At 40.4% G+C, this 144,179-nt stretch overlaps 2 protein-coding genes across 2 annotated transcripts; one reads left to right on the top strand and one right to left on the bottom strand.

The window, feature by feature from the left end:
• Nucleotides 1–11,290: 11,290 nt before the first annotated feature.
• Nucleotides 11,291–75,326, bottom strand: LOC138821316 (radixin). The gene is made up of 16 exons (XM_070013455.1): nt 75,134–75,326; nt 60,548–60,626; nt 58,418–58,501; nt 52,634–52,729; nt 51,580–51,854; nt 49,621–49,704; nt 49,291–49,437; nt 46,696–46,792; nt 45,694–45,857; nt 42,480–42,610; nt 38,132–38,292; nt 37,323–37,415; nt 35,310–35,552; nt 34,414–34,574; nt 15,084–15,181; nt 11,291–11,874 (listed from the first exon to the last, which is right to left on the bottom strand). The coding sequence occupies exons 2-15, from the start codon at nt 60,557–60,559 to the stop codon at nt 15,115–15,117; spliced, it is 1,815 nt and encodes a 604-aa protein (XP_069869556.1). The 5' UTR covers nt 60,560–60,626; nt 75,134–75,326; the 3' UTR covers nt 11,291–11,874; nt 15,084–15,114.
• Nucleotides 75,327–128,498: 53,172 nt separating this feature from the next.
• LOC138821357 (adrenodoxin) lies at nt 128,499–142,017 on the top strand. The gene is made up of 4 exons (XM_070013522.1): nt 128,499–128,838; nt 132,723–132,847; nt 138,802–138,931; nt 140,921–142,017. Exons 1-4 carry the CDS (start codon nt 128,678–128,680, stop codon nt 141,033–141,035), a joined length of 531 nt encoding a protein of 176 aa, XP_069869623.1. The 5' UTR covers nt 128,499–128,677; the 3' UTR covers nt 141,036–142,017.
• Nucleotides 142,018–144,179: the final 2,162 nt, after the last annotated feature.

The following is a 144,179-nucleotide window of genomic DNA, read 5'->3' on the forward strand; positions in this document are numbered from 1 at the left end:
CACAACTGATCCCCCCCAAAAAAGATATTTTAATAAATATTGAATTTTTGACCATGAACTTTGCATTTCTGTTGCTAAACAGGAACCCTGTGTTTTTGAGTGACCTTATCAACCAGAAAACAATTCGTTTTCTTTGGAAAATTATCCTCTAATGAGCCACATTTTTTTTTTAAAGACTTGCATTTACCAGATACATTTTCCCATTGGTTTTGTCTTGTACTGTGTGACAGATCTGCCCTCCTTTAAAAATGGTTTTATAGAAAAATACCAATTCTGTAATTTCACTGCATTTAGCTAATTTTTTTTCCTCTGTAAAATTGAACATTGTAACTAGTATAATTATGGCTCAAGTGTGAGTGTATTTGTTACCTGGTGAGGCTGAGAGGCACTGTGTTTCGGCTTTCAATGTCTAAATGTTTAATAGAGGTATTTTTAGATACCTTAGGGGACTGTTGGTGATGAATGACGTTCTTCTGAGTTTATTGGAAGTCCACACTTCTGGACACATTCCTCAGGATGCTCCTACACCACGTGGAACCATAGCCGCCACCTGTGTAAGAACATTCCATAGCTGTGAAACCTACCATCCTCTCCAGTAGTGATGCTTTCTTTGACATTGGAATCTAGACTCTAGCACTGAGAATGTGTCTCATTTTAAGTGGCTACTTCTCCCCCAACCCCTTGAATGTTTTCTGTGGACTGGGCCATTCATCCTGTGAAAAACAACACTCAATGTATTCCAAGTGTATTCCAAACTAAGATCTTTTGTCTTTCAAGTTTTGACTATGTGGCAGTAGAAAATGTCAGTCCATGTTTTTTTTTTTTAATTAAAGAATGTTGTAAGGCTTTATTTCTTAAACTATGTACTAATGTTCCTGCCCAGGTGTTTGAAGTGAACAGTAACCTGTGGACCATGAAAGCTTCTGCTACCTTCCTTTCTAGAAGGAACTTCTATCACAAAAGAAAACAACATTGGGCAGCAATGATTTGTTGGCTTTTTTTTATAGAGAGGGAGTTTGATAGGGATTTCCTTCACGTCTTTTAAATCATACATTTTCTACGTGATGTAAAATACCACCAACACACAGACTTCTGCAGATACAAAGGTGAAGATACATAAGTTACCAATCTGCTTTTCCTTTGTAGATTTTTACCTCCAAGCCATAGTTGAGTTAGTAAACTTACAATTTTTTAAGTAAGCAAAGGGTACATTGAAAGCATCCATCTGATAAATACAATTCTATCTCTCTGTTCTCTGGGTTTGTATAGTGGAATTCTTAGTAACTGGAAATCCATATCTAAAACAGCTATATGACTCTGTCAATGAGGGAGGAAATGAAAATAGTCCTATTTTTTTTTATGATCACTTAGGTGTGCTTCATGAAGAAATGGGCCTCCTATAGCAGCATAGATGTGAAATAAATAAAAGCCTTCTCTCTCTCCACGGCTCGTCTGGTGGTGAATGACGGGGGTTTTCTGTAGAGTGAGCCAGTATTGATGTAAATGTTAGAGCCAACATTACTGCCTATGAAAACTGAAATTAAAGGTCAGCAATGACCAGTCATCATGTACAAGATGGTGAGAGTGTTTTCTTTCTAGAATGTCACAAGCGTGTGTGTTACGGGTGATATTTGATGGTGATCCATTGTCTGGCTAAGATGGAGTGACTGTTTATATGGACCTCAGCCAGTGAGTTTACAAGAAGCGCTGGATGGCACTGGTCTTCTTTCCCCAATAATGATGATTGCAAAGCATTGGGAAGACTCCTCTTGCTGGGCTGGGTAGGCTATCCTGTATACGTCCTATGAGCACTGATGTGCCTAGAGACACAATAGGCACTTGACCCATAGACCCACATTCCTGTAGTTGGGCTGAAATCTATAGGACAACATAGCTAACATATATTTAAATATACTAAACTGATCTTAAGAGAAATAGGGTCTATAGGATCTCTCTGTCTCTGTCTCTGTCTCTGTCTCTGTCTCTGTCTCTGTCTCTGTCTCTGTCTCTGTTTCTCTCTCTCTCTCTCTCTCTCTCTCTCTCTCTCTCTCTCTCTCTCTCTCTCTCTCTCTCTCTCTCTCTCTCTCTCTCTCTCTCTCTCTCTCTCTCTCTCTCTCTCTCCCCTACTATTATTTTGGCTCAAACTCAGGACCTTGCACTCCTGCTTGGCTTTTATGCACAAGGCTAATGCTCTACCACTTGACCCATGCCTCCACTTCAAGCTCTTTGCCAGTTAATTGAAGATGAGTCCCTTAGAATTGTCTGCCTAGAACTGGCTTGGAACTGTGATCCTCAGATCTGTCTCCCAAGTAGCTAGGATTACAGGTGTGAGCCAGCAATGCCCAGTGAGTTTTAGTTGAAGCTGGAATCACTGTGAGGAAATGTCCTGAAACAACACCTCCACAGGGGCTGGGAAGGTGGCTCAGTGGTAGAGCACTTGTCTTGCATGCATGAGGCCCTGGGTTCGATTCCTCAGCACCACATAAGCAGAAAAAGCTGGAAGTGGCGCTGTGGCTCAAGTGGTAGAGTGCTAGCCTTGAGCTGAAGAGCTGAGGGACAGCGCCCAGGCCCAGAGTTCAGGCCCCCACACCGACAGAAAAAAAAATGCCTCCAGAGATTGGAAGAAATGATAGGTGGCTATCAGGTACACATGCATTATAATTCCATGCCAGACCTGCATGTATCATGATGGTAATATCTCTCTCTCTCTCTCTCTCTCTCTCTCTCTCTCTCTCTCTCTCTCTCTCTCTCTCTCTCTCTCTCTCTCTCTCTCTCACACACACACACACACACACACACACACACGATATTGTATAATCTGGGCAAGTCACTTTTCAGAACCTTTCAAACTCACTTGTGAAATGGTAGATGTCAGCAGTAAGTGGTGGGGGTGAAGGACAGATGCAAATAAATTGAATTCTCCACCTGCCCCATTCTTGCTGACATGAAGTCATCTCTTTACCCCTCATTGTTCTAGAAAGTACTGCCCTCCTGACCCAATGTTGTAGTAATTTTCCTCAATTGCAATTCTGTTTTCAGACAGGGTCATAATGAGGAGACACTCTAATGAGCTCCATGAATAAACATCCTTGTGGCTCACATTCAGGAGTAAGTACTAGTTTGTTTCAGAAGGCAAGATTTTCTTCTACATTGCTTTTCAGACCTTTGCTTATTATTTTCTCCCCTAAAATTACCACTTACTATTGTTACATACCCCCCCTTACCCCCCCCCACACACACAATTGCCTAACAAGCCCAGCTGTCTCACTGGGATTATTACAGCTCTGTCATCCATGTGACTATTGGTCCTGAGATATGGCAGTCCGAGAGCTCAGCAAATCCAAAAGAAAGAAGCCTTGAGTGGGTGGGGCTCCACAAGCCAGTACTTCTTCCAGTACCATTGTCTAAAAAGCTAATACACATTGGTGAATTAAGTAAATGGGTGGGAAGGAAATGTAAGAAGCAACTGATGCTGAATGTATTCAAAACAAAATACATGGACCTGAGCCTTTCATGAGTTACATTATTACTTGGATGGCTGCCCCATCTTTGTGTGTGTGTGTGTGTGTGTGTGTGTGCGCGCGCACGCTGAGAATTGTCCCTGTGTGTGTGTGTGTGTGTGTGTGTGTGTGTGTGTGTGTGTGTGTGCTGAGAATTGTCCCTGAGTTTTTTTGTCCTCAAGGCTAGCACTTTACCCCTTAAGCTACATACCTACAGCTCGACTTCTGAGTTGTTGCTACTAAATTGGAGGTAAAGAGTCCCACAGATTTCCCTGCCCCAGCTGGCTTTGAATCCTGATCCTCAGAGCTCATCTTCCTGAATAGCTGGAATTAGAGGTGTGAGCTACTCATCTCTGCTGTCTTTTGGAAGGCTTCATTTAGCTTTCAGTCTCTAACCCTGCTCACTATAGACACCTTTTCTGCTTCTGAAGCCGCTCCCTGTTGCATCAATTCAGCAAGAGATTAAAGGCAAGAACCTTTAGTGAGCTGGCCAAAAAAAAAAAATTCCCTTCCCAGCCTTCTAAGAGAACTCGGAGAGGGCCTGAAAGAATAATGCATAGTTCAAATGTATTTCCCCTGCCCAGGTCCAAAGCCAGTCCCAGTGTCCATAGAAGCACCCTTCCCAGGCATGGGGGTCCCTGCAAGAGTGGATAGAGGCTTTCCTCTGCTCAGCCCTCAAAGCTCTTCTCCCCCTGTGCTTTCCAAGGATGTAATTATCATTCATTTGAATCATTGTTTCAAATATGCATGTGAAAGGATTAAAGAAGATGGCAAATATAATTTGGTAACTACATGAAAAGCTATTCAAGAAAGTCCAGAAGAGAGATGTATGGGTGGGTTTTCTTTCTTTTTTCCATGTATGTTACCAAATTAACAAGACAAGGACAAAGCCGCACATTATACCACAGAACACAATACATGGATGCTGCAGATTCTCCGTGGAAAACAGTGTGGGATGTTACGTTGCTAGTCCAAGTTCAACTGGATGGTTGTGCTCAGCAAAATCAGAGGGTGGTGTTAGTGGAGACTAGAGAAGACTCCTGGCCCCAGGATTTGGGGTGTCAGGAACACCAAGACCAGATAATGACATTCCAGCACCTCCCACTTCCCACCTTCCCACACCCCATCAGCTCTCAGCTCAGCTTGCTTCTCAACCAGCCAGAGCCAGTCAGAGACATGGAGATCATCCAGTCAACAGTGGTTAGATGCTGGTACGGAAAAGAGTAAGATAGAAGAACAAATCCTTGATCTTCAAAGTTCAAGCTGCTTCCTCAAACCCAAAAGATATTTAACCAGGAAGCCAATGGTGTACCCCAACTTTGAGAAGGTACATCATCAGGGAGAGTTGCAATGGGCTCTAAGCTAGACCAACTCACTGGGCGAAAGCCAGGGAAGCTGTGTGAGCCACAGCTCTGAAGTGGAATCAAGACTAGGGTTTTTGTTTTACCCTTTGGTTCATTCCGGGCAAAGGGTTCAATCCATGGTGGTTCTTCAGGCTAGAGCCTGAACTAACAGCACTGTAGAATACAGTTCCTGGCCCCTAGCAGATGCCCAGCGAGCAATCATTCCTGCCACTGCCTTTAATCCTACTGCTCAGGAGGCTGAGATATGAGGGTCACGGTTCAAAGCCAACCTGGGCAGGTAAGCCTAGGAGACTCTTACTGCCAGTTAACTACCAGATGTGGTGCTGTGGCTCCAAATGGTGGAGTGCTAGCTTTGAGGGAGAAAGCTCAGGGCCAGGGCCAGGCCCTGAGTTCAAGCCCCACAACTGACAAAAAATAAAAAGCTACCCAGTGGCTAAACAAGGTCACATGTGTAGTTGTGTCTTGGCTTTCTGTCCTCACCATGATCACGTGGTCCCGGCCCTGGAGCTGATACAGCCAGAGCTCAGGGAGGGCAAAGACCCCATTAAATGGCTCATGGGGAGAAAGTGTCTGTTGGGGCAGTCAGAGCTGTGGAGGGAATGGTAAGAAATGGCGTTTGTCCAAGCAACCCTTCTCCTTCAGGTATCACATCGTCCTTGCTCAGAATTTGTACCAAGTCCAGTTTTTTTGCTTTTTTTTTTTAAGGCCCAAGACTGGACTGGAACTGGGTAACTGACACTCACTCATTGGCTAGCACTCCACCAATGGAGCCACGCCTCCAGCCCTGCCCTTGGTCTGTCTTTAGAGCACTTTTTGACAGCTGCCCCTTGGGATTGGGCTAGGTGTTTGCCTATGGGAACAGGACACAGGAATAGCATTGCTCTGATGATCACTGCCACCAAAAAATAACCATAAACACATCCTGACAATCAATAGATATTATTTGGGAAGCAAAAATAGTAAGATAAAAATCAGACAAGTTTCTTAGATAATTCGTTCTTTTGCAGGTGGAGAAATTAAAACCCAGAGAAGTCGAGTGACTGGCCCAAGTTACACAACAGAATCATAGTTGAGCCTGATTAAAATGGAGTATTCTCCATTTTAAATCATTGCCAGACACCACCCTTGGAGCAGAGGAGCCAAATGGGAAAAGGTTCTGACTCTGACTGGCTAATTTGGGTTACTTACACCTTGCTTCAGCAATCAACCAGAGGGAAAATAAAGAAAAGAAGAAGAAAGGGCTGGGAATGTGGTAGAGTGCTTGCCTAGTATTCATGAAGCCCTGGGTTCAATTACTCAGTACCACATACACAGAAAAAAGCCAGAAGTGGCACTGTGGCTTAAGTGCTAGAGTGCTAGCCTTGAGCAAAAGAAGGCCAGGCCCTGGGTTCAAGCCCCAGGACTTGCCCCCCCCCAAAAAAGAGAGAGAGAAAAGAAAATGTACTGAGAGAGAAATACATAGGATGCAAGAGGTCTAAGAACAATATTCAGGGACCCCTGGTTCCTCTCAGAGGTACCCTGTGCATTTCTTCTAGTCTAGCCTGGCTTTACTTCTTCTCCCACTGCTTTCTCTTCCCGGAACAATGTAAGGCCTATGGTCAGACGAGGTAGCAGGGTGGACCATGTTGTGTTTTAAGAAGCTTTCCAGCATCCTGGCCTCTAACTGCTAGATACCAGAACCACACTGTCTGAAGTCATAATGTCTCCAGACATGCCCCTGGATGCCCACAGGAACAGAATAATGGAGAAGGAAGAGACCGTGTGAGTGTCCAAGGCAGGGTTACAAGTAGGGTATGATCTGGCCCAGAGAATTTAAGAACAAAAGCCAGGCACTGGTGGCTGATGCCTTAATCCTAACTACTCAGGAGGCTGAGATCTGAAGATTCAAAGTTCAAAGTCATCCTTGGCAGCAAATCTGTGAGGCTCTTGTCTCCAATGAACCACCAGAAACCCCGAAGCAGGCCTGTGGCTCAGAGTGCTAGAGAGCTAGCCTTGAGCAAAAGAGCTCAGGGACAACACCCAGGCCCTGGGTTCAAACCCCATGACCGGAAAAAAAATAATACCCACAAATGTTCTGCTTTGATTTTTCCCCTTCAACATTTCTTGTACTGGAAGCTCAGTCCCCAGGAAGGTAGCAGCATCTTTAAGAGGTAGAAAATGACGAGGTCACAGAGCTCCGCCCTTGGAAGGGTTCTCTCGCGAGATTAGGTTGTTATAAAGTGAGGCTATGGTAGCCTATAGGGTTAGAATGGGTGCAGGGCATGCATCCACGTGGGAATATTGCCAGGACAACAGAGCCTTGAGGGACTTTCCAGCCAACAAATCGTAAGTCAAACAAGTCTCTGCGTATATTAAGTATTTGTAGCCAATATTCTGTTATAATCACACCACGTGGACTCATGTTTATCTGATGCTCTCTGCGCTCCAGAAAATGGTTTTTAAAAAATGAAACAGGTGTAGAAATGGAGGTGCAGAGAAAGTAAGTGACTTTCCCTAGGTTACACAGCAGAAAATGAGTAGAACTTCAGAATGGTGCTGGGTATGGCCTTTGGAAGCCAGGACGTTAGTTAGCTTTGTTGCTGAGGGGTTGTGTGTCTGATTTTGAGTGTGGAGCTGAGCTGGTGGAAACAACAGCTCCAGTGATGAGTGAGGGGCAGGAGGCCCCTGGTTTGGGGGTGCTGCAGGTGTCCTCCGCAGAGCCTTGCTTTTCATCGAAATGGAGCACTAGGGAAGGAAAGCTCCAGGGTGTTGAGTCCAAGCAGATGCAAACCGGAAGCATGATGTGGTCCACTTTGGGCAAAAAGCCATTTTGAGGCCTTCTTGTGTTTGTTGAGTCGAAGAAAGCAGACACTTGACCCGCACAAGCTGGACAATTTCACATAGAGAAAACTCAAACCAGGTGATGCTGATCTACCCAGTTAGAATTAAAGGCTTGCTAGGCCCTTGACGAGAGAAAACCTGGGGCCTGAGAAACTCACCAGCACCTGGGACAGCTCGGGTCTCTGGTCTCTGAGCTGATCTCCCAGATGTATTGAGTTTCTGGGGGATTTGTCAAGCTGTTACTTAATCTGTGAATGTTTTTATATATACAGCAAGGAAAAGCTCATGGAACCCATCCATATTGAAAAGCTGCAGTTACATGTTTATCTGTGTTGACAAGGTGTGTTGAAAGGATACATGTGTCTCTTTGATTCTGTTTTTTACCATGACATTATCTTGGGTTCTACTTGGAACGGAAATGAGTTTAAACCCCAACCAAGGCCGTGGGCTAGAAGAGGGTATTGATTTGTTATGACTTAGTCATACTGACCAAGGAATGTTTGCCAGCTCAGTTTAACAAAGGTCACCCGGCTGACTCAGACAGCCTTGAGAACATTGGGTGCCTCTGCAGTCTGAGGGGACAATAAACAGCATTTGTCTCAGACAAGCATCCTGCGCCCTGCATTGGCAGCCTCCGTCTCCCCCTCTCCCCTCCCCCAAACTTGCTAGACGTAGACAGTGGTGCTCGTGATTAAGCCCAGGTCCTTCTATTTGCCTGTGGTCTACTTCCCAAGCCTAGAAATGCAGATTATTTTGCTCATATTGGTGGGGGTGAGGGATATTGAACTCAGGGCCTAAGTGCGGTGCTTTAGCTTTTTCCACTCAAAGCTGATGCTCTACCACTTGAGTCATAGCTTTTTAGTTGTTGATTGGTGATAAGAGTCTCATGGACTGTCCTGCCCCAGCTGACTTTAAACTGGGATCCTCACAGCTCAGGCATGAGCCATTGGTACCCATTTTAGAAATACAGATTCTTGAACCCGAGGTCTGACCTGCTCCATTAGAAACGCTGGGTGTGGAACCTAGCACCTGTGTTCCAAGTCTTCCAGGTGATTCCTATACACTTTCAATGAGAGCCACTGTGCTGAATCCATTAAGAGGTAAAACAAAGGAAGAGGCAGGCAAAGGCTGTGGGAATTGCAGTGTCCATGCTAATGCTAGAGCATGTGGAATGTTGTAGCTTATTAATGATTAGAAGTGATCAGCCCTCCTCCCCTTTGAGCTGGGCTCAGCTTTGCTCTTACACAGCCAGAAATGGAATGGACTGACCCAGATGCCCTGGGGGTTAGTGGTAAGGACAGGGGGTACTCTGCGTGGCGCTGCCAGGCCTGGTGCATGCTGTGTTGATAACGTGGGCTCTTCAAGTTCCTCCCTGTCTGTCCCAATGACAAGCTTCAAGTCTTTTTTCCTTATGCAGAAGAGAACCACAAATCCCACCGGTGGGATGTGAAAAGTCTCCTCAGAAGGGTTTTGACTTGATGATGCTTTGACTTGTCAATACTTGTAACAGTGTAGTTCTTAGTATCTGAACATAGCTCTTCACTCCCTCCTGCCCTCTCAGTTGCCCATTTGTACTCTCCAGTGATCTTCTCCGTAACATTGAAAATGGACTTCATTTACTGCTCCCAAGGACACACTAGAAACAGAAAGGATGCTCAGAAGTTTAGATGTTGAAATCAGTGTATTAAAAAAAAGCTGTTTTCTTAAAAATTGCAAGCAAAACTTACATATTTTGTTTCCATTGTGACTTTTTTTGCCATTGACAACTTTTTCCTTTATATTCTTGCTGCCCTTTTTGTGTGTGTGGTCATACAATGTTGCTCAATCCCTCTAAATTAATCTTTTTTGCTTGATTTGTCAATGTAATTATATAATAAGGGCTTTGTTTTGCTGGTCTTATTAGCTGTCCTTTAGAAAAAAACTATATAGCAGAGGAATCAGGCTAAGCCCCTCTTGCTCCCATCCCTTACACTGGAGTGACTGGTCTAATGTCAACCACCAATGAGCAGAGCCCACGCCCAGGTTGATTTGCGAAGGCTGGAATCCCGGGCTCTCCACAGCTGCTGATAGGTAGGTTCTCTCGTTAGGATCACCTCTTGTTGCAGAATAGCCAGAAACAACTGATAATCTGTTCCATCTCTGTGAATATTCCCCTGTATCACCTTTGGGTGATACACTGGGTATGGATGGACCCTAAACCAGTCAGTCATGCCAAGGATGAGTGCATCTTAGCTAGAAAAAGCCATCTCTAGAAAAGCAGTGTCACCCAAGGGCCCTTCCATGGGAGGCAACCTCTATCTCTTGACTGGAGGCTCAGGTTCTCTCATACATGTATGGGAAGGTGAAGAGCAGATGTGGTACAGTCATTCACAGGGTTATCTGCTCAGCAGTTCAGTGTTTGACTAGATTATTTCAAGTCTCTTCAAGTCTAATATAATCACATTTTTAATCCGTAAAAAAGTAGCCTTCCAGCACTACAAACCTATGGTGCAGGGTTTTTCAACTTCAGGCTCCATTACTTCCCCGTAGCTTCGGAGGGAATGGCTTGATGCCAACTCTGGCTTAGGATCAAGGGAAGGCCTATTAGGATTCCATAACAAAGCAATTTGATAAGAAACCACAGCAAAGCATATGGTTACCTTTGAAGTTATAAAAATGCCAAGAACCAACGTTTTTAATTGAACTATGGAGGCCAGTTTCAATATTTTTTTCCTATTAGATAAACAGTATTATGCTTGCTAAATAACGGGTTATCATTGATGTGGAGGGGCTTGTCTTTAAAACATCTAGACTTAATTCCCTTGAAAACTATCAATTAAAAGATGGAAAAATTCTCTGTCATCTTGAGATAGCTCGCAGGATTGTTCAGAACATCTTTCAGGCCTACTTTTGTGCCAGTAACATCAGAGCAGCACAACACATTGTCAGAGGAAGTAGAAGAGACTGTTAAAATAGCCAACTCCTGTGTGGTGATGATAGTTCATGCCTGTAATCCTAGCTACTTGGGAAGCTGAGATCTGAGGATCATGGTTCAAAGCCAGCCTGGGCAGGAAAGTCTGTGAGATTCTTATATCCAAGTAATCACCAGAAAATCAAAGTGTCACCTGTACTTTTCCTTAGGTCAGTAGTATAATCAACTATGGAAAGACCCAGCTTGAAGTGGTAGAGCGCTAGTCTTGAGCGAAAGAGTTCAGGTACAATTCCCAAGCCTGTGTTCAAGCCCCATGGCCAACAACAACAAAATAGCTGACTACTTATAAAACAGTAACCTCTCTGAACATCACCTGAATAATAATGACAAAAATCATTTTTTAAAATAGTTAAAAAGAATGCAAAAAATCAAATAGCTGGCTCATGTCACAAACTGTCACATAATCTTCAGTCCTTGGACATTTCAAAACACCTGCAGCGTGAGGCCCAGCCATCGCCTGAATTACTAATGCTGCTTCCTGTCCCGCCTCCTCCAAGAGGCCTCCTGCTCAGTTCCTCCAAGCATTGGCTGCCTTTGAGCAGAGAACCAGAGATGGGGCCCCGCTAGGCCTTGACAATGTGATCGTATGCTCCTGCCACCAGGATGCAAAAGGAAGTGGAAAGTGAGGCTCGGGCTGGCTTAGAATATATTTATTGCTACATTTATATACAAGTATACAAACAGCCTGGATGGGAAGGGTACATTGCATCAAGTTCTGCATAATTCCACACCAGTTGCACAGGGGAAACAGAGCAGCACACCACTGAGTTTGCTCCCAGGTCAAAGCCAAAAATAAGTGTCATACTTCTTTAAAATTTTTTAATGGAAAACTTGTGAAAATTCTCTCCATAGATTCATCTTCACAAGCTAGTCATGCAGACGAGGAATGAGTTCTCAGACGCCACAGCCTTCGGGCAGCTGTGTTGAAGATGAGAGAGTGGCGGGTGCTGGCTTGGGTCTGTAGGGGGACAACGCAGAAACCCATGTCCTGGCCCACTTTCCTAGGAAAGGTTATGGAGAGGGGGTTGGGGAAGAGGGAAGAGCCAGAAAGAGGAAACCAACAGCAAACAGAGGTGAGAGAATGATGAGCAAAAGCCCTAGTTAGGGGAGGCCATTTCCAGCGGAGAGTCAGACTTCGGGGGCCGGACACCTTCCAAACACCAGAGTTGTCCTTGAATCTCCTAATCCTAGAGCTCGCCACAGGTCAGCTGCCAGGAACCTGCACGAAGACACAGAAAGGCCACAAAAAGTCAGGCCAGAAGAAAATTCCACTTGGGCACTCTCAATGGGAGGCTATAACATGCAGGGGCCAGAACACCTTTTCCATCTTCTGGACATTAACTGAGTATTCATTAGTACATTGGGAATGAAGATGAAATGATGTACCAAAATCCTGGCGACTCCACAAACACTGCTGCCCTGGGACCTTAGCCCAGAGAGAATAATTGGAGGCCCCCCACAAGGAATCTAGCATTCAATCCAGAATCCTGAGGTGAACATGAAGTTCTAGCCGAAATACCTTCCTTTCATGGCCTAGTCACAAACCTCTGGGATAGGATGCCTGAGAGAAATAGTGGCGCACCCCAGGACATGTGATCTTATTTATACCAACTCCACCTGACTCACCTCAGGTCACTTCACATGTTCAGGGACCCAGGAGCGAGACCCCGCCCCTCTTCCAGGTCAGTTCTAACCTGATCTTGTAAGCTCATGCCAACCAAGGTCTGAAGGTAAAGAGCAAGAAGCCTATGGTCTGAGACCCAAGCTCTCCAGGCCTTGGAGATGATGAGTAAGGTGGGTGCAATCTGCTTCTGAGGTTGTACAAGTAGGACACTTGGGCAGAAGAAGCCAGTCAGCGATATCCTATCTGATGCTTGGATGTAACCTTGGACGCCATCCTCACCTCCCAGCCCCATTATAACGCAGACAGGGCCGTGAGGCAGACAGGGCCGTGAAGGCCTGAAGATGGCAGAAGAACCAGATGACCATGCACAAGTCCCTGTAGTTTTCCTTAGGTCCATAATATAATCAACTCTGGAGAGACCCAGCAGTTCTTCCCAGAGAACAGGTGACATTTTCAGGCTGAAGGATGTGGCAACTGCCAACCCCCTTGCTGCCTTCATAAATTCATTTCTGGATAATTCAAAATCTCTGTCATTTGGAGCTTGACTTGGCTGGTGAGTCATGCAGTAACCAGCTTCCTACTGACTACAGCTCAGAGTCAGACTCCGATGATTCATGCTAGCAAAGCAAGCGCATTAACAGATGAAAATCAGTGAAGGAAGATGGAGAGCATCAGGGAGATTTTGACTTGGGGCCTTTTTCTTTAATTACCAGCCAAAAATAGAATAAATGAAATGGCTTAAAGATGAATAGCTAAGAAGAAAATTGTAGCAATCTGTGGAACATTTAGAATAGGTTTAAATCCAAGATTGTTACTTCCAAGTCTGGATTCTAATTCCCGGAAGAAGACTATCTGGGTTGTATGAATTCAGAACCAGCTGCACCCTTTTCAGAATGAGTGACAGCAAATGATGATAGGAGAGTCAGCACCCTCCTAGTACATTCTGAAACAGTGCAAGTGTTTTGTTGGTGTCAAGAGATGTACAGAAGATGTTAACATGACCTTAGCCACATTTCAGAGCAAATTACAATTCAAAGGTAAAGGAAGAAGTTGCTTCTAAAACTTCCCTACTTTATGTGAACGTGTCTGACATTTCTGTCACATGCAAAGATTCTAAACTATATTATTACTATAATGGAGACTTAGTCCACAAATTAAAGTATTACCTTAAACGCATCCACTCATCTGTAATCCTAGCGACTCAGGAGGCTGAGATCTAAGGATTGAGATCTAAGGCCAGCCTAGGTGGATAAATATGAGAGACTCTTACCCAGTTTACTAGTTAAAAAGCTGGAAGTGGAGGTATGGATCAAGTGGTAGAGCACCAACCTTGAGTGGAAAAAGCTAAGGACTAGCACTAAGGCCCTAAGTTCAAGCCCCAAGAAGAACCCCCTACCCTCACCCACCCCCACACAAACATAAAATGCATCCATATTTAGCTCAGCTTAGGAGCTGTTTATTTTGTTAGTCATGGAAGCTTGAAATCTAGGTCTGGGTGGTTTCCCTGAGTTCTTCAGCTCAAGGCTAGTACTCTAACACATAAGCCACAGCACCACTTCCAGTTTTCTGGTGGTTAACTAGAGATGAGTGTCTCAAAGACTTTCCTGCCCTGACTGGCTTTGAATCATGATCCTCAGATCTCAGCCTGCTGAGTAGCTAGGATTACAGGCGTGAGCCAGTAGTGTCCAGCAGCTCCTTGTTTTTAAAATCATTTTTTTAATACTGCTGGGCACTAATGGCTCATGCCTATAGTCCTAGCTACTCAGCAGGCTGAGATCTGAGGATCGCAGATTGAAACCAGCCCAGGCATTTTAAAATGTCCCTATGAGGCTCTTCTCTCCAATTAACCAATCAAAAATGGGAAGTAGAGCTGTGACTCTAAGTGTAGAGTGCTCATCTTGAGTAAAATTGCTCAGGGACAGTGCTCAGGCCCTGAGTTCAAGCCACACAACAATTTGAAGTGAGTACATAATTAACCTAGTTTATGAACTAGTTCTTTTTTCTTTTTTCTTTTTTTTGGGGTCCGGTCGTTGGGCCTGAACTCTGGGCCTGAGCACTGTCCCTCAGCTCAAGGCTAGTGCTCTACCACTTGAGCCACAGCGCCTCTTCCGGCTTTTTTCTTTTTGCTTATGTGGTGCTGAGGAATCGAACCCAGGGCCTCAGGCATGCAAGGCAAGCACTCTATCACTGAGCCACCTTCCCAGCCCTGAACTAGTTCTTTAATTTGTCTATTCAACATATAAATATAAAAACTGGGTGGGGAGGAGTTGTAAGAAAGCAGTCCAACCTTTTACATTTAGGGGCTGAGGTCTGAGGAGCAACGTTTAAAGCTGACTTGGAAAGAACAGACTCTTATCTCCAAATAACCAGCAAAAATCTGGAAGTTGGAGATGTGGCTCAAGTGACAGAGCACCAGCCTTGAGTGAAAAAGCTAAGGGACAGTGAGTTCAAGCCCTAATAATACCCCCCCCCACCATGTATAGCACTTCATTATTAAGTTTAGCTGAATTTCTTATATTTTGCAAAGGAAAATCTTCCCACAGAATTCATGTCTACCTATCTATATTTATAGACAGACAGATATAGATAGATAGATCTATATATCACTCTATACCCACTGACTCTTCTTCCTAGTTCTAACGTTGCACATGGGATCTCAAAATACTAGGTGGATCCACACAGTAGAAGATGGAGCGCATACAAGGTGCAATCAGTTGCTGTAACGGTGGAGATGGTTGCTGGTGAATAGGGGGCAGGGGTCCTGGGAACGGGTATGGTCTGGCTACAGATGCTGCTGTACTTACCTCAGGAGTGCAGGAGCCTTTGTAGGAACTCTTACATTTGCTTTATACTGTTTTGGCAAGAGCGCATCTGGAACAAGGCATACAGCTTGGGTCCCCACCTTGCAAAAGAGACATGAAGAGGTGAGAAAGCATTTAGCCAATGCACACAGAAGGACACCAGGTGTGTGTAGAGTGGGCAGCCTGCTCGGCAGTTTGGGATGCCAACTGGATAAGTCAATTGCAAACTAATTTTCTCCCTCATATTTTTAATTTAAAAAAATTTTACCTATGAAACTCCAATATCAAAATGTAGGAATAGGAGTAAACCTCTCTTTGATATGAATGTTAGGATTGTCTTACTTGTACTAATTTATCCGTTTCATAGGAATAAAGGGCTCAGAGCCCTAAATGCCAGATCTTCATCGGTGGTCTAGTAGATTTAGTTCTCCCTTGATTATTAACGTAGGCACTGTTTCCTTTCAGGTCATAATTAGTCTAACAGACCTGAGACTTTGTGGTGCCTACTTTGAAATCAACGCTATCTTTGCACACGCAAGTTCTCAATATACCTTATCTAAAAAAAAATCAATATACCATACCTGCCTACTTCAAGACTGGGATGAAAATGAAGTGGTAATAAAAGTGGTCTCCCTGAAAGCCGTACTGTCATGGCTACATTTTCAGACTTACTTTTTCTCTGGTCTTGTTTCCAGAGCTGCCATTCTCAGATACAGCCTTTAGAGATACCATAAACAAAGTTGTGGTGAACACAAAGGGCTTGCTAAATGGGCTATTTTCATGGGTCACTTCCCAGATTAGGGAGAATGGTGCTTACAGTGTTTTCTGGAATAGTGGAGCAAGCCATTAGAAATACTTCCTGGCAGTCTCTGTCTCCTAAATGGGTTATGGACCAAAAGAGCACCTGTGGTTGGTGGATCGTTTCCATGGAAACAGAGAGGCAGTGTCTTGTATTCATCATTTAAACCATAATGAAGACCTGAGTCTTGGCAATCCCAAGTTTGTCAAAGCTAATAGTAACAAAAGAGCAAAGAGACAGTAAGATTTATTGTTTTGAAATTTTCCTTTAATATCTGGGCTTGTTAAAGGGGCAGAATTAATTAGAAGATGATTGGTAGTAGTTGAACTTTCTAAGGGGAGTTTTAAGTATTTTTAAAGACCTTCAAGGCTAGCACATCTGGCACATATCAAATATTCCATAATGGATAGTTGTATTTTTTCCCCTTGTGGCCATCAGTTTCATACTTGACTGTCAACCATGATTGAAGCATATTTAGATTTGAAAAGGGATGAAGGGAGGGAAAGAGCAGAAGGAAAAGAGAATGATTTTCATAGATATCCTGAGAAAATTCAGAAGAGTAAGAGAAGGGAGAATGGGAGGATAAAGCTGAGTCAATGTAAGGAACAAGAAATAAAAGAATGAAGGGAGACAGCAAGTAACCACGAAGGATATAGTATGTAAATATCTCCCCAAAGGACAGAAAGGAAGAGATGAATTAAGACAGAAATTTCCAAAGCTTGCCACCAGGTGGTGCCATGAACTTAAACTACCTTGAAGATGAAGGGGATACACGTAGGCCGAGCAGGAAAGTCATGGTGCAGGTGGCTCAGGATTTGTGGACAGCCAAGCCATAGGCTATACCATGTCAATTTATTCTAGAAAACGAACTTGGTTTCACATTAGAAAATCTGTTTACCTAGTTCAATATGTTCACAAAAACATTTTAAAAGAGCACACACAATCTTACCACACACAAAAATTACATTTAATAACTTTAAACCCTTCTCATTCTAAAAAAAATTAAAAACCTCTTAGAAAAACATGAATATGGGTCTAAAAGGAGGTTTCATTAATCTAATAACTGTCTGGAGCAAACCTGTCTAATGATACAATGCTAGAGACGTGACACATTGTCCCTAAATCATAAAGGAGACACCTCCTATAATCCAGACTGGACTTGAACTCCTGGCCTGTTTGTACATCATCTTTACAATAAAATGAAATTAAGTTTTAAAAAAATGAAAATCAGAAAAAGAATAAAAATTATCAGTATTGGGAAGACTGACATCATTTGTAGATCACTCTGTAGAAAGTGCAAAAGACTTTGTAGGGGGCTGGGAAGGTGGCTCAATGGTAGAGTGCTTGCTTTGCATGCATGAGGCCCTCGGTTCGATTCTTCAGCACCACATAAGCAGAAAAAGCTGGAAATGGGGCTGAGGCTCAAGTGGTAGAGCCCTGATCTACAGCTGAAGAGCTGGGGGACAATGCCCAGGCCCAGAGTTCAGGCCCCACAACCACCAATAACAACAACAACAAAAAAGACAACTTTGTAAATCATTAGGAACAATAAGAATTCAGCAAAGTTTTCCTAAGGTAATAATAAAAATATAATAAAAAAAGTTTCATTACGTTAGCCAAAATATTTTCAAATGTAACTCTTAAAGTGATAGCAAAATACAAGATTCTTAGTAATAAGTCTTAATAAAAAAGTCTTAATAAAAGTCTTACTACATCTTAACAACTTTCATGAAAGGCATTCATAAATGGAGAGAAAAGGAATATAATTGTGAAACCAGACATCATGATTCGTGAAACACTAAGGCTGTAGTAATTCATTAGCATAGGATGGCACTGCCCTGGGAACAGAAACACTAAGCAATGGCACAGATCACAGTGAAAGACTTGGAAAAAATGGCAAAGCAATCTGGAGTGACTGTTAAAATGGATAACTAGTCACCATACTGGAAAAAAAAATAGAAAATTGGGTCAATAATTTATATCACACACAAAAGTTTATTCTAGCTAGAGATTTAAATGTCAAAAATATCTAAACTTTTAGAGGGAAAGAAAATCCCAGCACTTTTAGATGAAGATATAGAGTATCTGCATGGCCTCAAGGAGTAAAGAATTTATTAAATAAGACAGACAGTAAAAAAAATACTATAAATCAGATAGATTCATAACTTAACCTCTAATTAATTTTTTTATTTATAAACTTCCCCCCCCAAAAAAACACTGAAAAGAGAAGATAGGGGAGAAAATATCTGCTTACTAAAATGGTAAAAGAGCTGGATGCCGGTGGCTCACACCTGCAGTCTTAGCTACTCTGGAGGCTGAGATCTAAGGATTGCATTTTGAAACCAGCCCAGTTAACCCACTCAAAACCCAGAAGTAGAGCCTTGAGCAAAAAGAGCTCAGGGACAGTGCCCAGGCACTGAGTTCAAGCCCCACAACCAACAAAAATATGTCAAAAGTTTAGTAAGTAGAACATAAGGAAATTCTAAGCCAATTAGACCAAAATAAATAGGCTATCCTGTTGCTAAAATTTCATGTCAAAGATGAGAAGACAATGAAAGGCCTTAAGTATAAGAACTACATCAATGGGCTGGGAAGGTGGCTCAGTGGTAGAGCGCTTGCCTTGCATGCATGAGGGCCTGGGTTCGATTCCTCAGCACCACATAAACAAAAAGAAAAAAGCCAGAAGTGGTGCTGTGGCTCAAGTGGTAGAGTGCTAGCTTTGAGCTGAAGAGCTGAGGGACAGTGCCCAGGCCCAGAGGCCCCACGACCAGACCCCCCCCCAAAAAAAAAAACTACATCAAGGAGGAGGAAAAAGTTAAAAGTACATTAAGATACCATGTTAGTTGGGCACAGGTGGCTCACCTCTGTAATCCTAAAACTACTCAGGAGACCAAGATCTGAGGATCATGGTTCAAAGCCAACCAGGGTAGGACAGCCTGTAAGAGACTTATCTCCACTACACTATTTTTTTAAAGCCAGAAGTGGAGCTCTGGCTCAAGTGGTAGAGTGCTAGCACTGAGCAAAAGAAACTCAGGGACAGCATCCAGCCCTAAGTTCAAGCCCCAGACTGGCACAAAAATAAAGTGAAATAAAAATCAAACATGTTAACCTATCAAAATGGTAGAAATGATGACAATATCTGGCAAAAATAAAGTATGGTAAATATGTGACCAGACTGTTCCTCTGAGTATGTATATGTATGTATGTAAGTATGTAAATAGGTTGGTTAATTGATGATATTTATATATTTTTTCTCTATTTCTCCTCAGTACATTTCTTTTCCTTAACACCATTGTAAAGCAATCTCTAATTTTAAGGGTTGAAAACTGAAAGTGATGGCAGGGGAGGGGGAATACTGCTATAGAGAGAGAGGTAAAGACTTTAGTCCTAATTAGCTTTGGTCTTTGAACCACTCAAAAATTTCCCCAAGTCTCAGAAGCCATGCAGAAAAGTCAATGGGTACACCAAGGCCATGAGGAAAAGCAGCAGCCCTGTGCCCACTCCGCACCCCCTGGGTCTCCTCCCTCCCTCCCCCAGCTATCACCCTGGTGCTGGCCATGCTCATCAATCGAGACAGTGATTCCCAAAGTGTGGTCTAAATCCAATAGCAAATCTATTGGGCTGCAGGAACACCCACCAAAGGAGAAATTTCTGCAACATAGAAATCCTTCACCTGATTCTGATGCCTGCCAGTTTGAGCCACCACCAAAAGGTTTTCAAAGTATAATAATAATCATTTCCTTAATGCAAATCAAAAAAACTCTGAGATTCTATCTCACCCCAGTAAAAATGGGCCAACATTGTAAATTCAGATAACAACAAACAGTATGCAGGAATGTAGGGAAAAAGGAACCCTACTGCACTGTTGATGAGAATGTACAAGCGTCTGTACAGCAGTCTGGAGGGTCCTCAAAAAGCTACACATACACCTCTAAGACCCAGCCATAACACTCCTGGGCATCTACCCTGAACATCATGAGCCAAGATATGATAGACACTTGCATATCCATGTTCATTGTCATACTATTCACAATAGCCAAGATATGGAAACAACCCAGATGCCCCACAATAGATGAATGGATCAAAAAAATGTGGTATCTATACACAATGGAATTTTATACAGCCATTATAAAGAATAATTCCATTTTTAGGGAAATGGATGGAACTAGATCAAATCATGTTAAGTGAGGTAAGCCAAGCTTAGAAAGACAAACCGCCTATAGATCTAAAATTCACTGGAATATGGTAAATTATACAGGATTCTAGATATACACAGTGAATCCAAAAGAAGCGACTCTTAGGAGAGAAACACAAATGTACAATGTCTAAGTGCTTCTTCACATTTACATAAAATAATATACATACTGAACTCAAAGATACGGAAACAAGACTTTCTTTACATTTTTTTCTTTTTTAGTTTTTAGTTTTTGCTGATCCTGTCTTCTTTAGCTTATGCATGGTTTATTCAAGTGTACACCTTTGGAAGGGTGGGGGGCAAGGTACAGAAGTTGGGGGAAAAGAGTGAAAAAGTACAGCAGTGGAGTTCACTGGACACTGATGAAAGTGAGCTATACAACTCGGTGGGTAGAGACTGGGAGGGAATGAGGGAACAGAAGACACTGTACAAAAGGAAATGTACTCACTTACCTGACTAATGTAATGTAATCTCTCTGTACATCACCTCCATAATAACAATAAGTAACCTAAAAAATCTTTTCCTTGAAATAAAAGACCCTAATGTGATCACACCAAAAGTCTAGGCAGGTGGGAATATCATGCCATGCCACTGGCCCTTTACTCATGACTGACTACGAAATCCATTAACTCAAGGATCAGCAAACTGGCTTGTGCATCAAATCGAGTTTCCTATCTGTTTCAAAACAGTGATTTTAAGAATATGGTTACACTTTATGAGTCCAAAGACTCAAGATGGAAAGGTACTCTCAAAAATTATTAGTACTTGGACCTTTAGCTAAGTAGTTGCCAACCCAGGAATGGAGATACAAATCCATAATCCCAAATGTCGAGAAGCTGCTGGGGCAGGAGGATTTTGAGTTTGAGGCTGGTCTGAGCTATAGACTGAAGACCCTGCTTCAAAACAAACAAAAGGGAAACTTGGCCAATCCTTGTCCCAATTTGATATTTTGCATCTACAAAACTACCGTCATTATCTTTTCCCTTTAAAAAAATGTAATTTTCGGGAAGGGGGTGTAGTTGAGGAGGTGGGAGGGACGGGATGGTAGGGGAAGAACAAAGGAGGAGGCAACAATGCTGGATAAGAAATGTACTCATTACCTTGCTCGTGGAACTGTAACCCCTCTGTACAGTATTTTCACAATAAAAAAACTTATTTTAAAAATGTAATTTTCATTTTAATTTGGCAAGTTAAACTCAGAACCCCTTTTATCTATAAGTAAATGAGATAAATCCACAGAGCATCTGGAAAATGTTTCTCCCCTTGCTCTCTTTCTCTTCGAATAAGTGACAAAGAACTGACGAGTGAATTTTAATGGAATAGTCACATTCAGTTCTGAGAACTAATTTAGCATTTTCCTCCTACAGATAAATCACTCAGGTGGTTAAGGAAAATGATTTGCCTGTCTCAAGCACAGGATGTTGGCCTTACTTCTTAGATCTCCTGGTGGAGGGACATCGAACCACACTGGGCTCTCTGCTCAATGCTCCTTCTGCCTCTTGCATATTCTCCAGACTGGGCTCAGTTCATATCACAGAAGTTTGGCCCACTGACTTCCTGAAATATTCAACACCTATTGAGTGTCTGAAAAAGCCTGTTTCTTCTACGTCCAACTTCACTTCTCCAATTTCATTTTCCTCTAGATCTCTTTGAGCCCAGATCTTCTGTTTATTGGAGGGAGGGGGCTTTAACAAACAATAGAAAGGGAAAGGAGGCCTTCTCTCTCCTGCAAGAGTCATTGCATGTCTCAACTTGAAGCTAAGACATATTCACCCTAGCCTGAAAATGGGAGTGCGGGGTTTTGCACCTAGGGATGAATGGCTCACATGTACACACGTGTTTGCACACACATACACAGCTTCCAAATGTACATGCAAACTCCCCTACTATGGCAAGTTACTGAACTTTAAATGCAATAATAAATAGTACACCTACCTTCAAGACCCCCTGAAGACTTTGACATCATTGTGGATTAGGAAAGCCGTCCCTCTCTTTAGGCAGAGGTAGCCCCAGGTTACAGGGCCCATTGCCAAAGTCCTGGCTCTGTTGAAGGTGTCCATCAGTCCCTCAAACTTCTATTGAATTTCTTCTTAGCTTTAATCCTGGCAATAAACTACTGCTAGTTTGTCTCCAGGGCCAAACTACTCAGCAGACATCTGGCTTAGAGCCTCTAAGCTTCTTACCACAGCTTAGAAAGCAAGCTGCTTGTGGTCTGGCCCCCTTCCAACTCCATCTCACAAACTACTCTCCGTCTTCTTTCTTTCCCTTGGCCAAGCCCAGTTCTTTCTTACTTCCAGATCTTTGCACATGTGGTTCCCCTCTGTCTAGAATATTTTACAGCAAAGCCTGCAAATTGGGATCCAATAGACTTTTTTTTTTTTTCTAGTCCGGGGACTTGAACTCTGGGCCTGTGCATTGTCCTTGAGCTTCTTTTTCTCAAGGCTAGCACTCTACTACTTGAGCCATAGGGCCACCTCCAGTTTCTGGTGGTTAATTGAAGAATCTCATGCACTTTCCTGCCCAGGCTGGCTTTGAACCACAATCCTCAGATCTCAGCCTCCTGCATAGCTAGGATTACAGGCATGAGCCACAGGTGGCTTCTGACAAGCAAACATAACTTGGAGTTTTTCAAATCTTTAAAAAATAGCTTAAAGCAAAATTTTTCAGATTACATACAAAGTCTATTCAAATACTTTTCTGATTTCACTTGGAAGATAAAAGGTTTTGGGTTTTTGTGTCCAAGTCACTGCCGTGGTTCTCTTAGGACAGGAAATGAGACTCCTAACAGTCTGTGTGGCCCTGGGATCTCTCTGGAACTGTACCCACCAACCTGCTCTAAAAAGAGAAGCTAGCCCCGTGCTCCCTTAGGTGGCAATCTACCTACCACTTCCAGGACTTCTCTGACCTTCTGATCTCTGATTATCATCATTCCCGCATTTCCCGCTCAGTCCTGGCTTTTCTAGTGAGTGGATATAAAATGGCTTTTAAGTGTCAAGTGTAATTGAATATTGGCTGTTTCACATGTAATCCTGCCACTTTCACTATTCAATTTGTTCTGCTTATTGGGATTGTGTCTTTCTTAACATAAGGACCAGGGCTGAGCCTGAATGATGAGTACACAGGGCTGGCAGGCACTAGGCGTGGAAATATTTGGATGAATATGTGGAAGGCTTCAACCCAAGCTCTTTAGCAGTCTCGGCACATCTGTCCTAAGCTCTTCCGAGGCCTCAGAGAGTAGCTCTAGTGATAAAGGAACTGATCTAAGCCACAAGGTAGACAGACCTACCACTACAATACCTGCCCACACTGCCCTTGGAAATGACTCCTAGGGTCCCATTTTCTGGAGCCTCTGAGCAAACCAGCATTGAGGGCAACAATGGATGAGCCCCTGGCCCCAAAGCTGGAGCACTAACTTGCTCAGCCTTGTCAGCTCAGCAGGGCTCGGCTGCTTGCTTGCTCTTTGCATATGCCTCGTTCACCTCATCTCAACAGTTTTTTCTTAACTCTTCTGCTTTCTCCTCTAGATTATTTAGTTATGAATCCTCAGGGCCCAGCTTCAGACATCTAATAAATGTTGAATGAATATTTAATGAATAGATAAATGTTTAATGAACCCATTCAAGTGCGCTGTCCGAATGGACTCAGTCTTTCAGGTGCCAAATTCACAAGCCATCTAGTATTTGCCTATGAAGATAAATATAGAAAAAATAGTTTACCACAGAGAATCCTGTGGACAGGGGTACAGGGTGGGGCTCATGCCAGAGTGTCCATTTCAGATTTCTATAGAGTTGTCAGGGGACTCTGCTAGGGAGATGTTCCTGTTGGGTGCTAGTGGCTCAGGCCTGTAATTTAGTTACTTGAGAAGCAAAGATTGGAAAGATCATAGTTCAAGGCTAGGCTAGGCAAAAAATTTGAGCATATCCCATCTCAACCAACAGCTGGGTCTGTCAATGGTGCCAGCCTGTTAGATCCCAGCTACATAGGAGCCTAAGATGTGAGAATCACAGTTCCAATTCAGCCTGAAGGGGAATGGGGGGGGGGTTGTAAGACCTCTTCTCAATAGAAAAATCTGGGCATAGTGGCACCAACTTGTCATCCTAGCTATAGAGGGAGGATTGCTCAAGTAGAAAGCAACACCATATTCAATAACTAGTGGGAATAGGAAAGCTGAAGGAAAAGAGCTGATGGCATGGCTTAAGCAGTAGAGTACTTGCTTAACAAGTATGGAGTTCAACCCCAATACCACACACACACAAGAGCATTGCCTATTCTTTGTGATGTGATAATTACATGGAGGATGGTAGGGAACATTCTCCATAAGAGATCTGTCAAGATAAGCTACAATGCTTTTAGCCATCATGACAGTGGCTGTCTTGTGTCACAGGTGAGTCACCTGGCTTGTTTGTGGGCTGCTCCTTCCTGAATGCTCTGTGCTTTGAGCTGGGGTTCACCAAGCTAAACCAGTTTCTCTCCTTCCCTTTGCCTCTGGGAAAATTTCATCTGGCATTCCATCTGCATTCCAAAAAGAAACACCACAGGCACACAGCTGCTTCCTCTCATGGTTTCCTGGTTACGTTAGAGCACCACCTTCCGAATCAGACACACTTCAGTACTAATGACAGCTGCAGCACACTAACTGATACTGTTAGTTCTATCTGGATAGCTTTTACCCCAATTTAGGAGAGCTCACCCTCTGCTGCTGCACCCCTGAGATCCTAGCACTTGAGAGGCAGAGGGAAGAAGACTGCAATTCTGAGAACTTCTGAGCTCCCAGAACCCATCCATAATGCATGGAGTATTCAGCGCCCATGGTGCACTGGGAGTACAATGAGCAAAGAGGAAAATCCCCATTCACATGGAGCTCACATTCTAGTGCAAGCAAACAAAATAGACACAGTAGGGCAAACGTGCTGCATGCTGGGTGCTGGGTGTAAGTGGGAATGGAACCTGGGGAAGGTTCAGTATTACTGAGGGCAAGAAGACAAGGGAGTCATGAAAATGTATGAAGATTGCCTGCTGAGGTAAGAGGAGTTGGTCTGGCTCGCTGACAAGGCAGCCAGGGGAGATGTCCACTTAATGAAAACAGGAAAGCACGTGAAGTCTAGGAGCTACAGTGGAGACCAAACCATGCGGGGCTATATAAAAGTGATTTTGAAGGACTCCAACAGCAAGAAAAGAAATCAAGTAAATGAAATGCAAAGTCTTTTTGATAATCAGAATGGTGAAGTGACAGCTGTGGAGGGTGGATGAAGGGATCTTATCTTGGGTATGTTGGAGACTTTGAATGTAGAGTGAATATATGGCCAAAGTCTGGGCAAAATTAACTGGAAGCAAGAACTTGCTCTTCCTCAATCAAGAAGGGGAAGATTGAGATCCAAGCAAGTTTAAGGGAGGAAAGGAAGTTTGGTTTCCTCTGAGCCTACACTGATTCTTATGGAACAAGATACAAATGACCAGGGAGTCTGGGTGGGAAGTTTGTTTCCAGCATAGAGATGACAGATAAAATGGCACTGAATAAGGTCACCAAGAGTCGAGAGCCAATGGAGAAGGACTAAGACTCCAATATGAAGAAGTTAAAGAAACAGCTTCATCTCCACAACACAGATGCAGATTGTCCTGGCTGCTGGGAGTGAGCCACTCATTATTTCCTGCCAAGGACAGACCATGTCTTTCTGTCTCTCCAGACTTGGCACAGGGCCTAGAACCCTGTCAATAAATGTTTGCTGACCAACACTTTTTTTGAGAGAGAATCACAAGTAAAATCCTTAAGAGGCAAATAAGATTAAAAAGAAAAAAGAAATCCAAAGGGATTGGGTACAAATAATCAATAGCCATCTACCTACAGATGGACAAAAATATATGCCACACAAGCTCACACTGTAATCCTAGCTATTCAGGAGGCTGAGATCTGAGGATCGTGGTTCAAAGTCAGCCCAGACAGAAAAGTCCCTGTGAGACTCCTATCTCCACGTAACCACTCAAAAACTGGAAGTGGTGCTGTGGCTCAAAGTGGTAGAGCACTAGTTTTAAGCAAACGAGCACTAGGACAGTGTCTAGGCCCTGAGTTCAAGCCTCATAACCAACCAAAAAAAAAAAAAATGCCAGAAGTGCTTATGTGTTAACCTAACCAGACCAAGACTATAGTAGCAGCAGTCCACATTTACTACAGTAAGTGCTCACTTATTGTAAAACTACTAAGAGACTAAGTACTAAACAGACTAAGTACTTCTCAAAAGAAAACTGAAATCCAAAACCCCTTCATTTATTCATCCTGCCTCACACACAGCCCAGAGACTAACTGCCAGGCATACTGGCTATGTATCTGATAAAACCCTAAATGTCTTGGATAAAAAATTCAAAACATTTCCTAATGCAAGCAGATGACCCTGGGAATGTACCCCTGAAGTTCCTACATTATGGATTAAGTTAGATATCTGACTGGAGTTTGATCCGAAACCAACAGTTTCTGAGCTTTCCCAGAACATTCCGTGGTGACAGATGGCAGAGATGAGAACATGCAGCCCTGGCATGGCTAAAAGAGCAATGGAGAGAAGGGTGAACACAAAGGCTAAGTCCTTGGCGCCTCCCTGGCTCCAACTTTTGAGGAAGGGGGAAGCTGCAAACCACTAGGGACAGTCTTGTTAAAATGAGTTATCCTTAGCATTTGTTTTTCTTCCTACCAGTACTTGAGTTTGAATTTGAGGCTTCAAGATTGCTAATCAAGCATCCTACTGCTTGAGCCATACCCCCAAGTCTTTTTAGCTTTAGTTGTTTTGCAGCTATGGTCTCCATTTTTGCCTGGGGCCAGCCTTGGAGTTTGTGATTCTCCTTTCTCTCTGCCTTCCCTCATTGCTAGCATCACAGGAGTGAACCAAAAGGACTGGTCTTCAACTGTGAGCCACCATGCCTGACCCTACCAAACAAATGCAGGCTATCATCTCTAAAATATCTGTAGTCAAGTAAAGTATTTGGGAACTAACAGCAAAGTTTATAGGCACAAGAGAAATACCTAATCTAAAATTAAGCACTGAAGTCACTGGATTATCATATAGTACATAAATAAATAAAATACTGAATGGAACTGAAAGTTCAACATGGTGACCTGTCACTTGTTTAACTCTTGGATATTTCACCTCTATTTTCTTCTCCGCTTGGTAGTCTTCCTATACCTTGAGTTTGTCTCAACTCAATTTGAGTCTGGCTCACCTAGTTTTCTTGACAGTCATGGGGCCTCTTATGTCCTATAACTCCAATGATAGTTTCCATAAATAGCAATTGCTCTGTAAATCCCAGCTATAAATGAATGCACAGATATGTATATCTTATTTATGGAAAAGGGAATAAAGCCATGCCATTCTTTCATAATACCATTAATTGGAAAACCTTTTGAATAACATCTAAGAGTGAAACCTGGAATATAAGATCACTCCTGAATCTAGTAACTCACATTGTGTAGCCTTATTGGCTATTTGCCTTTCATCTCTTGTCTACTAGGTATAGCATCCCTGTGGTCCTGTCTCCTTTATAATATCTTCATTAGAAAGTTCCTTGTTTAAAAGAAGACAACTAGAGACAGCTAGGCATTGTGGCACATGCCTATTATTTCCAGCTATCAATACATTTCTATGCATCAAAAAATACTACCAAGAGTAAAAAAAGATCCGGGCATTATGATATATGCTTATAATCCCAGTGAGAGTAAAGAATCTGGGAGTCAAGGCCAGCATGAGCTACACAGTGGAATTTGTCTCAAAAAACCAAAAGTGACAAACCCACAGGATGGAAAGAATATTTGTAAGTCATATTTGATAAGAGATTAACATTCTAAATCCTAGGATGACATTAATTATCTTAAATACTAAATATAAATCACTCCTATATTTCAACACCAACAAGGATGTTATTCCAAAGGAAAAATACAAATGACCAATAAACATATTTAAAGATAACCAACATCTCTTATGATTGGAAAATTTTTTTCTTAAGAAAATGCAAGTCAATAGGCTGGGAAGTTGGCTCAGTGGTAGAGTGCTTGCCTTGCATGCATGAGGCCCTGGGTTCGATTCCTCAGCACCACATAAGCAGAAAAAAGCCGGAAGTGGCGCTGTGACTCAAGTGGTAGAGCGCTATCCTTGAGCTGAAGAGCTGAGTGACAGCACCCAGGCCCAGAGTTCAGCTCCCACGACGACAAAAAGAAAAAAAAAAAAGAAAATGCAAGTCAAAATCATAATGAGATAACCACTGCACCAGGCAATTATCAATAGGAAAAAAATCCCCCAAAAATTGTTGGTGAGAAGCTGGACACTGGTGGCTCACACCTGTAATCCTAGCTACTCAGGAAGCTGATTTGAGGATTGTGGTTTGAAGCCAGCCTGAGCAGGAAAATCCATGATATTCTCATCTCCAATAAAGTACTCAAAAAAAAAGGCCAGAAGTGGCACTGTGGCTCAAGTGGTAGAGTGATAGCCTTGAGCAAAAGCAGCTCAGGGACAGTGCTCAGGCCAAGTTCAAGCCCCCAGGACTAGCAAAAATAAAAATAAAAAAATTGTTGGTGAGGATATGGAAAAATTAGAACCCTGCATATTTCTAGTAGAGTGTAGAACAGTACAGTTACTGATAAAAGATAGTATAGCAGTTCTTAAAAAAAATTACCATGTAATCCAGCAATCTTAGTTTTAGTTTTCTAACAAAGAGAAACTGGGAATCTAACCTATTTTCACATAAGTAACATTTGCACAGTAGCATTATTGTTAATGGCCCAAATATCCACTGGCTGATGGGGGGAAAAAAACAAAATGCAGTATGTGCATACAATGGATTATTATTCAGCCTTCAATAAAATCTACACATGCTACAACTTGGATATTATTCTAAGTCAAATACTCTAGACAGAAGGACAACTACTGTGCAAGTTCACTCTGTGAGGTACCCAGCAACCTCAAACTCAAGACAGATGGATAGAAAAAGAGAGTAGTAGTTACCTGGGATCTGAAGGAAAGAATGGGGGAGGTGGCATTAACAGGTACGGGGATCAAGAAGGGCATGATGGAAAGTTCTGGAGGTAGATGGTGTAACGGCTGCCCAACTCACAGAACACATTGCGCTGTACCTGTGAAAGTAGCTAACAAATTTTATACAAACATGCTCTGCTTCAAAAACCCTAAAAATTCCATTGAAAATCAACTTCTCAAAATTGAATACATATATTACCAATGACTATCTGGTTTGTCAGCTGGAGTCTTCCTATAAAATTAGAAAGAAAAAAAAACCTTTCAAACCAGATTTTATCTTTTAATATATCATTATCAACCAATGTCTAGAACTTGACTTATGAAATGAAGACATAGTAATTTATGAGGAGCAAGCATACTTGAGAAACCTATCTGGCATACTCATGTTTAGTCATTAACTGTCCTGCAGTTGATATGTCTTATTCTGTAGTTTCCTTCAGCATGGTATTCTTAGCTTTTAGCTAAAACATCTCCAATTTAAAAACAAACAAAATATATAGAGTGAGAGAACAATGATATATACGATTCACATACTAGACTTGAATTTCAAAGACTTGAGAACCACCTTATGATGCCAAGAAATACATGCATTTTTGAGTTCTAAAAAGTAAAAACATAAAAACATTTAATTTGAAAGAACCAAAGGGGACATCACGGCATCAACTTTAACACAGTGCAAGAACCCATGTGTAATCAGAAGGAAAGTTTCCAAGGCTATCATAAATCTCAGATATCCTGATGCCACATTTCCACAAAAAGAAAAAAAAAACCAAGCTATATTACTCTTAGGAGCAAAGTCAAGAACATGCACAAATAACAAACCCAAATTTGAAAAATGACTCAATACAAGTGGAGACTAGGCAAATAAATTTGACATGTGGAAGGAACTGGCTAGCTGTAAGACTGGAGGAATCTGGGCATACAAGTAACACAAATCAACAATACTGCCCTGCCATTTCTAAAAGTAACTTGATATTGTGATAAATACAAATGATCTAAGAGTTAATACTTGATGTTCAGCATTTTAAGATGGCCAAAACAAAAGCTCACAGTCATTTAAATCTTGTTTCTTCATTCTCAAAAATAGTTTCTGGCTATATTTAAGTATGAATGTGTAAAAGTAGCTAAGGGGCTAGAGAGCCACACAAACGTGCATATCAATAGGACTAGTTATCTTATTATCTTTTTAACACAGCAAGTCTACAGGGAATGCTAGAAACACTTCAGCAAGGTGTAGAGATAGCGCCAAATCAGCAAGCTCCTCTATTGAAGACTGTAAGAGGCCAAAGAAAGGAGACAAAGCAAGGAGTCTCAAACTTTCCCAGAGGGAAATGGCAGCTCTTAAATTCTTGAAATGGCTCTATTATCAAGTAGATCTTCTAAGGATAAAAATAAGTTAAAATTGTTTAATTGGAAAAGCTAAGGATGAGAATGTGCAACATCACTATTCTAGTTTTTCTACCTTCTCGTACAGAATACAAGGACTCAGATTGCAGGTTATATTGTTACCAAATAGCTACAGAATCCACTGAACTTTTTAATAGAGAATATTTAGAATGCTCTAGAATATTTGGTTAGATTATGTTTAAAGAAAAAAGTTCTATTAATTTATAACAAATTTAAGAGCAGATCCTGCTCCTAGTGTAGGTGCATTTCACTATTTTCCTTTTTTTTTTTTTTTTTTGTTTTGCTAGGAATCCCTATGCTTTGACTTACTGATCAGTTCAGAAAATTAATGCTAACTTAATAATTCTACTTTAGTTTCAACTTGTTAAATGTGATGTTTTCATTATATGTACATATAATTTGATGCTTTTGAATATGTATCTTGTTTTTCCTTCTATAAACATCCTAAATCTACATGGTATCAAAATTGTGACAAAACATGGGGAGATTTTTTTTTTAAATCACAAGTCTAACATTTTTTTCTTTTTAAGTAGTTATATGAAGGAGTTTCAATTTTAAGAACAGCTATTAAAATAATAATCGAAACAATAAGTTCTTTGCTTAAGCAGAGGAAAGCCTGCCTAGCAAGCAGGAAGGCCTGAGTTCAAACCCCAATACTGCCAAGAAGTTAAAAACCCATTCCAACAAAATGTAAGCTAAGCAAACTCTAGAAAAAAGGAAAACATTAAGCGGAGTGCTAGTGGCTTACTCTTGTAATCTTAGATACTCAGGAGACTGAGATCTAATGATCGCAGTTCAAAGCTAGCCCAGCCAGGAAAATTTGTGAGACTTATCTTCAATGAACTGCCAAAAAGGTAGAAGTAGAGCTGTGTGACTCAATGGTAGAGTACTAGCTTTGAACACAAAAGCTCAGGACCAGAGTACACCTTGAGTTCAAGCCCTGGGATGGGCGCATGCACACATACACCACCCCGCCAAAAAAGCAAAACATTATATTGAAAATTTTCTTTTATTACAGAATCACAGTAATGAAATTACCTGTCCTTGGGAATAGAAATAATGTCATGACAAATACTACTATATACTGAATAAGAATCATTGTGAGCTGAGGTGTGTCTCAAACTATAGAGTGCCTGCTTAAGGAACTGAGAAGCCCTAGTTCTATCAAAGAAAGAAAAAAAAAAATCTTTGTGAAAAATCAGTAAAATACTTTAAAAAACAGCATTTAGCTTCTACATTTGTGGTAAATGATCTGTAATATAACTTTGAATTTGTTAAGTCAATTGATGACAATGAAACAATCTCCCAAAAGGAAAGGAAACTAAATACTATACAAGGAAAGCAGTGACTAAAAAGCCTAAATTACCTTCTGTTACTGAGAGTGATTTATTTATTTTTTACCAAAGTATTTGCTAATAACTGGTATTCCCTTAGTTTAAAAAAAGGTATAATTTGGGGAAAAGAGTGACTATATGAGGATTTTAAAACTTTTCTATCCACTTCTCATTTTTAATATGTGATGATTCATGGCTCAGAGAGATTATAATTCTTAGGAAATATACAAGAAAACCATGTTAAATAACAACAGTGAACCTTGAGGGCATGAGCTTTTGTCACTTTATTGTTAACCAGTGAATATTATCCAAAATTAGAGCTGTAACTGTAATTTTATTGTACAACACAAAATTATGCTAAAGAGCCTACTGGAATTCATCAGATATTCATTAGTGGATTTTTTACATTATATGATAATCATTAGTGGATTTTAACATTGCTATATGAACATATGTTCTTGACTGCTAATGAGAAAAGATGTAACTGGTTTAATCAGGATGAAAACCCCTACTGTAATGGCTGTTCCTATTTAGAAAATTCACACAGGCTTCAAAAATGGATTGAATCCATTTTAATCCTAATCTACTAATAGATTATGAATAGCAAATAAAATTGGTACTATTTTAACACTGAAAAAATCTTTAACAATGGTTGTGCACACAATTCAAATGAGTGGAGTTGAGGTTTTACCAATTTTGAAAATTGCTTTAATGCCTGGGAAAAGCATTTTTATTTCGGAGCAAGAATGGTAAGGTCTACCAGAGTGTTTGAAGTGTGTACACAATCACCACACAGCAGCTACTCCAAGATGAACCAGTTATCTTTTGTCCTGGAGACTTCAAAAATATATTAAACAAAACACTTCCTCTTCATGTTTGCCCAGATTAATCCATTAAGTCAGCAAAATCAAAAAAAGCGTAAAAGGTATTTTCAGACACAATTTGAATCTACTGTGTATGAAAATGTTTAATAAAATGGCATTTTAATAGAGAATGTAAATTTGACTGCACATTACCAAATGGAAAGTAGCTGAACCACACAGAGAAAACAAGGCATTCTGTATCTTCAAATCCAGGTGTTTCACAATAAAAATATTAGAAAATCTTTCTAACAGGAAGATTTCAGTAAGATATAATTTAAATAAAACCTAAAATTATAATTTCTGAAACAGGATTAACAAACCAAATTTAAGTTTTTTACTTAGATTGAAAGGAAATGAAGTTATTAAGAAACAAATATACTCAAATGATTATGTAATTACCAACTCAAGAAATGAAGATAGACATTCTTAGGCTATCAAGTAATATTCCACACACACACACACACACACACACACGCACACACGTGCACTTTCTCTCTCTCACACACACACAGAATACTCCCCTCTCCCCGAAAAATAGTATACCAGTGAAAATTTATCATTTAATACAAATCAGAGCCCACAATCAACTCAACAAAAAGGCAGTCAAAAAATTAGCACTCAGATATTCTGAAGGAAAATGAAATCTCCTAAGTATTCCTTCATGATTCACACTGTTTGTATTATAAAACATATAGCTTACACACACCATTGTGTTTGAATAACCAGTCCCCGCATGGGTTGTAGTGAGGTAGTATTTACTGTCCCTTTCTTGGGACTGATGTTTTCATATGCTGCCCTTCCAGAAAGGTCCATGTTTGTTTGTTTAATAATTGAAACCAGTTACCAACAAATATATATTTTCTTTTATTAGACATGTTTTTCAAATCAACTTATTGAAAAAGCAAGTCTCTGAGTCTTTCAGAGACAACATTTTCAGGCAGTGTTTCACTAATCAACTCTCGCAGGAACTACCTGCTGTCTGCACCTCTGAAGCGGCAGGCAAAGAAAATCACCAAAGGATTGATAATAGGAAATAAAATACTAATCACTTTATCTGTAAAGATGACTAATTAAGTAAACAAATAACAAATATCCAATGTAATTAAACTGGGATTAAGAAAAAAAATAACCCCCAGCTGCACACAGTACTATTAAATATGCTAATCCTTTTCATAATGAAGTCACCTTCTACATAACGATTAATGACTGCTACCTACCATCATCTTCAACACTGCCAATCATCTGTGTGACAGCATAATTTATGGCTGTTGGCATGGAGGGCACACTGATAATGTGAGTGAGAGGATGTGGAAACACATGCAGGTAAAACATGAAAAGGGCAAGGGAAAACAGTTCTCATTGAGATGTTCACCATTATCCTTTAAAATGTACAAAGTTGCTCAACCCACACATACACATTTGTCAGACATGATCATTAGTGTTAATCTTCAACAGAAAATAAAATGAAAACTGAAAAATGTGAAAGGAGGTGATGGAACACCATTCTCCATTCTGACCCAAAAGGAAAAGAAAACCAAGTATGATATCGCACTGCCTTAATATTGAAGAGCTCCCCTTAAATTTCCTTTTAGCCATCATAGTCAAACTGGTATAAAAGTGCTTTGGCAAGGTGGGATGCATTCCATCACATCTGCAAAGGCCTGCTTTTCTCTGTTGGTGGTTCAGCTTATGAAGGACATGTATGCAAAATTAACAGCTCTCACATTGCTTCAAACTCATCAATACGTTGCTTTGTGTTGCCTTGTCGAATCTGTCGAAGTGTCTTGTACTTATCACGGCCTGCTTTAACATTCTCAGCATGAAGAACATCATTTTGTGTTTTCTTGGTTTCATCTCTGGCTTGGGCTAATTCTGAACTTAATGCCTATATTTGAAAAATAAAAAGTATGACTGTTCTTAAACTTTAAGAAAATGGTTTAAAGATGCAAAAACACATATACATGAAATTCTTCACTTCTTAACATATACAACTTTCCGCTGGGAGGTTGTAATCTTAATTAGGGTGTACAAGCTTACTTTAATTCTAGTAATGGTGATGGAGCTTGAGGAGGAAGACAATGGCCTTCCATTTCTACTTGTCAACCGTAACATTGAAGACTGTATATTTCCTTTGCCTTCTCATCCAATTAATGAAATAACTTTGTCAAGTTCAAGGTTGTCACTATAGGGGAATATTACTATAAGATCTCAAATCTATACCATGAGGGAAAAGCACTACTATATTTCAACTGCCACCTTACCTTCATTTTTTTTCTAATATTTTAAATATTTTACCACTTAAAAAAGGAAAGCTATAGTAACAGTAAAATTTCTAATCTTGATCTAGTCCTGTGAATTAGCTGGCCATTTCTGCCAAGTAATATGTTCAATGTATTACTTATCTTTGCAATTAAACATGTACTTCTGTTTAACACTCACAAGTTGACCAATGAGCATTTGCAAATACAACCAGATATAGAAAACATGAGACATGACTGGAGGACAAATATAAACCAATCCCAGTGTCAGCAGTGTTTAAAGCTTGTAAACCCTTACGTTTTTTTGAAGTAGTTGTACCTCAGGTAGAGAAAACAAACTTTTTTATCAAGCAACGGAATACCTGAAGCTGCTTCTTCACGCGCTCGTTCTTTTGGGTCTCTGTCACGCGCTCTTCCTCACTCCTGTGGTTCATCACTCCTTCACTGGATAACTCAGCACTGGCCTCCGCATTATTCTCGTCATGCTCATCATGTTCGTTTTCTGTTGGAGGTACGACTGGTGGTGGTGGAGGTGGAGGGGGGGCAGACATCACAGTTTTCAACTCTTCTTTGGTCTTTTCCAAGTCTTCCTGGGCTGCAAAAGCCTGAACATTAAAAAAATAAGCTGATGAACAACTCTTGATAATTTAAAGAATCAATTTTTCTTACCTAACAAAATTTCAGTAATGAAATCTCTATTCTTACAGAATAGCAGCAAGTAACTTTAAAACCAAATTATACAAAAATAAAATGAGTTCTCGCCATGATTATCCACCATGACTAAAAATGCATGTGCCTGCTTGATATGCAATGCTCAAGAATGCTACACCAAATGTATAAACTGTCTTGGTCTCAGGGTCTGGATGCTCTGAGCTCTTTCACTTAAGGCTAGTGTTCTACCACTTGAGGTACAGCTCCACTTCCAGCTTTTTGCCAATTAATTGGATAGAATTACTTGGACAGAATTGCCTAGGCTGGCTTTGAACCACAAACCTCAGACCAGTCTCTTGGGTAACTGGGATTACAGGCAGGTAACTGGGATTAGCCAGTGACTGGCTAATATAGTCTAATTTTAAATGAGTATTCGCTAAAACAAAAATACATGTACAGTAAGACCTCAATTCAAATACATAAGTGTGTATATTCACACACACAGGAATAGTAAAAGTATGTTCTGAGAGGATATACATTAGGGTTTTATAATACTGTAAGATATAATTTTCTCTTCTGTGCATTTCTAATTGTATATAGTAACTGTTTGAAGTTCATAGGACTGGTCTGTAACACATTTTTAAGTTTCTCTCTGAAGCTGTTTAAGCCACCTCTAAATAAAGTATAACTTCTAATAACAACAGTAGTCTAATAAGAAGAATAACTGCATCCCTTCTGTAGGCACACATACAATTGTAAAAAGAAAATTTTACAGTAAAAGCATTTTCCATAATTGCACATTTTACTGTAGAAGAATCACAAGTATATATCTTGGAGCATAAAAAATTACAATTGGTGAGTGAATCTTAAGAACTGATGTGATGTAAAGTTTGAATTAAACTATGCTTTCCACCATAGCAAGGATGACATAAATGCATCACCATGCTCAGCTATTGGCTGAGGAAGGGTTTCTTGAATTATATGTAAGGCTGGCCTAGAACCATGATCCTCCTGAGTAACTAGGATAACAGGCTTGGCCCACCAGGGTCCAGCTTTCTCCTTATCTTGTATGTTTCACCCCTCCAACTAAACATGACTTTACACTTGTGGGCTCCAAAAGGAGACTGTCATGTACTTTGGAACTCTTATCAGCAATATAAATCCTCCCAACAAATGTATATCCCCAAAATGGTCGTCACACCTTTTTCCAGTCTATCATAGAATGCCTCTTAACTTTCCCTTCCTATTTTTATCCTTTAAGTATCCAATATCCCAATCCACCCTTCATATATTATAAATAGGTTACTTTTATAAAATCACACCTGATTCTGCTACAGTGCTATTCTGGAACACTGAAACCGACGTCTGTATGTATTCTCTATGACCTTGCCTCGGCAGTCAAGATTAGACATGTCTCCCATTTCTGGACCTAAATTCTGAGCACTGGTCATTTATTTTAAACCTATCATAAACATCTGTATTTCCTATACTTAGTCAATTCCTTTCTGTGTGGGTTCACTTCTAACTATTCCGTATTTTTCCTATCTCCCCAAACTAATTTATTAAAGACCCAGTTTATATGTGTATGGATTCCCTAGACATCTGTCTTGTTCTCACAGAAAGGAATCACCTCTTCTGTATTCCCCAAGTACTGGGCACAAAGTCAGCACAATGGGCTTAGCAATGAGTACAGAATAGTTAGTCAATAAACCACATATGATTACTTTGTGTTGCCACTCAGTAGCTTCTTCTTCCTTTTTCTTCTTGGCTTCTTCTAGAAGTGCAATCTTGGCAGTAAATTCAGCAAGTTCTGCTGCCTAAAATCAACAATACAATTACCAGGACTAGAAAAAAACAATATATTTTGAATAAAACAGTTTAACATAATAATATATGCTTCAGTTGTTTTATGTTTTTTCTTGGCTTTCCATTTTTTTTGGGGGGTAGGGGGAGCCCGGTCGTGGGGCCTGAACTCTGGGCCTGGGAGCTATCCCTCAACTCGTTAGCTCAAGGCTAGTGCTCTACCGCTTAAGCCACAGTGCCACTTCCGGCTTTTTTCTTTTTGCTTATGTGGTGCTGAGGAATCGAACCCAGGGCCTCAGGCATGCAAGGTAAGCGCTCTACCACAGAGCCACCTTCCCAGCCCAACTTTCCATTTTTTTAAAAGCAATATTCTTAAAGATCTTAGTATCATAGGCTTCTAAAGTAATTAATAAGGAGACAAAGTAAAAATAATTTTTATTAATCTATAGACAAGTAGTTAATCCTGCCCCAATAGCAGGGACTTAAAATGTGTAACTCAAGTTCTATTTTTATACTGATATTACTATTTTTCTTTCATAGATTTTAGCCAATTGTTTAGTTGGCTATTGCAGAACTTACTAAAGTCTAAATGAATATTGAGAATCTTGTTCGCAATGATCTCCATTTATAAATAAATCATAGATTTGGTTTAGCTTCAGGTTTTCTAAAGACAGAAATGACAAGTTTTAGATTTATCTTCGACTAAGAAAGACCAAAGACAATTCCTTACAAGCTGTTCCTGGTTCTTCATTTGGTCAGCAGCTTGTTTTGCTATAGCAGATTTGGCCTCTTCAGCAGCTCGACGCTCCTTTTCTAGCCGTTCTGCTTCTTCTTTTGCTCGCTTTCGTTCCTGATCCAGTTCTAGAGCTTTTCGGGTCTGTTCTTCTAGTTCTGTGTGTTATATACACATACACACATTATATATACACATATATGTATATTTGTATATATATATGTGTGTGTGTGTGTGTACGTGTATATATATATATATTCACAATATCCAAAGGATAATTAATTCTCATTCCTGAGTAATACCAACACAGTAGCCAAGAATCTTCTGTGAACAGCTTAAAACTTAGCCTCTATCTTAATACACATTGAATTCATTTTGACCTTTGTTAAAAAGACTAGCAGTTTTAAGGAATCTATTAAGTAGTTTATCCAGGCATGGTAGCTCATGTCTACAGTCCTAACTACTCAGGAGGTAAATGAGGAGAGATCATGGTCTGAGACTAGCCTAGGGCAAAAGTAAGGGCATAACAGATAAATAACAATGCCCGCTTAGGAAGCATGAGACCATGAGTTCAAATTCCAGTCCTCCATCCCATCATTCCCCCTTAAAAAAACACCTGCAAAGACAAGAAAACATTTTGTAATTCCAGTTATGTCAAAATTAGAAGCATATACCTTTATTAGAAAAAATTAACCTCTCTATTTGAAGCTGACTTCAAGATGACAAAAACTTCAAAAAAAGGTGGAGAGAACTGGTTGTGACTCAGTAGTGCACTTGCTGAGTGTTAATTTCGAGTGTTTACAACAGACCGAAAGCACAAATTAGGGATGGGATCCAATCTAAACACGAACTCCTTGCTTATGTATACCTTATATACACAGCATGATGGCAATTTTATGCAGTGTTTCTAGTGCACCTATGTTGTAAATGAGACCTGTGACGTGTGGCCAAGTGTGGAATTTTCTACTCATGGCATCAAGTAAGCACTCAAACTTTTGGGTTTGGGGCACTTCATATCTTTAACTTTATTAGAGAACAGCAGTCTAAGAAAAATCTAAGAAATGAAGTTCCTAAATGAATTACTAAAAACTGTTACTGGCATAGATACATTCCTAAGGCATGATGACATGAATTCATGTAAACAAACCAGTTTAAAGAATTGAAAGCAGGAACTCAAACATTTGCATTCCTGTATTAGTAGTGCCATTCTTCACATCAGTTAAAATGTAAAAGCAACTCAAGCATCAACAAAGGCCCAGCCCAGTCTTTTAAAAAGGAAATCCTGACAGGGACCAACATGGATACACCTCAAGACCATTATGCTAAGTGATGTGAGCCAGTTATACACCTCAAGACCATTATGCTAAGTGATGTGAGCCAGTTACTAAAAGACAAACAGTACAGGATTCCACTTAGCAGGTAGAGTAAGCAAAATCATAAAGGCAAGTAGCTGCTGGGGGCTTCAGGCAGTGAAGAATAAGAGGTTACTGTTTAACAGGTAGAGTTTTGGTTTTATAAGTTCAAGAGTTACAGAAAGTGGTGAATGCTCAAAACAAATATATGTACTATCACTGAAAGATAAATTTAGAAATGGTAAGTTAGTTTTTTGTTTTGGGGGGTTTTTTTGGTCTGTCATGGGGCCTGAACTCTGGGCCTCAGCTCTTCAGCTCAAGGCTAGCCCTACCACTTGAGCCACAGCACCACTACCAACTTTTTTCTGCTTATGTGGTGTTGAGCAATCAAACCCAGTGAGCCCAAGATAGTAAATTTTATGATGTGTACTTTTTATTGCAACAATAAGACAAATTATACAGTGCTTGATTTCATAACAAAATCTGTTCATTCCCTAATTCAGCTTTTAAAATGTCTTTAAAATTTTCAAATGGTAGATAAATCAATAGCTGCCTGACAGTATGCTAAAAATTGAAATAAAAATCTGGTAAGTTTCTTTTAAAATGTTGTACATGAACTTTGAAAACATGAGATATATCCTAGTCTTCTCATAAATGATTCCCTTTCTATTTAACTGATAAGAATGAGCCAAACCTCAAGCCTTTTTTGGAAGACCATGTTTTACTGGAGGCTCATCCATGCACACTCATTCAGGTATTCTAGATGAATGCTTTCACACTGTGGGGACATAAGGCCTATGTATCCTAACTATTTGCTCAATCAGGCCATGGTTCAGTAAAAACCACTGCAAAGGAGATTAAAATGAGATGAATTATCAATATTTTGCCTACTTTGTTCATAAAAGTCTAGAATTACAGTAGAACTTATCAATGAGTCTGGCTTTTTTAGAATAGCAGTTCATGTTGATAAGAGAATTAAAGCTTTGCCCCTAATTATATATCTAAAGTCGACACAGTAGGTAGGTATCATATTATCTATCATAGTTGATTCAAACTAAATGATTTTACCATTTGTTTAGGTTATTGGTGGCCCCTCAATAAAATAAAAGCTGCATGAAAACAGGGAGGAGACTTTCTGTGTTCAGTTCATCTAGAACAATGCCTAGCACACACAGGTACTTTACTAAATATCCAGAATGAAAGAAGTCATTATACTCCAGAATTTCTTCTATAGTTTGTCTTATTGGAGATGAGAGTTCATTTTGATATCTATTGGTAAGAGTAACTGACACAGGTTGGGATATATTTCATGTCAAATGTCTCATCAGGATGATTAAAAAACATAAATGAAGTTATGTAACAATGCTGGCTAATGTGTAAAAAAAGTTTCTTAAAAACAGTTTATTCTATGAAACATTACTAATTAGGTATAGCCAAAGTTAATGCATTTGAATGGGAAGCTAAGCACAGATTAATCATGTAGCTTTTAAGACAGTTGAGCAAAGCCTTATTAGAAAAAACAAAAACAAACTGGATGTCCTTTGCCTTAAGATGACTGATTTGAATTGTCTTGATAGGGATGGTCTATATTCTTTCTCATGGTCTAGCTTTCTTATATTCTTCAGGGCTTCTTTGAGTGGTTTTTTGTAATGAAAATCATTAATATTTTTATTATACATCCTAAATGAATGAGATTAAAAGATTTAGTAAGCAACGATGTAAGAGTTGTATGATTTAATCTTAACATCTGCTAGTGTAAGGCAGATTATTCTGAGCACATGGTGCTGACCTCAGGTTACTTGTTTAAATGTGAGTCCCTCTGGGATCCACTGCCAATCCACACATTTCATCATTATTTCTGCGTAGTCATGTGGCACTTACTACATAAGATCTCACTTTACTTATATACATATATTTTAATAAACTACACCTTTGCTTCCATACATGCTAAATGCTTCTATTCGCACAATACAACTTAAAGTAGGCATTTCATATATATTTGATTATATTGCACCTGAAGTGGGAGAAATAGAATCAAACTGGAATTCAAAGAAACAACTTCTGCTCTGAGGCTGGCCTGTAAACAAATGTTTCACAGGCAACTGGACGCTAAACTTAGTTTCCAATTCTATAGCTCTGAGAAGTATGGCTTTAGTACTAAGAAAATTCAGTGTTTCTAAGAGAACAGGGGTTAAAAAAAAAACTATTTCTAATCCATTTGGAATTAGAAAGATGATTGGTTGTTCTGACTTTCCTTCTGGTCACCTCTGAAGACAAATAGGGATTTATTTAAGAAACTACTATTTCCCACAGTTGAATGGCTAGTTCTGGTTGTCAGAAAATTAGTTTTACAATCATAGATGGCATATTACCCTGAGATCTTAATGCTTAGAAAAGTCCAAAACATTTTACTTTGTTCAATGTTTTATTTTGCTCTGCTACCTTAGTAAAAGTGGTATATCCTAAAGTTATTTCATATAAACTGCTCAATATATCCTTTATATGCTTTCTACACACTCTATAGTATTTTGGCTACATGCTGCCTGGGTAATTACCAAAAGCAAACAAAAAACAGAGTTCCTCTATCTGGTGATCAAACCCAGGGACTCACACATGCTAGAATACCTCCAACTTGAGTGTATTCTAATATAAAGTCTTTTTCTAGGCGTCCTTTCAAAAATTTTTGTACAGTCATAACAAGAAAAAACATTTTCAAGTACTTAAATTTTCATGAAGCACTCTATAAATGCCTTTGTTTTAATGCTGTAAGGTATAGAATGTGGTTTTATTTTTGAAAACTTCAATAGTAGTAAGTCTAAACTAAATGAAAGAAAGGAGCACCACAGAATTCAAAAGTGCCTTAAACATATGTGATTTCACCCATCTGGCTTACAATAGTGCAACTGTCCTTACATGACAAATAAAATGACATGGAAATACTATATTGAGATCACAGAGTGAGGACTTTGCCCTCATGTCTAAAAGCAGCTTACCTTTTTGGGCTTTCATCGTCTGCTCTTCAATTTGCCTCAAACGCTCCATTAGCTCATCCTTTTCACGTTCTATTCTTTCTTTTTCCTTTTCTGCTATTTCTCTCTTTTTCTTTTCATTTTCTAATTGTGCCCTTAGAAGGAATTGCAATTTCTATGTTACAAATTTGAAAGGTTAAATTCACTTATATCCAAAATATGGAATGCTAAAAATATAGGGCGATGCTGTTACACTCATTGAGTAGATACACGTGCTAGGTTCACTATAGGGTCATAATGAAGACAGATTAACTATTAAAAACTTAGAACATTATAGAACATAGAAAATGGTATACAGAGCCTATTTTTAAGGCAATGGGGGATTTTCCCCTTATATATAGGATGAACTCTGACAATTGATATGTCAACATCCTAAAAGCTGTACAGAGCCAGGTGCCAGTGGCTTATGCCTATAATTCTAGCTACTTAGGAGGCTGAGATCTGAGGATCGCGGTTCAAAGCTAGCCTGGGCAGGAAACTCTACGAGACTCTCATCTCCAATGAACAATCAGAAAACTGGAAGTGGTACTGTGGCTCAAGTGGTAGAGCACTCATCTTGAGCTGAAGAGTGCAAGGACAGCGTCCAAGCCCAGAGTTCAAGCCCCACAACCAACAAGAAAAACCCCCAAAAAACTGTACAGTTGCCTACCCCAGGAAAGTGCCTTCTTAAGATTAGCATGAGCCTTCCAGTGGGCAAATAACAAAGGTTTAAAGGAAACACAAGTATCCTAAACAGGAAAATGGCCTGGAAGGTCAATGATTTCCAGTAGTTGAAATGAGTCAACAAAAATTTGGGGTAGTACCCTTTATGCCTAGAATAAAATGAATTTAACAATTTTGACAACTTCATTAGAATGTCAACAGATATTTAATGCTGTTAAAAAAAAAAGATGACCAGAGCTCCATGAGAAATAATGCTAAGCTGTATTGGTGAAGGGCCTGAGTGTTTCTTTTAAATATAGCCAAATTCATTGATGCTATATCTACCAATATCCCACCATAGGTCAGACTCATGCTGTGGCCCAAAGCCAAAAAGATGAAGAGAAGTCAGATGTGAGACTGTTACTTAATATGTTTGACCTATGTTCAAATTACTACTTCAATATCAATGAGAGTAATTTTCCCATTAAAAAGTATCAGTTTGGTTTATCCCTAACACTTGTTCAACATTTCACAAAAGACATTACTGCCATCTAGTGTTAATTTTGAATTCCAGGCACAAAAGCACATTTCTAGTCTGTTTTACATTACAAACCTATATTATGAAATTCCTACAGGTTCTAGATACCCATCTGCACCTATTTGACTTTGGAGCAAACAAAAGTGCTCTAAGTCTGCAAACTACAAGACAAATACCCTGCTATACATACATCAGGCTACACAGGAAGTGTAAAGGACCCCATTCCAGCACTTAAGAAGTAAGGGCTTTGAACTCACTCATGCCTGGAAAGCTCTTCAGTTTCCTACAAGGTACTTCCCAACACCCAGGAGAAAGAGCCCCTGGGACTTGAGACTACAGCATGTTCTTTCAACCTAAAAAGCATATATAAGCAGAGCTGATTTGGAGGTTTCTGCCCATTAGAAAAGCTAAATGATAAAGTTTAATAGAATGTTCATTTCCCAGTTTCCTCGGCAAAGTCTAGAGGCTGCTGTTCACCACCAAAGGATGTTGATCAGCCTATCCCATTCATACCCATGGCTACCATGTACGTCCCCAGACAGTGACTTTCCTGCCTTCTGCCAGGACCCAAGGTACATCTAAAGAATTTAATGTGTAAAACCAAATCTTGAGACCTGCAGAGCACTTCAGGTCCAGCTCTCAAATATGGAGCCTCTTCTTGGAATGGGTTCTGGTTTTATTTAGCTTTTCCTAACCGATGCTACTTTCACCCTCCTACAGGGATGGAGGTGAATGAGATGAGGAAGCAGAACGACTAATGGAACCCTGGCCAGAAGCAAGATGGGGGCAAAAATCTTACTGAAAAATGGAGTAAGTGTGCCATTTTTCTCTGACCTATAAAGCAAGGACTAAATGAAAACTAGTCATGCCATTCCTAAAAGATTGCCAATCCTGAGGTAGCTAGAATAATAGTTAGATAGTTACTGAATACCTACTGTGTACAAGAAATTCTCATGGAAGTGCATAGTACGTATCCAAAAGGAACTATAGATTATTATGCCAGAAAAGAAACTGTTATCTTCCGTTTCCTTCCTGGCTTCAATGAAACTGAACTACAGCACTATTACCAAATTGTACTGATTAAGCAGACTATTAAGAAACAGCCACAACGTACTCCTATCTATGTGATGAGAATAAAGGACAGACAGATGTCCAGTGCAGAACATTGCACGTACGTAACTCTTCATTAATGATAAAAGACCTTAAATGATAAAAGACCTTAAATAAAGACCATGTGTAAGAATAGAACCACAAAATCCAAAAGCACACAACTGTAAAAATTACTCCATTCCCACAGATCGTAGTGCCTTAAAATTACTTCCTTAATAAATGTTAAATCTGAGTCTCTAATTTGTTTTTCCAAATAAAGCATAAACTAAATTAATCTAAACTCAAACTCACGAATTGTGTTGTTTGAACCCAGTAATCTGATTCCAGGGTTGATAGGACTTTAAGCAATTCATTCCATTTTTAAAACTCTCAATGACATCTTATTCAAAATTAGAGAAACACTCAGTATCTAATTTTTCAGCTGAGTTATTTCAAAGTTAAACATGTAGTACATTCTTATCCTAAAATTAATTTTTTTTCTTGGTTCCAGTCATGGGGCCTGAACTCTGGGCCTGGGCGCTGTCCCTCAGCTCTTCAGCTCAAGGGTGGCCCTCTACCACTTGAGCCACAGTGCCACTTACGGCTTTTTTCTTTGTGCTTATGTGGTGCTGAGGAATCAAACGCAGGGCCTCATGCATGCAAGGCAAGCGCTCTACCACTGAGCCACCTTCCCAGCCCCAAGAAATGTTATAAGTAAAAGAAATCTGAAAATTTCAAACTACTCTAAGAAAGACATCTATGAAGTTGTAAAGAGCTGTTTCTTAGAAATATGTCAATTTCTACCTCAAAAATTACATACTCAACATTGTCTTTCAATCTTAATACAGTGAAAAGAATCACATGAAATTAAGAGTACATCAATTAAAATAAAAGGCTATAAATGCATACCTTTCCAACTGTTTTTGCTGTTTCTCCTCCCTGGCCTGAGCCTTCATCTGCTGTACTTCAATAGTATCGGGCTTCCTTCTTCGCATGTATAGTTCATGGTTTCCCATACACAAGGCCAAAATCCGCTTATTGATTCTCAGACGAGGTGCATAAAAAACAAAATCCTGAACACAAAATGTTCCAAATTTAAATACTTCCTAGGATAATATTTCACAACAATTCACTGAATTTCAAAGTGAAGTTTGAGTCCTAATGGCATGGTAGATAATGGTTCAATTTCACAGTTCCATATATGATATACTTCCATACAAATAACACACTACTTCGTGTTCTGAGGGTTATGGAAAGGGGCTAACATGTTCTCAATGTAGATATAGTGAGGGCCATTCTTTCTTCTTCTCCACAGTAACTATGAGCACCTCTCCTTCCACACGAGAGGAGGAGGGTTATGGTTTGCCTTTGTCATTAATGTCAAAGTTGGTCCTTGTTTATGGCTGTTTTCTATGACTTAGAAATGTCCTCTCTTTCATCTTTTCAATAACTAAAAAAGCAGTAGAGTATATCTGCTCTGACACCAAAGAATTTTTAAAAATCTGTTGAAATCTAAAGTCAATGCTTCAAAATTAGAATCCTTAACACAATATTCTATTAAGAGTTAATTTTAGAATAGGGCTATCTCTACATTCTAGTGACCAATAAACAATAAATAATTTTTAGATATTGTTTCTTAGGAATAGTGATTGCATATCACCTACTTCATAACTGAATTTCGTTAAAATAAAACTATCTCGTAAAAATGTAAACCTTGTGCTTTAGTAATCTTCATTACTGCAGCACTTAGAAACACTTGGAAACTTAAAGTATGGAAAGACCTAAGATCATGTTCCTTAGAAGCGATTTAGTAAGTGATTGATGTCATCTTCCATGTGACATCACAAGAAAGAAACTAGCAGAAATTCAAAGAATACATAAAACACAAGGAAAATAAACCATTCTACTTACAGGTGCCTTTTTATCAATTGGCTTTATAACAAACTTTTTGTCATTAAATGAAATATTGCGGATCTCACTCCATGGAAAACCAATTTTAGGTGTTAACCTTAAAAAAATGAGAATATCCTTTCAATTAATGGCAGAAAACAATTGACAAAGTTCCTAACTTTGAGCCACCCTTGCTCAATGACCAAGTACAGATTTTCTAAAGATATCTTACTGTACATTTGACATCATCTTTTAAGGGGAAATGTGACAAATTACATCACATAAAACCATATAATACAAAGACTCATGAATGTATGATTAACCTTAGAAGCATTATAGTTATTTTCCTAAAATTACCTAACAAAACTATCTGGAAACCAGTGTATAGACTTGTACTTCTTGCTTTAGTTCTGTTCAGTTTTTATTCTGTTTTCTCTCAAATTACTACAACCATTAGTTTAAATACATTTAAGAAGGCGAAAAGACAGTAACTTCTAATTCTGGATATAAATGATTTTCCTTTCTGTTTAATTCTTAAATATTTGGATATATGTTTCAAACACTAAATTTCACTATATCATAAAAGGATTATGGTGTGTGAATTGTATCACAAAGAATTTTAAAGAATTTTAAGATATAGAGTTGGCTAAGTGGTAGAGCTAGAATTCAAACTCAAAAACAAGTCCTTGTTAGCTGGGCACCGGTGGCTCATGCCTGTAATCCTAGCTACTCAGGAGGCTGAGATCTGAGGATCGCGGTTCAAACCCAGCCCAGGCAGGAAAGTCCGTGAGACTCTTATCTCCAATAAAGCACTAGAAAAAAACCAGAAGTGGTGCTGTGGCTCAAGTGGTACAGTGCTCGCCGTGAGCTGAAAGAGTGCAGGGACAGCACCCAAACCCAGAGTTCAAGCCCCACGACCAACCAAAAACAAAAACCAAAACCAAGTCCTCGCTTTCTCGACAACCTCCTCTTCTCTAGTGGCTGGGAGTGCTGAAGTGTGCCACTGATCCTGGCATTGTTTTCCCTTGTTACCATTCTACATAGAAATAGACCTAGTCTAGGGCTGGGAAGGTGGCTCAGTGGTAGAGCGCTTGCCTTGCATGCCTGAGGCCCTGGGTTCGATTCCTCAGCACCACATAAGCAAAAAGAAAAAAGCCGGAAGTGGCACTGTGGCTCAAGTGGTAGAGCACTAACTAGCCTTGAGCTGAAGAGCTGAGGGACAGTGCCCAGGCCCAGAGTTCAGGCTCCACGACTGGACCCCCCCCAAAAAAAAAAGAAAGAAAGAAATACACCTAGTCTAGAATAATTGTTTCTGCTTTTCTTGTATTTACTGTTATTTTTAAAAAGTCATCAAATGAATCATCATTCTAAACACAAGAGTGAAAATGACTCTGACACTAACATTTACCAAAAGGTATATGTTAGCTGGCTTCTGATAACAGAACAAGAATTCCTAACTGTTTATACTACTTTTAATACAAACTGAAGGTACTGCAGTACAACAAATTATTTTTTCTATGTAAAACATTCTGAAATCAAGATGTTTTATTGCCCTCTAATGGCCACAGAAATAAGTAACCTACTTGAAAAGGCTACAGACCACTTTTAAAGTAACAAATACCATGCTACATTTATGTGCTACTTAAAACAAGTGACCAGTATAATTCTCAGCAATCTTTAACATGAACCTGGGAACTAATATAAACCCCACAACCAGCAAAAAACAACAAACAAACAAACAAACCACCTTTGAAAAAGAAGATTGCCATGTATGGTGACACTAACAAAATGCTTGAGTAGCTCAAGCTTCAAGGGTCAACCCAGCAAATTAAAGACTCTTAGTTCAAACTCCAGTAGCAACACACAGTAAAACATAAAAGATGGTCAACCTCAAAATATTAGACTGTTCACTATGCATACTAACCAGGAATATTTTCTTTAACTGATATCTAAAAATACTTAACATTTAACAGGTGCTCTAAAATTCAATACCCATCTATTAGTTCTGTTCTCTCATTGCTCCTGATTTCTTATATATGTTAATTTTTTTTCAACCATAACATTTAAGGAATTATTCCTGACTTGTTGGGAGAATAAGGTACTACACATGATTCAGAGACAAATGAGCACACATTAAATAACATCAAAATGTGCCATTTGAAGAATACACCTAGAAGCAGAACTCTGAAATTGCAATGTGCTACAAAAATGGAAACATGGTATCAAAAAGTCTGTGGTGGCTGGTAATGTGCCTTATTGATAGAGTGCTTGCCTAGCATGCATGAAGCCCTGGGTTTGTTTCCTCAGTACCACATACACAGAAAAAGCTGGAAGTGTGCTGGCTCAAATGCCAAAAGTGCTAGCCTTGAGCAAAGCAGCTCAGGGACAGTGCCCAGACCCTGAGTTCATAAGCCAGGACTGACAAAAAAAAGAAAAAAGAAAAAAAAAGTCTGTGGCATAGTTAATGCCTAACAGATTAGTTAATTCCTAACAGATTAATCTGTTAATGTGAAAAAAAGCAAAGCTAAGACAAGACACAACTGTCAAACCGTGTAATTTGGAAGCTATTTAGACCACTGAAGAATGACTAGCTCCTTATGAAAAGAATTTACTTACTTGTCATCATGCTCATAAATATTCAGACCCAAAGCATCAACACCTAGCCATAATTCAGTACCCTTTTTATTCTTTATTTCAAAATAGTTGACGCCGTACATTTCTAGATCTTGTGCAATCTTCAAGTATTCCATCATTGAATCTTCCCTGTTGAAATAAAGCTTAATGTAATACATTTAAGTAGAAGCACCTACACACCAAACTAAAAGTGCTAAAGTACCTTGGATTAAAACTGAGTATTGTTATTTACCCTTCCCAATCAAATTGTTTGGGAGGATAATCTGATATAATGTTAAAGTTTTCATGAAAATACTTATAAACTTGAAATACCTTAGCATCCCTCTATGTTCTTCATGCCAGTTTTGTATTCTTTCTTCCCACTGTTCTTTTGTCAATTTGTGTTGTTCCAAAACACTACAAGGAAGAAAAATTATTACAAAGTATTTATGATCCAAAATCAATATACCTTTAAAAATCTAGAATCCATTTACTAACTTGATTCTAGTGGTTGTCATACAGATCAATATATGTGATAAAACTGAATAGAAAGAAATACATACACACAAGTAAGAACATGAAAAACTGATGAGATCATAGTAGGCAGTGGCTTTTGTCAAGTTATCCTGACTGTGATTCTGTATTAGTTAGCACAGGATGTTTCCATTAAGGAAGGTTTCTTTTGAAGGATTTTTTTTTTTTTTAACAAATGCATCTGGAATCTACAATTATCTCAGAACAAAAAGGTTCTAGATAGCTTACGTTTTAAATATCATGCTTTAAAAATGCCTACTGTAAAAACATTTCATAGGAATTCAAATGTTTCAAATACATTAATATGTTGTACCAAAATGGTTTCTCATTAACAGAAAAGTTAAAGTACAGGAAGAAAACCAGAATTTCTTTAGAGCTAAAGGACTATGTAGACTCACTAACGTGCTTTTCACACCTGACACCCACTGCCTGCAATCCACCAACATGTGGGCTTCACCTCCAAATTTCTTACAAAAGCCACTAAATACTAAATCCACCTGATACTTTAGTTTCTGCCGTTCTAACTTGGCTTCCATATATAATACTTTCTTACTTAGTCTTATTTGTGAATCTCTGTTTTTTCTCAGTATTCCCTATAAGGCCCTCTTCCTCTGCACTCACAAATTTGAGATCCGAAAGGGTCTATCCTACATGTTTTTCTCACTTTACATCTACTTCAAATCATTCTTCATTCCCATGCATTCACCACCTCCTATTTGCTGATTAATCTCAAAACTTTTAATAAAGTACACACTGCTCTAAATACTAAATTTCTCTTATATATTTCAAACTTGGTAGTATCAAAACTGAGTCTGCCCTCCTTTCAAATTTGTATGTTCTTTTCCTTGATAAAAAGTATTACCAACTAGCTACCACACCAAGACAGAACCTAGCACAGAAAACTACGCAAACCTAGCTCTTTTCAGAAAGAAGTAATATTATGTGGCAGAGTTCATTGTCCATATTACCAGAAACTAAATTCTGTAGAATACTAGATTTTCATCCAGGTTTTCTATATGGGGAACAGCAGACCCTCTCTCTAGGTTCTGAAAGAAAAGATCTAAATACACTTTCTAGTATTAAGAGTGTACGCTAAAAATTAAAAATCAGGGTGCTGGAAAGCATTATTTGATGTTGCATTTTCTAAATATCAAATAACCAAACACTTGTACCATGCCTTACAGTTAAAACTAAACCATGAGGTGTATTTATAAACTAGGCATGGGCAAGACGAGATCATAGGTGGGACAGAATTATTATCCCCATTTTACAGATTTAGATAGGATCAAATACTTTGGGTTGCACATCTATGTCACATAACTAGCAGAGGGAAGAATGCAGGTAGAAGGCTCAGTGTCCTGTCACTGACTTCCCCTGTGCTATGCACAGGGTATTGACAGTATTGCACTATGATGACAGCACCAATGAGGAGTCTGAAGCCTACCTGAGAGCCTTTTCATAAACCTAAACACCTACTGTGAAAGAAACACAGCCTGACACTTATTCTCAAAACAGTTATTAAGCACTGATCTGCCTGTGCTGGAATATTACCAAGTGGCAACCATTTACACACCCTTCCTTCAAGCGCAAATTGTAGAGTCTCTTTTACTGCCTATCCTACGGAAATAGAGAAGAGCACATAAATATAAGTAAGCAGCTAAGTCATGACTGTTAAGTTTATTTAGTCTAACTGGCAGTTTTAAGATCCCAAAATGCATTTAATAAACAGACTATAACATGAAGACACATTCCACTTACCGCTGGGGTAGGAGTCTGTCATTAGCCAGGTAACCTGATTTGTGAATCTCCTTATTGTAATCTCCATATTTGGCTTGGACAGCATAGGAAGCCAAAAGAACGGCAGTTTCTGGTGGGCAATATATCTCATCATTCAAGATGGCTTCTTTAACTTGCAAGAAGAAAAGTCTCTGCGTTATTTCTTGGATTAATTCTTCAGAAACATCTTCAGGAAAGAATTTAGCTCTAAACTTGAATTGCAAAGGATTCTCTTTTTTAACATCTTGTTGTGTTACCTAGAATAATAATTTCAAGTATAATCAGAAAAAAAATTAATGTATGGAAAGAAAGGGGGTAGAGGGGGGTAGGTCTGGAATATGGTGTGAAACTAAAAATGAAATCTCCCCATAATAAGTAATTCATATTTTTCTAGTCACACTGAATTCTTTTTTGGGTGAAAATGAGACATGAAATAAAAGATTCTAAATTCCTATGTTAAAGTTCTAAATAATGACTACTTATAATCACAGATCCCACTGAGGAACCTAACCGAAAACCTCTCTTCATAATCCTGCGTCAGTTACTTAATTACACCAACATACCTATTTTAAATACTTTCTCTTACATGCTAAATTTTCCAACTAGAAAAAAGTGAGAATGTCACTTTTCTAAGATGAAAGCTGATGGTGCCTAAATGAATTTAAGGACATGACACTGGTAAAGCTTAAGAGAGACTGTGCCCAGTGCTAGTGGCTCATGCCTATAATCCTATTTAGGAGGCTGAGATGAGAATCAATGTTTGAAGCTAACCGGGGCAGGAAAGTCTATGAGACTTTTATCTCCAATTAACAAGCAAAAAGCCAGAAGTTAAGGTATGGCCCAAGTGGTAAAGCATAGCTTTGAGCAAAAAAGCCAGAGGGCCTTTAGTCAAATTGAATCTTCAATACTGGCACAAGAGAGGAGAGACAGAGAATTGTAAAGGAGGGCTTGAAATCAGCCCTTTTACTTTCCAGGACAAATTCATGATTATGATAAATTAACTTTATTATTAGTTTAATTTTATTATACATTTTACCTTTTTATTCAGTTTAAGCCATGTAGAATAACCTTTGCTGTCTACATACTGCAGCCCAAAAAACCAGACCTCGCGCAAACCAACTGTTTTCACCACCTAAAAAATAAATAAATAAATTATTCAGTTCAACATCCACATTGTAACTAGGTGACACCAGACACTATTGCAAAGAATACTACACAGATTGAGGCATATTCCTTTGCTACAGAAAAGGCCTTTTCTAAATTTAACATATTCAAAGAACATTTCTAAAACCTGAAATCCAGATTTTCTGTGTTCCTTACTTGACTTGCTCTCGAATCTCTTCAACAAGTACAAAGTCCTAAAGTAAAAACAGTGTCATAATCCTGCACTCCTGTTTCTATTCACCCTATTTGTGCCTTGTATTTGGGGCAAAGCCTATCTGGGTGGTAAATCTCATGTATCCAATATTCTACCTGTACTGAGCAAGAACTCCATCTTGGAACATGCTGTAACTTTCACCTTTTATCTCCAGTTATGTTTTTGTCCCTAGCACAAAATGTTCCTCCTGTACTTTTTATCACATGTACAATAATCTACTCTTCAAAGCCTCGTTCAACTAATATGCCTACTGTAAAAAGTGTTCATTGTTCTCACTACTTACTCATTCCCTGATGGTCCTGGAGTTTCTACTGATATAGGACACCTGTCTGTCCTGACACCACTGATGGCAGCGATCAGTGATCTATTTTCTGTCTTTCACTGTCTAACACTTAAGGACAGAAATTACTATTTTAAAATGCACTTAAATATTCACATCTCAAATAATTCTCACTGGCCTGTGGGGGAGGCACTCTACATAAAGTGCTATAGTAAACTAGGATCCTCAGAACTACCCCACACTTAACCAAAACCACTTGTCAAAAGGAACAAACAACAATAACGAACAACAACATACACACAAACTCTTTCACACACACACACTCTCTCTCTCTCTCTCTCTCTCTCTCTTTAAAATAAAACATTCTGGGTTTCCTTTTTTCTTTGCCAGACTTGAACTCTGGGCCTATGAATCACCAGTGCCTGGCTCTTGGTTTCTTTCTTTTTTTTTTGGGGGGGGGGGGGGGGTCCAGTCGTGGGACTTGAACTCTGGGCCTGGGTGCTGTCCCTCAGCTCTTCAGCTCAAGGCGAGCCCTCTACCACTTGAGCCACAGCGCCACTTCCAGCTTTTTTTTTCTTTTTGCTTATGTGGTGCTGAGGAATCAAACTCAGGGCCTCAGGCATGCAAGGCAAGCGCTCTACCACTGAGCCACCTTCCCAGCCCCTGGTTTCTTTTTTAAGATAAAATATTATAGGACTTTGGTTTCAAATAGCAAAGTAAAGCATTCTGTTTATTTTTAAAATTTTCACTGAAATAATGTATACAGACAATATAAAAAAAGCAAACTATGCTAAAATACACTAAATGTTCATTTCTGGAGACTACAGAACATAAAGATTCGTGATATAAAAGCTAACCAGTTTTAAACACTGAGAGGTTTCATATGGACAGTCAAGTGAGTAACTTCATGTTAGCAAATGGAAGCCGTCCAAGCCAAGCCCCAGCCAACTCTGAAGCTCAGCACTGCCTGTGATAGCCCAGAGCATATGAAAGTGGGGCCAAGCAACTGCCCAGCTTTGCCCCAGCCCCAAGGCTAGCCCCAGCAGGCACAAGGGAAAGAGGAGCAGGAGGGGCCAGCGAGCTCAGCTAGGAAATTCCCCAACAGCCCTTAGCTCCCCCGTGCTTTTTTCCTACTTCTAGGTCCAATTAGAAATTTCTCATGACATAGTTTAAAGTATAACTGCTGGCACATAACTACATGTATATTCACTTATAAAACATAAACAAACAAGCTAATAAACTACAAAGCATATATTTTTTAAAGGATTTTAGGTGATAAAAACATTTTATTACTTCATATACCCTAACATTTTCTTGTGGACTCCTTGGTGCATGAATACTTTGTATTTTAATCCTCCAGGTAAAAGCTACATGAAGCTAATAAAGGGAGAGTCAAATAAAAGGTCAAGATGCACTTAATATGAGAACCCCCAACACACAGGAGCTAGCTTCAATCTAACCAACTGCAATTATTTATAAACCCAGCTATTCAGGAGTCAGACTAAGTAAGGGAAAAAGCTAGAGACCCTATCTTAAAAACAGGACAGGCACGTTGGTTTACACCTGTAATCATAGCTATTTGGGTGTCAGAGATTGGAGGATTACCATCCAAAGCTGGTTACCCTACTGGAAAAACAAACTAAACAAAAAGACCTGGAGGCCATGGCTCAAGGTGTACAGAGACTAAATTCACTCCCCAATACTGTGAAAAAAAAGTGGAATTTCATAACATGTGGACCTCCACAGCTATGAACTCTTGAGGACTTAGTCTGTTCCTGTCTCACCTGAACAAACCTATGTGCTAGCTTATCCCACATACTCACACACCCAAGGTAAATAAAGCCTGCTCACAAATTCTTGCATTTGGGCTCAAGGGAAATAGTTAAGAAACTGAACTGTGGCTGAGAATTGCTGAGAATAGTCTAAAACAGACGAAAATCCTCAATAACTTACACTATTAATTATAGAACAATCAAATACTATTCAATGTATTTTACATGGATTCTCACAATTGGCTTTGGAAAAAGTAATGTTATCATGTAAATTGTACAAAATAGTAAAATGAGGCAAAGTCAATCAGCTACAGCTGAGATTACTAAAGGTGATATATATAGCTCAAGAGTTCATGCTTTCAAGACACCATTGCAACAAATGAGCTTTTCTTTTCTTTTCTTTGTTTTTTTGGCCAATCCTGGGACTTGAACTCAGGACCTGGGAAGCTTTTTTTTACTCAAGGCTAGTGCTCTATCACATCAGTCACAGGATCTCTTCCAACAAATAAGCTTCTTTTCCTCAGTAGTCAAAACTAATTCAAGCTGGTATATGCCTATAATCCTAGGTACTGAGGTGGTAGAGATGAAGGATCGCAGTTCGAGGCCAGTATGTACCAAAAGTTAGCAAGATCCCATCTCAACAAATGATGGAACATGCCTGTGTTCCTAGCTACATGGCAGGCATTGTGGTCCAAACAGGCTCCAGGTAAAAAAAATGGAGAAAAATAACTAAAAACTTTTTGAAAAAGACCTAAAACCAAAATAAAGTGCCTGCCTAGCAATCTTGAGAACCAAAGTTCAAACCTCAGTACTACCAAAGTAAGAAAATAATCCTATATATAACATGCATATAGATGATGTATACATGCACAAATGTTTACAAACAAAGGGGCCTGAAAGAATTAACCCTGGTTGATAGTAGTCCACCAGGTATGGTGCAGATAGCTGATCTGCTCATGATATCACTTTACAAGTAAGTGTGCATGTACATGTGCACATGCCCCTACACAGCCTTGTATCTTCCAAAAAGGCCTTATCAGGGCTTCCAGACTTCATTAATTAGCTAATTACACCCTGAAAGGAATTTTAAAATTTCATCAGATGTTAGATCACTCTGGGCTGACATATAAGCTGTTATTTATTGGTATAATGCTAGAAACACTCTACTTAAGATGAAGTTCAAAAGACCATAGACTGTGGCTCCCCCACTCCTGTGTGAAGTCTTTGGAAAGGTTATCCTCCCTATGTCTCCTGGGAGACACATCACCTTCCTCTCCTCACAGTGTGTGTCTTCTTCACCTCTTGACACCTGACCATCCACTATAGCTCTCCACTCCTGTGTGTGAAGTCTGTGAAAAGGTTATCTTCCCTCTAATCTCCTGTAAGATACTTCATCTTCCTCTCTTCTCCTCATTTGACCTCTGAGCACCAGTTTCTTCCTTTTCTCAGTAAAACTTGATGACCTAAAACACCGCATTACGTGAGCTTAAATTTTAGAATACTAAAACAGTTTCAAATTAAGCCAGAAACCTTAGAGGTAGTTTTAAGTAGCAACCACTACCTTTGCTATAAAAAATAAAATAAAGGCCAGGTGCCTGGTGGCTCACACCTGTAATCCTAGCTACTCAGGAGGCTGAGACCTGAGCTGAGGCTCACGGTTCAAAGCCAGCCCAGGCAGGAAAGTCCATGAGACTCTTATCTCTAATAAACTACCAGAAAACCAGAAGTAGCAATGTGGCTCAAGTGGGAGAGCACTAGACTTAAGCTGAAGAGCTGAGAGACAGCACCCAGGCCTAGAGTTCAAGCCCCACGACTGACAAATAAATAAATAAATAAATAAATAAATAAATAAATAAATAAATAAATAAATAAATAAATAGCCTATGACACAGGGCCGCAGGCATGCAAGGCAAGCGCTCTACCACTGACCCACCTTCCCAGCCCCTCAAAAAATTTTTTGTATGTGTTGGTCCTGGGGCTTGAAGTCAGGGCCTCGGTTATCTAACACTTGAGCCACAGCTCTATTTCCAGCTTTTTTCATGGTTAACTGGATCTAAGAATCTCATTAACTTTCCTGCCTGGGCTTGGCTTTGAATCATTATCCTTAGATCTCATTTTCTAAGTAACTATGATTAGAGGTACAAGCCACTGGGACCCAGCTTTAAAATTCTTTTCTAGCCAGGCTCTGGTGGCTCATGCCTGTAATCCTAGCTACCCAGGAGGCTAAAATCTGAAGATCTCGGTTTGAAGCCAGCCAGGGCAGAAAAGCCCAGTGAGACTCTTATCTCCAATTAACCACTCAAAAACTAGAAGTGGCGCTATGGCTCAAGTGATAGACTGCTAGTTTTGAGCACAAAGAGGCTCAGGGACAGTGCCCAAGCTGTTAGCTATCTCTCCTTGCTGTGTGTCCTCTTCTGTGTTTCTGCTATCCAGAGTCTAAGTTCTTGACCTATTTTATTCAAAGGCTAGGTTAAATGTCTTTGCATTCAATTGGTCACCATTATAATAATTTTCATAGCGATGACTAATACTTTTTGATTCTTTTTATTAAAGTCTCATCCTAGCTGCCAGTGGTTCACACTTGTAATCCTAGCTACTTAGAAGGCTGAGATCTGGGGACTGTAGTTTCAAAGCCAGCCCAGTTAACTGGAGACTCTCATCTCCAATTAACCACCAAAAAAGCCAGTGGTAGAGGTCTGGCTCAAGTGGTAGAGTGCTAGCCTTGAGCACAAAAATTTAGGAACATTGCCCAGGCCCTGAGTTCAAGCTCTACTACTAACCGAAAACAAAAAAAAAAAAGTCCCATCCTGTGACAACAGGGTATTATGTTAAGTGAAATAAGCCAAACACAGAAAGGCAAGTACTGCATGATCTCATTCATTTTGGAGTTTAAAAGCATTGGTCTCATTAAAGTTGAGATGAGAATGGTGGGTCATCAGGGGCTAAAGCAGGAGGTACAGTCAGTCAGTTGTTACCACTGAGGTAGTCAGTTATAGTTAGGGAGGAATAAAATATTCTGGTATGTTACAGCACTGTAGCAGGACTAAAGTTAACAATAATGCACAATACATTTCAAAAAGCTAAGGAAAGGATTTTGGAACGTTTTCACCTAAAGATAGGACATCTGAGATAATTATGTCTATACAATGTGTATTTGCCTTGGGTATCACATGTAGAATTTTTATGATTTTAGGCAAGAGTTTTAAAAATTAGTTTTCAAAAAAACAACAAATGTAGGAATGAGAAAAAGAATATCCCTAGAGCTATTCAAAATATCTAATTACTGTGAAAAATTCCAGGTGCTACATTGTTGGGTGATGAATGGACAGGAAGCAGAAAGGAGCACATGCATACCACGTGTCAGACCACAAATTCATGACAGAGTGCTACCTGGTCAAAAAGTTGTTTGCCCGTCGTATTGGGCTGAATGGCAAATTCCAGCTCAGCATCCATTGTAGTTACTCTCACATTGATCTGAAATACAATCATAAGAGACAATCGTTAGATGAAATACACTTGTGAAGTAGTAGACATGAGAAAAGCCGTTAGTTGCTCAGGAGGCTGACATCTGAGGATCACAGTTCAATTCTTATCTCCAATTAACCACAAAAAAGCCACAAGTGAAGCTATGGCTCAAATGGTAGAAGTGCCAGATAAGGGCACAGCAAAGGGACAGCACCTGGACCCAGAGTTCAAGCCCCAGTACTGGTACAAACAAAGAAAACAAAAACAAATTAACTGACTAAACCAAATTGATTTTCTCTAGGTGGTGTACTTTGAAAAGGTAGAGTTTCTTTCTTTTTTTTTGTTTAAATTAGAGTGAATAGGTAAAGAAGGTTGGCTATATTCTAACCTAAAAGTTTAAGGATAACATATTATTGGCTATTAATATGTTAAAAGTAGTTTCTTCCATAATTTTTAATTTGTAAATAACACACATACCTGATATCCAACTGCATATAAAAATTTAAATTCTTTACTTAATTACAATGGCAAGGAATTTTCCAAAGTACTTGTAAACTTTCAAATTCCGACTAGCAGAGAATTAAAGATATCTGGCATCCTTTCCTGCACTAATACGAGTCATTAATTGTTGTCCCCTCCCATCCCCAGAGTATAGCATGGCAGCTCACTGTAGTTTTAATATATATTTCCTCATTAGCTAAAAAAAAGCCTTTATACACTGATTTCATACTGTTACTTTCTTTTTCACACTATGCTATAAATTCTTTCTGATCTTTGTCTTTTCTATTCCTCTTGTTCCCCAACAACACACATTATGTTACCTGCTGAGACTTTGAAGTCATTCTGAAGTGAAACTCATGCCAGAAAATTCTGACAACTACAACCAACAATTTTCTTTAAAAACATACTTGAGTCATGCATGTTGACTTATGTTTGTAATTTCAATCCCAGCATTCAGAAGGCTGAGGCTGGAGGATTGTGAATTCAAGTCCAGCCTTGAATTAAAAAAAGTTGGCCAGTAGGAATATTATTATTATATATATATATATATATTTTTTTTTTTTTGGGTCCGGTCATGGGGCCTGAACTCTGGGCCTGGGCGCTGTCCCTCAGCTCTTCAGCTCAAGGCTAGCACTCTACCACTTGAGCCACAGCGCCACTTCTGGCTTTTTTTCTTTTTGCTTATGTGGTGCTGAGGAATCGAACCCAGGGCCTCATATATGCGAGGCAAGCACTCTACCACTGAGCCACCTTCCCAGCCCCCAGAAGGAATATTATTGAAGAAAACACTGTGTTCTTTTTTAGATGAAGAACATTTACCATAGGCGAAAGTCATCAGACCAGTATTATCAGTGTTAGTACTATCACAGCGAGAATGAGAAAACTAAGAACATGAGCCCTCTGGAGCCCTCATGATCATTTCTGAAGAATATGCTACCATTTATAGAGCACTGACACTGAGCATTGAATGTGTACCAGAATCTTCTAATCCTCACTACACTCCATAAATTAAATGATTCTATCATCATTTCTCATAAGAAATTAAGAGTTGAGCAAGTTGGACTAAATTAACAAAGGTCATCCAGATTAAACAGCACGGCCAGGATAAGGACTGAAGCTCTGACCTCCATGCCATGATGTGCAACCTTAGCTGCAAAGCTGCCATGACTGGTGCTCACTGCCCATGAAGGCATGGTTCAGCCATGATAACCTAAGGACTAGTCAGAGCAGTGAATTTTTCTTCCATGAACCCTCCCAGAGAGTTCCAGAGAAAACTTAAGAACACCTTATTAAGAAGGTAGTATTCGGCTAGGAATATGATTTGTGGCAGAGTGCTTGCCTAGCATGTATGAAGCCCTGGGTTCCATACCTCAGTACCACACACACAGAAAAAGCTAGAAGTGGCACTGTGGCGCAAGTAGTAGAGTGCAAAAGAAGCTTGAGCAAAAGAAGCTCAGGGACAAGGGCCTGGCCCTGAGTTCAAGACAAGACTGGCAAAAAGAAAGAAAGACAGGCAGGCAGGCAAGAAGTGTCAAAGTAATGAGATATACTTACTGGTTTCGGCATTTTCCTTCTCTTTCTGTTACTTCCCTTAAATAAAAATTCTTCAATTCTATAAAAACAAAACTTTTACCTGTTAAAGAAAGAAAAGATAACTTGTTACCTTTTCATATAAGCATTTCCATAAGCGTTTTTGAAAAGGCCTAATTATCATTTTTTTAGCCAAACTTGTTTAGAATAAAGTAAAAACCAACTCATTTTAATACTTATTTTCAGTGTCTTCTATTTGTGTTCCCTAAAAAGTTGAAATACATTTTAAATACCACATATCTCACATGCAATACAAAGCATGCTGACTTATTGAAAGTTTTCATTTAATTACAGACAAGGACACATGACTGCAGGAGCCAAGACTGCCTCTGGGAGCCAGGTTCATGCCTGGACCCAATCCAGCAAGGAAGAGATGGAAAAAAAAGAAGGTAAGTGGATTCAGAATCTAAGGAATAGTTTTCAACCTTTTTCCTATCCTGTGAAAGACAAAAGGAAATTGTGACCAATGTAATGTCTAAATAAGACGTTTTACAAAGCAATTCCTTTTCTCTTGAAAATTAGAGTAAATTTGTATGTAGCTTATTTACCTAGGGTGTATAAAACAGCTATAAACTGTAGCTCATTAACAACCTGCATGCTATACACCAGCAAGCCAGTGCCTTTTCCAAAATTTAGAATTGCCTTTAAGACCATTAGAATTTTTTCTTTTCTTCCTAAGGCAGTAAACCTTAGCAAAGGAGACCCATTATGTTGTCTTAGAGTAAATGTTCTTAGTAAGAAGTATTTTGCTGGATTTAATACTTAGACTGAGACAAGAGAATCAAGATTTAGAGGCTAGTCTGGGCTATAGGGCAATCACAAGGCCAGCCTGAATTACACAGTGAGATCCTAAAAAATACAAAAATTAGGTGTGACATTGCCGGCTGCAATCCTGGCTGTCGGGAAGTACACAGGATGATCAAAGTCTGAGGGTGGTCCCCGGGGAGGGGGGGGGTGGAGGACGACGACAACCAAAAGCTGGGTAACATGTAGTGGTGCATGCCTGCCATCCCAACTACTAGAGAGGCAGGTATCAGGAGGCTCAAGGCTCAAAGCTAGTCCAGCCTAAGACACCTGCCTCCCCACTTCCCCCACACGCAATAAAGCAGTGTGCTGGTGTCTGCCTGTGATTCCAGCTACACAGGAAGCAATAGATAGGACTGCAGTTCAGGCTAGCCCCAGACGAACACATGAGATCTTACCCAAAAAGTAAAGCAAGCCAGGTGCCAACGGCACCTAGCTACTCAGAAGGCTGAGCTCACAGAACTCATATTCAAAGCCAGCTGGGGCAGGAAAATCATGGACTCATCTTCAATTAACTAGCAAAAAGCCAGAAGTGGAGCTATGGCTCAAGTGGTAGAGCACCAGCCTTGAGCAAAAAAGGTAAGGGACATCACCCAGGCCCTGAATTCAAATCCAAGTAATAAAGAAATAGAAGAAAGCAAAAAGGTATGCTGGATGTGGCTCAAATCAGAGCACCTGCCTAAGAATATGAGGCTCTGAGTTCAAACCCCAGTGCTGTTCCACCCCAAAAGAAAAAAAAAACTAGTGTTTCCCTTCTTGATAAACATACCAGAAAATCAAAAATTCTTAATCATCATTACCAATACAGAAAAGAGATTAGCATTCCAATTTAAAATTTACTACTGGTAATACAATTTAAGTTATTTAAAAATAGACTTAGGTGATATATCTGCCAAGAAACTACTTGTTACAGTGGAATTGATTAACTGAATATCTGAATTGAGGTCAGGCCCCAAATTCCACTAACACATGTGCCCATAAATCCCTTAGACAGCCGGGCATCGGTGGCTCACACCTATAATCCTAGCTACTCAGGAGGCTGAGATCTGAGGATCATGGTTCAAAGCCAGCCCAGGCAGGAAGTCTGTGAGACTCTTTTCTTTTCTTTTTGTCAGTTGTGGGGCCTGACCTCTGGGCCTAGGCTCTGTCCTTCAGCTCTAGGCAAGCGCTCTACCACTTGAGCCAGTGCCACTTCCAGCTTTTTCTGCTTATGTGGTGCTGAGGAATTGAACCCAGGGCCTCATGCATAGAAGGCAAGCACTCTACCACTAAGCCACCTTCCCAGCCCAGTCTGTGAGACTCTTATCTCCGATAAACCACTAGAAAACTGGAAGTGCAGCTGTGGCTCAAGTGGTAGAGTGCTCACCTTGAGCTGAAGAGCACAGGGACAGTGCCCAAGCCCAGAGTTCAAGCCCCACCACCGACCAAAAAAAAGAAAAAATCCCTCCTGAGATTTTTGTAGTCTGAGTCATGAGCAATGAAATTTGGTAAGAATTTCAACCCTGCCTTTTCCCAACCTGTTTTGAGTCTACCCCTCACCACAAACACCGTTATAACCTAAGCATAGTTCCCATGAATTTTTCTATGCTGCTTACCATGCCAATGGCCAATGCCTTACTTCAGATCTCATCATCTCATTCTTGACTAACACCATCTCCAAAGTAACTGCTTTTCACATGGGCTTATCAGCCAGTAATCCCCACATGGCATTTCTACTTGTTTGCTAACTTTGCTTGCTCACTGTCTAGAAGATTTTTTTCAAGTATACAAAGGCCCAAACACTTTAATCCCTATAGCAGACCAAATCTGCAGTTCTTCAAGGCTGCACATTATTACATATTTCCAGAAAGCTATTGATAGAAATATAAAAATTCTAAGAAATATTATCAGATGTGAAGTTATGGCCCTTTTTATTCCTAATACTATTAAATTTTATCTGCCTTTTTTTTGGTTAATCTTGCCAGAAGTCTGTTATTTTTTTTCTTGTTATTTCATTGCTTTCACTAGTACCTTGACTCGTTTATTGTTTTATGTCTTATTCCCTAAAAATTATAAAGTTTACCTAAGTAAACTCCACTATCTTTCCTTAATAACTTGTCCACTAAGATCATAAACTTGAGGCCTGATGTGGGAACACATGCCTGTAATGACAGCTACTTAGGAGGCAGAGGCTGTAAAATAAGGATTTGAGGTCAGCCCAGGCAAAAAAGTGAGAGATTTAATCTCAACAAACAACCTGGGCCTGCTATGTATCTGTAATTCTAGCTATACAAAACTTATTGAGATGCAAGGCCAGTGATAGAAAAACTATGCTCTGAACCGAAAAATAACTAAAATGCATAAAAATAACTAAAATGAATACCACTTTAGCTGTTCAAGTGATGATACCTAACCCCTTTACACCTCTTCCCTCCAAGAAAAGGGAAAAGAAAAAGAAAAACCAATTGGCCAGCATGGTGGCTCCCACTTTAAAAAAAAAAAAATAATTTTACTCTAAAAGTGATATACAGAGGGGTTACAGTTATGTAAGGTAATGAGTATATTTCTTGTTGAATGTTGTTAATCCCACCCCTCATTTTTCCCCCACTTCCTCCCCGCCCAAGTTGTAAAGTTCATTTTCAACACAGTGTCTTATACAGCTGTTCTATTGGTTCACCCTTTGTCCTTTGTCTCACCATTGTGTTACCCTTCCCTTCCCCAAATCAGATAAATGCATATACAAGACAGTGTACCAAAATCAAAACCATTGACAACAAGGGATAAACAAAAGGAAAAAGAAATACAAAAGAAAAAAAGAACTTCATACAGTACATTAAAAACAAAAACCCCATTTCCTTATCTTGGAGTTCATTTCACTCAGTAGATGAATGGATCAAGAAAATGTAATACACACATACAATCAAATTCGATGCTTCTATCAGAAAGAATGCTCGCCCCATTTGTAAGGAAATGTTAAGATAGAAAAAAACCTTATTAAATGAAGCCAGACCCAAAGAAACTATAGGCTCCATGATTTACCCCATTTGTAATAATTAGTATATGTCTAGGATAGTCCTAGCAGAGGATCACAATAACTCAATAGCTATATACATTGACCATATAATGGCTCACACTTTTAATCCCAGCTATTTAGAAGGGGAAGAATGAAAGGATCAGGGTCCAAAGCTAGTTCTGGAGAAAATGTAGGACTCTGAAAAATAAAAACAGAAAAGAAGCTGGGCACTGGTGGCTCACACCTATAATCCTAGCTACTCAGGAGGCTGAGATCTGAGGACTGTGGGAAGAAAAGTCCATGAGCCTCTCATCTCCAACTAACCACCAGAAAATTGGAGTGGCACTGTGGCTCTAAATGGTAGAGCACTAGCCTTGAGCAAAAAGAGCTCAGGGACCACATGAGCCACAAAAAAAAGTCTGGGTTCAAGTTCAAATCCCAGTATTGTCCTCCTACCAAAAGAGAAGCCATGAACTAAATTATAAGGTAAACAGTAACTCATTATAAGGTATAAAGTAAATCTAAATATATAATAATTTCACTAATCAGTGAGAAAATATTAATGTTCACTAATAACACATGTTAGCAAACTTAACTAAGATCGTGATTTTATAAAACATTGCGTTAGATATAATACTATTTGCTCCACCTCACATTCCATAAACTATTTTATTTAGACCCTCTTACACATTTGCAATACTGTCCAGGCCTTCACAATGAAGCTTCTAAAAAATATTCAGCTGAGCACTGGTGGTTCATGCCCTTAATCCTAGCTACTCAGGAGACTGAGATCTAAGGATCAAGGTTGAAAGCCAGACTGGGCAGTTAAGTCTAAGGGACTCTTATCTCCATTTAACCACCAAAAAGCAGGAGGTAGGGCTGTAGCTCAAGTGGTAGAGCACTACTATAATTTTAGCTAATTCAGAAGGCTGAGATCTGAGAATCATGCTTCAAGCTAGCCCTTTCTGTGGAAGGAAAGTCCATGAGACTCTTATTTCCAATTTACCACCAAAAAGCCCTAAGTGGAACTGTGGCCTCAAGTAATAGAGCCCCAGCCTTCAGTGAATAAAGCTAAGGGACAATGTCTAGGATATGAGTTCAAGCCCCAGTAACTGCGCCCCCCACCCAAAAAAAAAATGCAGCACTGGAAGCATGGTGGTAAAGACCACTACCAAGCAAACAAAATGAGTACTAGGCTCTGGGTTCAAACCCAATACAGCCCCTCCACAATCTAGATTTGAAGGACTACTGTAAGTAAAGGTAGTATATAGTTTATGAAAGCAGGTAAATATTTTAAATCCTTTATAAGCAGAATAAAGTATCAAAATTATAATACCATAATAGCAAAAAAACACAACAGTCATAATAAAGTTGCTATGCAAAATACTTAACACTGCACTCAGTTAAAGTCTTCACTACACTAGGAAATTAAGCATTACATATGCCAATCAACGTTGCAGACTGTTGATAAGCAATTGGGTAAATATCACTGATGTTAACATAAATTGGGACCCTATTTCTAGGAAGAAAGCTGCTAATATGTAACAAAAGCTCAAAGCTTTTTTGAACATGAAATTTTGCTTCTGGAATAAACCCTCAGGGAAATAAAAATGAAAAAAAAAGAAATCTAGTATAATCTTCTTGGCAGTAATCCTTTACAATAGCCAATGATTAAAACTATGTGACAGATAGCATGATAGATACCATACTCCAGAGGGACTGTTGTCAGGTGTTTTGTTTTTGTACATAAGGACAAAGGTGAGGCTAACTGGGAAGGCAGAATCTAACTCCTTACAACTAGGTAAAAACAGATGCTGTTCTAAAGGATATTTAGATGTAGAGAAAGAGCATTTAGTATAATAAGTGTTTGATTCTTAAGTTTCTAACAAATGACAATTTCAAAACTATATCACACTGAACTATTTATATATTGCTACCAATATCTTATATGTGCAAGAATTCTACCTCAAATTTTCTAAAACAAAGCTATATATAAATGTAACTGAAACATAAATTTGAGCCTGGCACCAGTGGCTCACCTGAGCTCAGTAGACTGAGATCTGATGATCACAGTTCAAAGCTAGCCCAGGCAAGAAAATCTGTGAGACTGTTATCTCCAATTAACCAGCTGTGGCTCACGTTGGAGAATACTAGCTTTGAGCAAAAAAGATAAGGGACTCTCCAGGCCCTGAGTTCAACCCCTTTCTATCCCACACAAAGTAGGTGTGAGCCAATTTAATGTTCAGAATAATTTATAAAATATCACATGCAAAGTTAAGAAACCAAGACATGTCTCAAAGTACACCTTTAATCTGAAGCCAATTTCATGTTGTGTCGTCTTAAATACTACATAATTTGCCTGAGCTATTACATTTCAAAGATGTTTGTACAACAAATGTTTATATATTTCACCTGTTCCCTCACAAAAGAGAAAAAAATTACTCCATTCTCCAACTCTTAATTTTCTAGAGTTTCTTAATTTAAGATGAATTAAATTTTCTTAATTTTCCCTACCCCTGAGAGGGGAGTGGACAGTACTGGAGTCAGTGGGCAGGCTACACCCAGGCTACTTGAGCTACACCCCTGGCCCCTAAGTTCCTTCCTGACAGCGGTCCTGCCCTGCCCTGCCCTGCCCTGCCCCACAGGGACACCAAGAGTAGTGATGAGCTGCCACTGTGGCAGCACCATACCAGCCAGTGGTCTCAGGAAATGCTGCCAACATGCTGTCTCCCATTTCCAGACTTTGCCATGTTGACGGTATGGATGCAGACACAATGGCTTATGTTAAAACATATCAGTATAAAAAAAAATTCTCTTCTTGGCCCTAAAAGAGCCTCAGCTTCCTCAAACCCTGGAGCAGCTTCACGTAGGGGCTCTGCCTCAGTGGCACAGCAGATTCTCAACAATGAGCTGCAAGAGTGACTTAGGCTACCCATACCCTCTCCATCAATTTATACCGGGCTTCCTAAGAAGACTTTTAGCTGTATTTTTCCCCAAGCCTAACTTCAATTGTCTCCAACTTTTGACATTGGAATGGCCTCAGAACACCAATGTAGTCTCCATCAACTTCTGAGAAAAAAAAAATCCTAAAGTATAAATTAAATGAATAAGCAGTAAGGGCACTGACAAAAGTACTAGCTCACTTTTTCCCCCTGGTTGGAAAACTCTGGGGAAGCTTAGGAATCTTCTCCTACTAGAAAAGTGTCATTTTTTTGTTTTGAGTGGTTTTTTTTTTGTTTTGTTTTTGTTTGTTTGTTTTTTGCCAGTCCTAGGGCTTGAACTCAGGGCCTGGGCACTATCCCTGAGCCTCTCTGTGCTCAAGGCTAGTGCTCTACCACTAGAGCCATAGCACTACTTCTGGCTTTTTCTAAGTAGTTTATTAGAGATAAAACTAAGTCTCACAGACTTTCTTGCCTGGGCTGGCTTCGAACCTCAATCCTCAGATCTCAGCTTCCTGGGTAGGTAGGATTACAGGTGTGAGGCATCAGCACATGGTTTAGAAAAGTTTTTTTGAAGTATTTTAAGTGCATAAAATAAATGCATAGAACACAAAATTACAAAAGGAAACCAACTATATTAGATCACAATTATCAAGATTTTTTAAAAATATGCTATATGTGTTGCTTCCAAATTAATGCTTTAACAGTATCTACTAGTAAATGTAATGCCTAAATCTGTAAGAGATGATGACTACAAATGTTATTTTGAAACTTTATTATAAAAATGTCTAGAAATTCTGTTAATGCCTTGGCTACTTATATTTGTGATGAAATATATATATTACATATATATAAATATAAACACAAGAAGTAACTTTTTAAAAACACAAGAGGTAAGTTGATTCTATTTTAGCTCAGATTAATATCAATAATAACAATACATTTTACCTACATAGTTTGATTTCCAGGAACAAAGAGCCCAAACTCTCAGCATGTATAGAAGGCTCACCCTATAGACATGGGGCTGTATCACCTTATCTATACAGGAACTGCCTCCCTCCTCCTGCAAATTTCTCCTACTTGAAAGTCAGAATGCTCCTCAAGCCCAGTCCTAAGCTTTCCGACTAGCCTATTCTGCTTTTCTCACCTGGTATTCGTTGAGAAGCAGCACGTTAAAGACTTCCTTACATTGGACACATAAATGGGCAAGTTAACTACCCCCCCATACAATTATTTGAAGATTAATTTTTTTAAAAAACGAACTCTTAGAGATGTCCTAAGTGTACATTATTAGCTGGTATGATCATCTTTAAAGAGGTAGATTTCTGGGAAGGGTGATGGGCAACTCTTAAGTAAGATATTTAGTACTGGCTCATGTAGAAGTAATCTCTGTTTTAAGGATATTGTCAAGAAAATGAAATATTTAACATTTTTGAGAAAATGAAAGCACAAAGGAAGTTTCTAAAACTTGCAGAACTACAACAGTAAACTGAAACATTGAATATAGATTCTCTTGTGAAAGTTTTGTAAATTTTCAAGAATATCTGTATTTTTCTTAAAGTAAGTAGAAAGATACATTGCCATTTGTAATTATTAACTTTAAGCGCTAAAAAGAAAGTTAAATCCACTTCAACTCCTTCATTTTTACACTTATGACAACATTAAAAATTCATTTAATAGGGGCTGGGAAGGTGGCTCAGTGGTAGAGTGCTTGCCTTGCATGCATGAGGCCCTGGGTTTGATTCCTCAGCACCACATAAGCAAAAAGAAGAAAGCCAGAAGTGGCGCTGTGGAGCAAATGGTAGAGCGCTAGCTAGCCTTGAGCTGAAGAGCTGAGGGACAGCGCCCAGGTCCAGAGTTCAGGCCCCACAACTGAACCCCCCCCCCAAAAAATTCATTTAATAGATGCTTAAAAACAGTAAGACAAAGACAGGTATATGTAAGTCATCTATGCAGCAGTAAAGAACCAAAGACTTAGGGAAGTGGTGCTGTGGCTCAAGCAGTAGAGCGCTCACCTTGAGCTGAAGAGCACAGGGAAAGTACCCAGGCCCGACTAACAGGCGCACGCGCATGCAGACGTGCACGCGGACACATGGACACATACACAAACCCACCACTCCTCACAGAAACAAAGAACGAAAGACAGACAGACAGACAGACACACACACACACACACACACACACACACACACACACACACACACACACACACACACACACACACACACACACACACACACACACACACACACACACACCCACTCCCCACAGAAACAAAGACTCAAATTGACTTAAGTTCAGTTCACTTCAAACTGACTTATTTGACAGTTCTACACTGTATATGTTCTGAGGCACCCAATATTATACAGCAGTAGCTGATTTTTGGACATTTCTTAAATATCTTTAAAATTAGACATTTCTCATGCAGCCAATCAGGCAGTCCTACCACAAAAACCACTAATCTTCTACTTTGTGATATCAAATCCCCCTTCTGAGAAACTGAAATGGTGCCTCAGGTGTGTCTCAAATGTTTGTTCTTTTGTTGATGAATTAAGCCTCCATGTAATACTCATTGTAACTTTTCTACTTACTGTCAAGGATAATACTTCCCTTCACTTTAATGCTATAAAATGACTAAACTAACAGAAAACAAGAACAAACAACAAACGCATTTATCATCCCTATCCAAAATGGTTTCAGTCTCAGTTAATTTAACAACCAAGGTAAATCTGAAGGCCAGGTAATCTGACACAATTAATGACTATAATTGTCATGTGTACTGATTTGATTTATGGTAGTCAAACCTCTGCTTAATAACCAAACTGTTTCTCGAGCTTTTCTAAGCTCAGAACTTATATAAGCAATTTAAATATCAAAAGCGCTAACAAAGTTTAACACATCCTACACATTCCATAATGGTCTTTAGTGAGACTTCCTATGTCCTCCATTTCCCTTTATGCCACTACAATGGCATCAGGATATTTTTTTTTCACACACGTAATACAGTGCCTGTCTCTTCACTGTAGTGTAGACTCCTCAAAAACTAAGCATCTTTCCATCCTCCAATGCAGAGACTACTTGGCACGTGATAACAACTGCCTGGCTAGGACTGGTTCTTTGAAACAGGGGTGACCAAACTTTCTGTAAAGGACAGGAAGGCAAATATTTTAGGTTTTGTACATTTTTGTTGAAACTACTTTGCTACTGAGTAAACAAATGAGCTATAATATGTTCAAATGAAACCTTACTTACAAAAACAGCCAAGAGGCTACATTATAGCCCAGGAACCCTATCCTACCAAGTATTTATATAGAAATTAGTGTTTATCCTTCCACAATTTTGTGCCCAAGAATGTAAACTCACATGTTGGTACTAAATAATGTATGATTATGTGTAACAGATCTATCTTTAATCTCATTTGGTTTGAGGGAAGAATTCAAGACTTTTACTATATGACTAAGGAAAAGTAATGGGAGCAGAAATAGAAGAAAGGGTTAAGTCAATTAACTGTGCCAGTGACTGGCGAGATAAGAAGTATGCTTAAGCCTGGCAATGAGAGGAAGAGGGCACCACTCAGGCAGATGTTTCACTCATTCTTCTGGATACTATCTGGATGAGATGCTAGTCCTTGCAACAACTATTTTGGAAGGAGAATGGGAGTCACTATTGAGTCTTTCCTGAGCCTCTGAACTTTATTATGTAAGATATTAAATTTCCTCATTGGCTAAGCTAGTTAGATTATTTTCTGTTATTTGCAGCTAAAACATCTTAAAATAATGTAAAGGCTCAAAACTGAAAACTGCTCACAAACTCACTTGCAGCTAATCCTATCTGACTTTAACTTTTCACAAATAAAAGAAACATTACGGTCTTGAAAGCCTACAAACTAACTAAACTGGGGGAGGGGAATGTCTCCATTACTCAATTTACTAATTTTATAAATTCTATCATCCTAGCAAATACAGCACCTCCTCCTTTGACACTGTGGCTAACAGTATCTTTTTGAAGGATTTTTTTTTTCTAGCCAAGGATTAGCTCCCTTTTTCAGGGACACATTGTAACAACTTCACATTTTGTTAGTCATAAGGGCCTTTCACCAAGCTCAAAAGCAGCCATGGGTGATATACAAATGAATGTCATGTACATGTGCCAATAAAACTTCAATTACAAAAATAAACAGCGGATTCAATCCACTGTCCATAGTTAGCCTGCCCCCCCCCCCCCGCTCTAAACGGGTAATAGAAACCATCTTCTCAAATAGATCAACTCACTATTTTATATGGATATGAATTATGAAGAGTAGTAACTAGCATTTTTTTTTTGAGATGGAGTCACACTATGCAGCAGCCCAGGCTGGTCTTGAACTCAAGACCTGCCACCACACCTGGCACTATTTCTTTATCATTGTATCACCTGATATAAAGTTACTTTGTTTATAGAATCTATATACTTGTAACATTTATAGAAAAACTAAGCAGTTATGCAAGGATTGGTATAAGTGAGGCAGGGGGTGTCTTACACAACAGCCTACCTGAATGAAACTATCCCTTCCAGGAAGCTGACTCTAGTGTTCACTATTAAACAGAATACTGAAATAAGAAGTATACAGTTCACTATTCCTGTCTAAAGAGTTTCCAGTTAAGATACCTATCATATGACTATTAAATTGTCAGTTACACACCAAACTCTAGAAAAGAAAAAAATGAGCTTCACCTCCACTTTCAAGAAAATCTGCACAAGCATTTACACAAACACTTGTGAGAATTACCATAGAAAATTGCATAATTTTAATAGAACGATGAACATTTGAATAACAAGGTAATCTTAACCAACTTTAAGATCCCAAGTGAAGGATTAAAACGATGCTTATACTTGTGCAAGTACTGGCATTTTCTATAAACTAGGAATTGCTAACTTATTTTTAAAAAATATAACCAGGAGTTCTGGCAATAAAAAGAACTTTTACCTTTTCCTTTTCATCTTTCTAAATGTAATTACAAAGATATATTCAACTGGGAAGATATAACATAGCTATGCCAAAAATGTACTCTGCTTTTTAAAAATGGTTTTAAATGTAATTCAATATAAACATTAAAAAATATACCAGGAACTAGGGCTGGGGTTGGTAGCCTAGATCTATGATCTCAGCTACTCAGAAGGCAGATGACAGAAGTTTGAGGCCAACACTGGTAAAGTTAGCAAGAGACCCTCACCAAAAACAGAACAACAAAAACCTAAAATTAAATTGGGGTGTGGTTCAAGACCTACGGCACTTGCCTGACAAGTATCAAGTCCTGAGTTAAATCCCCAGTAATAAAAAGAAAGAAATAGGACAGACAGAAAGAGAAATAATAAATCAGGAACTTAAGAAATGAAGAGGCCAGGTGAGGTTTCTCTAAAACAGGTTGAGAGAGAACTCTCTGAGGTGAGAAGGGGCACCTCTACCACCAAAGAAATGAGGATGCTTACCTCCTGGCTCCAGAAGTCAGGGAGGTTCCCAGAAGAGCCAGCAGTGACCACTAACACCAGGAAACTTAAAATAACCTTGTAAGAGTGGAGCCTATAGAAACCCAATCCAGCTCCACCAAATGCTATACCCAGAGGTCCCATCAGAGTAAACTAGCACCCACCAATGCTGTGGGAGGAGCCATCAGGTGACATCCTAGACTTCCAAATTCACAGCAAAATGATGAAATTCTCCCGCATGGGCTCTACCCTCCAGCCTGCTCCGCACCTATTGTCCTAGGCTTTAATCTTTGGCTAATATTGGTTCAAATTTGCTCCCACTAAGTAGCACTGGTTAAAAAGCAGCATTACCTTGTAAAATGGATTAAAACTCAGCAACATCGTTCAACACTTCAGACTCTGTACACAGAATGTACAGTTGGATATATTAAAAGATTTTAGAACTGAAAGTAAAAACACAAAGACTTCTGCCTCAACAGCTTGCCAAAGATAAACAGTGAATAATTAAAAAAAAAAATCCAATTCTGCTCTTGGGACTGGTGAAGCAATAAACAAAAAACCGTTGTTCTCATCCCCAGGGCTACTGACAATTAGCAGAGAGGAAAAGCACAGCCAAACTTGTCGTTTCTTAGCATCACAGAGAAAATAACTTCATTTCCAGTTAAGTTATAACAATTTAAAAAATGAAAAAAAAGGGGGGGACAACAAATGCAACGATTTTCCCGATATGGACATTAATTACGTCTTTCCACAAACACTTTTGAGACTCTCCTACAAACTCATGTGTGTGACTATAGGATATCGGCTCTAACAACAACGTCTCAAAAAAGCAAGAATCTAACATTTCCAAGTGCCATCATCAAATCCTAGCTCATTAAAAAAACCTCTAAAGCACCTCAATGTCTATTCCTTCCTTACTAACAGTTTACCAGCTGCTTAAGTTCCAAAATACATTTTAAAGTGAGGAGGCAGAGAAACAAAGTCAATGAAATCCTTTTTACAGTACACTATTAACTTCAAGAGGAGTAACTCTACATGTTGTCATAATTCAAAAGCATGGTCACCCTCGAAGATATATGCACCCTGGCGAAAAGTAACACACACACACAAATTCTCATCTTTCAAAAAAAAAAAAAAAGGACCTGCAACCCCAAAGTGGTAGCCTTTTCTCAAATCTAATTTTGCTCTTTTGCTGCGGGCAAAGGGATTAAACTATTATTTATCCAACAAAAACGAACAGGGCAATTGTTCATCCCGAGTTCTGTCCATCCTAGGGGGGGGAAAGGAGTATTTAGTGTTCTAAAACGAAAAAGTACGCTCAGTCAACAATAGCTTACAATGTCTGTGTCCCAGTCCTCGTGTATCCAATAAACCTTTATTATCGGAAGCTTTTGTATTTACATCCTGCCCGGTCCTGTGTGCCCCCGGACAGCCCGGGCTGGGGGGGGGGGGGGACTCCACGCTACGCCCCAACATCTCCCCCAAAACACAAAGACATCTCACTGGTATCTCAAAACATATACTTTGATGTACGATCTCATCCATAGGCGAGTGGAGATGGGCCGGGGAGCGGGGGGGGGGGGGGTAGGGGGGGGCGGCAAACCAGACCAAAAAGGAGAAGAAAACCCCACCGCGCACGTTTCCGGCCCCAGGCCAGCCGCGCAGGCCCCGACGTGCCCGGGGAAGCAGCCCGCCCGCCCGCCCACCCGGCCCCGCGCTCCCAGCTGGCTCGCGCGCGTGGAGTTCGGAACCCTTCCAGGAAAAGTGGGGGGGGGTCCGTCGGTGACACCCCCTTGGCCAACTTCTCGGTGGGCTTCTTAAAGACTCAGGACCGGACGGGTAGAAGCAGCCAAGGAAAAGTTCCCGGGCCCGGCCGCCGCCCGCATCCCCCCTGGCCGGCTGCTGCAGCAGGTAGCGCCGACGGCCAGGACCCGGGGTTGAGGGGAGTGAGCCGAGGCCTGCACCCCAAACCCCGCAACGCACGCACGCACGCACGCTCGCGGTCGGGTAACCCGACACCCCACTTTCAGACTGCCGGTCGGAGGAAGGGGGGGGGGGGGAGTTCGGCCAACGCCCGCCCGAGCTCAGGCCCGGCGGCGGCCCCGGAACGGAACCCGGCGCGGGGCCGCCGCCGAGGCCGGACGCAGACGCGGGGCCGCGCGGGGCATCTCCGGGCCGGGGAGCCTCGCGCTTCCCGCGCGTCTTCGCAGGCCGTCGGCCATGGCGACTCCCGGCTGGGGCGCGTCAAGGCCCCGCGCCGCGCGGGGCAACTTGCGGCCGCCGCCGGCTCAGTGTCTCCGGCGGAGCGCGCGAACGCGAGTGGGGGAAGGGACGGCTCCGGAGGCTTACCCGAGAGTGAGCGGGTCCTGCCCCGCCGCCGAGTGGCTGAGGCGGAGCGCGGGGCGTCGCGGCTGCCGGCAGCGAGGGCGGGAGGGACGGCAACGAAGCGAGCGAGACGGTGGTGCGAGCGCTCGGCCGCCCGGGAGGAAGGAGCAGGCGCCGCCGCCACCGCCGCCGCAGACAGCTCGGCAATATGGCCGCCCGGCGCCTCCTCAGGGGGAAAGGCGGGGCCGCCCCGCGCCCCCCGCCTCCCCCTGCCGGCCAACGGGCCTGGCGCCCGGGCCTTGAGCGCCAACGCCGCGGCCGCCGTCAGGGCGGGGTCGGCCCGGGGCCCCGGCGCCGCCACAGTCTGTGCGCGCGCGCGTGCGCGCGCTCACGCGGGGCGGAGGCCGCCGCCTCAGGCCGCGAAGCGTGAGGTTCCGAGGGGCGGGGTGAGGGAACCCCGAGGTGAGGGACTACGGGGTAGGTCGTCGGGGGGGAGGTGGACGACGAACGAGCGCGTCCTGCGGCCGAGACGACCCCGCGCCAGCGAAGCCTGCGGCGGCGGGAAGCGCAGCCCCTGCCCTCCCCTTCCCCGGCCCGCCGTGGAAACTTGAAACTCCCGCGGGCGCCAGCGGAGCCGCCCGGGGCGCTTCCCGGGAGGAGAGCGGCGGGGTTCCCCGGCGGGCCTGGGCTGGAGACACGGGGGGCCCCTCCCCGAGCAACTTCGCTGTGCCGACGGGGAACGTTTTTTGGGGGGCAGTTTTTAAGCCACTAGATGAAGCTTGCGTTTTCTTGTTAACTTTGCTCCCCAAACCCTCAAGTGGCTGCAACTCCCGATCGGGGGGGGGGGGGGGTCCGTTCTAAAGGTTTTGTTTTTAGGCCTCGGTGCTGGGCGCTGGGATGCGGGGTAACACTTGATCGCAGCCTCCGAAGGGCCAAGAGTTCAAAACTAGATTTGCTCTGGCGTCCTTGCTGGGCGATTGCCTGACGTGGTATCTCTGGGCGAATCGACTCGGAATTCAAATAAAACTCAAAAGAGTGTACTTCACTTTTATAGAACAAATAAGTCACCTCCTTCCTGAGCTTCTGCGAGAGACGGAACTACGGGGGCTCGTTCTGGTTCTCTCTCTTGACTCCCCTCACGAAGCTTCCTCTCCAGTGAGTTTACCACCTACGCCCTCCAAGGCCTCCCCAGAGCAATTAAAGGCCCCGCGAGACTTGAGGGTTAAGCTGCGAAGCCTTTAGATGGCAAATTCCTCAAGGATGGGAACCAGGTGTGCTTTGCCACCGAGGCATAACCAGACAGGTTTATGTGGTTCTTAAGACCACATAATCGCTCAGACCACCCAAAGATTCCTTCAGGCTCTTTCCTTCTGGAAGTGCAAGAATTTTCCAGATAATTGTTCAATGATAAAGAGATTGTTCAGGGATTAAAAATAATCAAATTGAATTCCGAAACAGTCTATTAGCCAGACATTAGTAACACTAATGAAAAAAATGAGGGGGCGGGGGCTGGGAATGTGGTAGAGCGGTTGCCTGGCATACATGGAGCCCCGGGTTTGATTTCTCAGTACCACATAAACAGAAAAAGCCAGAAATGGTGGTATGGTAGAGTGCTAGTCTTGAGCAAAAGAAACTCAGGGACAGTGCCCAGGCCCTGAGTTCAAGCCCCACGACTGTCTAATTAAATAAATAAAAATGAAGGTGTGTGTGGGGGGTCACTATTATTGATCACATGTCAAGTACAGGTGTGAAATACACCTGTGATTACAACAATCCAGTGTTTAAGGTGAAAACAGTTATCAACATTTAAAGAAATACTAATGTATAAAGAGAGCCTCCAAAAGGGTTAAAGAATTTGCTCTATGTAACCCAGCTGGAATGAGCCACAGTTATGACCAATTCCAAATATATATTTGACTCAAATCCTGATCTTATCCTATCCTCTGCAACAGCAAACAGACCAGAAGTTGTAACGTTTTAGTTGGCAACTGTTTTAGTAAATATTTAAGTAAAAGATAATATTCAAGACTGGTGAGATTTAAAAGGGTACTCTCAGACATGGTGAGTGGCAGAATAAACTGAAATAACCTCTTTAAAAAGCAATCCAGCACCACAATTCAATCTTTAGGAATGTTCATAACTCTAGAACTCATAATCCCATATCTGGGATTCCTTATGAAGGAAATAATCTGAAATGAAGCAAAAGGCATATTCATAAATTATATCACCATATGACATAAGAAGTAAACATTAAAAATAAGAAAATTTAAGTATCTAGAGAACTATATCTGTTGTACTTTAGGGAACCATCTTAAATTTTTATATAAGGTTTAAAACAACACAGCAAGATGTTGGTGTTAATTGGGGATAAAAACATGAAACTGCATACAATATGGTCAGCTCTGTTTTTAGAAATGTATGATATGTCAGGAAAAAAATCACCTTTCAGTTTTCTCTGAGGAATGTTTCTTTTCCATCCTTGATTCTTTTCTGTATTATTTCCAGTTTTTGTTTTGTTTTGTTTTTTAATTTAGTTTGACTTACTGAAACATGGGTTGCTGATTACATAAAAGCAGCAGACACCTTTTCTAAAGGGTGGCGGTACAGGCCTGAAATTCCAGCACTCTGGAGGAAGAGGCCGGAGGATCCAGAGTTCCAGGTCAGCCTGGGCTATATAATGAGCCACTGCCCTCTGGTGAAGTAATGGGAGAGGCAGACAGTGCTGCAGTGTATAGTTATAATTAAGGTAAACTCCCAAGTCAAGGGAGGCTGGGAAGAGGGCAATCAACTCTGCTTAGAGATAAGAACATCACAGGAGCTGGCCAGAGGGATGTGTAGACCTTATTCTAATAAGGAAAGCCTGAGCTCTTAGTTAACAAGTAGCAAGAAAGGATTAATGTTTGGATGTTTCCATACCTGTACCCAGAGGTTTCAGAATCCAGTTGAGAACCATTTGGACAGTGCATATTTTTTGCCTACATCCTACAGGAAATACGAATCTTATCTGAACGTATTAAGAAGAGAAATAATAAGATCCAATTTACATTTTAGGAAAGTGACTGGCAACCACATGGGTTGCTTGTGACAGAGTGTTCATTGAGGTCAACAGGGACTCAGGGTGGGAACCTATTGCCTGAGAGCTATGAAAGGCCTATGAAGTCATTTGTACGTGAGGAGACAGACATGTATGCTTTTCATTGCCTGGGAGTTGAGCTTGGGAGGTTGTGAGGGCAAAGAAGAAACAATAGAATCTGTTAAAAGTTTTGGAGAGAGAAACTGAAGAGTAAGAGAAGAGATGTGCAATGGTTTCAGGGCTTCTGATGGGTATCAGTAAGGTAAATGGGGAGTAGAGGAAGTAGAATTGCTTTCCACATTCCCCAAAGGTGGCTGGGGGTAAGGGAGGCCTACATCAGTGTTTTCCTTGAATTCCATGGCAACTTAAAGGGAAACACAGTGACCAAGGCAAATAAAGAATGTCTTCAGATCTGTGCAGCTCAGGTGGCAGAAAGGTTGACTTCCAGGTAGAACAGTACATCGACACAAGGAAAAGAGATGGTGTCTGCATGGGAAGTCTGAAGAGGACCGGAGGGTTGCTCCTGGTGCCAGCTCTAGCCCCAGCTGTCATTGGAAGTCCTGCTGAAATCAGTGTCATATCTCCCAGGAATCCTGGTTCTCTGGACTGTGCTGAAGTGTCCTGCAGCCACTGGGACTGCTGGCCTGTTCACCCTTAGATCACTAACCAGATCCTGGGAACTGCTTGTGGTAGTGTGTGATCTCAACCTCTCACTAAGGGCTGGGCTGGATCTTCTACCCTTTGTTCCACGTAACACAAATTCTCCTCTGCCCTGTGTGGACATCGCTATCACTTGCAGCAAGGTAGCTCACGCAGTACGTCCAATAGGGTAAATGCTGCCCTGGGAAGTTCTGTGTGTATGTGGCACCATCTCCTGTGAACATCCATGGGAGGAGGACATGTCTGATCACTCCTTCCTCAGAGATCCTTAACAGACTGAGAAGGAAGAGCATGCCACTGCCAAAAAGGCGGTCAACAAGGAAGAATTTCAGGGTACGTGGACTGCTCTGGCGCCTGAGTTCACTGCTACTCAACCTGAGAGCACAGAGTGTTCTGAAGACAGGCATGGGGCTACCCAACAGTTCCCTACTGGAGACTGGAGCGCCCTGCTGGCCACTGAAAACCAGGCAACAGAACCACTGCAAAAGCCACTGAATGGTGGCAACACCACCAAGCCATCTTCTGTAGTTCTGCAAAGCAAAATGGAAAGATGGTTAACAAGGAAATAAAAACCAGTTCTAAGAATAAATAAGTAGAACTGAGAAATCACAACAACATGACCCATTGAGAACATGCAAGAAATTTAAACTTAGAGAATCTAGGCACAAATGTATGTTCAGTAACTAGATGTAGATGAACTACTAGAACTATAAATGATGACAAATAAAAATGAAGACTTGCTTGTTAAACAAAAATGGGCAACATGCTAAAATAGGCCTTTTACATTTATTCCTTTGGAAAATAGAGTTTTGTATATAAGACAAAGATAAGGATTACACATTTAGAAGGGTTTGGATATTCATCTAAAACACTTAATATATGAAAATGTCTTTCCATCAGTATTCACTATTTTTTAAAGCTAAAAAGTGCAAAATCGCAATTATTTTTTAAACCTGCACATAGAAATGCAAGAGAATTTTTACACAATGTACTAATTGTACTATTCACATCTTGCATATTTAAATACATATTCACAGTGTGTTCACCAATATAGCCCTCAGTAAAATTAGACAAAGTAAATAAAGCTATTTTATCATTTACTCTGTATGCCCAGTGAGCTACACAAATTTAATTGCTGATATAAGCTATAAAATTTCCTACAGTCAATAGAGGTATGATGGCTAATGTAATGTATTATCATACTAAGTGTCAGGAAACCACAGGTTTACTCCTACCTTTATTATCTCCCTATCTAAGATCAAATTACATAAGTACACAATTCATGTGTTTACAGATATGAGCATATTAGTCATCAGCTAAGACAAGGTAGAAGTTATTACTTTGCCCTCTGTTTATACAGTAAAGACTAGTTTGCGATAAACGGCAATAAACAGAGTGAAGTAAGTAATAAACAGAATGGAAAGAGTGTCAATGAGGGAATCTACAACCTTGGCTTTATTCCCAATTTCTACTAACAAGTTACAGAGGGACCTTGAAAGAGTTTATGTAAGCTACTTGCAAGCAGGTGTTTGCTTTCCTCGGGTGCTGTTTCAAAACACATTTTTCAAGCTGGAAGAAAAGCATTGACTATCGTTACCAAATGACCATCTCATCAACAGTGGCTTTCTGCTACTTTCTGTGAGAGCTCTAAAGGTATGTGAGAGAGAGAGAGAGAGAGAGAGAGAGAGAGAGAGAGAGAGAGAGAGAGAGAGAGAGAGAGAGAGAGAGAGGGAGGGAAGGAGAGAATGTGTGTGTGATAGAGAGAGAGAAAGATTTTCTCACCTTATAATTGAAGGAACTGGACTGAACCATCTATATATAAGCTTTCTTCAAACCCTAAAACTCTTCAGCTCTTACATATGAAAGATTTGATCTAATAATACCTGTGTAAATGCACAGATCACAAAGTTGAAGGGACTGTCTGAATTAGAGCTGGAAGTTACAGGTAACTAGGAGCAATGCATGAAGAAAGGTTGTAAATTTAGGGATCTTTTCCAAGTTTATTTACGTCCTTGACTTAGTCTTAATTGTTGATCTAGGGAGTTCTTAAGCCATTGGGTGGTGTCTCTGCTTCTGTCCTTAAGACTACTGCTCACAGCTGGGTGGTGGACCTAACTCCAACTGAGGGTGACGCAGGTGGCACTAAGACATTTCGATAGTGGCCCTTGTGCTCTGTACCTCTTTGGTGGTTGATTGTCTTGTCACTTGTGCAGTAGACCTGTGGACCTCCATGGAGCACAGGCAGGTATTAACAGTAAGATTTTTCAAGAGATGACATGAACTGGTTAAGAATCTTTGGGTCCAAATGTCTGGTGTAAACTACTTGGGAACTTGAGAGATATTTTATTTTTCCCCCTATGAAAATGTTTTTGAAGGCTGGTTTTGCTCTGAGGCTAGCCTGTTGCTAAAATACAAGGTTTGTAATCTTGTTTCAATCAGAATATATATTGGAGTTTAACTTGAGATGATTAAAAATAAGTTCTGTGTTTGACTAATTGAAATTCATTTATTCATTTGCTCGTCATTTATTGCAAGCTCTGTGCTTGGTGCTATGAACATAAACTATTTCATCCTCAAGAAACTGAACATTACAACCAGAAAATTACAAAATTATGCCAAAAGGCCTGTAGCTAAACCCTCCACTGTGCTAAAAAAGATATTTATCACCTTCTGGGAATCTTCACTGGGTCCAGGGATGTCTCAAACTCAACCTGCCCATGGCAAGTTCATTTTCTCTTATTATCTTTTCCTCCTCTTTCCCCCCTTCTTCCTCCTCTGCTGCCTTCTCCTTCTTCTGTATATATTCCCTATCAATTTGTGAAATCATCTTCTAAACAATCATCTATCCCAGAAAAGTGCAAATAATTCTGAACTTGTTCAGGCTCCACTTTCCATCAGTATCCAAATCCCTACTAATCTTGTCTACAGTTTTTGTCAGACTTTTTGCCTCTGTGGCAAATAACTGAGTCTAACTTTCAATCTTAAGTTTGGCTCCAGCCATTGGTTTGGCCCTGAGGTGAGGTAGATTAGCATGGTGGCAGGAGATGAGGCAGAGGCTGCTGGTCTCATCCTGGCCAGAAAGTAAAGAGAAAGAGACAGAGACAAAAAGGGCCCAGGACAAGATATACTACCAAGGACATAGTCCCAGTGACCTATTTCCTTCAGTTAGGCCCCTCATCTGAAAGTCTCCCATCACCTCTAATTCATGCCATCAAATTGTGAACCCATCAGTAGATTAATCCATTGATTAGAACAAAGTCTCCATGATGGGGATCAACTCTTCAACAAATGAGCTGCTTTTTTCTCCCCTGTAGAGAGATGCTTTGTATCCAGATTATAACATCTATAAGTCATCTCCTCTACAATTCTACTTGCCACTGTTTTAGTCCTAGAAGCTAGGAAACCTCCCAGCTAGATTCCCAGGCTGGTGTTCAGGCCTTCTGTAAGCTGCCCTTCATAGAATTAAAAATCCTTGGGTTTTGAGAAGTGTATGAATAGAGCTGACCCATAGTAAATATTTTTATATTAAGAGCACACATTATTTAGCATGCCAAACCCTACATTCCAGGCTGCTGAACAGGGAGTGTGGTATTTGTCTTTGCTAGGAATGTCAACACTGTGTTTACTCAAGGCCAATCAGCTCAGAGCATATATAGCTCATATAATATAAATGTGTAAGAGACAATATCATAACAATAATTTAAAAGAATTGACCTTCTGATTCAGATAGCCCTGCATTCTAACTCCACTGCTGCTAGATAGTATGCCATAGAAAATTCTACTTGGTGATATTTTGTTGTCTTCCATTGCTCTCCTTCATATAGAAAGCCAGTTTTCTACCTGAACAGATAGGATTAAACTCAGCAGAAAGTGACCAAAAGTCCAAAATAATGGTGGTTTTAAAAAGGTCTTTTATTTTTCCTCCTTCAAAATGATAACCAAGTATGCAGTCTAGACACAGCATTTGTTCCAGCATCAAGAGCCCCACTTCTACCACCCATGTGCTCCACCATCCTCAACTGTGGCTTCTACCTCCTGGCCAAAGACAGCTGGCCCAGCTCCAACCATTATGTTCATGTTAAAGACATGGGGCCTGAACTCTGGGCCTGGCACTGTCCCTCAGCTCTTCAGTTCAAGGCTAGCGCTCTACCACTGGAGCCACAGCGCTCCTTCCGGCTTTTTCTGCTTATGTGGTGCTGAGCAATTGAACCCAGGGCCTCATGCATGCAAGGCAAGCGCTCTACCACTGAGCCACCTTCCCAGCCTGAGAGAAACTTAAAAAGGAAGAAGTGCATTTAAAGACATGTCCCAGATTCTTTCTCTCTCTCTCTCTCTCTCTCTCTCTCTCTCTCTCTCTCTCTCTCTCTCTCTCTCTCTCTCTCTCTCTGTATATACACACACTATATATATTGATATATGAATCATATATTCTATTATTGATTGGTCAAAACTTACATGATTTTGGAAAAGGGGATTGTGAGGAGGGGTTCCCAGGCTGACCTTGAGCTCTGCTCTCTACTTGTTTCAGCCTCCCAAATACTAGGATTACTTGGGAATCTGTAGGAGGAGGCATGGGCATGCTGAGGAGGTTCACCGCCACATACCATCCACATGAAGTCTGATCCCAAGCAGAGCTGGTCGGCTACAGAGTGGCCAGTCCAAAACCTGAGGCTGACAGCCAGAAACAGAGGAAACAGAAAGATCCAAGGTGACATCCAGCAGTCTCTGCTACATGGCTCTAAATCTAGGTTGATGCTTCATGGACTAATGTGTATGCCCCATACTGAAGGTATGTGCACAACGAATTAGTAAGAGGAAGTCCACTGTTAGAGTTTGGATGTGAATACCTCCCACAGGCTTAGGTTTTGGGGACTTAGTTGCCACCTGCTAAGCTTTTTGGGAAATGACTGGATCTTGAGGGCTTTAATTTATTCATTGGATTACTTGGTGGATTCATAATATGATGGCATTTGGGGAGGTGATGAACTCTGGAAGACAGGACCTACTTCCCTACAAGGAAATGAATGGAGATATTCACATGGCTGGAAATCGCTGAAACCAGGATCTGCACTCAGAAAACATCTGGAACTAGCCTGCTTGCTGCTGTAAGTATTAATAATATGAAAGCTGCAAAAACAAATGCCAAGATTATAAGAATATATATTGGGGAAGGAAATTTTATGATCTTAACATATCTGATGGGGGAAAAAATACAAGAATCTTTAGCTCCACCTAGAAACTGGTCATGCATTTCATTTCCAGGGTGCCCCCTACTCATCGTTTTCTTTTAGAGGGTTCAATTCCTACCCGAGTTTTCTTCTAAAGCTACCCCTGATGCCCAGCCTGTCTCCTTCTTTTACACTAGAGAAACAATGTCATTGTCTACTTTCTCTCTTCCTTGTCTCTATACCAGAAAATGACTCTGAGTGCTTCTGAAGAATTTTACAGTTCACAAAAGAGAAAAGCATATGGAGGACTAAAATAACATCATACAGAAATTTCAAGTTTATAAGTATCCTTAAAAGCATGATAGCTACATTACTCTTTTCTTTTCCTGGAATGCCCATGTAACTAGGTCAGTCTCTATAAAGTTTCTGCTTTTCTCTGAACTATCATTTTGGTAAAAATTAGACCCAAAAATCAAATTCCTGAGACTCATTTAGTCTCAGGAGCAGATCCTTTGAGAGGGAAGACATGATTTTGTTTTGTTTTTGTTTTTGTTTTGTTTTTGCCAGTCCTGGGGCTTGAACTTAGGGTCTAGGCTCTGTCCCTGAGCCTCTCTGTGCTCAAGGCTAGTGCTCTACCACTTGAGGCACAACACTACTTCTGGCCTTTTTATGTTCATATGGTACTGAGAAATTGAACCCAGGGCTTAATGCATGCTAGACAAGTACTCTAACACTAAGTCACATTCCCAGCCCAAGACATGATTTTTGTTCCACCTTACCAACTTGTAAAAATCTGGATTGGAGAGAACAGAAATAATGAAGGAGGGAAAATAGATTGATAAGGGTTCAGTAGGATTCATTTAAATTTCAAAGAAACCTCAGACTGCTTATCTTGATATTTATATCTTCATTCTGCACATAGAAACATCATCCAAGGTTGCATTCATTCTAAAGTCTTTCTGTTTTGTTGGGATTATTGTACTCTCCATTAAAAAATTCTTAGACAACCACTTGTCCACTCAGCAAATTTTTAGTAAGTACCTGAGAGTAAGAAACTTGCACCTGTCATTTCAAGATCACTCTTGATCATTTTAACACATTTTTATGACCTACAAGTGGAAATCACATTTTAGATAATTTTTGATAATTTCTTTGTGAGCAGGTTCCTATAGATCATATCCATAGTATATTTACTCACTTTTGGCTTCAAGTCATATAACTTTCTGTCTGCTTCTTTATCATTTTTTTCCTCCAAATACTGAACTGAAGGCTCATCTAACATCGGGCCTTTGGGCCAAGGCTGGGGCTGAGTATGCTTGAGGGAAGGCCCTCCAGAATCACAGCCTGTCTGAGGCTAAATCAGTCACTGGCATTAAACTGAAGGGGCACATCAATCACTTAGCAAGAAGCTAGAATCAGTATTCTGAAAAAATACCCCAAATAAAGATATACTGGTTCTAATGTTATCACTGATGTGACACATTTAAAAATAAGAAACCTATCTAGACTATTGATAGAATGACTCTTCATAGTCTTGACTATAGGTATTATATAAGATCGTACTTGGCATTTGTAGCTTACTTCTTTACTAGGTGACAATTCCTAGCAGAGACCTATAATAATAATGCACTAAGCTAAAAAAAAAACATAGTCATTTCACAGGTTATGTCTCAGATATCTCCAAAATTTTTCACAGTTTTTTTGTCAGAATTAGAGACTATTTATGGCAGAGGATTTGTATATTAGCAAAAGATATTACTAGCGTGAATGAGAGAGTAGCACAGAACTGGGTGATTTACAGTTTAGTGCAGTGTTAGTGAATATGACACCACATGTGCCATCAAAGTGATAGTTTGGGTTTTACTTTTCTGAAAGGCTGACTCATCTTTTAAATAAGATGTCACATCAAGATAATAACTTCTTTCAAGAAATTTCCTTGTTACCTTAAACAGGAATAATGATACTAAAATTTGAAAGCTTCTTAGTCAGGCACAGTGGCATATACCTGTAATTCCAGCACTTAGGAGGCTGAGGCAGGAGATTTTCAAGTTCTAGTCCAGCCTGGGCTATATAGCAGTACCCTGTCTTTAGGGGGAGGGGGAGTTAAAGCTCCAAGATACTCACTACTGTGGAGTATATAATGAAATGTGTTCTCTAAAGAGCTTTTATATACTTTGAATACAAATGTAAGAAAAGCATTCCCAGAAAATTTGGCAGTGTATGTCGAGTCCTAAATATATTCATACTCTTTGATCATCCATCTATTTCTAAGAATTCAAACAAAAAATAAGGACATGGTCTAACACACACATACGGATGTTCATCACAGCAGTGTGTTAAATATATTGTAAACTTGAGAACTTAAATAGCCCCAAATCAGAATATGACTTTAATTTTTTAATTACTTTTATGAAACCATCACCTAAACCAGATAATGAATATAACCACCATCCCAAAATGTTTTGTAGCCTTTAGAATTCACTTTTCCTTGTCCCAACCCAGACTCAAGTGAAAATTGACCTGCTTTTTCTTTTTGTTTTTTATATAGGGTCTTGATATGTAGCTCAGGATGGCCTGGAACTCTTGATTCTCCTGAGTGTCCTGAGTGCTAGGATTACAGGCATGTGCCACCATACCTGTCTCTGACCTGATTTTGCAGAATTTTATATAGGTGGAATCATTCAGCATGTTTTTTTAAATCTTGCTTCTTTATCATTATATATATATATATATATATATATATATATATATATATATATATACATACATACATACATACAGAGAGAGAGAGAGAGAGAGAGAGAGAGAGAGAGAGAGAGAGAGAGAGAGAGAGGTAGATGGCTACCCAGTCTTTCCTCTACTATTTGTTGAAAAGATACTTCTTTCCCCAATGAATGAATTGCTTAGTATCCTGGAATGAAAAACTGTTTGAGCTATTTACTCTTTCTCTTCAGTTCCATTGATCAAAATGTCTATTTCATGTCTATTTCAAACAGTTTTAATATTGTAGATTTATAGCAAATTTGAAACTAGATAATCTATATCTATTACCTTGGTTCTTTATTTTCAATGTTATTTTGACTATTCTAGATACTTGAATAATGCTATGAATTACAGGAAAAAAGAATGAAAAAATTTTTATTTTAATTTTGTTGACTATGTCAATTTAGGAAGAACGGATATTTTTGGCTTCTAAATCATAAATACACTACATATCTTTGTTAATTTTTTCCCTAATTTTCCTAGCAATGTTTTATAGTTTCAGCATAGAAATCTTGACACATTTGGTCAAATTTATCCCTCTTTTATACCTTTCATTTTAAATGACATAAAATTAATTACAAATAATTTCCTCAATATTAAAGTGATTAGTATACTAGATTCTATAATAAGTAGAATTTTAAATGATTTGAGTTTGAGGGCAATTTCCTCTTCACAACCAACTTAGATTTTAGTTGTGATATATTGTGTGAATTAAAGCAGTTAAGCTTAGAAATAAATAGCGAGGCATTTGTAGTACATGCCTGTATTTCCAGCACTCAGGAGGATCTTGAATTCAAAGTCAGCCTGGGCTACATGGTGAAGTTTCACTATTTCAAAAGAGCAACAACAATAAAAAAAATCGGAACTGTGTTAAATTAATAATAATTACCTCAGTGTGGTAATAAATACAGATATTTAACTATTAAGACTTATTTGTATAGCTCTGAAGCTCTGTGTTGTAGGTGATGTTTGGGTAGCAATGTCTGTTGCCACCTCTAACACTCCCTTCTGGAGGAGTGGAGACTAGGCTGTCCTGAGGACAACATGGCTCTTAATATTATAATGGTGCATCACTAAGGACATATTTTAGGGAATTTTGATGAAGAGAAAAACCAACCCTGATGTAGACTAGCAAAGTCAAGAGAACCATTGAAAATAAAATTCTTGCTGGGCACCTGTGGCTCACGCCTGTAATCCTAGCTACTCAGGAGGCTGAGATCTGAGGACCACAATTCAAAGCCAGCCCAGGCAGGAACGTCAGTGAGACTCTTATCGTCTGTTAACCACTAGAAATCCAGAAGTGGTACTGTGGCTCAAGTGGTAGAGCTCTCACCTTGAGCTGAAGAGCTTGGGGACAATGCCCAGGCACAGAGTTCAAGTCCCACAACCGACAAAGAAAAAAAATCTGCAAACACCCCCATCTTTGGTTGTTCCTAAGATCCACTGTTATTTTTAATCATAGGTGTAGAATGTGCCATTTAATGAAAACATGCAAAGATGTTATAACTTCTAGACAGATTGTCAGGAAATTCTCTTAGTAAAAGAGAGAGAAAAAAAGAGCCACACCTAACTTACTATCATTTGGAAAAATCCATTGGTTTGTGTGATGAAGATAAAATAGATTGACTATATATCTGGCTAGGAACCAACACATTCTTCTGGGAACTCTAGGAGAATGGACCCTCATTGTTCATTTGTTATCATCGCTTCTTCCTGTCAGACTGGTCCTCAGTTATGTGGCCACTGCCATTTATCAAAAGTCCGAGGCTTAAAAAAAAATCGCCTCTCCTTGTCTAAAACAACAATCTACTTGTTTATTTTGTACACACTCGATGAAATTGCTGAAGCTCAAAAGTGAGTGGTAAACTTCCACTATTTGTAAATGAAGGAAATGTGTAAAACTGTATTATTGTAGAAAAAAACACACTCCACACTTTGAAGTAGTCACCTTCCACCATCATTAGTTTAACAATCCTTTTAGATATCATGGAAATAAGAATTTTCTGTTATTTAGGGGGAGTCATGCTTGGCAAAATGTATGATCTTCAGTAGGTAGTAAGAGTGTTGCAAAATTATGTAATTAAAGCAAAATAAGAGCTGATTTTTTTTTGAAGAAGAAGATAGTTGCAGTGTGGTGCTGGTGGCTCACCCCCTGTAATCCTATGTACTCAGAAGGCTGAGATCTAAGGATCATGGTTCAAAGCCAGCCTGGGCAGGATGGTCAATGAGTCTCTTTATCTCCAATTAACCACTAGAAAACTGGAAGTGGCATTGTGGCTCAAAGTAGTAGAGGGCTAGGTTTAGACAAAAGTGCTCAGGCACAGCACCTAGGCCCTGAGTTTAAAAAAAAAAAAAAAAAAAGTTGCCATAGAATTCCTGTATTAGCTTTGTTTTCTAGACAAAGATGTTACTATGTCATTTTCTGTTACTATTTAGTTTCTTCACTGTACAAGGTTAAAAGTTGTAGAAATTTCTTTTTGCATTTTGATTATAAAGTCTTCCAGTCCTTTGGGAACTTTGAGATTATTTTATTATTATTGTTTTATTTTACTTTTATTATTTTTATTTTAAAACCTGTTAAATGACATTTTTATGAACCCTCAAATACAGATTTGTGAAATAAAGATAAGACCAGCTCTGACAGCATGATACACAAAACCACTAGTGTGTTTTCTTTTGGTTTGGGTTCATGAATGAGTTACAGGCGAGTCTAGAAAGGGACTAGCGAAAACAGGAAGATAAAGACATAAAACATGTACTCAGTTCCTAAGTTCATTTTGATGAGCTGCTTTGCAAAAATAAACATCAGAAACAGAAAAGAAAAAAGAGAAAGGTGGGAAGTAGGATTAGAAAATTATTAGTCATAGAAAATACTAATGACATCTTGTTAATGTCACACTTTATTTGTATAGGTTCTGCAGAAGAGACTAAAGAAAGACAGTCTAAAAATCTTTACTCAAAGATTTCCTTAAAAAAAAAAAAGAATATTCTTTTTAAAAGTCTCTTGATCCCTGGTCAATTTCAGAATGTGAGAGCATCTCTTTTTTTTAATTTAATTGTTTTACATTTTTATTATTATTATCTTTAAGTAGTTATACAAACAAGTTCCCATTCTACAAAACAGTACATGAATACAAGGTGTCTTGACAACATTGTCATCCATCTGTGAGAGCCTCTCTATGGCCCATAAGGATACTCAGACACTGTGTACAAGTCAAACAGGATGAGCTTGAATAAGGCACATCAGTTGCAATGAGCCTTCCCAGCCTTTAAATATATCAAGAGCTCATAGCAACATTAAGCCATGTGTTCCAGTTCCAGCATCTATGTCTGATGCTCTTTGTCCAGGCTACAGCATCTCCCACCCTGATCCCTAGGAAGGATGAGGAGGAAGGACAGGTTTAGTTTCCAGGTCATATTAATTACCTACATATTGTAAAGGTTGGTTTTAAACTTAGGCACTTCCCCTAGATAGGATTCACAAACAGATTGCCTGGTTAAGTCCTATGTTCCCAGGTTTTCCTTTACATTAAAGGTAATACCGACTTCTTATTTTCTGGGGCAGTTCCAAGATAAGATGGCAGGATTTCCCTTGTGAGAGAAGACAAATGCTTCCATGCAGGCAGTCCTCTTATTTGTTCCTCCTGCCTAGACAATGGGAAGTCACAAACCTTTCACCTCTGGCCCAAGGCCACTGAGTAATCAGAACTTTAAGGAAAAGCATAGAGATAAAGTAAGAGTCCCCAGGAAGGAAGGTGTTAGCATGGCCTCCTATACAGAGCCCTCATCCAACTTCCTGGCTTTTCTCTTGGCTTCAGACTCACTGGTACTCCCTCCCCACCTCCACCTTATCTCCCTGTGGAACACTTCCATTATTTATCCTGATTTAGGGGTGGGGAAATCAGTTTTCCTCTTGGTTCAGCTGGGACTCGGTTGGAATGAAAAACAATAAAACTAAAGGGAAAGAAAGCAAATATGAGAGCACAGGAATAGATAAGCTTACAAAACCCAAGTGCTTTTATTTTATTTATTTATTATTTAAATCCCAATCTCGCCAATGTCTCTGGTGAGATTGGCAAAGTGTAACACTCAGCTCTAATTCTTTCTCCTGGTCTCCACACTGTCTGGGCTGATAGGGGGGAGGCTAGACTCAGCGCCTCAGATTTCTGGTCACATGTTCCTTTGGAACAAATGATCTCTAGTGGAATTTCAGAAAGAATTTTTGGTTCCTTCTGGAACTTGCCTGTTCTCTTGGAATTATGGCCTCAGGTTGTCAGTTCCAGCCAGGTCTCTACTGAATTTATGATTTTACTTCCCATAGACCCCTTTTGTTGGCCGAAATTTATTTTTCTGTCTTTCTAAATAATAACAAAGGAAACATTTCCCTTCCTTCTTTGTGAGGATCCTGACCTTGATCTTCCGGCTTTTCTAATCAGCCTTGCCATACCAGCAACTCTGTGTGGCTCTGCTGTCTGGAAACAGGATTTTTTGGAAAAGCTAATCTCCACCATCTTTCCTGTTTAAGTTTGGCTGATGGAGCTGGGCGCTCTGGTGGCTCACGACTGAATCCTAGCTACTCAGGAGGCTGAGATCTGAGGATTGTGGTTCAAAGCCAGCCCTGGCAGAAAAGTCTGTGAGATTCCTTATCTCCAATAAACCACTAGAAAACTGGAAGTGGTATTGTGGCTCAAGTGGTAGAATGCTCACCTTGAGCTGAAGAGCTGAGGGACAGTGCCCAGGCCCAGAGTTCAAGCCCCATGACCGACAAAAAAAAAGTTTGGCTGATGGATATCCGGAATGGGATATTAGAATTGTGTTTACCAATTGGGTATTACAAATAATTTCTTCATCTTAATTTAAAGCCAGCTTCTAGGCTCACTGTGTATCCCTCCTTTCCTCCTGCCTTAGGCTTGTCTCCCTTAAATTATGACTAGCAGACAGCTCCTCTGGTCCTGTGTAAAACATACAGTCTCTATTGGACAATCCAGTTGTCTAGTTCAGGATGGCTACCATGATTGGACCATAACCAGGAAGGCCCGTGTCTATACAGATGGGATTTAAGTTGCTGATAGGACCACGTGAAAAGGAGACTACTCTGTCTGTTGTTTTTCTTTATGTGCCTGGACTGGATTAGGAAAAAGGTAAATTATCCAATAAAATGTGATCTATCCATAAGGCTTGTCAGGCAGATATGTCTTCTTTGTAATTGTAAAGAGAAATATACTTTACACAAATAAGAATAATGTGGTCCGGTTCATTGAGAATAAAAACAGAGAGGCCAAGGAAATTGAGATCAACTCTCTACTACATTCCCTATTCCAGTTTCATAAATTTCAATTCCTTTTATGCTAGTCATTAAATTCCTATAAGCATTAGAATTGTACCTGGGTGAGTATGTGAACATACCAAGATAACTTCTTTCTTGACCTTTTCTGGACTAACCATCTGACAAATATTTACAAAGCACTGACTCCTTCCTTCCACACCTCTCCTCCTTCTTTTGCCACAGGCCTTAAGTGAGTCATGATCAGGATTAGAGGTGGTACTTAGGGTTGAGGCAAAATGAGAGAAAACATACCTACTCTGGATTGGGATCCAGGCACTCAATCTTTTTTTTAATCTTTTTTTATCGCAGGTCCTGGAAACAGACTTATAAGAAGTTAGAAAGATCAATTACATGTCTAGCTCTACCACTATCATGCTGGTATGTCACAAGACTTCTCTGTTTCGTTGCCTTTTTACTAAGACAAAACTAGTATTATCCCTTTCTTTCTTCCTTCTGCTTTCATCTTTCTTTCTTGTCCAACTCCAACGGATCTGTTACATAGATAAATGAGCTATTACTGGTCACATTTCTCTGGGAAAAATCAAAACCAAAGTATGTTCTTTTTCAAAAGAATCTCTCTGCCCAACTCCAGTGGGTGAACCCAGGCGAATCATATACCAGGGCCAATACCCTGACAGTGTCACAGAATTTGGCCACCTTCCTTTGTGTGGATAGGCATTTCGTAGAATAAGTTCTTGCTTCACTGCAGGTAATGAGTGAGATACAACTTAGTTCCATGTATGAGGTCTTGTTGTGATTTTTCATTATAGTAGTCTCTCATTAATTTACCCAACTTACCTCTGGTAAGTACCTACAATATACCAGAGCACTCCTTGGTTCTAGACACTGGGAATACAAGAGTGAATGAGGCACAAGTCCTCGTGCTTTTGAGTGCTACATATTCTTAACAGAGATACTCAAAATTAACACTGGCATGCACACACATGCACAAAATATTAGGGAGCAGCAAGAAAAGTGGGCCGGGAAGACAGCAAGTGATTAGACAGGCCTCTGAGAAGTTGAGCAGAGGCATATGTGAAATGAAGTGAAGAGAACCATGGCAACAATTGAGTGAATGTCAAGGTCCCAAGCTGGGACTATCCAGAGTGGGGAAAACTCAAGAGATGTTTGAAAGAGTCAGAGAGATAAAGCAGTCAGGACCAGATTGTGTAGTAAGATTGTGTGGTAACATTTTATTGTATGTATGATGGAAAGTCACAGAAAAGACATGACTAAGGAAATGAATTGATCTAGTTTAGGAGGCTCTCTCTCTCTCTCTCTCTCTCTCTCTCTCTCTCTCTCTCTCTCTCTCTCTCTCTCTCTGTTTCTCTGTGTCTCTCTCTCTCTCTGCTACATAGAGAATAAGGCAAGAATGGAATCAGAGAGATCCATTGGGAATGCACTAGAAAGATCCAGAAGGTAGAAAAGGGTGTTTGGAGGTGAGCTAGTCATGATAGAGGTAGGAAGAGATGGTAAAATTTAATATAGATTGAGAGCAAATTTAAAGGAGTTCTTGGTAAGTTGAATGTGATAACTCAGAAAGGAAGAAAAGCTAGGGAAGAGTCTAAGGTTTCTTTTTGGCCTGACCCACTGAAGTAATAGGAACATCATTCTATAAAAGAAAGAACAATAGGAGAAGAGTAGATTGGGTAAAATGAGAAGGGCAGCCGCATCCACGTGACAGCACAGAGAGTTTGAAGCATCTGTTAGTGACCTGAGAGAGGATGTGGAGTATGGAGATAGACACAAGAGACAAATGGGAAAATGGAGGGCTGGAAATGGGAATTTAGGAGCCATTTACATTTATGAATCATAGAGTAGGATGTCAGCTAAGGCAATGCTTAGAAGAGAGTGCGGCAAATACTTTTAAGGGTCTGAAATAATTTACCCTAAACTCTGCCTTCTTAAAGGTCGGCAGTAATCTTGACAGAAAGTTTCTGCATGATGTTGAGATCAAATTTTCAGACCAATCTTCTCTGATCAAAGTAATTATCTATTTGGAGGGATTGAGGTTTGAACTCAAGTCCTTGTTCTTGGTAGGCAGGGGCTCTACCACTGGAGCCATTTCCCACCCCTGCCCCCTGCCCCCAAAACCCTTTTGGCTTTTGTTATTTTTCTAATAGGATATTTTTCTGATAGGGCACCTTTCTAGCATTTTTGCATGGAATGGCCATGGAGATCCTCCAGATCTCCACCTCCTAAGTAGCTGGGTAGTTTCTAACTTATTATTGAAGATCTGTTCATTTTTAGTCTCTTTAGTTTTCTCGCACTCTTTGAACCAATAGCCAATGCAGAATAAATGCTCAATGGGTATTTCTGGACTCTTCCGTTCTTTTCAGAATATTTGTGATTGTAAGGATTTCCTTGAAGTTGTAGAGCAAGGATTTAGTAGTGATTTTAAGGGAAGGAGAAAGAGATTTATAATGTCATCAAAATTTAAAAATTTCTGACAAATACTGACTTTCTAAGTTTCTAAGGGTGAATGTGTTTCAAGGCTACAATGTAATCACAAAAAAATAAATGTCTGACTTTGGGTAAGCTGAGACCTGGAAATACATGCATATCCTATTACTTGGTATGGAAAAAAAGCTTAACTTTGAGATAAAACATGAGTGAGAAATAGAATTTATTTCCTTAGAAGCTATTTTCTCCAGAGAAGAAAATGAGGCACTTTTGGCTTAGAGAGCTGAACCTGTACCTTTTAGTGAATCTCCCGTGCTTGCTCACTCAATTGGCAACAGTATGGATTTTTAGGAAAGGTGAGGCCTAATATTACCTATTTGTTCACATTAGCTCAGGTTTTCCTTTTGCCAAACTTACTGGAAATAAGTATCATGAAAAACTAAGCAATTTCATTTCCTCCTCAGATCACTAAGGAACATTTGGTAAATTGCTGCTTTAGTGCATAAAATAGCTTCTATTATCTTAGAAGTGTATTGTTATGTGCCAGTGGTCCCTAAATTGCTCTGAGGGGAAGGATTTGAAATCAGGCCCAATCAGGACGACATGAACAAAAAGCTAGACGTGAGTATCTCTCTGTTTAGTAGAAGCATAGTTAAAATTGTACAGGCCAACCAAGTGCCAAAATGATTAGATTAAGTACAAGAAGGTTTAAGGATTGTTCTTTAGCTGATTAAGTTCTTCTTAGAATTACTCAAAACTTTTATAACCCGAGACTCGTGTCCTGGTAAATATACTCCTGACAATGATAGTTGATAGAAACAGGTCTTCTGGGAAAGAGAGAGAGAGAGAGAGAGAGAGAGAGAGAGAGAGAGAGAGAGAGAGAGAGAGAGAGAGAGAGAGAGAGAGAGAGAGAGAGAGAGAGAGAGAGAGAGATCATCTTTGAGATAAGAAAAAAAAAGAAATGGAAATTTCCCAGAATTTTACATGCTATGAAGATACAGAGGGTTTAGTAAAGAAGAAGAATTTTGTTTCTGAGTGACAGACGTTTGTTGTAATAGATGTGGAAATCGTGAAATACAGCAAGAGTACCGAATTCCTCTAAACCTTTGTCATCATTGAAGCAATAGGTCCTGCACAAGGCACTAGAGACTTGCTGGGTCTCACGCCCTTTGGACAGGAGAGGGAGAGGGCGAGTTGGGTGGACTGGGCCCAAAGGTGGACAAGTACTAATGAATCCCAGGGTCTCTGTTTATCTAAATGTTCTTTCTCACTGAACAATTAGTCTTAGTGATCAGAACTAGGGTCTTCTCCAGAGATTTTTTTGTTAACCATTCCTGCAGTGAGAAGCAAGTTCAACATAATATAATCATTTCTTCTTGGTCATTGAGACACTTTGACAGGCAATGTAAATCTCGGGGACTATTAACTAAAAACTATCTTGTAATGATTCATTCTCAGGATCCCAGGCTGAATTTTTTTTTTTAACTCAGTTTAGAGATGATCAGTTTTTTTAAAAAGTGGGCTTAGAACATTTAAAACATCCAGGAACCATCAATACATATATAAATTGCCTATCCAGATGACATTTATTGAAAAGTTCTCACCCATCTAGCAGGGAGGCCATTGTGTTCTCTTGGCCATACATTTCATCCACGCCTGAGAATGGTGCCCATAAACTTGCTGACTAGAAGCCACTTCTGCAGGTCTACAGCCTTTTCTAATATTGACATGGCAGCGAAGGAGAACAGTATGTGTCAAAGTATTTAGCAAATGCCTGGCTGAAAAGGTTGTCATTTTTGCTTTCCTTTTCCATTGTGCCCCTCACCTAATTCCCACATATCGCTGATACTTACTTATGGAAAGAATAATAGAAGGAGTAAATGGAGTTTTTAGCAAAGATTTCTATACAGGCAGGCACATTTCTAAATTTTATATTTACATTTAAAAAGGAAGAGTTTTGTCAATTAGCCATTCTTTCATAGATAGATAGATAGATAGATAGATAGATAGATAGATAGATAGATAGATAGATAGATAGCTATTGTTCAATGGTTTTAGAGCTAGTGAGTTTATGTCACAGGAACTCTGATGTGACAGGTGAAGTCATCAATCCTTCCCCTTCTGCCTTGCTCTCCTCCTTTTTCCTTGCTAGCTTCTATACCTTCCTTCTTTCCTTTTGACTTGTTTTTCAGCAAACATTTGTGGACGATTAATGATGTATGAGCTCACACTTGACTCTAACTGAGGGGCCCAAAAAGAAGAAAGAAGAGGGGGAGACAAATCTGCATGAGGTTCTTAGTGAAAAACCAGCAGCATTGAGGCTATTTTAGTCTTGGAGGGCCAGATCTAAGACACCACGATGGAAATGGGTGAAGTCCTCCCCCGTCCTGGCAGAAGTCTGAGCTGGGGGAAGGGAGGGCAGCATGTCATGCCTCCTTATGGGACAAGGTCTGGGCAGCAAGGAGGGAGAAGAGCACAGGGGAGGGCTGTGAGATAGACCGGGGCCCTCCCTCAAAATACACCAGCACATGGAAGCTGTCAACTTAAGAATCAGGTGACTACTTTTGGCAGGCCAAAAGAAACACAGACTTTTTGAGGTTCAATTGTCTCTAATTGGCTAAAAGAGATGTCCTACTTAGGAAGGAAATACCTCTTTTGGTAGTAGAAAGAGTTGGAGCTTTCTTTGGTAATGCTGGGCAGAGGGTAGGAGGGGATTTCCCCCTCCCCCCCTCAGTATTTCAACCTTTCCTATCAATCAAGTTTACTGTTTTTTTGTGGGGCTGGAAATTCAGGGCCTCTGTGCTGTCCTTGGAGCTCTTTGGCCCAAGGCTAGAACTCTACCATGTTGAGACACACTGCACCTTCTAGTTTTCTGGTGGCTAACTGGAGAAAAGAGTCTCATGGACTTTCCTGCCTGGGTTGGCTTTGAACCAAGACCCTCTGATCTCAGCCTCCTGAGTAGCTAGGATTACAGTCATGAGCTACCAGCGCCCAGTCAAGTTTACCTTTTAAAAAATAATTCCTATCCTGGTCAGTGCTAGTGGCACATGCCTGTAATCCTAGCTACTCACAAGGCTGAGATCTGGGGATCACACTTTGAAATCAATCCAGACAACAAAACCCATGAGACTTCTCTCTCCAATAAACCAAAAGTCAGAAAACAAAAAAGCTCAGGGACAGCCCAGGCCCTGAATTCAAGCCCCAGGACTAGAGTGGCATGCACATCCAAATCCATAGCACATCCACACATTGCATTTAACTGACTATTTGACTAAATGCATTTAACCAACATGTCTGAACACTGTCCCTGAGCTTTTTTGCTCAAGACTAGAGCTCTTCCACTTGAGCCACAACCCCATTTGCAGCTTTTTGGAGAGAAGAATCTCATGGACTTTTCTGCTGGGGCTGTCTCCAAACCATTATTCTTTTATCTCAATCTCCCAAGAACGAGGATTACAGGTGTGAGCCACAGGTGCTCAGCTATTAAATGATTTTTTTAAATTTACATATCCTGTAAATGACAGGCCTGGAATTGGAACCCACATCTGTTTGATTTAAAACCCTGTGTTCTTTTCTATTTGTATTCCTTTGTCTTCCAAGGGTCTGTATTAAGGATTAGATGGTAACTTTTTACTAAAATGTTGATAATTATTTGATTAAATGCCCAGTTATCCCAATATCATCTTAGTTTTAGGGAAAAAATCTGAGAGTGTGTGTTTATATTATTTTTTTCAAATATTATTACCTTGTACTTTTTCTATTTAAAAGATATTTCCTTCATTCCTATATATGTTTTTGCCATTTTAGTTTACTTTGTTATATTGTTCCTTTTTTTTTTCTTTTGTCGTTGTGGTACCTGAACTCTGGGCCTGGGCACTGTCCCTGAGCTCTTCAGCTCAAGGCTAGTGCTCTACCACTTGAGCCACAGTTTCACTTCCTTTTTTTTCTGTTTATGTGGTGCTGAGGAATCAAACCCAGGGCCTCATGCATGCAAGGCAAGCACTCTACCATTGAGCTGCCTTCTCAGCCCTATATTGTTACTTTTTAAGGAAAAAAGAAACACCATTGAATATCATAAAAATGGTCAGGGTAGTATAACTCTTTATGAGAGTGTTCACAAGTAGTCACTATTTCCTTGTTACCCCAGGGACATGGGACAGGATGGTGTTTCTGGGAATCTGGGAACCCAGGTTCTAATCCAAGGCCTTCTGAGTTTGTTGTCCTGTATTTATCTTAGGCCAGTTACCCTCTTTGGCCTGGTACTGCTATCAGGTGAGATGGTTGGAAAAATTCCCATACCATAAAGAGTCTAGGTATTGAAGATTGACCCCCACCTTGTTTTCCCAGGTGTATACAGACATCAGGCAAGCCACCAAAGATATGTGCAGACTGCCTGACTCAGGCAGGGCGATCCGACCTGAGCCTGGCTGTAAACATTCCATGGTGGGCCTAGCCTATAAGGCTTTGAGGCCAAGCTGTGAGGCCAGGAAAGGGTTAAGAGGTTGGAAGACTAAAAACCGTTTCCTGTGAAGGTCAAAGCATCTAGGCAAGACTGATGTAGAATGGTTTGAACATTAAAAAAGCTTGAGACCTTGGATAAGGGAATAATTATCCTATTCTCTTCCCACACCTGCAGTCACACCCCTGCCCCCCCCCCATACCAAACCTATATAACCCCTGTCTCCTTGCTCAGACCCCATAAAAACCCAACTCCTGTCCCAGCTCTTTGAAGAGTCTCCAAGCCCAGGTGAAGGCTTTGCCCCTTGCCTGTGGAAGATGGAGTCTGGCTGGTTACCTTCCTTTCTCCTCCATTTTCCTAACATGTATGGTTCCTTGTAATTTTTTAAAGAGAACATCCTGAAAGGTATAATTTTGTACCATTTTGTAGAATTACTCCTGGCTCTAAGCATTTGGAAAGAAAAAAAAACCCTTAGGAATTAAAGACATCTGACTAGACAGTACCTTCTATCTGACTCTAAAATGTATGATTAAAGTAATACTAGGTAATCTCCTAGTACTTTGTACTGTTTCAATGATTTTCATTTGGTTTGTCCTTTCTGATCCTCCCAGGGACAATAGAAAGCAGTGAAGTGATTTCATCCAGGTTCTGGGCAGCTCTAGGTCACTCTTTGCTAGCTAGAGACAGAGCTGGGACAGAAAGGCTTTGTGACCCTTGCTCTCTCCCAAGCTCAATAAATATTAACTGTTATGGAAGGTCGCCTAAGACAAAGCTACATTTTATCCCAGTTTGACAGATGAGTAATCCCCAGTGATAAATTCCTTTTTTGAAAAGTCCAAAGTGTTTAGTTGAGCAGATTTGAGTCATTTGTGAAGTCACAGAGGTTAGGACAAACAATACTCACCACTTTTCTCTAATTCCAAGTCAGAAAAACAACAGGGAAAAATTTTACATTTTGCTTCTCAGTTTAAAAAGGTCAAATAACATACTAAATTTTCTTTGATCTAAGATGTGTTTTCTTTAAAAAAAAAAGGATTATTTGCAGTTACAAATCTCTGTATTAAATGTTACTGTCATGATTATGGAAAAGATAAGATCACCAGGCAAATTTTCACTCTTAAATTATTTATTTATAATACAAACTGCTAGCTCATGGCTGTAATCCTAGCTCCTCAGGAAGCTGAGATCTGGAGACTCAATTGTGTTTTAATTTCTATGATTTTTGTAGAAGTACTATATGTACACAGAAAGAAAGGCTTAAGAGTACAGAAGGTATAAAATAAATATTTTCTGTCCCTTTTGAGCCCAGGTTAGTGTCTAGAAACCTGTACTGTTAGCAGTTGCTAACATGCAGCAGTTACCATCATAATTTAAAATAACATGTGCGCATCTACATTTAAAAAGATTATCAGCCTTAAAAAATATTTGCTGACTCCCCCACGGTATAACCTCTGCTTTCATTGTATTTGATATTGGTATAATTTGTGGAGGGGAAGGGCAAAAACAAACCGTTTAAATAGGGATACAGGTGGACCCATTGCAACAATGAGATGTACAAGTCCTAATGTTGAAAAAACGAACTTTACAACTTTGGCTGGGTGGGGCGGGGCTGGGGGGTGGGGGAGGGAGGGGAGGAGATGGGAAGGGATGGGAAGGGGAAACAAAGGAGGAGGCAACAATGCTTGATAAGAAATGTACTCATTACCTTGCCCAAGTAATTGTAACCCCTCTGTATGGTATTTTCACAATAAAAAATTAAAAAAATATATTTGCTGAAATTATCTCACAGACTTTCCTGCCCAGACTGGCTTTGAACTTCAATCCTCAAATCTCAGCTTCCTAAGTAGCTAAGATTTCAAGCATGAGTTGCTGGTACCTAGCTAAAAACTTTTTAATGTAAGGAATTTCATTCTATTATTTTTATTGCTTTTTCTTCATAGTCCTATACACTTTCTGAAAACCATGTATTTTATTTTATTTTATTTTTTGATTGGTCATGGGGCTTGAACTCTGGGCCTGGGTGCTGTCCCTGCGCTCTTAAGCTCAAGGCCAGCACTCTACCACTTGAGCCACAGCGCCACTTCCGGTTTTCTAGTGGTTTATTGGAGATAAGAGTCTCATGGACTTTCCTGCCTGGGCTGTCTTTGAACTGTGATCCTCAGATCTCAGCCTCCTGAGTAGCTAGGATGACAGGCATGAGCCACCAGCGCCCAGCTCCCTGTATTACACTTCTGGGCATTAGTTTTTAATGTGTCTTAATTTTCTCTCATATTTCCTGTCATTTACTTCCTTTATCTTGCAGGTAACTGAAACTTCAATGATGTCTATGCTATTATTTAGCAATTTCTTTTTTTGGGGGGGGTGGGGGTCCGGTTGTGGGGCCTGAACTCTGGGCCTGGGCGCTGTCCCTCAGCTCTTCAGCTCAAGGCTAGCACTCTACCACTTGAGCCACAGCGCCACTTCCGGCTTTTTTTCTTTTTTTGCTTATGTGGTGCTGAGGAATCGAACCCAGGGCCTCAGGCATGCAAGGCAAGCGCTCTACCACTGAGCCACCTTCCCAGCCCCATGATTTTTAACTCGTAGTTTGTTAAAGAAATAATTAGCTTCCTCTGCTTCCATAGAATTACCACTTTCCTCCAAGTCAAGTCAGTTTATTTGTCTGAAGCTCTTACTTTTGTATTATTTTTTACACACAAGTTCAGGAAAGAATTAAACAATTTGGTGTAAATAGCTTCATGAGGTTCCTCTTCCATTGGGTAGGTCTGTTTCTCCAGAGATGCCTTTTTCTCTGCCAGAATGAATGGTAGGAATTCTGTCATCAAGTTGGTGAGACTTGTTGATAAGGTAGGCTTCCCTAAAGTGTTTCTTTCTGAAAGAAAGTTTTTAGAACCCCAGGCCCAAAGTCCAGGAATCCCAAGTTAGGTTTGGCCACTTGCCCCCATATGACAAATAACGAGACCTGGTGCAATGCAGAGAAATGATTTATTCCTGGAAGCCATGCGGGGGGGGGGGGGGGGGGAACCAGCACTTTAGTACATATTAGACATCTTCAGCAGTACAGACATTGGCTTCGGGTTAAATAGTGAGAATTGAAGACAGAGGATGGGAAGGGAATGCAGAATTAAAACAGTCTTAGGTCACAGGTATGGCCAGGTTGACCTTTAGCTCAATCTTTGTTCATAGAAGTGATCCAGAGACATTGTTATCTAACTTTATGACAGGAACAGAACGGGACTAAGCCGCTCTTGAGTTCTGGGCTGTTTGCTTTAAGATAATAAGAAGACATGGGCCGATGGAGGGGCAGTTTGCCATTATCACTGAATCTTCCCTTTCCTCCTGGAAACAAAGCGTGAAGAGATTGTAGCAGGGAATAGCTCAGATCAAAGGGCACAGCTAAAGTTGGGGAACTTTTAATTGATTCGGAGGACCTAGCCAAAGCATATGGTAAGTCTTCTTCTAACTTACCCCGTGGACAAAATGTTTATCTGAAAGAAGAGAATGGATAGAGGCTGGGAAAGGAGGAAGGAGAACAGAGGGAAGTTGGGTAATGTGTACCAAAATCATCAGACAGGAGTAGTACATGCCAGTGCCCTGTGGCACTGTAGGGTGACTGCTGTTTACAACAACCTATTTTATATTTTATGAAGAACTAAAAGAGAGGAGATTGAAGGCTCCAAATATGAAGAAATGTTAAGGAGATGGAATGCCAGTTGTCCTGATTTACACGATTGAATCATCATCCTGCTTTCATAAGTATGTACAATTTTTATACGACAATTAAAGATAAAAGAACCTGCTGCAGAGTCTCCCAGGGAGGAGGTGGAGGTCAAGGTGCTTTTTGAGTTTGTATGTTTCACCTCTGAGCTTATTGTAGAGATTTAGTTTCTTCAGTGACTTCTCTCAGGCCACAAGACCCTGACTAGGAGCCTTCCCTGTGTGATTGCTTGCTTTCTAAAGGGCAGTAAGTGTCCTGGCTTTTTGCCTGAGGGCAAAAGTCTCAGCTGCCAAGCTCTGTTTACTCAGGTCATATGAAAGGGGCCCAGCTGTCCCAAGGCACTGAATGCAGCTGAGTAATGAGGCCACGGGTAATTGCCCCACAGTGTATGATTGCATGTTGATGGGTGTGGAGACTTCCTGGGTTCCCAAGAGAAGATGCATACTCTTTTCTTAGGTCCAGACCTGTAGTTACTCCTGTTCTTGCTCATCCATCCATCCATCCATCAGTCCATTCATCCATCTATATGCTTTGTATATTGCAGAAATCATTTTTTTCCTTCCTTCCTTCCTTCCTTCCTTCCTTCCTTCCTTCCTTCCTTCCTTCCTTCCTTCCTTCCTTCCCTCCCTCTCTCCCTCCCTCTCTCCCTCCCTCCCTCCTTCTTTTCTTCCTTCCTTCCTTCCTGTTTCTTTCTTTCTTTCTTTCTTTTTCTCTCTTACCTTTCTTTTTCCTTTCTTCCTTTCTTTCATTCCTTTCTTCCTTTCTTTTCTTTCTCGTTCTTTCCTGTCTTCCTTCTTCTCTCCCTTTCTTCCTTCCCCTCTCTTCCTCCTTTCTTTCTTTCTTTCTTTCTTTCTTTCTTTCTTTCTTTCTTTCTTTCTTTCTTTCTTTCTTTCTTTCTTCTCTCTCTCTCTCTCTCTCTCTCTTCTTTCTTTCTTTCTTTTCTCATTGCTGTTATTATCTAATTATTTTTTAAAAGACTTTTCTGTCTGGGTGCCTATGGCTCCCACCTGTAATCCTAGCTACTCAAGGGGTCTGAGATCTGAGGATCAAGATTCAAAGCCAGCCTTGGTAGGAAAGTCCATGAGATTTTTATCTCCAATTAACTTCCTCAAAAGCTGGAAATGGAGCTGTGACTCCAGATCTATCTTATTGGGCAAAAATGCTCAGGGACCATGACCAAGCCCTAAATTGAAGCTTCAGGACCTGTATACAAAAAACTGTTCTGTTACATGGATCGGACTTGGAAGATGGAAAGGGAAATGCTCAAGCTCACCACTACTCTGTGTGTCTCTGTGTGTGCATGTGCACGTGTGCATTTGAAAAGTCATAATAATGCATACAGTCAAATCCTTTTGAGACAAGATGGGATTCCTGCAAATTAGTAATAACCTCTCTGGGTTTCATAGTTGGTTCTGATGTTTTGCCCAGTTCATGATTGTTTAAAAAAATATTAAATAATATCAGGAATTGCTATCATAAAATCTGAAAATGAAGACATTTAAAGTGATATTTAAAAATAATTTCACAAGCTAGGTGCCAGTGGCTTATGCAGGTAATACTAGCTACTTAGGAGGCTGAGATCTGAAGATTGCAGGAAAGCCCAGGACACTCTGAAGTCTCCAATTAACTGCCAAAATGCCAGAAGTAAAGCTGTGGCTCAAATAGTAGAGCGCTAGCCTGGAGCAAGAAAAAGCTCAGGACAAGCACCCAAACCCTGAGTTAAAGCCTCAGGACCAGCACAGAATAATCTTCCTGAATAGGAAGGATAGTTTATTGTTGTTAGTGTTTTCTCAATCCCTTTATCTTGAGATTTGTGTGTGAGTACACTTTTTTTTTTTTTTTTTTGGTCATGGTACTTGAACTCTGGGCTTGGGCACTGTTCCTTAGCTCTTCAGCTCAAGGTAAGAGCTCTACCACTTAAGCCACAGAAACACTTCCGGTTTTCTTAGTGGTTTATTGGAGATAAGAGTCTCACGAACTTTCCTGCTTGGGCTAGCTTTGAACTGTGATCCTCAGATCTCAGCCTCCTGAGTAGCTAGGATTATAGGCATGAGCCACTGGCGCCCAGCTCAATTCTTGAGTTACATATGAAGATTTCTTTGTGTATGCTTTGATTGAAGCATTGTTTTGTAAGGAGTATTGCTCAACTTACAGATTCTATAGCCACAAGAATGTCTTGTGTTTGTTTATTATTTATTTATTTTAGTACTAGGAATTAAACCCGGAGTCTTGCTCATGATCTGCACATTTTCTACTCCTCTTCTGCCACTCAGTGAAATCCCTGGGTCATTAGTCATTTAGATTCTCTTTCTTCAGATTTCTACCCTTAGAAATGCCTTCACGAACTGCTTAACTGAAGACAAAAGGAGCCATATGATTTTTTTTATTGTAAAAATATAGAACTCAATCTCTGATATGAGCATTGTATTCAAAGAAGTAACTCTTAAGGTCAGATCTGGATTCTCCTGTTCACATGAGCAAATATTTCAAATTCTTCTTTCTTCTCTTCCCTTCCTTCTCTTTCCTTTTTTTTTTTTTTTTTTTTGGTGGTGTTTTGAATTCAAGACTGCAAGCTTGATAGTCAGGCAGTGTACCTTAATCTTTACTAAATGTTTTTAACCTCAATTTTTCAAAAACTTATGTTCTTGTCATTATTTTACCCCATAGGACCTAATGATAATAGAAACACTTATATCCATATCATTTTCAATTTCATCCAGCTAACACTTATATCCATATCATTTTCAATTTCCTCAGGCCTAAGAAAGCATCAATGACAAAGATCAGGACTGGTGTTTAAAAAGCTCATATCTGCCAGGGTGGCCCATGCCTGTAATCCTAGCTACTCAGGAGGCTGAGATCTGAGGATCATGGTTCAAAGCCAGCTTTGGCAGGAAATTCTGTGAGACTCTTATCTCCAATAAACCACCAGAAAACTGGAAGTGGTGCTGTGGCTGTGCTGAGTAGAGCACTCACCTTGAGCTGAATAGCTGAGGGACAGCATCCAGGCCCAGAGTTCAAGACCCACGACAAAAAAAAAATCTATTGTAGTAAATTTGGTGGCGCACAAAGAACAGTACAAACTCACCTGTTCATTGTTCCATTACCCAGAGATAACCAACAATTTGTTAAATGTTTGCCTGGTCTACTTTATAATCCCTTGAAGTTTTAATTTATTTTTCTTGTTGCTGCTTTTTGTAGAATAGCTATTTTTTGTGAAATAATTCTGGGGAACATTTCTGAGCCAGATGTTTTATAAATGTATACTGTTTTTTAAAAGAATGTTTTCTTTATGAAAGGAAAATTGAGGCATCCGCAAGTTATTGGCATCCGCAAGTTATTGTTGATCTGATGCTAAAGGCCAGTCAACTGAAGATTATATATATATATATATATATATATATATATATATATATATATATATGCACTTGCTGCCACCTAAAGGAAGGATGCTGAAAATACTGAAATGACATTAATAAGCTGAAGTATGAAGAGAGCTTATCCTGTGCTTTTTAACAAATCTTTACCAAAGTTTACTTTTTTCTCCTTTAAAATTACTTTAATACATTGATCATGCAGTTCCTAGTACACATTTTTGGTTTTGGTTTTGGCATGACTGGAGATTGAATTCAAGGTCTAGTTTCCACCTCATGGCCTCATTCCTTATCTGCTTGGAGACGTTGTGTTTGGCTTTTCAGGAGACTCAGATCTTTGCATTCCTTTCTCAACATTATCCCTACTGAGGCAGGTAAGTTACTTCTCATCCATGTGTTCTCCTTCTTCCAAATATATAATCCTTTGATAAAATAAAGATTTGTCAAAATGCTCTTCTCTTTATAATTTTATACCTTCTTCCTGCCTTCAGTTATTGCTTGGTAGAACATAGATCATCTGGGCAAGAGAGTTGTTCTCTGGGGCTATTGTGACAAAATGTCACAAAATTAGTGACTTAAAGCCACAGAAAACTATTTTGTCACAGTTCTAAAAGCCAGGACTTTCACATCAGTTTTGCTAGCACTAAATCAAAGTATTGGCAAAGCCATGAGTCTTCTGAAGCTCTAGAGGAAAATCTCTTACTCCACCCAGCTTCTGGTGTCTGCTAACATTCCTTGGCCTGTGGCCACATCAATCCAGTTTTTGCCTTCATGGTCACAATACTTCCTCCTCGTGTCCTGGGTCAACTCTCCTTGTGCCTCCCTCCTATAAGGAAGGATGCTGTGATTGCACCTAGACTTCACCCAGGTGATCTACCATAGCCTTTTTACCTCAAGATCCTTAACTTCATCACATCTGCAAGGTATTCCTTGTCAAATAAACACAAGAGCTGGGGATTCAGATGTAGATACAGGAAACCCATTTTTTTTGACAGTCCAATCACATGTAAAGAAGATAAATGTGCTGGACCACTCTGCCCCACTTACTGTCCATGTTTGAGATTCCTTGATGTACATTTTGAATCTTTGATCCAGTTGGAACTGATCGTGAAATAGAGCATCCTTTTACCCTAAACACCCATCCAGTAAATATCTGGCCTCCTCTTCACCAAGATGAAAGAAAGATGACTAGTGTTTAAGCAGTGAAAATGAAAAAAAAAAATGCTTTTTCTGCACTAACTATAAGATTTGTTTTACGTAAACAACAACAAAAAAAGAAAATAGATTTAAGTTTGAGGAGTTGCTTTGGCTCATTTTGAAGTCTGATGAGTGACATGCCCCGGGTACAAAAAGAATGAATACTGATGGCTGACAACACCCCAGCTCCAGGCACCTGGCTGACACATTCCAAGCACTTGACATTATTTCTACAGACAAGCAACAGTGGGTGGACTGTGTGGTTAGGAAATGATCACCTTTATACACTTTCTGGCCTTTCCCTGCCTTACAGGGAGCAACGTGACACACTCGGGCCGTCACTGTGACACATGCAGCAGTGGGTGGTAAGAAGAAAGTCCATGATGGCCTTACTCATACTTCCCCAGGGCCCACAGGCCTAGCTGCTCCTCAGACTGAGCTTAAAGAGTACGCAGTGTTCAGGTTTTCCTTGTTTGTGGCATTCCCAGAGCCAGTAGCTCATTGCTTTCATGAGAGTTTCTATCTATGCAATGAATAAGGATTTTTTTTCCATTTTGTTTAAGAACTATTTAGAGTAGGTTGGCAAACTTGTTTTATTTTATTTTATTTATTTTTGGGTCCAGTCGTGGGGCCTGAACTCTGGGCCTGGGTGCTGTCCCTCAGCTCTTCAGCTCAAGGCTAGCGCTCTACCACTTGAGCCACAGCGCCACTTCTGGCTTTTTTTTTTCTTCGGCTTATGTGGTGCTGAGGAATCGAACCTAGGGCCTCATGCATGCAAGGCAAGCGCTCTACCACTGAGCCACCTTCCCAGCCCCGAACTTGTTTTAATGTATTACAATACAGTTTCTTGAGCTTCTGAGTCTGCCATCACTACTGTTTCAGTGCTAAGACATACAAATAGAATAATAATATTTCTGAAAACTTGAGGTTTCAGGCTGGATCTCATTTCTTATTTCTATTTTCTTGTTAGTTTTAGTCTTAAAAAATGTTATTGGGGGGGCACTGGTGGCTCATGCCTTTAATCCTAGATATTCAGGAGGCTGAGCTCTGAGGATCATAATTTGAAGCCACCTAGAGCAGAGAAAAGTCTGTGAGACTCTTATCTCCAGTAAACTATTCAGAAAAGGCCGGAAGTGGTGTGTGGCTCAAGTGGTAGAGTGCTAGCCTTGAGCACAAAGAGGCTCAGAGACAGTGCCTTCTATGCCTTGAGTTCAAGCCCCAGGGCCAGAAAAAAATTTTTTTAAAATATTTTTTAATACTGTCTTGCTCTGTTGCCCATGCTAGCCCCAAACTCGTGGGCTTACGGGATCCTCACACTTCAGACTTCAACTTTCCCAGTAATTGGTATTTTGGCCTAGCTTAGGTTTAGTCTTAATCAAGATGATTATATCATTAAAAGAAGAAATGCAGCTTTTTAAAAACCCCTTTATTTTGTTGAACTGGAGATTGAACTTAGGCCTTACTCTACTATGTCCCCATTCCAAGAATGACGAAATTTGAGTCATATTTTATCCTCAAGCACTGACGTAACAAACTGATGTTCAATTTTATAACATAATCTATTTCTTTTATATATGGATCATTGACATTTTGGTTTTGTTTTCTTCCACCCCTAACTTCCCACCTGCCAGCCAAACATAAATACATATAGCTCAGACATCCTCCTCTTCATCCTCTTCCTCCTCCTCCTCCTCTGCCAGTACTGAGACTTGAATTCAGGGTCTCATATTCTTACTTTGCTTTTTTACTTAAGACTGATGCTCTACCACTTAAGCCATACCTCGACTTCTGGCATTTTGCTGGTTAATTGAAGGTAAGTCTCATAGACTTTTCTGTCCAACCTGACTTTACTGCAATCCTCAGATCTCAGACTCCTGAGGATTACAGACATGAGCCAGCAGTGTCTGGCTTTAGTTACTTTCATACTTCCTAGCATCCTTTTTTTTTTTTTTGTCGGTTGTGGGACTTGAACTCTGGGCTTAGGAGCTGTCCCTCAGATCTTCAGCTCAAGGCAAGCACTCTACAACTTGAGCCACAGTGCCACTTCCAGTTTTCTGGTGGTTTATTGGAGCTAAGAGTCTCATGGCCTTTCCTGCTGGGGCTGGCTTTGAACCATGATCCTCAGATCTCAGCCTCCTGAGTAGCTAGAATTACAGGTGTGAGCCACTAGTGCTGGCTTAGCATCCTTTGTTAAAGTCTTACTCCCCTCTATTTGTGCAGCACCAGCTCTTTCTTCTTGTCACAGAACAATAAAGAACTAAGAAAGGAGTCAGTGAGTGGAAAAGAGGTTGTGGACAAATAAGAGAAGAGGAGTCTGCAGAGGAGTACTGGCTCTTAAAGAAAGGTCTTACATCTTTTTCCTGTTTTAACATTTGGATCTAACAGCAAAAACCACACTTGATATTGAATTATCTGGAGTGCCTGAGTCCATAGGAATAAATAACCAACAATAACAGAAATTAGGGCTGCCATCAATTTTCTTACATCCTCTCTTTCTCCCTCTTTGGCTTGCTCCTTTGTAAATACCTTAGCACAATGCACACTTGATTGGTCCATAAGACACTCATTTCTGAAAGTTGCTAAGGTGAGAGGAAGGTTCTTAGAATCAGAAAGACCACATTTCAGGTCCTGGTTTGGCTATGCAACCTTGGACACATTTTTTTTTTTTACTTCCTTCAGATTTAGTTGGTTTTCATAATAAATGTTGCTCTCATGAGAGGTGAATGAGAAAATGTATACAGAAATCCCAGTCTGGTGCCTGGCACTTCAAACACGCGAAATACCAGCAGGGGAGGTCAGGGGAGGCCTCAGTGTTCTCTGCAGAAAGGGGATGACACCCGTGCCAAGAGCTGTTTAAGGCAGAGGAAATTGGGTCACTGGCTCAGAAAGAGATTGAGTTCTACTTTGCATCTGAGGCCAGCAGTGCAAGGTTCCATCGTGTCTACTTATGACCCATGTCCTTCTATAGCCCTGGCCACTGAGAAGCGGCTAGCCTGTGACAGATTTTTGCACCTGTATCTGCTTCCTCATTCCGTCAGCCTAAATTCAATGATCAATCATTATCATCACCTCCTGGAAGAGATCCTACTCATAAATAGCCCATCTCAGTGGTACTTTTTACCCACTTAGGTAAAGCCTCCAAACCCTGCCTCCCTGCAGCCTTCCACCCTACTCCACCCCTGCATCTATGGAGTATTGTGCAGAATGACTGACAACCTCCTAGACCAGTAATGTGAGGATCTGAATGTTGGTTCCTCTCTCCATTCACTGAATTTGAATCTTTCCTAATGTGAGGGTCTGAATGTTAGTTCCTCTCTCCACTCACTGAATCTGAGTCTTTCCTACCCAGGCACTGGTGGCTCATGCCTGGAATCCTAGCTGCTCAGGAGGCTGAAATCTGAGGATCGTGGTTCAAAGCCAGCCCAGATTGGAAAGTCAGTGAAACTCTTAATTACACACACACACACACACACACACACACACACACACACACACACACACACGCATGCCAGAAGTGGAGCTGGGTCTTAAGTATAGTGGAACACTAGCTTTGAGCCAAAAAGCTCAGCGACAGCACCCAAACAGTGCTCCAGGACTGACACAGAAAAATAAAAAGAAAACATAAAAAAGAAAAAGATGCCATGTATGAGGATACCAAGTGTGTTGGTGCCCTGATCTGAGATTCTAACTTCCAAGACTATGAGACATAAAGCTGTAATTATTTATAAAGCACCCAACCTAAGGTATTTTTATTATAGTAGCCTGAATGCACTAAAGGTGCTGGTTTCATTCACTGCAAAGGCAGGGAAGTCCTCATGCTGCTCAGCCGCTTATGAAGTCTCTAGGTCTGTCTCTTCCTCACTCTCCCAGATCCAGGGTGACAGAGAGGGGACGGTGACCTCAGCTTCCCTGGGCTTCTCTGTGCCCTTCCATCACACTCCATGCTTCAAAGCTTGGGAAAAGTTCCCTTAGTCCAACTCCCAAAGCCTACTTGAAAAGTAAAGGGCACAAATGAAACTGGGTGGCTTCAAGAGCTTACCACAAAGGAGTGAGGGTACTTAAGACATGACCGTTGTTTTTGTTTGTTTGTTTTTGTTGGTCATGGGGGCTGAACTCTGGGCCTGGGCGCTGTCTCTCAGCTCTTCAGCTTAAGGCTAAGGCTCTACCACTTGAGCCACAGCACCACTTCCATTTTTTTTTCTGCTTATGTGGTGCTGAGGAATCGAATGCAGGGCCTCAGGCATGCAAGGTAAGCGCTCTACCACTGAGCCACCTTCCCAGCCTAGACATGACCAGTTTTTATTGGTAGATGGGCAAACCATTAATTTCTGTGTCTGACATTTGCTCTGATCAAGATGTGTGTGAGGACCTTTTGAAGTAGTAGAGCAGAAGATATATCTAGGACCTGTGATCCAACAGATTTAATTCAGGAAAATTTTATTAGTGTCACAATGATTAAATGACCCACAGAATTTAAGTACTCCCATGTATCTGATTATTAATAAGTCACAGTTATCTGGTGACATTAATGGACATTCTCTCCGCATTCCCCCCCCCCCCTCTTTAAGGCCAGTGCTCTACTGCTTGAGCCACACTTTCAGTTCTGGTTCCCCTCCCCACCCCAGGTTAATTAGAGATAAGAGTCTGAAGGATTTCTCTGTTCTCACCGGCCTCAAACAGCAATCCTCAGATCTCAGCCTCCTGAGTAGCTAGGATTGCAGGTGTGAGCCATTGGCAATCAGTATTCTTTTAAACATTTTTTTTCTCTCCTTCAAATATCTGCCATAAAATCACACATCCTTACAACTTCAGTTATTAGTCTTTTATTTCTAATCCGGAGAGTATCACAAATCCATCTTCAACCCATGTTCCTTTCTTCCTTTCTTTTTGTTTTTCTTTGGTGGTAGTTGGGCTGGAACTCATGATCTTAAACTTGCTAGGCAAGTGGTCTTTTACTTGAGCCATCTCCCCAAACCCTATTTATCTTTCATTCTTTTTTTTTTTTTTTCCTTCAGGTAGGTCTTGTCCCTGGGGAGGGCCTTAGACCACTATCCTCCTATTTATGGCCTCTTGAGAAGCTGGGATTACCAGTGTCCATCCTCTGATTTATTTTCTAAGGTTCAAAGTTTTATACATCAGCAAAAACAAATCCTTTGACTTCAGATTAAGATCCAGTTTTGTGTTCTTTTGGCTGTACATTGCTTCACCCTGTTGTTTGCTTTATTAGTTCATTTCAGGCTAATTCTCCTCCCCTTATTCGAATCAGCTGGGAAGGTCTCTGGCAGGCTGCTTACAGGACTCTCAGGATTTAGAACCCATCCTGTATAGCATTCATTCCTAGTTGTGTAAATTTGCCATCGTCCAGTGACAATTGTTCTCTCTACTTTGGCTCCATCTAGTGGACCACACTAGCAGTGCTACCTTAATTTCATGGCTTACTAATTTCCAATAAGGTAGCAGTCTAATACGTTTTTCCTTAATATTATTGTCTCAATCTGTTCAGGCTGATATTACAGAATACCATGAACTAGTTGGCTTATAAGCAATAGAGTTTTATTTCTTTCCCACAGCTATAGGGGCTGGCCTGTCCAAGATCAAGATATCAACAAATTTGGTATTTGGTAAAGGTCACTTTTTTTTTTTTTTTTAATAGATGACTTCTTGTTCTGTTCTCACATGGTGGGATAGGCAACTGAGGTACTTTGGATCTTTCTTCTTTCTCCCTCCCTCTCCCTCTCTCTCTTTCTCTCTTTCTTTGGGGGAGGTTGTATGAGGAGGAGGTTCAAACTCAGAGCAATTACACTTGCTGGTCAAGTGCTCTATCACTCCAGTCTCACTTTTACATGGGTTAGTCATGTGTCACTTTGTGCCCTGGGCCAGCATGAGCTGCAGTCTTCCCCCTGGTATATCTTTGCATTACTGTGCACCTAGCCTTGGGGCAGGGGTGGGAGGGAGGGGGAGAGGGGGCAGAGATATGCACTCTTCAGCTCAAGGCAAGCACTCTACTGCTTGAGCCATAGCACACTTCCAGTTTTCTAGTGGTTTATTGGAGATAAGAATCTCACAGAGTTTCTTGCGTGGGCTAGCTTTGAACTGTGACCCTCAGATCTCAGCCTCCTGAGTAGCTAGGATGACAGGCATGAGCCACCGGCATCCAGCCACATTTTCTTTCTTGAAGAACAATTCTAGAGTTCCTTAACAGTATTTACTCCTGCTAGTAGGACCTTTCAGAAGCTGTGCCCTTCTGTTCATGTCACTGATCCTTAATGGCTGTTTTCAATGTGCAACGACAAAAGAAAATGCTTCCCCATGGGGTAATTGTTACCTTTCATAGGCACACCTGGACTGACCTGGCGCTTGGGTGTTACACAGCTTCCCAAATCCTGTTCCATGCTCAGAGAAATGTGGTCCACAAGGGAATGTACAAATCCCAAATACCTGGAATGAATTCTATTTCTAATGGTTTCCCTTTGCTTTGACTCTCAAGTCCAGGGATGATTTTCCTCAATTCATTTATTATTCATAGCAAACTGGTATTTGCTGAGCATCTACCTCCTATGGGCTAATTTAGAAATTGTGAGTTTATTAACCCTGCTACTCTCCTGGAGCAAATATCTGGGGGTGGGGTGGGGGGCGGGGAGGAAGGGCAAGGTTGCTGTGAGAACATAAAACAGATAAGTAAAGCCTCAGTATGTGAGAAGGCTGGTTAGGTGTTATGAGAACAGGAAAGCAGGAAGGGGTCATTAGTTGCTTTTTTTATGCTTTGCAAGCAATTCATGAATGATGTGACATTTGAAAAGGTACCCAAAGAAAGTGGGGGAGTGAGGCTGTCTATGAGTATCAGGTGGAGCTATCCCCAAAATAAAACTGACAGGGCTTGCTGAGGGGTTCATTAGATAGGAAAAGAGTTCTCAAGCATGACTGCTAGATTTTTTTTTTGTGGGGGGAGGGGAAGCTTAGAAGGGGAATGGATGGGTGAGGCCTTGGGTTCAATATCTGACACCAAGACAACAACAACAATAACAACAACAACAATAACAATACCATCAAAGAAACAAAGTAAGACCCAGAAGATAGAGCCATTAATTGAAGTAGAAACAACTATGGTAAAAGATAATGAAGAAATGAGTCCTTCTGTTCATTTGCATATGTTAATTTGAAGTGCCTGGTTAGGTATCCAGGTGTAGGTGTTGAATGGGTAGTGGGAAAATCAGATGCGGTAGACAGAGCCTGAGCTAGCGATACAAATTTATGCTTTCACAACATGCAAATCCTTAGGTGTGTTTTATAGCCAGAAACCAGTCTGAGATTCCTCAATAGGAATAAGGAATAAATAGAAAGTTAGGATGGGTCTCCAGGGACATTCCAGTGGTCAGAGCTGGGGATGGGAAGACAGGCGGATGAAAGGAGCAGAAGAACCGGAAGTGCAGTCTGTGAACACAAGGTAAGGAGTGTGATGTTTGTTCGTGACATGACAAATGCTCTGCTGATGTGAGACAAAGATGGGAAACTGACCGTGACATTTAGCTGCGGGGGGAGTCATCACTGACCTTAACTGGCTGATTTCAGTGAAGAATGACGTGCAAGTCTCAAAGGAATGGCTTAAAGGTGTAATGGGAGGAGAGAAAGGGAAGACAGAGTTAATATAACCCTTGACTTTTTCCATAAAGAAGGACAGAAAATGGAACAATAGTTGGAGGGCTTTGTAATATCAAGAAAGTGTGTGTGTGTGTGTGTGTGTGTGTGTGTTTAAAGCCAACTTTACCAGGTACTGGTAGCTGATGACTGCAATCCTAATCACTTAGGAGGCTGAGATCTGAGTTTCCTGGTTCAAAGCCAGCCTGGGCAGAAAAGACCATGAGATCCTTATCTCCAATTAACTACCAAAAATGCCAGAAGTGGAGCTGTGACTCAAGTAGTTGAGCGCCAGCTATAAGCAAAAAAAGCCAAGTGGGAATGTGAGGTACTGAGTTCAAGCCCTACAACCCACACAAAATGAATAAGCAAATGCCAAGTTCATTGATGTTTAATTCACATAGAATAAATGCTCACAGTTTAAGTGTACTCATACAAGTTTTTTTTTTTTTTCTGTCAGTTGCGGGGCTTGAACTTACAGCCTGTGCACTATCCCTAAGCTTTTTTGCTCAAGGTTAGCACTCTATCACTTTGAGCTATAGTGCCACTTCCGGTTTTCTGGGGGTTAATTGGAGATAAGAGTCTCAGGAACCCTCCTGCTTGCGCTGGCTTTGAACTGTGATCCTCAGATCTCAGCCTCTGGAGTAGCTAGGATTACAGGCATGAGCCACCAGTGCCTGGCCTCATATATAAGTTTTAACAAATGTATACCCTAGTGACCACTACTCTAGTCTCTACACAGAACATTTCCTTTTCTAGAGTATTCTCTTACTATTTTTCTGTCATTATTTCATCACTCATAATTCCAGATAACCACAAGATAGATTTTGCTTCTTTTAGCTCTAGACTTAGCATATTGGAATTGTGCAGCACACATTTTTTTCTACTCTCTAGCTTCTTTTGCTTGGCATAATGGTTTTCATATTCATTCTGGCCATATTTGTTAGTCTTTCATTCCTTTTTTTATTGCTGACTTGTATTCTATAGTTTGGACAAAGGTATTCCTGTATGGACATTAAGAAGAACCATGTACAAAACTGTGAGGATTGTATGTCATTTCCATTGGGTATATAAATGTGTATATTAAGAATATATTCAAATTGATACTATTTATCTTTAAAATAAGTGTTTTAAGAGAAATGGAATATTGCCTTATCAGTCTTTAATTTTAGCCAGTGTTGTGTAGTATATCATTGTAGTTTTGAATTCCCTGATGAATACTACTATTGATCATCTTTTCAAGTACTCAGTTTTGTGTGTGTGGTGGGGAGGGATACTGGGCTGTTACTCAGGACCTTGAACTCTTCTTTACCTTTTCTATTCCAAGTTTGTGCTACCACTTGAGCCGTATCTCCACATCCAGCATGTTGCTGGTTAATTGGAGATAAGAGTCTCACTGACTTTCCTACCTTGTCTGGCTTTGAATCAGAATTCTCCTATCTCAGCCTCCTCAGAAGCTAGGAATATAGGAATGAGCCACCAGCACACAGCCCAGAGTTTCTTTGTTGTTTGATGAACTTGACAGCTTTAAGGAGTACTAACCTACAGAAGGTTTCTCAACTGAGGTTCCACTGTGGTGATTCTCATGATTAGTGCTGTACTTGGGGGTGTGTTTTGAGTATGCGCCCTAAAGATTTGTGCATTGGCCACCTGGTCTCAGCATGGTGGTGAAGTGAGACAGAGGAAACTCTAAGAGTGGGGACCAAATGGGAGGTGATGAGGTTATTGGGAATGCAATTGAAGGAAAGGGTCAATGCTGGACTCTCACAGTGAGTTAGCTCCTGAATCAGCCGTTGAGGAAGGCTAAGTCTGGGCCTGAGGCCCTCTGACTTCCTGTCTGACTGGGATCTCTTCCACTACCTGCCTCTGGTATTGTTATGTCATCCACCATGAAACCCTCATTAGAGGCCAGGTGGATACCATTACCTGACCTTCAGCTCCCAGCCACCCAAAGTATCAGCTAAATAAACACTTCCTTGTAAGAACCCAGCTTCAGGTACGTTGTTACAGCAATAGAAAGGGAGCTAATGTAGTCAGTCTGGGGTTAGGAGACTTAGAGGAAGATTACAGAATTGGTGTGTCATTCCTCTCACATCATATTCATGGTGTACATATCAACAGGATCTCACTATTGGTGCTGGAGTAGGTCCCTTGACTGAGGTAGTCTTTCTCAGGACTCTCCTGTAAAGCTATGTCCTTTGTGTCCCCTTCTCACCTGTACTCTTGGGAACAAACCCATTATGTACAGATGTCACTGAGAGGTGAGAATTGAGCCTCTTCTCTTGAGGGTTTGCCTTCTCAAGAGAAGTTTACCCTTTATAAAATGACTTGGAATTCTCCACAGGAGAGATTTGTCTAGTTTCTACTCTATGTTTAATTACTTATTTTGACCAGTATGGATATCTATTTCATGCTTTAGGTTAAAATCCATTGTTTATTTTACTGTTGAAATTGTTCTATTGAAGAGAAAAGAGGAGAGGAGAAAAGGAGAAAAAAGGAGATGTGAAGAAGAACAAGAGGAGGAGGAGAGGAGAGGAGTGAGGAGAATAGAGGAAAGGGGAGGAGAGGACAGGAAATTGTTGATTTCCCCATTGGTAACTTTCTTGGTTGGCTCCTGTGACACATTTACATCATTGTGTGTGTGTGTGTGTGTGTGTGTGTGTGTGTGTGTGTGTGTTAGAACTTGCTCAATTTCAGGTACTACAAGTTATTTATCTTTTGTGTATTCCCTCCCTACTCCTCAGGGCAGGCATTTCTTCAAGGATCCCTGGTTCTTTTTAAATTAGAGAACGATACTGGAGATCATGTGGGTATTTTACTTATTTTATGATGGGCTGCATTACCGGTGTCAGGAATAAGAGAATATTGCTATAGGTTCTACAAAGGATAATGGAATATTATAGACAGGTGTGAACCAGTTAACTTTAATAACCTGGATACAAACATACAAGTCCCAAAACATACAAGTTTCAATTGAAGAAGCAATTGAAAGTATGAATACATATATATTGATGTATATAAATTGTTATAAAAACCCTTTCCACAAAGAAAACTCCAGGCCCATATGATTTCACTGGTTAATTAAACATTAAAGAAGAAATAACATGAATATTACACCAGCCTTTTAAAGAAACGGAGGAGTGAACACTGCGTAAGGCAGTTTATGATGTCATAAGTCTAACACCATACCTGACAAAAATATGAAATATCTTTTCTCTCTATAAATACATACATATCAAATATAAATATATAACTAGAACATGTAATGTATACATTATATAAATATATTTGAGAAATTCTTTTTCAAATATAGCCAAGTAAAATCCAGGAATAGAATAAGAGGATAGTATATCATGATCAAATGGATATTATTACAAGGATGTGAGGGTCACCCACATCCAAAGACATATATCAATATATCAATGCAACTTTTCTCTGGAGCCACAATTTCATCTGTTGTTGCTCAATGCCTGGAAAGAATTACTTTTCTTTGGGTCCAGATGTGTAGTGATGGCAAAGGGGCAAACTAGGCCAATGCCTTTTTCTCTATAACTGCCAGAAATGAAAACTCTGGAATTGGCTCCTTGAAAATGGACCATTTTCATGTGTGTACATTGATGGAAATGACTCAGTAGACAGTGAAAGATGGAAGGGGATTGAAATGTTGATTTTGTGAACAACCCAGACTTCCCCATCTCCTTTCCCCCTCCCTCCCCTTTTCATACCTTGTTTGGGCAATTGGCCATTTGTAACTTTAGGCTCTTGGGAAATAGAGGTTTTTCCTGTTCATGCTCCAGCTACTGCCCTCTACCTTCTGGGACTTGGTTTCTTGTTCCAGATTATGGAACGCTTGTGAGAGTCAGCCACCTTTGGCTATAAGGGTACACCTTGGCCATCTCACCAAACCACATGAAAGGAAGAAAATCTTTAGAGCTGACAGCAACGATCTTCTGATTTAAGATCAGTGACCATAGATAGCCTAAGCCGTGAGCTCATCACTCCTTTCCTTTTCTGATTTACTTTCTGAACTTTGAACCTGGTAGGGCCATAGCACCATCTAGGTATGATCTATCTTTTTTTTTTTTCAGATGTTTTTCACATCTGGAACTTCCTCCTTTTATCTTCATGCGACACTGAGATTGAGAACCTTACTCTTTGACTTCTTAGGCAATATAATCTGGCTCTTTGCCAACCACCATCTTCTTGGAGCTGGAGAATTTTGCTAGTATTGATTGCTTAGATATCTACTTAGTTCCGTTCCTAGCTCACCTCATAGTTACAGGCAGGGTAATAGATCATCCCCCCTCCCCCCAGGCTACTGCTGGTCATTATATCCTGAAATCAAAATGATTCTGGATATCACAGTTCCAGATTATGCTTTCATGGTACACATTTTTTATGTTAAGGCTAAGCTGTATTTGATATTGCGATCATGAAGTGTCATCAATTCCAAAGCAACTGTCTTTGCATTCCAACTAGGGGACGGAAAGCACAGCATTTGCCAAGCAATCCCCTCTTACCTCATCTCATCTGTACCAGAGTGGCTTGCTGCCTCTATTGGAAATCTGGCATGATTTTCTCATCAAAGAACCAAGTTTTACATTGGAATATGAATCATGGCAATGATTCTTCAATGTTGCATAAAGAAGAATTTATAAATAATATGATACACATTTATCATCGATATAGGAACAAGATCAAAGCTTTCAGTGCAGAGAAATGGCATCGCTCTTTCTTAATAGCCAGTTGAGAAGAAGCACAAGGGATAGAAATAGAATTGGCACAATGAAGGCATTAAAAACACAAGATTAGGGGCGGGGAGTTTAGCCCAGCGGAAGGGTGCCCACCCGGTGCGCGCAAGGCCCTGGGTTCGGTCCTCAGCCCTGGAAAAAAAAATAAAAAATAAATAAAAACAAAAAATAAAAACACAAGGTTAGTGCTAGAGGCTCAAGCCAACCTGAGCAGGAAATTATCTGAGACTCTTACCTCTAATTAAGCACAGCAAAGCTAGATGTGGAACTGTGGCTTTTGTAGTAGAGCATTAACTTATTAGTGAAAAACTACCTAAGGGACAGCACCCAGGTTCAAGTCCTAGACAAAAATAATAATAATAGAGAAATACATACTGAGATCATTAGTTATGGTCATGGGACTGTGATAAGCAATATAACATTTTGGGCTTCAGTTTCTTTTCTTTAGATTTGGACTATCTTTTATTTTTGTTTGTTTGTTTGCTTTTTGGGGAGGGGGAGTCGAGTTGTGGGGCCTGAACTTGCCTGGGCGCTATCCCTCAGCTCTTCAGCTCAAGGCTAGCGCTCTACCACTTGAGCCACAGCACCACTTCCGGCTTTTTTCTTTTTGCTTATGTGGTGCTGAGGAATTGAACTCAGGGCCTCATGCATACAAGGCAAGCACTCTACCACTGAGCCACCTTCCCAGCCCTGGAGTATCTTTTTAAAAAATCTAAAATCGTAATCATCTGAATTTATAAAACAAATGAACACAAGGATTTGGGGACAGATTACATTTTTCTTCCTGGGGTGCATACAGATTAGTTATACTGAACTGGCCCTCCATGTTTCAAGGAGTAATTGCAACTTTAAAATATTATTAAAACATTCAACAGGTGATGTATTCCCTTAGCAGTGTACCATGATATGTCATGATAATGTTAAGAAAAATACAAACTTCTAAGGGAAAGGATAAAAAAGGTTTCAATCATTTTAAGTGGTAAGAATAATGCTAAAGCATAGTCTTCAGGGTTTTAACTTGTTATTTTTTGATGCGCAAACATAATTATTTCACATAACATGCGTTAGTGTTCCATAGCTAGCCACCCATCTGCACAGAAAGCTCTTCTTCCCTCCTCTTTCCCCACCCCCTCTCTTTTTCCCTTTAGCTTCATATTACTCAATTGTGGAGTGTAACCACAGTTTACTGAGCTAATCTTCTAATCAAGGACAACTGAATTGTTTAAGCTAACATTTTGCAATTACAGAACATTTTGCAAATGCCTAAGTCTATGCAGGTATCATTTTGTCCTACTTAACTTCTATATGGCTATTTAGAAGATAAATTCGGGGGGGGGGATAGGGATGGGACTCCTGGGTTAGAGGGTGAATTAATTTTTAATTAAGAAAAATATTATCATATTTCCCTCAATAGACATTGCACCATTTCTCCTACTGACATATACAAGATTGCCTCACCAACATAATGAGCTGTCAAACGCTGGGCTTATAAATCACTGGGAAGATACAATGGTATGCAGTGATTTTATCTTGTGGGAGGATAACTTTGAAAAAAAAAGAGTTGGAAATTTAAAATGCCCATCACATTGAAAGTAAACCACCCTGCAAAATGGGTTTTTCAAGGTAGCTTCTAAATCTAAAGCTTTGCCGTGGATAATCTCATAAATTACAAGTGAGATCGAAAGAGAATAAACTCTTTAACGCTCAGCTTTAAGGAAACCTGATAGTGAGTTGCTCTCTGGTAACTCAGTCTTAAAGCAGATAGTGCAATGTTGCATTCCTGAGGACTGGCCTTTGATTTTTTTTTCTTCTTCTCCCTTCCTTTCCCTCCTCTTTTTTTCTTTCCTCCCTTCCTTCCTTCTTTCCTTTTTTTTTATATTTTTGGGGACAGGGTCTTTTCACGTAGCCCAGGCTGGTTTTGAACTCTTGATTCTTCAGCCTTTGCCTCCCAAGTACTGGGATTACAAGTGTGCACCTAATTTAGCTGAATTCCTAAATCTGGTCTTCATTTTAATAACACCAAACAAATAACTGCATATTAATGAACAAAGAATATACCTAATGTCATGAACAGATATCCTAGAATAAAATGTCAGAAACAAGATGACAACTGAACAAGAGGACATACTTTTTAATACTGGGTTAAAGTCTCCCCAACACACACACACACACACACACACACACACACACACACACACACACACACACACACACACACACACACACACAGAAGTATTTCTTTAAATACAAAGAAATGGAAAGGGAAATAGGAAGTGTAGATTCTACTCTATTGTTTCTTAACTCTGAAAGTGAATGAATCTATTTTATACAGTGCTACACAAAATATGCATATGTGGTTTCATTTGTGCTCGTATGTTACCAAAACTATTGTGCCCAATGCCATCTAATATCATTGTTTTTAAGCAACACCTGAAACCTCATTTAACTTAAGTCTACACAGTGCTGAAGTTTATTCATTGGGAAAGTGGTGAGGATGTTATTATCTATCATATAGAGTTGTTGGGTTTCTTTTCAGTGTTAAAGATTAAAAGTCAAACCATCAGAAGCATCTGAAAGTGTGCTTGGCACAGAGCAAGCTTCTGATAAATGTTGGAAATTTTTTATGACTCTAGACTCTTCAGATTTGGCACTGGTAAAACACATGGGAGGCACATTACACCTTATCTCTTCACATTGAGGGAAAGTTGGAAACCTTTCATTAATGTTCATAGCCAAAAGCATCTCAGAAAGTAAGACGGTGGAAAATGAATCGCTAATGGTTTGTGTTGATGCTGAGCTTGCTTGATATTTAAACTCAAATGTACAAGGAGAAAAGAGCTCTTCATATCCATCTAGCTTTGGGTCTTGGAGCACATGCATCCAGGACTTTACCTGGCAAAAGGCCTTTTGCAGATGTAGTAAAAGGAGGAACCTAAAAATGGGGAAATGCCCTGGGCTGTCAGTAGGGGTCCAAATGAGTCACAGGAGTCTTTAGAAGCAGAAAAGCTTTTCTGTGTGGTGGGAGGACAATGAAAAGGGCCAGAGAGATGCCTGGAGAGGACTCACCAGCTGTGGCCAGCTTTCAGACAAAGAATTGAGCCACCAGGTATAAATGATCTCTGGAGTCTGTAGAAGACTAGGAAACATATTCTATCCTAGAGCTTCTGAAAAGGAGAGAGAGACCCTGTGGACACCTTGACTTGAGCCTTGAGCTTGTGGCAGATTTCCACTCTAAGGACTATAGCATAATAAATCACTGACTCCTATCAGACTTCTGACCTAAGAAGGGGAAAATAATGTGTTATTAAAGCAGCAGCAACAGCACAGCCAAGGTAGTGATCTTTCACAAGACAAACTTAAACCTAATGATTGAATATTTTGTAATAAAAATTAGAACATGTCAAGGATTGATATGGATAGATATATACATATATATGTATATATATCACTATATATACTATATTCTATTGGAAAGAAGACAAGCCTGCAGGCAGGGAAGATCAATAAGACTAATAGGGAAATTTATTTAAATAAGTAAGTTGCATCTTTAATTTGAATGTAAGAAATGAGCAATCCTTTTCCTTCTGTCTTGCATTTGAAACCAACAACAGCTAGATTTGAATGGTGAACCTACTACTCACAAACAGTATGATTCCTAAGGAAGTCACAACCACAGTGAGCCTTGGTTTCCTCATCTGTAAAACAAGAGGACAAAGATTGTTTTGTGCACTACTATACCTCCAGCCCAAGCTTCCAGTGTTGTTAATAATCCAATGAGCTAGAAATGGTGAAAGTTTAATATAGTTCCTAACACAGCCCACTACTGAATGTCTTCTGTGCAGAGTCCTGGTTTTGACCAGCAGATTCCGGGGAAACAGATGAAGAAATGCCCATGCAGTGATATATCTCAGAATATTGTTTATTAAATTATTAATATTCAAATTACCACCATGGGGCAAGAAAGGAGTTAAACTGTGAAACATAGTGTTTCACAATTAAACTCAAATTTTCTTTCAACCTCTGATACTATCGGTTCAAATTAGCCCAATGAAAACTTTAAGGAGTTACAGGAAAACAGGCAAAAGGACACATTCCGAGGGGAATGACAAAAAGTCAAGAAGTTCTTTAGCACATTTTGGTAAGGGATCCAGGAACTTCCACTAAGATAAGTACATGCAAGGGTGATAGCATTTTTTTTTCTCAGTCGTGGGGCCTGAACTCTGGGCCTGGGCGCTGTCCTTCAGGCTCTTCAGCTCAAAGTTAGCGCTCTACCACTTGAGCCACAGCACCACTTCTAGCTTTTTCTGCTTATGTGGTACTGAGAAATTGAACCCAGGGCCTCGTGCATGCAAGGTAAGCACTCTACCACTGAGCCACCTTCCCAGCCCCAGGTGATGTCTTTTGACAGGAATTAATACAAAAGGTCAAACATTCATAACCCTGTGTGTTTTAGACACCAGAGTAAAAACAATTATTCAGACAGTGGTTTTCTTCCATTGTAAGGTCAGATCTTCTGCAGCCAGTCACAATCCCCACAGGACTCTGGGGTTTCCAACAGCAGGGTACTATGCCAAGTACTGAGAAGAGGATAACAAAGATAGCATCCCTACTCTTTGGAACTCCAGTAGAGATATACAAATTATGTGTGATAGAACAAAGTTCCATGAAGCTTAGACTAGGTCCTTAATAAACATGGGAACTTTATGGCCGATCTCTATAAACTACAAGGCACTTCCTATAAACATCCTTCCATGTGAAACTATGGACACAGCACAGTTTATGAGAATACATGCAGGGTGCAGGCCTTTAGCTGACAATGAGATGATCTGTTGAGATGAGTAGGCTTCATGGGAAAGGTGGCATTTGGAGAAAGGGGAAATGGTTTGAATGTTTGCCTTGCCCCTAAGATCCAAGTTGAATTTTAATTCTCAATCTAGCGGTATTAAGGGGTGGGGTCTTCAATACCACCCAAAAAATGAAGAAGGAGAAGAAAGAAGAAGAGGAGGAGGAGGAAGAGAAGGAGGAAGAAGAAAAAAGGAAGAAGAGGAAGAAGAGGAGGAAGGGGAAATGATAATGTTTGAGGATATAGATATGTTTAAGTTGATTTAAGCACTTACCTAGTCTGCGTCATTTTGTGATAGCAACAAGAACTTCGAAATATGGATTTAATAGACGAGAAAGATGGGGCAGTGGGCATTTTATGAACAAGGAATCTTTAAGCAAATACACAAAAGCACACACTCAAGGATGCCCTGTTGCCTGGTCTGTGTTTATAAACTCTATGTTCACTAATCCCTCTGGAATTCTGTAATCTTTAGTTAACAGTTGCTTACCTTTAAAAATCTGGACAACTAATCCCTCCCAAACCCAACAAACCAATTACTAAATGGGCAAGGGAACTAAAGAGGGACTTCTCAAATGAAGAAATAAAAATGGCAAAGAAACACATGAGGAAATGTTCATCATCCCTGGTGGTGAAGGAAATGCAAATAAAGACAACCCTGAGATACCACCTTACCCCAGTCAGAGTGTCCCACATCCACAAATCAGCCAACGACAAATGCTGGAGGGGATGTGGAGAACGAGGAACGCTATTACACTGCTGGTGGGAATGTACACTCATACAACCACTTTGGAAAGCAGTCTGGAGGGTCCTTAGAAAGCTAAAGATTGACCTCCCTTACGACCCAGTCATACCACTTCTAGGCATCTACCCTGAACAACAGGAACCAATATACAAGGACACGTGCACCTCCATGTTTATTGCAGCACTGTTTGCAATAGCTAGGATATGGAAACAACCTAGATGCCCCACCACAGATGAATGGATCCAAAAATTGTGGTATCAATACACAATGGAATATTATGCAGCCATTAGAAATGACAAAATAATGGCATTTGCAGGGAAATGGATGGAGCTAGAAGGAATCATGTTGAGCGAGGTAAGCCAAGAACGAAGAGACAAACAGTACATGGTCTCCCTGATAAGTGGATGATGAATCCAAAATGTTAGGTGATATGACAAAACTAACAGGACGTAAGAAACAAAGAACTCCCACTCATCTGGTTGAACCACTACTAAATATCCCCATGCTGCTGATCACATATATGGTATATAACATATGAGCACCGTTATATATTACAGACTGTGATAGACAATTTGCTCCAGGAAAGTTAGAATGAACTTGTGACTTTAAATGAGCATCATTATTCCACAATACTGTGAATTTCCGGAAATTAAGTAATCACTTAATCACAATCAAAAAAAAAAAAAAGAACCTTGGGGAAGGGAGGGAGGGAGGGGATGGTAGGGGGAAAACAATGGAGGGGGTAACAATGTTCAAGAGGAAGTGGAAGTGTACTCATTACCTCACTCATGTAACTGTAACCCTCTGTATAGTATCTTTACAATAAAAAAAAATGAAAAAAAAAATCTGGACAACATGTTTCCATCCTCGATCTCCATGATCACGCTGAATAATTCTGATGCTTACTAAGGAATATTGGAATGTGCAAGCTTCTTTATCTGAGATCTCTGGGGCTACTAAGGCAAATATACAGTCATTTTGTGTATATAGAGCATTGTCCTCAAAACAGAATGCTGTTTCTCACCCAAGTCAAAGCTGGATCTGGATTTTCTAGAGGAGGGCTGGGCAGAGAAGGAATGTGTGTCTGTGTTCCTTTCATTCTCATTAAACCACCTGACCTTGAAGATTTGATCATGTGAAAAACCATAACCAAAACCAAAACACCAAAAGCAACTATTCTTTTACAGCTTCCTTTTCAAGATTGTCCGAATTTTGTGGTATCCTTTCCAACTTGAATGATTGTTCTTTACTCAAGCCATCTCCACCAATAAATGTAATTATGATCCATACATTGTCTGGACTTTGCCCAATCTATACTGTTTTCCTATGAATTTTGTGTATCTGAGTGTGTGCGCATGTGCAGGCATTGAGGTTTGAACTCAGGGCCTGGGCACTGTCCCTTAACTTTTTTTAAGGCTGGCACTCTACCACTTGAGCCACAGCTCCACTTCTGGCCTTTTGGTACTTCATTGGAGATAAGATTCTCATGGACTTTTCTGCCTTCATTGGCTTTGAACTTCAATTCTTAGATCTCAGCCTCCTATATAGCTAGATTATAAGCATGAGCTACCGGAGCCAGGCTTGGATATTCTTTAAAGCATCTTATATTGTATTTAGAGCATTTACACTTGTGTCTTTAGCTGTTTTATGGGAAAGGCTCGGGAACATGTACTGAGCATGGTTTGTGACACTCTGGACATTGTGTGTCCGTTTGTCTAACCCTGGGAGTGGCCCTGACATGCCATATCTTATCCATGAGTTGTGGAAACACTGATCCTTGGAGAGAAAAATTTATCCAAGGTCGTGGATTGCTTATGTGGTAGACCTTGGGTTTGAACATTGCCTTTTTTTTCTGATCTCAAAGCCTCTCTTTTCATTACATACTAAATACAATGAAGTATATTTTACAATTCATTTTTCTGGTTTTAGAAATTTCATTCGAACAAAAGAAAATTTCCTTCCAATTCTCATTTTGTGTTCGCAGCATTTGTCTGACCTACCTTCTCTAGCAGCCCTAAATAAATTCATGATTGTAACAATCTATAATTTTATAGTCATAATTGTAAAATAATTATGCATAACTTCTATTGGCATTTGGAAACTTTCCAAATCTCTTACCGTCCTTATTTGATATGCCCAGAATAGCTGTTGCTGTAAACTGTTTTGTTTTTCTAGGGAGTGGGGAGTGAGAGAGAGAGATTTAGTTATTAACCAGAGATTGTTTTTACTGGGTATTTGCCTCCAGATATTCTATTTGGCTTTATCTTTTGAAATGAATCGTTCCTGCTAGGCATGTTTTAAAAGACTAAGACTAAGACGAAGAAACCGAGATACATGTCATAATCATGATGGAGGATCTTTAAAAGCATTCTACAGTTTAGGCATTGAGGATATTTAAGTGTTGTTTCAAATAATTTCTTCAAAGTATATATTACCTCATCATTATACTTTGTTTAGTTTTTATCAGTTGTAGAGAATATTTTAATGGTGATCAAACTTGAAAACTTGAATACAAGATATGCCCACCTTTCCATGTAAATACTACATTTTTTGTTAAGAAATGCTGATGTTGTGGTTTAATCAAGATGTTTCTTATTTTTAATAACATTTTCAAAACAAGGCCTATTATGACATTTTAAAGAAGCTACTTTATCAAATTTGGGTAGTTTTGAGTCATATAATCACTAGAAGGTGCATTTATATTCGTAAGGGCTATAATTCCTTATGTGCTTTGCAGATTTTCCTACGACATATTGAATTTATGTTTTTTAAAATCATTACATCTCAGGGCTGGGAAGGTGGCTCAGTGGTAAAGTGCTTGTCCTTGCATGCATGAGGCCCTGAGTTCCATTCTTCAGCACCACATAAGCAAAAAAAAAAGTAGATAAATAAAAAAAATAAAATCATAACTAGACAAGGGTAAGTGCTATTTCTTAGCTGGTGCAAACTAGCTATTTTACCAAGTGCTTTATATTTTTATAAAATACAGAAGCACACTGACTAGGTTTAAAATTAAGTAAATAAAAATCACTGAAAAGGTAGATTATTTAAGTCATTTAACTATTCCACGTTTTGAAATATTTGACGTGTCTATGGTTGCTTCACAAAGGTGACATTATTTTGTTTTAATAAATGAAATTTTTGTACTTGAAGCCCGAAGGTTAAAGCAAAACCGGCCGTTCGCACGTAGCCCCGCCCCTAAGGAAAGGGAGTGGGCGGGGCCTGGAAGAGAGGGGCGGGGTCTTCCGCGGGAGGGGCGGGGCCGACCTCGGAGCGGGCCGGTTTATAGGTCACGCCGAAGGTCGGCGGCGCGCTGCGCATCCGCTCAGAGCAACAACACGCGCGGCCCGTCCGGCGCCCCTTAGCGTCAGCGCGGCGACCCCCGTCTCCCCGCCCTCTGGGGACCGCCGCCCGGTGGTCCGCCTCGCTTCCGGCAGCTCCCACACACCCGGGGCCATGGCCGCCGCTGGGGGCGCCCGGGTCCTGCGCGCCGCCGCCTCCACGGCCTTGCGCGGCCCGGCCCACCGCTGGCTGTTTGTCGCCGGAGCCCGCGCGAGGGCGCGCGTCGTGCCCGGGGGAAGCCGGCCGCTGAGCGTGTCGGCGCGGGCGTGGAGCAGGTGAGGCCGGGGCGCGTGCGGGGCGGGTGGGCCTCAAGCTCGGCGGCCGCGTCGCGCTTCCCCGGCCTGCCGCTGGGGGCGTCGCCTCCCCGGCGCCTGGCCGCTAATTCCTTCCGGAGCCATTCCCTGCGGACGGGCCGTGGAGACCCGGGGGTGCCCCGCTCGCGGCCCCGCGCCTCCGGGTCCCCCGGCTTCCCCCCCGCTCTGTGGGTCTGAGCTACGGTTGACCTTGTGGTGACCTTGCCAGATTCCCCCCTGCTGGGACCGGAGCCGGGTCGTGCACTTGACCCCCGGGACAGACCCGGCCTGGACAGACCCGGGCGACACCCTGAACTTGCCTTTGGCCCACGAGGGCCGAGTTGCCTAACTTGGTCAGAGGCTCTGTGCCCGGGGGTTTTCGCCGTTTTGGATCGAGGTCACACGGTGGAGGTTTACACGCCGAAGGCCTCCGCCAGCTCTTTGACCCCGGCGAGTAGGTGCCGCTGGAAGGAGAGTCTGCGATTTGTCTGCTGTCCCATTTTCTCCTTGGGAAGACTTAGGCCTGGTTACCCCCCTACTGAGCCGGCTCGGCGGGTGTCGTTTGATCCTGGGGAAGGCGAGCAGGATTTTATTTGGCCCCCGTTTCCTGGCTTTCCCCACCTTCTGCGGCCTGTGAGCCAAAGGGCACTAGCCTTTGAGGGCTGTACTTCCTGCTTGGTAAGCTTTGTAAGAACGGGGATTATTATCTACCTTAACTAGTAAGGGAACATGTATGCTTTTGTAAGTGGGAGGTGTCTCCTCTGAATATATTATTTGGGATACACACATGTAAGTGAAGAACTAAAAATATATAGACAGCACCTGACAGCCATTTTCGTTCTGTACCTTTGCTTGCTAAAAACTCTGCTAAAACCTTGAGGAGTGGAGTGAAAAACTGGACTCCCCTCATCAAAGTAGGCAAGCACCCCCTGAATGAATTTATTAAAAGGCATGGAGTAACATTAATGCTTAATGTGATAGAAATTAGAAGTTATGATTACTAACTGCTCATTTTTGCTTCTGTACGAATTGCTTTGTGCTAGATGATTTTATGGTTTTTTGGTATGATTTTAACTGTGACTGGTTTTAGTTACTCAGTAATGGAATGTCAGCCTGGGAGCCTAGAGTTGCTTAGTAAAAGACTTCAAAGGGTTTACAGCCTTGACCAAGGGCGCAGAGTCCTCAGAATTATCCCCATAGCTGCAACGCCCTTCCAGGAGGCTGGGGCAGTAAGGCCCTAGGGAAGAAATATAATGTTCTAAGAAACCTAAGCAACTCCATTTTTGTTTAACACTCCATCTCAGTTCTGCGACTTGATTCGTGATCCACTTTAGCCCTAATGCTAGGAATTTATGACAGAAAGCCATGCACAGTTCTTGGAGCTATAGATGGTGTTTGCTTAAGGCAGGTGTTAGCCCCCAAGTGGTGGTGCCCCCCCAGCCACCTAGGACTAAGAGTTTCTGACCAACCCGTACTTCAGAGCCCAGGGCGAGATATGCCATGCATTCTGTTGGTCCGGGTGTGACTCGTAACCCGGTGTGACTCGTAACCGTTTTTCCGTCAAGCTATGGACCAAGGACATTTTTCTGTAAAGGTCAACCAATCATTATTTGCCCAGCTAAGCTTGCTTTAAATGTTAACCAATCATGTAATTTCTTATGTAAAAGTTCCTTAAAGTTGTTTGTTCAGTACTATAAAAGCTGCGCTGATTCTATGCTCAGGGCCTCTTAGCGTCACTGGTTACCATGTGCGCGGAGGACCAAGCAAGCTCAAGCTTGCAATAAACTGGCTCTTTGTTGCTTACATTGATCGTGGTCTCTGGTGGTCTTCTGGGGGTCCTCGAATTCCGGTATAACACTAAGTATGCATGTCCATATATACATACACAAATATATGCGTAGGTATGCATATGTACACATACATGTACATGTATATACACATAAATGTATATATGTGTGTATATATATATCTATTTGGTGGTAATGGTGAGTTCACTCAGTTCAATACAAGGAGTTGCACTTCTTCAGCCTTGTCTGCAAGTCCTTTTGTCTTGTTTTTCTTCTACTTAAAAAAAATTTAGGCTATGCTGTGGTTTGACCCCAGGCCTTGATTTGCTAGATTAGTGTTTTACTACTTGAGCCACACCCCTAAGCGCCCCCCCCCCTTTTTTTTGCTTTAGTTATTTTTCAGATAGGGTCACAAACTTTTTGCCTATCTCATCCACTCCACGTAGCTGGGTTAGAGGTATTTGCCACCACATCCCTCTTGGTTGTGGAGATGAGGTCTTGCTAACTTTCTGCCTGGGTTATCTTGAATGGGCTCTTCTGACAATCTACCTCTTTAGGATTGTGGGCTCTGGTTTTACCATGCTTCTCAGTAGAGTCTCCTGCTAACTGAGAAATACTCCTACCCCATGTCTGTCCAGCAGCTCATCTCTCCCCACCCTCCCCCCTCCAGGGTTGTCTGCAGATGCAGCGCTCCCCACATTAGAAGCCTGCTGAGACCTGTAGGACAGCACACCCCTCTCAGCTTGGTTGAAATCTCCTCTGTGTGCAGCAGAATTAAATGTAAAAGTAAACAATGGGTGAAGGATAACATAGACAATAGTTATTTTGAGCTGACTCCTGGGACTCACTTTAATCCTAGCTACTCAGGAGGCCGAGATCTGGAGGATTTAAGTGCAAAACCAGCTAGGGCACAAAAAAACTCAAGTAGTTCCAGCCCAAAAAGCAAGCCCAGTGAGTACAAGGCCCTGATTTCAAAGTTCAAACCCCAGTACCAGCTGGATAAATAAAATAGTTGTCGGGGCTGAGAAGGTGGCTCAGTGGTAGAATGCTTGCCCTTGCATGCATGAGGCTCTGGGTTCAATTCCTCAGCACCATATAATCAGAAAAAGCCAGAAGTGGCTCTGTGGCTCAAGTGGTAGAGCACCAGCCTTGATCTGGGACAGCGCCCAGGCCCAGAGTTCATGCCTTATGACTGACAAAAACAAAACAAAAAAACAAAATAGTTGTTTGTTGTGATGGCTGCTTAATTGGTGATGGTACAGGACTCAGAGGTTATCTATTTCCTAGTGTGAAGTCTTATTCTTTATGGGACTAGCTTAAAGCTTTTACTATTTCTTGGATGGGAGAAAACCTTCAGAATCTACCAACACCAGTCATTACTAGTGAACAGATGAGAGTCACATGGTACAGGCTTGTGACCAGTGGGGAGCCAGACTATCAACAGGTAGTCTGGCATATTTCCTTTAAGGTGGTAGACTTGTAACCTGGGTAGTTGGATAGAAGGATATGCTTTTGATTGGATCTTCTTAAGCTTTGGAGAGAAAAAAGTACCATAAAATAAGCATATTCATATGCATGTGCATGCTTCAATATTTTTAACCTCATGGGTTAAAAGGATTATTTAAACTTAATTTCTTTTTTTTTTTTTTTTTTTAGTGGTACTGGGCTTTGTGCTCTCTAGGCAGGCACTCTACCACTTGAGCTATGCTCCTACAGTCCTCTTAAATTACGATTTGCAAGCTAGGTCCTGGTGGCTCATACCTGTAATCCCAGCAGTTTGGGAGGCTGAGATTTGAGGATCACAGTTCTAAGACAACCTAGGCAGGAAAATCTGTGAGAATTTTTTAAAATCTCAAATTAGCCAGCAAAAAGCCAGAAGTGGAACTGTGGCTCAAGTGGTACAGTGTCAGCTTTTAGTGAAAAAGCTCGGGAACAGTGCCTGGACCCTGAATTTAAATCCCATGGCCAGTGTGTGTGTGTGTGTGTGTGCGTGCACACACACACACACACACACACACACACACACACACTTATCGTTTAAAGTTCCTAGAAATACTAAGCAACTGCTTTCTTTTCCAGCTCCGAAGATAAAATAACAATCCACTTTATAAACCGTGACGGTGAAACATTAACAACCAAAGGAAAAATTGGTGACTCTTTGTTAGATGTTGTGATTGAAAATAATCTGGATATTGATGGTTTTGGTGAGTATAGAACACTCCTTCAAATTCATAAGTGAAGCCAGTGAATAGGTTTCAGCTGGTGTTTTTGGGAAATTCTAACCTGTTGATTACTAAATAAAATACTGAAATTCAGGATGTGTTGGAGTTTTCATTTGTAAGGAATAGGAGAGTGATACTATTGTAATCTTTATAAGTGACCAAGTGACCAGAAATCTATGGCTTCATTTGTTACCTAATTGTTTCCTGCAGACTGAGGGCAGGGTCTCTCGCTCAGTAGCTCAGGCTGGCCTCAAACTTGAGATCCTCTTGCTTAGCCTCCCAAGTGCTGGGATTATAGGCATGTGCTACCATGTCTGGCTTGGCTACACTTTTAACTGAAAATGTTTACTGAATTATTTTTTCACAATTAAAGGAGATACAATTATGTACATAATATATAGAAAGATAATATGTATCACTTTTAAGTCAGACAGACTATGGTACACAAGCCATCATTGTCACTAGCCATGAAATGTTTATCTTGTTTATATCTCAGTTTTCTCTTCTGTAGGTTTGGGTAATAGTTCCAGTCTCACAGAGTTCTTAAAAATTGGGAAGTGAAAGATGGGAGCTGGTGGCTCATGCCTATAATCCTAGCTACTCAAGAGGTTGAGATCTGAGGATCCCAGTTCAAAGCCAGCCTGGGCAGGAAAGTCTGTATAACTCTTATCTCCAATGAACCACCACAAAACTGTAAGTGGCACTATGGTCCAAAGTGGTAGAGTGCTAGCCTTGAGCAAAAGACAGCATCCAGGCCCTGAGTTCAAGCCTCATGACCACCACCAACAACAACAACAAAAAAATTGGGAAGTGAAGGACTTAGCAGAGGACCCACCATTGTGTTAACTGTGGTTAAGCGCTGTAGTATTTGTGGCTTGGCTGTGAAATTCAGCAGCCTTGTGGTCACTGGGGAAGCAAAGCAGGCTTGAATTCCTCAGAATTCCTTACCAAGCACTGTCACTATTTGACCTGTCTGCAAATCTTCCTGGAAAAATTCCATGTGCTTTAAAAAACATAGTAGCATTTAGTGCAAATATGAATTGCATAAAGTGAAAACAATATAAAATATTAAAACAAAATATACTAGCTTCTAAAGTGTTGTGAATCTTTTCACATTTATTACATGTCAGGGAGATTTGCTAGTTTTAAAGTTCACTGTTGTGGTGGATTGTGAACTTTGAGCTCATTAACATATGGCAGAGCTGCTTGGGCTGACAGAAGTATCTCCTAGCTTTGACAGAAGTGCATGAATCGTGCTGCTGTGTTGTATTTGAGAAGCTTTAATCTGAATTTTAATAACAGAGTTAATTGAACCTCCATTTAGTGGTGGTGTGATGTGGAAGCACACCCCAAAGCAGTTATGGAAGGAGGCTGCACATGATCTCACATGATGAAGAAATTTAATCACTGTGAAACCCTGCTGTTCATTTAGGAGGAGGTACTAAGTTGGCAAAGAGCTTAGAAAGTATGCTTTCAAAGGCATTAAAGGAACAGTCTTGATTATTTTAATAAACACTTGAAGACAGTGATGTAGTTTTAGGCTTGCCTTCAGTGGCACACACACAAAACTTACTGGGTTTAGACATTAGCAACCTCCCCTCCCCTCCCCCCCCCACCATACATTTGCCACTTAACAAACAATGCCATTAAATACTCTTTTGTGACCATCATTTTAAATAACTACATACTTTTATCTAGACATGCCATGATTTACTTACTGCATCCTTTTCTCTAAATATTTAGGTGGCTTCCAGCTTTCAGTTATGATAAGGAATATTAAAGAGAGCATCTTGAGTACTTTTCTAAGTTCATGTTCTAGAATTTTCTTGCAGTAAATTCCTGGGGATAGAGTTACTGAGGAAAATTTGTTTTATGAATTAAATACTCAGGGTTATTTTTTTTGCGGCTTTTTTTCATGGGTTCTTGTTTTTATTGGTTAGTAGATGTTCATGATATGTATCAAAATATGAAAACTAGTTTTGGTAGGCACTAGCGTCTCACACCTATAATCTCAGCTCTGAGAGGCTGAGACATGGAGGATCATAGATCAAGGTCGGTCTATGCAGAAAACTTTGCTAGACTCTTATTTCCAAAACAACTAGCAAAAAGTAGGGTTGGAGGTGTGGTTCAAGGGTAGAATGCCAGCTGAGTAAACAAGATGTCTAAGCAAGTGCCAGGCCCTGAATTTAAACCCTGTGCCCCCCCCCCCCACACATTAGTTTAAGCGCATTGATTTAAAGTCTTTCACTTTCTATTTTCTGCTTGAGTAATGAGCACTGCTTGGCAACTGAAGCCTGAATCTTCTAATCTCTCCCCCAGCAACCAGCAGCCTCCTCCTGTCAGTCATGTCTCCAAGACATTGTGTTTCCAGTATATTTTATTGGCTCTATCCAGACACTTTTCAATCATTACAGGCCTGAAGCTGCTACCTGCTGCTGCTTTTGAGCCCAGTGGCTGCGCATCACCAGGGAAGTCAGAGCTCTCATTTTAAATGACTGCCTGTAGCATTTAAACTCAAATACATGTTTCTTATTCTGGCCTAAATGACTTACACAATCCATGCCATTTAGTATTATTCTCCCCAACCTTGCCATACTGGCCTCTTCTTAGCTTAAACTCAGACCAGATTGTTTTTCTTTCTGTGCATTTTATACATATTTTACCCTCTGTTCAGATAGTTCATTGTCTTCCTATCTACAAATGTGTTTGCTGCTTTTCATCCATTAACTCTCAGTTTACATGATACCTCCTTGAATGGAACAGGGGAAAGATAAAATTTCTAGACTGACCAGTGCCGTGGAAGAGATGGGCAGGACACTGTGACGAAGGAACACCCATTCCTGAGGGAGGTTTCTCTCCTTAGCCTGGGCCCATGTAAACTTGTTTTGAGTAGCCCAGCACCACTAAACTGGCTACCTGGTGTTTGTCCTTTCTCCACTGTCCCCCTATCTGCCTTAGTCTGTCTTCTCTGGACCGGCCACAGTCCCTGTGACCAACGAGGGATAACGCCACTCTCACTGAACTCCTCATTGCATAGAAGTAATGAGTGAATAAATAAATGAAGATGGATAGTTGTGAATGCCGCAAGCTATACAAATTTGTAAGGATTCTTACTGCAGATGCCTTATGTGATGGTTTTCAGCGTGTATTGCAGTACTCTGTCACTAGAGGGCAGCCGCACATCTGTGATTCAATTTACCTTGCTTTAGGATAGGGTCTCAGATTGAGATTTTTCTTCTGTATCACGTCTTCCCTTCATCTGTCTGCTTTGGGGGAAGCTATTGAAATCGAGAGGTCCTGATAATGTTTATATACAGCTGTGTTGATTTCCATCGTGGTTATTAATGTATTTCTGACTGCTAGGTCAATCTTTACTTTGGAAAATTAGATGTTGTGTTTTTGCATAACTCTACATACAATACTCTCAAGCAGCTGTGTTCTAGGCCTGTGTTAGGGAAGGGGTCAGGTGTGGGGGTGGGCACCCTGTCTTGTCAGCATCATGATCTTGACATAAGATGCGCACACACGAAACCACCTCTTCTTGTCATCAGGCACTCACATTATATGACAGGAAAAGTACACAGTCTGCAGATACCTAATTTTCCCTGAGAAATAATTTATGATAGGAATTTCAGAGGGTTGGTCCAACTTGTATTATTTTTATTCCTTTTTTAAAAAATAAAACTAAGGTGACATTTTATTAGCCATCAGTCTTTAGAGTAGTACGCAACTATACCTTAAGATTCTAGTGTAATTTTAAAATTACCTAGGCTTAAAATTGTGTAGGTTAACAAGATTATTACTCTAGCAAAATCACAGTCTTGTCACAAAACTTGTCAAGAGTCCTGTAATTTTGGCTGAACATGATGGCTTTCACCCATAATCCCAGCTATTCAGGATGCAGAGATCAGGAGAATTGTGGTTTGAGGTGAACTCTAGTAGAGTTAATGGGACCCACATTTCATTAAACATATAAGGCATAGCATCGATGAGGCATCCCAGTCTAAGCTGGGAGACTTGGATGTGAGGATTATGGTCCAAGACTGGTAGGAGCAAAAAGTATGCATCTATCTGCAACATAAGTAAAGCAAAGAAGGGTAGCAGGTGTGGCTCCACAGGTAGAGTACCTGCCTAATGAAGCTAAGGTCCCAAATTCAGGCCTCAGTACAGTGAAAACCAAATAAAAGCAAAGTACTATAATTTTAAGCTGTCAGGCCAGGTGAATTGTAAGCTTTGGGAGTTCAAAAGAGTACAAAGTAGCAAGCTAAAGCTCTGAATTAATTTAGGAGAATTAATTTAAGACAGAGAGCTCCAAATATTAGTCAGAATGCCAACAGAATAAGAGCACTACTAAAGTACATATTTCTTTAAGATATGAAGACAGTATAAACAAGTTGGATGGTAGATGAAACACTAGCCTAACATCAAGGAGGGGCTTGTGGTTGTGTGGCTATAATGGGTCCCTAAGGTTGTGCTAAGTCATGTGATATTATTAATTGTCAGTCATGATGTATGTATTTATGGGTTACAATGTGATGTTTGATGTATGTATGCAATGTGGAATGGCTCACTTACTTGGTGGGGAGACATTGAGATCATATTGAAATGTACGTTGTATTAACTATAGTCACCATGCTGTGCTGTGCAAGGGGTTTGGAAATGTGCTCCCGTGCAGCCGAGTCTACCATCTCAACAGCAGCATTTCCTCCTCTTCTCTCCCATTCTCTGGCACTAACATTGTGTTCTCTGAGGCCTGAAGCAATTTTGATCATTTGAAAGGTAGGTATAGAGCTATAAGAAACTTAAATGTCTGTTCTGCGTAAGCCTATTTTACTGGGCCTCATACTTGCTAGACAGACTCTCTCTCCTGAGCCATGACTCTAACTAGTTTTACAAGTCTTTAGGAAGCCCCTTCCATAATATGTGATCGCTAGAAGTTCACATGTGTGTCTATGTCTGTATACACATGAATACATGACAATTATGAGTCCCTTCACCATACTTACATTCCCACTGAGATTCTGTAGCAAGGCCAAAGAAAGTAAAAAAAAAAAAAAAAGAAAAGGCACATAGGCACATAGGTTGAAAAGGAGATAGAAAAGGATCACAAATGGTGTCATGTTTTTTCCTTATAAGTTATAAGTTCAGGCTTCATTTACACCCATATCTTTATTATTTAAAAAAATTGTTTTCCTCTTATTGTTTCCCCCTCCTCCAATCTATGTCTTTACTATTCTCTAGAATTCTCAATTAAAAAAACAAAGCATACAGGTAAAATCTCAGAAGACAAACTCTCGAAGTACCATTAGCTTGCTGTCTTATTATAGAGTTGTCAGGAGACTGCATTTCCTGCAGCCACTGCTTGTCTGGTTGGCATCTTGTGACTGCTGCAGACTCAATTCTGTAATGATGCTTGTAACACAGCCTGACCCCAGTTGCTCTGGGTTAGGATCAGCCCTCTTATGCAGATTTTACACTGAGTCTTACAGTGTGTTGTATTTCAGGTTCCTCTAGTATAGAAAAATAAGGAAAGTATAATTTGTTGACTTTTATAGGAGAACATAAAGAAGGGTCATGAAGAGGGATCAGGAACATGGCACATTTATTTAAATAATAAATATGCACTGGATGCCGGTGGCTCATGCCTGTAATTCTAGCTACTCATCAGACTGAGAGCTGAGGATCATGGTTCAGAATCATCCTGGGTGGGAAAGTCCTGAAGACTTTTATCTCCAATTAACCACCAGAAAACTAGAAGTGGCTCTATGGAGCAAAGGTAGAAGGCTAGCCTTGAGCAAAAGAGCTCAGGGACAGCACCCAGCCCTGAGTTCAAGCCCCAGTCCTGGCACACACCAAAATTTTAAAGTAAATAACACAGTAGTCCAGGTTCCAGTGGTGTGACACTGAGAGTGTGGTTGTGTCTGTTGCTTTTGTAGGGGCCTGTGAAGGAACCTTGGCTTGCTCTACCTGCCACCTCATCTTTGAGGATCACATTTATGAGAAATTAGATCCAATCACCGATGAGGAGAATGACATGCTGGATCTAGCTTATGGACTAACAGACAGGTAAGACGAGGAGTGGGTCCTTATTATGATTGTCTTTTTCAGGCCCAGGCCTTTGGAGCAGAAAGTGTTTGTGTGTATCTGCCCCAAGTTGCATGTACTGCAGTTGAGTTTCCTCTTGTCTTTGGAGGGAAGAGATGAAAAATATTTGTATTCAAAAACATATTTAGGCTGTCTCTGTTACATGCTAGGCAATGGCTTAGATCCTGGGCATAGAGTGAGCAAAAAAAGACAAAAGTACTAAAAGAAAAGACAGCGTCAGTCATACTGGTGAGCTGGAAAGATGCACCTTTTATTACTTTGTGTCTGCTTACCTTCCCACCTGTGAGGGTGCTCTCCCAGGTGAGGGAGCAGTGGCAGGTGTACCCATCCATGCATGGCATTTCTCCACTGTCCCAAGTGGAACCCTTGCCAAAGGTTCCCTTTTAAAAAGTAGAAGGATTGTAAGTTCTACATCTTAATGCATCTTCTTCGTCTATTTTTACTCCAGGAATTAATATTTATCACAATTCAGCAGGATGGAATTCAATGTAATGCTTTTTATAGTATTCTTGAAGGACAGATATAATAATTGAACAAAATTACAGTGGAAAATTTTACCTGTTTGAGAGAACAGACTTTTCAAAGACACTTAATATATAATAGTGATAATGTTAAGATGTCTGGTTCTTTTTCTTAGTGTACATTACAGTAAATTAATCAGAGCTTATTTTTTATTATTAATAGGTAGAGTTACTCTTAAACATGGTAAGATTTATACTGCAGGTGATGTTGAGTGATACTTACTATTTTTTAATTATCCATTCTTAGTTGCAGTCAAGGAAGATTTCTGGTTGCTTCTTTCAGGGAGGGCTTGGTGCTTAGGGTGGGCTTTATTTAACTGTAACTTTGTGAGGCTAATGAAATTTAACAGTAGCTTTATTAATACCATGTGTATGATGTAGCTACAGATGAGATTTCATTGAGTCCTCACCAAACTACAGTCATTTGCAAAAAGTCATTCTTCTCATAGTTTATTTCCCTCTTTTGTTGTGTGCTCAGGGTAGAACAACACATGCTTTGCATGTGGTAGGCCAGTGCTCTGCCACTGAGCTGTGTCCCCAGCTCTTATTTTCCACTTGATAGAGTGAAGACAGATAGAGAGGAGAAGACTGGGAACATACTGAATACCAAAGCACCTTCAGTGACACATTCTCTGTCAACACCTTTTTTCTCTCCTAAAGAATGATGTAGAAAATACTTCCAATGACTGTATTATTTTGAGAATTGTGTTTCTTAATAAGAGGGTTCCTTTGTAGCTAATTGCTTGCCTTTTATTTAGGTAACATTTGTAGGTATTTGTATGAATAGATAATATTCTAAGTGAAAAGAAAAAGCAAATAAAGGAAAAAGTTGTGTTAGGAGAGTCATGGAATGTAAAAAGTTAAAAAGGATCTAAGTAAATGTAGACTAGCCATAGAGACACCTTTATGGTATTGAAACCAGGCTCATAAGTCTGAAATGACTACAGCAGAGATTGTAAGATGCTTAAAGATGCAGCTTGATCTCAGAGATAACTGGTTTAGGTCTATGCATTTGTTCTAAATTTCTTATCTAAAAGCTTTAAAAAGTGTACTTTCTATAGTCATTTTGATGATCTGGGGTTGATTAATTATTTTCTGTTCTCTTATGTCCTCTGCTTATTTCATTGCTCAGCAGCTTTCTCACCAGAAGGTAATAGTTCTGTTGAATCAATTTGTAGATAGAAAATAAAGGCTAACATGAAGCCTGGCCGTACCAGACTGTTTCGTATTTATGGTCTGTTACCCTCTAGTTTATAGCTAGATAAAAACAGTCTGGTTATATCTGTTTTGATCTCATGAAAATCTAAAAGGTTAATAAATTCCCTAACTGCTGTGGGTAAGGAAACATAAGAATGTCCTGAACTACTGTGCACCGCCTTGTGACTGATGAATGTGAATACTAAAGCGAACCTCCACCCTCTTCTCACAGGTCACGGCTGGGCTGCCAAGTCTGTTTGACCAAAGCTATGGACAATATGACTGTTCGAGTGCCTGATGCAGTGGCCGATGCCCGGCAATCTGTTGACATGGGCAAGAACTCCTAACCTACAGTAAAAAAATTTTTTCATGAAAATTTCCTATTTTTATAATTATTTTCAGTATAATTAAATGAGAACCAATGTGGATGCATTTATTATTCAGACTAGCTTTACAGTTGTAATTTGCCTTGTATAACTACTGAATTTTGGTAGTACTGATAGTATGTAGTAAATTATAAAGTGTCAGCTAAATAGTAAAAGAGAGCTATGTGTCAAGAACCTCCTGTATCCGACTTTATGTGTGTTTAGTGATTTTAGCACAATGTGACCACACCTGTCTGCTTCCCTAGAAGGAGAAGTTAGGAAAAGGTATTATTACTTCTGTTTGGTGTGGGTGAAGGAAGATACCTAAATGGTTTAAGTAGGACATTTAACTAATTAAAACAATCCACTGGAACCCGAATCTTGTACTTGTGAGTTTTATGTTCATGCTGAAACTGGAGAACTTATGATCTTAAAGGTATAGCAGTGGTTAAACATAAATCTGTATGGAAAAGATTTAATTGGCTTTTAAGGCGTTTACTAACTTTCAAATATGTATTTCAAAACTTTGATTCAGTAATAAGTCTGAACACAGGCATTGTAACACTATCAAAGTTGATGTCTGTTCTGACTAAATCAAGGGAAAAATTAAAATTAGATGTCTTTATTCTTATCTAAGAGGTACATAGTTTTACCCTTGTAATCTTTTGAAAGTAATGCTGATTTGTAAATTACTGGCTATACAGAATGGAAATGTTAATGATTTGGGTCTCTATGTCCTGAGCCAGAGGAGATGGTTAGCTGCCATGCTACATGGCCTGGGCTGGACACCCTCCCTCCCTCCCCATGGCCAGGGCTGCGTGCCCTTCTTCCTTGTGACCTGTGCGGCCTCATCATGATGTCTCAGTCCCAGAGGAGGGAGGGAACTCTGTGCCACACGTCAACATTTTTGTATGGAAGACACTTGAATCCTTATCGGTACTATAAATAAATTTGTAAAACATAACAGGGGGCTACACGGTGTGTTCTTTGGGAATATAATTGTTTAAAAAATTAATCCGGACTAATTGTGCGGAAGAGCAGAAAAAAATTAGGTAAAAAAACGTGGATAGGGCTGGGAAGGTGGCTCAGTGGTAGAGTTCTTGCCTCGCATGCATGCGGCCCTGGATTCTATTCCTCAGAACTACATAAACAGAAAAAGCCAGAAATAGCACTATGGCACAAGTGGTAGAGCGCTAGCCATGAGCTGAATTGCTGAGGGACAGCGTCTAGGCCTAGAGTTCAAGCCCCATGACTGACAAAAAAAAAAAAAAAAATAAATAAAAAATAGGTAGATGAAATAGGTAGATGCATAAAGAACTTACATGAATCAAACTGATTTATTTGCCAAGTAGGATTTTAAATTAAACAGTATGTAGATAGGGGTTAGGAAGAACTTGAAGGGAGTAGTGAATACTCCTATATGGAGAAGGCTGTGCTTTTAAAGGTCTTAAAGCAATTTATTCATTTCATTAGCTTCCATGTTCTCTCTTTTTGTACTGGTACTGAGGCTTAAACTCAGGGCCTTGAACTCAGCTCTTGCTCTGCTTTTTTGCTCACAGCTGAGGCTCTACCACTTGAGCCACACCTCCACTTCTGGAGAGGTTTTGCTAGTTAATTGTAGATAAGAGTCTCTGGGATTTATCTGTCCTAGCTGGCTTCCAGTCTTGATCCTCAGACAGGATCCATCAGTTCCCGACTTTCATATTCTATTTTTTTGATCCGGTCGTGGGGGCTGAACTCTTGGCCTGAGCGATGTCCCTCAGCTCTTCAGCTCAAGGCTAATGCTTTACCACTTGAGCCACAGTGCCACTTCCGGCTTTTTTCTGCTTATGTGGTGCTGAGAAATCGAACCCAGGGCCTCATGCATATGAGGCAAGCACTCTACCATTGAGCCAACTTCCCAGCCCCCGACTTTCATATTCTTGTCTCTTTGTATGGATCACCCAAATTCCTTCCCAGAGCACCTTGAATGATGGTACTCAGCCAAAACACTCCAAAGTTTTCAGTCTAAATTATTTCGAATTAAGAATAGTTCAAATTAGTGGAGTCTGAACTTATTAAGTGGAAGATACAGTGTACAGTTGGTTTAGCTAAGGGTTATTTTTCCAGTTTGATAAAAAAAAGATCCTTTTTTTAAAAAAATTTAATTTAATTTTATTTGTGAACATACTGTACAGAGGGGTTACAATTACATGGGCAGGATAATGCGTACATTTCTTACCAAGCATTGCAGCCTCCTCCTTTGTTTACCCTTCACATCCCTTCCCAGCCTCCCCCTCCCCCCCAATCCCAATCCTTCTCCTCCCCCCCCCCAACCGATGTTGTAAAGCTCGTAAAAAAAGATCCTTTTGTATTTGTGTATTCTAGGTAACTATTGATTTATCTGTTGCTGTCAAACAAATTATTCTAAAACTTGTGTGTCTTCAACAACAGTTTTGTTATTTCAAACAGTTCTTATGGGCAGAAATTCAGAGCGCAGGGCAGGATAACTAGACTGAGAGCACAGGCACTGAGATGGTGACTCCATGCTTAGCCCTCCTGTGACGGGCGGATGACTGCTGCGGTTGGGAAGGGGTTATTGGCTGAACACCCAGGCACAGCCTCAACCTCTGTGTCTTGACTAACTTGTAAGGGCAGGTACCTGAAAGGGAGCAAAAGCTGTTCCTGTTTTATGTAAGGTACATAGTGTCATTTCTACCTGACCTTTTTTTTTTTTTTTTTTTTTCTTTTCGTGTCCTGAGTCTTGAACTCAAGTCCTGGGCACTGTCTGTGAGCTTTTTTTTGCTCATGGTCAACTCTATCACTTGAGCCACAGCTCCACTTGCATCTTTTTTTTTTTTTGGTGATTAGAGTCTCATGGGCTTTTTGGCCTGAGCTGGCTTCAAACTTTGATCCTCAAGTCTGAGCCTTCTGAGTAGCTAGGGATTACAGGTGTGAGCCACTAGCACCCCGTTGCACATAAAATTTAAAGCCACAAGCAGTGACAGTATTCTTCAGCTTTCTAAGCTTTTTAAGAGCTTAGTTTTTCATGTTATATTCTGTCTTTGCTTTCTGTATTGTGGTACAGTAGTTTGTTTTATTCTGTAACTCCCAACATTTTTGAGTCAAAGGGAAAAAACAGTGGGC

This window comes from Dipodomys merriami, unplaced genomic scaffold (genome assembly GCF_024711535.1).
Source record: "Dipodomys merriami isolate MVZ:Mamm:240054 unplaced genomic scaffold, mDipMer1.0.p SCAF_91, whole genome shotgun sequence".
Lineage (NCBI taxonomy): Eukaryota > Metazoa > Chordata > Mammalia > Rodentia > Heteromyidae > Dipodomys > Dipodomys merriami.

Bases quoted from the DNA above. Each gene is read 5' to 3' on its own strand.
- LOC138821316 (XM_070013455.1), bottom strand. The intron at 51,855-52,633 runs GTAAAATGTATA...TTATTATTCTAG, and splicing joins GGCTTAAACTGAATAAAAAG to GTAACACAACAAGATGTTAA. The intron at 46,793-49,290 runs GTAAGTAAATTC...CATTTTTTTAAG, and splicing joins ATTTATGAGCATGATGACAA to GTTAACACCTAAAATTGGTT.
- LOC138821357 (XM_070013522.1), top strand. From the start codon at position 128,678: ATGGCCGCCGCTGGGGGCGCCCGGGTCCTGCGCGCCGCCGCCTCCACG. The intron at 128,839-132,722 runs GTGAGGCCGGGG...TTTCTTTTCCAG, and splicing joins TCGGCGCGGGCGTGGAGCAG to CTCCGAAGATAAAATAACAA. The intron at 138,932-140,920 runs GTAAGACGAGGA...CTCTTCTCACAG, and splicing joins GCTTATGGACTAACAGACAG to GTCACGGCTGGGCTGCCAAG.